The 128601-nt window shown below is 42.8% G+C and overlaps 7 protein-coding genes across 11 annotated transcripts; 5 read left to right on the forward strand and 2 right to left on the reverse strand.

Annotated features, from left to right (window-relative positions):
- The first annotated feature begins 12138 nt into the window (after positions 1-12138).
- Positions 12139-18670, forward strand: TMEM72 (transmembrane protein 72). The gene is made up of 5 exons (XM_058810827.1): positions 12139-12346; positions 16203-16269; positions 16672-16743; positions 17431-17570; positions 17740-18670. The coding sequence occupies exons 1-5, from the start codon at positions 12277-12279 to the stop codon at positions 18198-18200; spliced, it is 810 nt and encodes a 269-aa protein (XP_058666810.1). The 5' UTR covers positions 12139-12276; the 3' UTR covers positions 18201-18670.
- Positions 18671-34848: 16178 nt separating this feature from the next.
- Positions 34849-46674, forward strand: LOC131561014 (lipase member M-like). Its single transcript, XM_058810040.1, has 10 exons — positions 34849-35085; positions 36511-36622; positions 37730-37847; positions 38532-38730; positions 39236-39345; positions 40068-40204; positions 40689-40835; positions 41838-41909; positions 43438-43509; positions 44636-46674. The coding sequence occupies exons 1-10, from the start codon at positions 35069-35071 to the stop codon at positions 44867-44869; spliced, it is 1218 nt and encodes a 405-aa protein (XP_058666023.1). The 5' UTR covers positions 34849-35068; the 3' UTR covers positions 44870-46674.
- An 866-nt stretch (positions 46675-47540) lies between these two features.
- On the forward strand, positions 47541-61185 carry LOC131561018 (lysosomal acid lipase/cholesteryl ester hydrolase-like). The gene is made up of 10 exons (XM_058810047.1): positions 47541-47910; positions 51120-51270; positions 52566-52680; positions 54165-54363; positions 54978-55087; positions 56585-56721; positions 57307-57447; positions 58571-58642; positions 59566-59634; positions 60574-61185. The coding sequence occupies exons 2-10, from the start codon at positions 51127-51129 to the stop codon at positions 60805-60807; spliced, it is 1221 nt and encodes a 406-aa protein (XP_058666030.1). The 5' UTR covers positions 47541-47910; positions 51120-51126; the 3' UTR covers positions 60808-61185.
- ANKRD22 (ankyrin repeat domain 22) lies at positions 48020-70770 on the reverse strand. Of its 4 annotated transcripts, none has more exons than XM_058810051.1 (6): positions 70599-70770; positions 65952-66143; positions 65082-65189; positions 64747-64824; positions 63807-63905; positions 48020-48090 (listed from the first exon to the last, which is right to left on the reverse strand). In XM_058810051.1, exons 1-6 carry the CDS (start codon positions 70617-70619, stop codon positions 48070-48072), a joined length of 519 nt encoding a protein of 172 aa, XP_058666034.1. In that variant the 5' UTR covers positions 70620-70770; the 3' UTR covers positions 48020-48069. The 4 variants fall into 4 exon arrangements, with proteins under 4 accessions (XP_058666034.1, XP_058666033.1, XP_058666032.1 ...); XM_058810050.1 differs by lacking the exon at positions 48020-48090 and adding an exon at positions 60971-61029; XM_058810049.1 differs by lacking the exon at positions 48020-48090 and adding an exon at positions 61845-63195.
- A 5538-nt stretch (positions 70771-76308) lies between these two features.
- Positions 76309-85255, forward strand: LOC131561613 (lysosomal acid lipase/cholesteryl ester hydrolase-like). The gene is made up of 9 exons (XM_058810975.1): positions 76309-76452; positions 78300-78414; positions 78663-78861; positions 79637-79746; positions 80588-80724; positions 81645-81785; positions 82472-82543; positions 83846-83914; positions 85022-85255. The coding sequence occupies exons 1-9, from the start codon at positions 76312-76314 to the stop codon at positions 85253-85255; spliced, it is 1218 nt and encodes a 405-aa protein (XP_058666958.1). The 5' UTR covers positions 76309-76311.
- A 3178-nt stretch (positions 85256-88433) lies between these two features.
- On the forward strand, positions 88434-109839 carry STAMBPL1 (STAM binding protein like 1). Of its 2 annotated transcripts, none has more exons than XM_058810548.1 (11): positions 88434-88630; positions 99355-99515; positions 100395-100612; positions 101950-102025; positions 103492-103587; positions 104215-104569; positions 105152-105276; positions 106136-106273; positions 106907-107019; positions 108523-108622; positions 109543-109839. In XM_058810548.1, the coding sequence occupies exons 2-11, from the start codon at positions 99432-99434 to the stop codon at positions 109597-109599; spliced, it is 1362 nt and encodes a 453-aa protein (XP_058666531.1). In that variant the 5' UTR covers positions 88434-88630; positions 99355-99431; the 3' UTR covers positions 109600-109839. The 2 variants fall into 2 exon arrangements, with proteins under 2 accessions (XP_058666531.1, XP_058666532.1); XM_058810549.1 differs by having other exon boundaries at positions 88438-88630; positions 99322-99515.
- A 424-nt stretch (positions 109840-110263) lies between these two features.
- On the reverse strand, positions 110264-120274 carry ACTA2 (actin alpha 2, smooth muscle). Its single transcript, XM_058810621.1, has 9 exons — positions 120244-120274; positions 117618-117788; positions 115778-115906; positions 114768-114878; positions 114192-114276; positions 113946-114107; positions 113557-113748; positions 112466-112647; positions 110264-111713 (listed from the first exon to the last, which is right to left on the reverse strand). The coding sequence occupies exons 2-9, from the start codon at positions 117744-117746 to the stop codon at positions 111570-111572; spliced, it is 1134 nt and encodes a 377-aa protein (XP_058666604.1). The 5' UTR covers positions 117747-117788; positions 120244-120274; the 3' UTR covers positions 110264-111569.
- Between the last annotated feature and the right edge of the window lie 8327 nt (positions 120275-128601).

Here is a 128601-nt window from a genome sequence, read left to right on the forward strand (position 1 = left end):
AGAGGCACAGAGGTCAAACCAGCAGTGGAGCCTGAACATTGCTAGGAGTTTTAATTATGAATTATGAATCTAGGTACTATAGGTTGCTATTTTGGGAGCTGCTAAATTAACATGCAAGTAAGAAACAGGAGGATCTTCTCAAAAGATAGTGAACTTCTACCACCCACAAATTAAGGGATGTGAAAGGGATCTAACAACAGTGATTTGTGGTGCCTGATTTATCAAGGCCATAGAGCACCAAGGCAAAATCTTGCCTTCACTCCTGTCTCTCATCATGCCAAGGGGAAAGCTAATCCCCCAGAAAATCTCTAACTAGTACAGATAATATTTCTTAAAATAGGATATCATCTCCCTCAGTTCACTTTTCACACTCTGAGGAGTAAAATTAAGTGGCTTCTGACTGAAGCTAGATGATGCAACGTTGTCTCTAGAAATAAAAGAAAATGTTGCTAGATTCAAGCTGAGAGTTTTGTGAGCAGACATAAATCTAAAGCAAGAATAACTTCTGCTAGAAGTGCAAATATGAGAGTAAGAGAGTTTGGAGTCACTAAAAGAGAATTTTGCCTCTGGTCAAGACCACTGTTTTCTACCTTTCTGAAAAAGGCTAAAATTGCCTTTGAATTTCATGCCAGAGTTGAAACAAGTTTTATCAAAGACTACAGGAGATTCACAATCCTATGCTCCCCAATCATAGGAAATTTCTTATCCATCAACTAAAAATGCTGCCACACCTATTCCATAAGGATGTTAAGCCACTGAACTAGGCACAGGAAGTGAAATTTGTATCTGCTTGCACTCCTGAGAGGCAGCCTTAGCATCAAAACAGGCACATAAGCCCCAGCTCCTCTCGGGGCTCAGGATACCCGGTGTGGATGGGAAAACCCCACTCCCAGGAGAGCGACTGTGTTTCTGGGGGGCTCACCGTGGCTGTGGCTGCAGAGAGGAGAGGGTTTCAGCACCTTTTCTTGACAGAGCAATGCATTATTAGGAGCCTGGACACACTGAAATTACCTTCCTGGGAACTGCTGCTTGCGTTGACTTGAGAGAAGCTGGCAGTTGGGTGCAGAGCCTGCTTGAACCTCAAAAGCATGCTCATTTTCCCCAGTGTCTTTATTTTTTTTTTTTCTTTTTTTGCTAGCAAAGCATGAAACAGGCTGGGGAGTCAACAAGTTTCTTTTTAAGGCCAGCGGGTGAGGAATGTAGTGTTTCATTCTCCAAAATTAAAGCACATCTCATGAGAGCACATGAGGGCACTTTACCTCCTCAAGGGGAGGGGACTGCTGGCACTCAGCTCGTGGAAACAATCAGCTGGCCCAAGGGTGGTCCTCAAGCCCTCTTTGCTTGTGTGGGGGGCAATCCCAGCCATGGCAGGGAAGCACCCACTGCCCTTCCTGCCCTTGAGCTCACAACCAGCCTCAATCAGCAGCTACACAAATCTACCAAGGACAGGAGTGATTTAGTACCAGTTACATCACCAGCTCGGGTGAGCAGCACCATCTCTGCCCAGGACCCAACACCACAGCAAAGCCCTTGTTGGTTTAGAATGACCAGGGAAACAGATCCTGGAGCTTGAAGGAGAGTTATGTACTTCAGACTCATGAAAGTTTAATTTAGTCTGCTTATAGTTACTAAAAGAAGAAATGAGTTGCAATATTTCTAGTAAAAGCATTTAAGGCAAAACCTTTCAGCTGGAACCAGAGCTGTTTGTTATCACAGACCACTTCCAGCAGGCCTTTCAGGTGAGAGGCCACTAGAGCTGTGGCAGGCTGTGTGCCACTGGAGATGCTGGCAGAAACAGATCCACCCCATTCCCCCCATGTGTGTAGGGTGTGGGAGGAAGATGAATGCATAATTGACTCCCAACTCATCAAATGGCTGCTTCTTTTTTTTTTTTTTTTTTTTTTTGAGGGGGTCTGTTTACTGGGGGAGAGAATAATAATAATCTCCAGGGTACTCACTTGAGATACCTGAGTTAAAGCATTTCAATGAGAAACCTCAGGCCTAACTCTGGTCAGACTTATGTGGTGACTAAAAATTTCTAAATCAGGATAAATATAGACAGATATATAGATGTCTTGTAGTCTATAAAACTGGGTTGGTTTTGCAATTTCTAGCTGTATTCAAGTAAGAATGTTTGAAGAAGGGCCTGAATCTGGTCCGGGTTCATATCCAAAGGTGCCCTTAACTTCTGGTCCTTGTGCTCACAGCAGGAGCCTCTGGCATTCATGGTCACACAGCCAAGCGAGCCCTGGACTTACCTCCAGCCTCCTCAGTTTTCACACCTATCCCCCCCTTAACTTCCATACATTTTATTCCAGCCTCATTTTTAGCTTTCTCATTCCATGGTGGCCTCTCAAACATACTAAATATAAATGTGTGGACCCAGCTATGTAAATAAAGTGGCCCATGTGGTGAGCACACATGAGGGCAGGGGGCCTTTCCCATCCATGGGAGGGCTGATAGCCAAGCAAATCCCAAGCTCTGCACACAGGGAAAGGGAGCCTAAGATTTAGGGGCAGTCACAACTTATCTTGAACAGCTGATATTTTTTTCTGCCTAGGGTAGAAAATGACAGGCACTGGCACACCAAGATCTGCCTCCATTACCAGGAGACAGAGACATGGAGGAGAGAGGGTCAGAGGACAGAGAGATATGTAGGGAGGAATTTAATGGATAAGTGGCCTGCAACCAGAAGGGATTACCAGTCTTACCCTTGTGTTGCTGATATATGTGCACATCAGTGTTCATTGGGGTGCACACCTTATGGGGACAGTTTGGTATGATTTGTTTGAGTGACTCCTATGTTCCTTCCTGAAACAGAAACAGCTCAGACTTGAAAAGCAAGTGATGAAGCAGTTCAGATAGCCAGACAGCTGTGCAATATCCATTTCCTGTGCAATATCCCATGATGGTTCTGCCCCTCTGCAGAGGGTGCTGCCCCTCTGTCAGGCGAGTGCAGGTGTCAGGGTCTGCATGGAGGGCAGGGACTGGGTGTGAGGGCTGTGAGCTCTCCCTGGTGCACACCCTCAGAGAGATAGCAGGTGACCTTGCTGTCTGGCCCACAGAGTCTCTTCTGACACCAGAGGTTTTTGTGAAACTGCCCACTCTGACAGTCCTCTGTGCCATCCCACGGGGGCAAATGAGCAGGAGGGAGGTGATCTCGGGCACACAGCTTCCTCAGATTGTGAGTTCTTGGGGTGGGACAGCAGTGAGAGCACATCCAGGCTCTGGCTCACTGTCACACTAACACAGCACTGAGCCTGCTCCTAACCTTCAGCAGGCACAAAGGTTCAGGGACTGGACCTCAGTGCAAAGGGAATATTACACAGCCAGAGGGACACAGGATTGCAGGGGATGTCCAAGCCAGGCAAATATAATACATGTCAGAAACTTATTCCCATTACCACAAACATACCAGATGTGATGGACAAATTCAAATTTACATCCCAGCTTTCCAGCTAAGGCCAAGACTGTCTTCTCTTCTCCCTTCAAATCACACTAGCCATGGCAGGATTGCAAGGTTTTCAGAAGTAAGCACCCAGTGCTAGGCTGGGAGACCAAGCTGGAATCTGGGGTCCCTCCAGGGACTTGTCTGACCTCACCCAACCTCCATCTCCAGGAGGTCTGTTTCCTTTGCTGCTGCTTCTCCTTGCTCTCAGCCTTTTCCTATTCCCAACCCGAATTAGGGGTGATGTGACCAAACTTCTGGTTTTAAAGCTCAAAACTCTTTCAGACAACATAGTAAAAGAGGTGATGGATCCTGCTATGCTTGTTTGCTCTGCAGCCTTTGGAGGCAATGCCAAGTAAAATGAAGCCCCAGAATAAATCCTACTAACAGGAACACTTTTACAAATAACCTCAGCTACACAGCTTCCAAGTCCTTAAGCATTTCTACATCTCTGCAGCCAAAAACATATGTTTTGTATTGCTTCACATAAATCTCCCTGGTTATTTATCTACATAAATCCTTCTATAAATTGCTCACTGGGACTCGAAATGCAGCAAGCAGGCTCTTTGATGTGTCTCAACCCCCAGGTGCATCAATCACTGCTGTGCACACCTTGTTTGCTCCCATGCAGGGAGAAGTCACCAGTCCCCTTTGCCAGAGAAGAGGGCAAAGAGTCAAATGGTTCTGATGGATGGATGAATGTCTGTGGGATAAAGCCTATGCACAGAGCTTGTTAATACTGAGTTACAAGCTCTCCCTCCTCCCACTTACTAACAAAGCACTGCCCCACCAGCCTTCCTTAGGAAATATACTCTGGACCAAGAGCCTGCACACGAATATTTGATATCTTTGTGAGCTCCTTTTACACTACTGCATTTCCTCCCCTGGTGGCAATTTATCTCTCTACAGGAATAAGTAAAACAACAGCCTTATTTTGTGGTGTTAAGGTGGTATTTTAGTCTTGTTACAGACCTGCTCCACACAGAGGTGGATCTTACCCTTCATCATCATATCACAACTTTTAGTTCAGGGAATGAATCGTGGGTTCAGGTTAGAGTTTAGCTAAGTAAGCTCCTCGTCTGAGAGCTAGCACTGTATTTCACAAGGGAAGTGAAGACTTACAGACAGGTAGGCAAAAATTCATCATCCTTGAGTAAGCTGTGCTGCTGACAGTGCAGTGTGATACTATCTGGATCGAGGCATCACCCCACCTCAGTTTCCCCATTCAAAATGAAAATTAATCAGTGCAACAGAAAACTGAGAATATTTACTTTATGTTGACAAAGCACTTCTGTTGGCCTCCTTGGGTCTCAGTGATGAGAGCCAGTCAGCACTTAGAGCACTGTAACATGTCACGCTGCTCCAGGGACAGCAACCCCTTCTGAACACCCTCTCACACCTGCATGTGGCTACTGCACTGCTGCTGCAAGTTGCTGCCTCCCAGGGTGATGGCAGATGATAGAAATTTTTTTGTGGAGTGGAAGCTGAAGGGATGGAGAAGTTGGAAGAGGGGAGATGGAACCTCAGAGCAGCTTGGCCAGCAGTTCAAACACCTACCATGACAGCCCAAAGCTCAGATCCACTGACAGCTACTGAGGAAGGAATTGCCTGGCTTTGGGAGCAAGCTACAGTCTTTATTCAGGGGTCTCAGCAGCAGCTGAGTGGCAAATTCAGGCAAAAGACGTGTGATTGATTTCATTTCTTCTTCAGCTCAGTACAAATAGGCTGAGACTCTAGCCTATCTCGTGGGTAATTTTTCTGCCTCTGCACTGCTGCTGTGAAGTTACCTTTGGTGCCCCCTGAACTCTGTTTTTTTTGTGACCTGTGGTGTGTGGACTTCTTTTACTATGGTCCAAACCATACTTCTTTTACTACGCTACAAACAACACATCGTTATTGGTAAAGGCAGTGATGGTCCTTCAACCTTCAATTACCTCCCTGTTTGATTACTCCAGTGCCATGGGACTTCTTGTGTGGCAAGGAATTTTTCAGTGTCAGTGGGAAAAGTGGGTGTGTGCTTACTGGATCCATGTGAGGTGAAACCCATGGCCTTCACATCCATATCCCAAGCCATGCCCATATTGCAGTAAGTGATCCTAAGCACAACCTTTTCCATCTGCTCTGCCTGCCTGTGTGTGTCTTACTGATCCCTTCAAGCTGCCTCTTTAGCAATGCTAACCAACACACCCACCTGCTAAAGGACTGCCATCAAACTCAGACTCTGGCAATGATTTAGCCTTCAATCTAGATATGGAAAAAAGGAGATGGATCTATTTTTAGTGATAGTCCATTGAGAGGCACTGATGCCAGTTTCAGCATGATGAGTCTCTCCCAAGTTCTGCAGCTGACTGATCCATGGTAGGGGGCTCCTGTGCGTGTGGGCAACATGGTCTTTGTGACATGTCATCTTTGAACACGTCTGGAGTTCCCATGGCTCCCATGGGAGCAGCGCATAGCAAGTGAGCCTGACTGTAAGAAAGAACAAGAACTGAGGGGCAGCAGGCATAGAGGACATGCAGGGACTTGTGCAGGGTGTAGCCATGCCTTAAGATCACATAAGGAACTCCCTTCACATTTCACTGCCCTCTTTACATGCAAGTTGAGGTCTCCATTGAGAGCCAAAATCAGTCTCACAAAGGAGATCCCCAAGGCAGAGGGACAAATCCCCCCAGGTCCCCACTGCCAAGGCCAGCATGGAGCAGTGCTCCCTTTGCCCTGGGCATCCCACAACAACCCCAACAGGCTGAATCCCCTCTTGCCCACTGCCTCTCAGAGGAGCTGCCAACCAGCTCCGTGGCTCTGTTGCTTCTCAGTGGAGTGGAGAGGGCTTGTACCTGCAAGAGGGAGCAGCCCCCCTGTGCACCAGGCACATCCCTGAGGAGCTCCCTGGACAGAAGGTTCATACATCTCACTGGCTGGCATCCCCTGCCCCTTGTTAATCTGGGGGAGCACCCCTGTCCCTGTCAGGCCTCTGCTGCCTTCATGGTATTTTGCAGTTCCCAGCCTCAGTCCTCCTAGCCAGTCACACTGCTGTCAGCACAGAAACTTCACTGGCAGCTGAGAAATGCTGAGATTGAAGGTATTTCTTGCCTTGGGGTTTAGATTTGGAATTACTGCCTTGACCTTAACTTCACCTCCTGATGTCCCCTCTCCCTAGTTCCCTATGACATTTCTTGTTTAGCTTTGCTGTAATCCCCCAAAGATCATGCATTTCAATCATACAATTGGAAATAATACTATTAGTAATAGGAAACAAAGATTAAACTTGGGAGCTTCCTTTTCTCTGGATTTTGAGTCTGTTTCTGCAGTTTTTCTCTGCAGTTTGCTGAGCTAGAAATGTGTTTTCATGGAGAGTCTTGCATAGTCACATGTTTCTGGGAGCTGGACACCAATCTCTGGGAGCCCTGCTGTGGAAGTGGAGATCGAATGCATAGTAAATAAATGTAATTTTGATAGTTCTTGTTATTACAGCTTAGTTTAAGAAAAACACACGAGTTTTCAACACATATATACATACACTTGCCTATGTATGCACATATCCTGATCACACATCTCTCTGCCAAGTACTGTAAAATGACACAAGCACACACTGCTCAGCCCACCCCCTTGGAGAGCAGAGCAGCACTGGGATGGGGATTGATCACAGGGCTGTGCCCCACTCCTGGGGGATGGCCAGCCAAGAGCCCCTCACACATGCTGCCACAGGGAACTGGTATCAGTCCATGTTTTTGAAAACCTCTTAAGTTGGTGTCAAACAGGTGACCAAGTAAGAAAAGGAAAGTTCATGCTGGCATGCTGGGAGGTCGCTTTCCTGAGCAAAGGGCTGGGATGAGGAGGCTTGCAGGTTTCACAGGAAAAGCAGATATCATCAGCAAGTCAGAGTGATAGAGGTGCTGTAGAGGTCTGTGAGATCCCCACAAGTGCATCAGATGAGTTTCTACCTCCATTTTCTGCTTAAGATTGCCTTTGCCACAGAGGTATCTACCTCACCCCCCTTCCCTGGTATCATCCCACGTCATCCCACACCACCATGTGTCCTGAGTTTCATTAACACCGGATGCCTGGATGAAAGCTCAGTCTCCAGGATAAATGCAGCGTCCCTCCAGTTGTGCTGGCAGGGAGAGGGTCCCCAGGAGGGGCTGTGGGTACAGAGGCTCCTCACCAGCTCACCCTCCCTGCTGGGTCAGCCTGCAGCCCTGGAGCTGCGCACCAGAGCCCCCTGGGGCTGGCTGGGCTGATGTGGGGCAGTCGGGGCAGTGCTGCTGAGCCTTGGCATTCCTGCTGCGCGGGGAAATTCCCGGAGGAGCAGACGAGTGCTCGGCAGCACGTTGATTCCTTTGATCGCAGAGCATAAAGCAAAACAGGCCAGTTGTTGATTTGTGTTCACTGCAGCTCTGGGCTCTCCCCAGTCCCCTTCAGATCCATATTGTGGCTATCAGGCTTTTCTTGTTCAAACAGTAAAAGTTAACGATGCCCTTTCATCCCCACGTTGCAGGGGGCTGGCCGCAGCCTGCCTTGCACGGGGAGCAGCCGGTCGGTGCCGTGCGGGGTCCTGCTGTCCCCTGCCGGGCGTCCCCAGCACGGCTCGCACGGGGCCGAGACTGCAGGGGCATCGTTCTGTTATAGCAAAGGGAGGGGCAGCGCATGTAAGGTCCTCTCTTTAGCTCTGCTGGTTCTGTGACTGCAGGCAGCCCTCTGCCATGTTTTTCCCTGGCTCAGGAGCGGAGGGAGGTCTGCCAAGTTCGCCTCAGGATGCTGTCAGTACATTCAGACTGTTCTGGAAAGCAGTGGACCTCGGGGGATACAAGGCAGAGTGAAACTCTTGCTGACTGCAAGGAGATACTCACAGCCAGTGAACCCACAGCTGCAGCTCATTGGTGCTTCCAATCGACTGGGTCCATCTGCCATCAGCCTGCTGTTGTGACAGTCCATGTCCCCTCCATGGCAGGTGACCTGGTGGAAGGAGAGCACAGGGAGGCAGCACCTGGCACCACTGCAAAGGCTCTGGGCAGCTGCTTGCTGGCTCCCTGTCCTCTGGTGGGCCAGGGAGAGCACTGGTGTCAGTCTGTCTTAGCTGTACACTGGTGGGAGCACCTCAGCTGCTGCTGCTCAGAGAGGGACCAAGGCTGCTGAGCAAAGCTATCTGACATGGTGGTTATAGCTGAGGGCTGAGGAGAGAAGGTGAAATATCAGAAACCAATTTCCAGAACACTGTCCAAGGCAGTTTGGGAACTGTTTTTGTAGTTTGAGCAAGTTAAGCATGTTCCTGTAGGTTTCTTCCAGAGCATGTTTTGTGGTACCCTATGCCCCAGGATAGGATCTCCACCATCTGCATCACTCCTGCAGCATCACCATTTTGCAGAGACAAACATGAGGTGAGTGTGCTGCTCCCCTACATCCCTACTGGGGCAGCCAATCCCAGTGCTGCCTTGGTCACAGGAGAAGGGCCATGGTGGTGATGCCACACAAAACCAACTTGAGAAAAGTGTGAGCAGGGAGAGATGAAGACACAGACTAACACAACCATGAAGCCATAACCCTGAGATAAAGTCCTCTCAAATCAGCCCATACATCATGGGAAGCAGACTGTAAATGTGAATCCTGGCTGGCAGCCAAAGTGCAAATTGTAAATCCCTGTGCAAGAGAAGTGGTTTAATGTGCTGTGGGGACCACTGCTGTTACGTGTCCCAGAACAGCCCGTGCTGGTGCATAGGTTTTGCAATGTTGGTTACAGGCTATTAAACCCTCTAAGCTCAGAAGCCGTCAGTCCTCTTCTGACTGCATAAACTCACTCCTAAAAACCTCACTAAAACACACCTTCATTAAGGGTATTATCTCCCCACTTGAACAGAGACAGAAGGAGAAGGGATCCTTCTACCAAGAAAAATCAAGTTCATGCGAGGTTGCTTTGTAGGAGCACTCGCCAAAAAAAAACCTAAATGGAGGGAAGGAGCTGCTAAATGGGTGTTGATACAAATGAAGTCTGAGGATACCAGCTCCCTCCATGCTACCCTGCTGGGCAGTGGAGTGAAACACCTAGGAAGAGTGAGTGAAGGCCTTATGCTGCCCCAGGCTGAGGGTCTCCCCACATGGGGGACAAGGACCCTCAGGAAGGCAAATATAGGCCCACTCAGAGGATGGAGGCTGGGCAGTAGCCACAGGAACATGGGGAGGAGATGGGAGTGTTAAATTGTTAATGTATTAATCTGCCTTTTCCAAATAGATTCTGTTCCTCCATGACCACCACCACTGGCACCCATACATTTACATTTATTTCAAACCCTGAGGCATGTTGCTTTCCAGAAAGGAAACATTGCTGTCAAGGGCACTCAGAGAAAGTCATGTACTTTCTGGGTGAGAGCTCAGTGAAGTTTAATAAGAATGCCAGAGTAAGAGCCCAGTATGCTGCACTGCCCATGGTGGCTAAGAGGACCCCCATGGTGGGAGGAGGCAGCAGCTTGCTGCCTTGAGCACTGCTGGGTGCTGAAGGATGGGTGGTCAGGGCTGCACAGATGTTTTCTGCATCTCTTCAAGACTAAGCTCATGGCTCTAACTGATTCTGAAAGACTTCCGTCTTCCTTTCCTCTATTTGCTTTTAAAGTACTTTTCTACTTTTCACATTTGTAAAGAGACATCAATGTTAAAAAAAGAACATGACAGCCAGGAAAAAAGCATCCAGACTGTTTGCACAACCTGAAAGAACCTGCCCAACCTGTGCAGCCTGGGAATCCCTGAGATTTGCTCAACTGGTTGGAGCATGGTGCTAGTAACACTAAGATTGTGGGCTCAATCCACATTTGGGCCATTTACTTAAGAGTTGGACTCAGTGACCCTTGTGGATCCCTTCCAACTCTGAGTATTCTGTGAATCTGTGTTCTGTAAATGCCAGGGCCTTTAAGCTGTCCTGGTGATTACTGGGGGCAGAGGGTGCTCCTGGAGCCGGCAGCAAAGCACCATTAGAAGGCATGGGGACCACCCAGGCAATGCTCAGCCGTAGCAGGCAGGGCACAGGTACCCCTGCTGGGATTTTCTTCAGCCTTCATGTGACCTTCCCTGTTGGCTGTCTCTGATTTCCACCTCTTGGAAAGGAAGGCCCACCACTGAGTCACCAGGTGTGGGAAAACAGGTAGCTCCATCAAACACCCGAGGTGGTGCAGGAGGACAAGAGGAAATGGGAACACCCAAAGGGTGACACTGACACAAAGCAAAGACATGAGTTGGGTTTGCACCCCAGGATGTTCTGGAAACCCTTCTCCTGTGGGCCTTTCCATTTTTCACATGGTGCGCTATGCCCAAATCTTGTCAGGAATCCCTGCTGTAAAATCTCTGCCACTCACAGCCTTGTGAACATTCAAAGAACCAGTATCAGCACTTATTTACAGGAATCATGAACCCATTACATAAGCTCAGGCATTTGGCTGACGTGGAAAAATACCAGTTTGAAATACAGACCAAGAAGCCATGGAAGAGAAGCTGTCACTTTGTCTTTGGCACAAGTCATCTCTACTCCCAGGATAAGTCAGTACAACACATACTGGCCAGGCTCAGCTTTGTGGTGTCAGGCAGGTGAGAAGGGATCACAGGGGGACAGGTTCAGCTGGTTGCTCCCTCCCTGCAGGGCTGTGTGTGAGTTGAGCATGATTCACCCAGTCCCTTGCCCACAGCAGCTTCCCAGCCTGTGCTGCAAGGGGCAGGGGCTGCAGTGACTGTCCAGCACAAGGTGAGCTCACTGACCTGTGAACCCACTGCCCTGCAGGCCTGTGCTGCCCACTGGGACTGTGCTCATACCACCCTCCTGCTGGGACTGCCATGCTGCTGCCCACACCACCTCTTCCCTGGGTGGCAGCGGGTGGGGATCAATGGTGACCTCCAGCGAGGTGTACCCTGTTCACACACAAGGGAGGGTGGGGCTGGGAACAGAACAGCCACTGCTTTCTTGGCTCGTCCTTCAGACATCCATAGGGTTGCCCCTCTCCTGAGCCAGTGTGTCCTGCAGGAACAAGCCAAGGACTCCCAGGCTGTCTACCAAATCCAAGGCAAAGAGGTCAGGGTACCTGTGCAGCTCATTCCATACGTTATGACACTTGTGAGACCCTGGTGCTGTTCAAATGGCTCTGGTAGCTACAAAACAAAAACATATTTTACTGGTGTTCCTAAAGAAAGAATATCAGATCCCTAGTGTGTGGGACCCCTCTGAATATGACCTTGTCCCTGTGGTTGCACATCAGCACAGACACTTCCCAAGCCGCACTAGATGGCACCTGGATGGCAAGCAGCAGCACGGCCTCAGCTGCAGGAGGCAGTGGGCCCGGGGTGCCCCCTATGACTTGCCACAAACGTGCTGCTCTCCTGCCAGGAGCAAACATCGTCATCCTCACAAATGGTTAACCTGCCGGGAGCCGCACAGCACTAATGACTTCACATTCATTTAATCAGCTTGGGCTTCCAGAGCGTCCACCTCAGGAGCAGGGCAGGCCGTGCACCCATGCTGCCCCGGCCGCACCCTGCCTCAGCAATCATTAATCACCGGCCGAGAGGGAGCGGGCGGCGGGCGGGAAAGGGCCGGGGCTCCACAGCCCCCTTGGGAGCGACGGCAAGCAGCGCTGACCGCTTCCCCGGGTGGCAGCTCATTCTCCGACCACCCTCCCCTGGGAGGCCCTGTGGAGGTGGCCAGTCCTGCACGCACTGCCCGTTCCTCCAGGAAGGTCACTCAGTCCAGGGAACGAGAGGCTCTGCCTGCTCCTGGGAGCTGCTGGGCTGCGCCTGACGTGGGGGCTCTGAGCCCCAGGAGCTCCTGCCTGGCTGTACCGCAGCCCTCATCCTCCGCCATGCAGCACAAGGCACTGTGGAGCGCCCTGGAGTACACCTGCCGATTGCTGGGCATCTCCACCGCAGCGGGTAAGAGCAAATTCTCTCTGTCTTTGGCACTAAAAGGCACCGAGTGGGAGCTGGGACCTCCAGGCTGCCTCCCTGCCTTTGGCGAGCTGCAGCCACAGCCCCTTCCTTTGGGGAGGACAAGAAAACTTGCTCGCTTTTGCTTTGGGACCCAGGGTGGGACAGTGGTGCTTGCCTGGCTAGGTTCTTTCCAAATGCTGTGGGAGGCAGTGAGACATCGGAAAGGAAGGGCCAACATTCAGAGGGCAAGCTAATGCATGCCAAAAGAAAAAAAAAAAGTAGAAAACAAAACCGTATTCTTCTAAAACAGGCATAGGTATAGACAAGATGTAATGAGACTGAAAAGCAAAATACTCATGGCTGTGCAAAACTGCCGGGCTACACTGTGGATGTGAAGATGAAGGAGGAGCTCCTTGTAGTGTGCACAGTGAGATGTCCTGTCCCAGGCAGGATGGAGAGGTTCTGTCCCAGCCACCATGGCATAGTTACAATAAAAGCACTGCTCTGCCTCTCTAGCAGCCTGTCGGGGAGCTGCTCAGAGCAGTTCAGGTTATGGCTGCAGCACAAACACCATAAACTCACCCACCTGGTACCTGGGGAGTAGCATCCTTCCCCCCTGCTGCCAGGGGCTACTTTGGACCAGGGTGTTCTGGGTTTGGTGGCACACCCAAGTGCTTGCACAAGCTGAATCATTTGGTTTCAGGTGAAATGCAGGAGTTTTGAGCCAGGTGTCAGACACAGTGTCTCACTCAGGAGGATGGAACACCATTGCACAGGGAGTATCTCCAGGTGGGACTTGGGGAATCAGCTAAAGCAGAGGGCTCAGGGGTTGACTCTGGCACTGCTGCTGACTAGCTGTTATGGAACAGGACAGGCAGCACTCTCTGCCTCAGTTTCCCCATCAGTAAAGCAGAGATCAAAGGGTCTGATTTGTCTAAAGGCTGGAGGGGTGAACCAGATGTTCCTGGTGAGAGGTGACTTGATGTGATGCCTGTGGCTCCTGTTTCAGAACCCCAGGGATTTCAGAGTCAGAAATCAGAGTAAGTCACAGCAGGCCCTCCTACCTTTGTATTTCCTTTATGAGCTGCAGAACGTCATGAAGAGGCACTTTGCTCAAACCAGGACAAAGTAGAAAGCACACAGGTCAGCTGAAGTGTGCACAGGTTCCCAAGGACACAGCTGGGGTGATAGAGGCTCTGGATTGTGCTTTAAAGGACTGATACTGATAACAGGCAGAGAGATCTAAGTCTCTGAGTTTCTAAAACTCCCAGCAGATAAGTGCATGTTGTGAGGATACTGCAACACTGGGAGATGGGACACAGCGTTAATCAGAAAATGCAGATCACTTAATTTCTTCATCCCTATCCATTTGAGCCCCCATGAGCCTCACATTGCTCATATTCTCACTTAAAACTCCAAGGAAATTCATAGAGACCTTTCTGGGAGAAAATGTGAGCTTGTTGCCATGAGAAAACTGATGCTAAACCAACAAAACTGAAAGTAGTTTACAATGTAGAAATGTGTTAGTGGAATATCATCTTTCCTGCATGTTTTCTTTTCATCATTTTGCAGCATCTGCACATCTTTCTTTAATTTTTCTTTAAATGAGCATTGCAGTTATCTTTCTGCTTAGCATCAGAGCATAGAGGGCTGCACTACAACTCCCTGTGCTTTTCTATAGGTCTGGTGCATTCCCAGTATCACCTGACTTTCCCAAAAGGCCCGTGAAGACTGAGATGTGCCTGTGTTTTATTCCTCTGTGTATTTCAATGGAGTAAGAAATCAGCTTGATGCAGTGTTTAGTGCCTGATGAGGTGTGTGAGGCTTTTGAATGAAATGGAAACCATGCAGAAGAAATTCCCATGGGTTTTGTTTGAAAAAAAAACAACTATGAAATGGAGAGTGCATCAGCCTCGCTAATTGATTTTGAGAAGGCCTGCCCAGCTCTTTATGCTGCTAGTAAATACAAGTTACCCACATGCTACAAACCTCCCCTTCCCCCAGGATCGTGGAGTGTGTGGCTCTCTGCAGTGGTGAGGCTACAGGGCTTCCTTTGAATCAGAAAATGGCTAACTGGTCTCATGGCAAGTTAGCAAAGAGTTGTCAAACAGCCCTGTGTGATTTGCTGCAGGGTTTTCAGCATCTCTAGGTCAGTGATTCCAGGCCTTGTGTTTTTTGCATCTAGGAAAGATTTCCTACTTATTTCTTAATTCTCATGCTTTCAACCATTTAATTCCTAATCATGTGCCTTTAGCCACATGGTTTGGACAAGATCCAAATCAAGGCAGTGACTAGTCCAAACAAACACCTCGAAACAGCTCTTTTTTTCTTGCAGATTCTTCATCCAAACAGCTTTGTGGATAAAGCAGAAGCTGTGCAATAGGAGGAAATCTCCCCATCCAGAGCAGAGGCTTGAGCTAGCAGCCAAGCTGTAGAATTCTGCATTCATCCACAGACTGAATGAATGAATGAATGAATGGGAATGAATGAAGTCCACATTTGTAGGGAAGATTATAAAGAATGGCCCTCAGTCACAAGATAGTAAAAGACAGTACTCTGCATGTAGGATTACACAACTCCTGCAGCTTCACAGCCCTCTGATGAGGCTGATTTCCCTGTGCTCTGCTCAGGGCTGGAAAGGCAGTGTAGAAGGGTGGCACATGGGCCCCATAAGTTCCCTTGGCTGACAGGGGCCGGCAGCTGTAGGAGACACAGGGAAAGCACAGAGGGATTTCTTTCAGCCCAGGTGGGAAAGCTGACCCTTGGCATTGACTACACTGCAGTCTCGATGGACACTGAGCTGTGTCCTTGTTTGGGGGCCTGGTACCCTTCTCCAGATGGGGCAAACCACAGCTCAGAGAAATGGATCTAACCTGCACCTCAAACCTTGGCCAGTGTGCATGGAGCAGGAGCAGTGGTGAACTTCCTGAGCACCAGTGGGCTGCTCACTGAGGGCTGGAGGCATCAGGTGCAGACAGGAAATTGCTCTGGCTATGAAAGCTGGGCTTCGTTCAGCTCCACACTGCTGACACTTGTGCCCTGTGAATTGTTATGTACCGACCAGCTTGCTGCAGCTGGTGTGAGGCATTACGTTTCTGCTCAATTCTAGAAATAATCTTGAAGGGACCTGAAGGATGTTGAAGAAAATTTTCCATCCCCTGAAGCTATTGGCCAATCCATCAAAGATTTTAGCCTTGCTAATGCTCTTAATCCCCCTAAAACTGACTCCCTGGTGCTCTGTACTGGCTGAGGCACTGAGAGAACTTTCATTCCCTGGTTTTAATCTGCCTGCTCCCATTATATGTTTTTGTGTTTGGCTAGCAAAGGATCCTGATGCTATGGCTACAGCCCTTCGTGAAGGCAGCTGGCACAGCTGCCCTGCTCTGCAGCCACGTGTTGGGTGCAGCAGGGAGGGCAAGGGAGTGGGGCTGGCAGGCACTGGGAGCAGAGGAGGATGGGCAGTGGGCCTGTGGCAGCTGGGATGTGGCAGTATAGCCCATCTCAGAGTGGAATGGTCACAGGACACTGCTGCTTGCCTCCCCCAGCTGTCCAAGGCCAGCTGGTATTCCCAGAGCACCTTTCCCCAGCCCACACAGTGGCAAGGCTGCCATCACAGGGGTGCAGTTGGGATGGGTTTCAGGGCTCTGTGTCAAGGGCAGAACTCAGCTCTGACTCCTCTGGGTGGGTGTGTCAGCATGGATCACCGGTGCTGGCAGTCCTGACATGCTGCCCTGCATGGAAGAAGCTGCCTTGCTAGCCCCTGGGGAAATGGGAACATTTATTCTGGGAGCTGGTTACTAACCCAAGGGAACTGGGATTGAACTCTGCAGTCAGCATCTTTCCTGCCTTCTCTTTCTAGTGCTGATCGGTGTGGGCGTAGAAACTCTGCAGCGAGGACAGTTTAAAAGCCTGGCTTTCTATCTGCTGTGAGTATTTTTGCCCTTGAAATCAGAGCTGGCAGGGGTGACAAGGTCAACCCCACCACCATATGTAGCACCAGACTAGACTGCAACAGCAGCAGGAGACAGTGTCCAAGGCTTTGGGTATTTCAGATCTCCATATTTCAGAAAAATAAGCTATTTCTGTTAGGAAAAGAAATGCTACTGCAGACTCAGGCAGGCCAGAGGCAACACTGGCTGCAAGTTGATTCCCCAGGGGCAGGAGGGCTGTGAGTTTTCAACAAACCAGATAAGCAGAGGGTGTTCAGACCCCTGCATACAGACTGTGTTGAGTACTGGATAGTAAATTCTGGCCCCCTGTGCCCTTTCTGCCCACCTGCAGAACATACTCAAACACAGCCCCGCTCCCCTGACAGCTCCACCTTTCAGTTTTTCAGGGGTTGCAGTTACTGTCTGTGAAGGCTTCTTCTTTATCAGTTTGTTCCTGGAGATGTGTTTCACGTGAGTAGACCCTGCCCACTACTCTCCAGCCATGGTGGGACCTCCCAAAGGCACCTTGCCCCTTACAGCAACACCAGATCTGGGGGAGCTGCAAGTGCCAGACCAAAGGTCCTGCCCCCAGTGCCAAGGCAAGTGCACTCAGACAGGGGGGAGGTAAATGGGTCCATGGGCACAGCCATTTAAACCTGTGTTTTAATCCAGGCTTGTGCCCTAATTTCCTGAGCATCAGCACAACAAACCCTGGTTTCAGCATCTGCTTAACACAGTGTGGAGGCACAAGGTACCAGGGTTGGAGGAAGACCCAGATCCCCAGGGTGAGCTTCAGCTCCTTCCAGAGACAGCACAGAAGTTAAAGCTGAAATGTCAACAATCCTTATGTCCTTTTCAGAGGCTGAGCACTGCTGCTGTCTTCTAGCAGAAACTCAAAAGTCCTTACAGCTTAGAGGCATCTCCTTACTTGTATTAGCAGGCACTTGATTAGTGAGGCACTGAGATGCTGGCCTCTGGCAAATGCTCTTCTCCCTGCAGGAGATGTTCAGGCTTTGCTTATCTTCCCTGAAAAGCACATCTATCTTCTGACAAACCAGACTGAGGATCTGCACATTTAGATGGGTTATGGTTAGGACCAAATCTTCTTGGCATATGGTTGGTGCCTCATGCCACATGGACCTCTCTCTCTCTCCCCAGTCACAAGCCTGAATTCCTGGCACAGGCCTTCTGGAAGCGAGCTAGATGCCCAGGGAGCTTCCAGAAATTTCTGGGGTACACGCTGCTCTCAGTGGCTTGCTTCCTGCATCCCGTCCTGGTCTGGCATGTCACCATCCCTGGTGAGAAGCTTGGGTGGGGAGTAGTGCAGATGGAAGAGGAGAATGGTCTGGTGAGGGGTGGGGATGTGCAGGGAGCTGGGCTGGTGGCACTGGGCTAGCCATACCAAGCACTGCTTGGCAAGGCCTTCCCACAAGCCAGAGCCTGCAGCCAACATATTCTTGTCCCCAGGGTCCATGCTGGTGCTCACTGCCCTGGCCTACTTCCTGCTGAGCAAGAGGAGGAAGAGCCCAGGGCACAAAGGCACGCATCCCCAGGTGGGTCACTACGTGGACCCTTCAGGCACTGAGGCAGCCCCAACCATCATTGGTGACACTGAGCAGACCTACACCTTCCACGGGGCCCAGAGGGAGCAGCACCGCTCGCTTCTGGGCCATATGAAGAGCATCCTGAAGGGCAGCAAGGACAGCAGCTCAGCCCCAGACACTCCTGTCCAGCCAGCAGCCATGCCAGCGCCTCGCAAGCAAGTGCACTTTGAGGAGAAGGTGGTGCAGATCATCCCCTCTGTCAGCGAGGACGTGGAGGATGTGGAGAGTGAGGCTGAGGAGACCACATCAGACACAACACCCATCCTCACCCCACCTGATGCCCCCATCATCATCGCCCCTCTCAGCTCTCCTGGCCTCTTCTGAGCCCTCAGCAGGACTGAGGACAGGACAGCCTGCTGCTACCCTGGAGCAGATGCTCCAGCAGCCAACGGGCCCAAGGAGGTGGCCCTTATTGCCTTCTGTACTTTGGGGTGACTGCTGTGCCACCCCCTCTCCAAGGGCTGCCTGCACTCCCTGGTCCCCTACATTGTGGCTGCCAGGGGACAGGTGGGGTTCAGCTGGGGTAGTGCCAGCACAGTGAGGTTTCTGCTCCCACAGCCTCACCTGTGTCACTCCCTGTGCACACCCCTCCGTGCTCCTCCTGACATCACAGCCACGGCGTGTGCCTCCCTGCTGGCAGACTCAGGCAGCAGGAGTGGAGATCTGTGTGCCCTGGAGCAGCCCCTGCTGGGGCACTTGTGTCTCTCTGGCCTCACTGCACATGGCAGAGCTCAGGGCTGGGTGAATTCTCATTGCACATGGCAGAGCTCAGGGCTGGGCTGAATTCAGCACAGGCACTGCAGCCTGCAGGTTCCCTCTCAGCACCTGCACCCGCTGCAGTAGCTTGAGACATGCAAAACATATTTGTGAGGTGGGCTGAGACCAAGCACACCCCTGGCATTAGCACCTGCTTAGTACCTCCCCAGGCACTCTGAGACCAGCAGGGAAATCATCTCTGGCCTTGGGGACACCTAAGCAGGAGCAGAGGCCTTCCAGATGTCCCCTGCTTGGACAGCCCGCTTGAATTAGAAGAACTTTGGGATGATATGGCAGCCCAGGTCCTGAGGTTCAGCACCACACTGGCACAGCAGACTGTGTGTAACTCCAATGTGTGTAATTATGGCCCCCAGAGGGCAAAGGCAATAATAAAATTACCATACTGTCCCACCAGTTTCTTCCATGCCAGCTCTTCACTGAACCCCTTAATTCTGGCTTAATCCTGGCACAATTTCTGCCTTTTGAGGACATAATCAAGCATTTTCCTCCTATTCAGCTCTCACCTGAGGACATGTGGGAAGAGCTCAGGTGGCTGGGTTCCCTTTGACATGGGACAAGAAGCCATACTGTCACTGCTGTTGGGATGAAAATCTGTAAATGCTCTGAGCCCAGACGCATAGCACCGGGGGAAAGTGATGGAAATTAGAGCAAGTTCCTGGGACCTGCTAGATTATTTATAAGGTAGAAGCCAGTTAACTGGCTGTTTTTCTTGTAAATACCTCATTTCTTTTATTTAAGATCTGATCTCTCCAAGGGGCAATCACTGTGTTCATTTAGGAAAGTAGGTCAAAGTGTAATCAGAAGGCAACTGAGATAAGAAACCAGTGCTGCTTTTTAATAAACTATTTTTAAGTGACTTCTAATTTGTGATATGGATGAGGAAGAAGATGAAAGATATTGACTCACAATATTTGACTGCCTGTGTTTAATACCAAAGCTGTTGCCAAGAGCAGTTTATGAAGGGTTACACATACTTGTCAATCCTACAATGAGACATAAACAGAAAACTTTTTGTTGCATCACCAACATTTGAAATATCAATCTGCTCTAAACATGATACATGGGTTAGAGACCTCCTGTTTCTGGCTGCAGAAATTACCCTCCTATCCTGTCATGGTGTGCTGGGAAGGAGTCACGTACACACATGCCTTTAGGGTGGATTTGTACCTGTGAAAATACCTTCAGAAAATTATGCCAAGTTAACACTGCACAACTGATAGCAGCAAGCCAAGATGCAACCACAGCTTCACCCTCCACCTCGCGTATTCATCACATTAGGAGATAAAAAATAAAGCTCTTTTCCTCTAAACCTAGTGGCAAACATACCTGCACCAACCAAGGTCCCAACCCAGCCATGCTAACAGGATACCCACCCTGGCCTACTCTGCCCAAAAAGGCAGAGCTGGCTCCCAGCTTCACCACACATCTGCTCTGCAATTAAAGCCACTTTCATCTGCAAAGTCAGCTTTCTGCATCATCCAAGGCCCTTCTTTAAACATTACTTAATTAATTGCACACAGGGAGATCAACTTCATTGAACAGGCCCTGCTCCCAATATATGGAGCAATCTGCTGACTAGAGAAAGATTGTATTGCTGTAGACTCTTCTCCTTAGCAAAGCTCCTGGGCAGCCAGGGTGGGAACAGATGCTCTGCCACAGATTTCATCCCTCAGCCCTTGCTCAATCAGCCAGCCCCATGAGTTGTACCCGTGGGGCAGCACAAGGGGTGAAGCAATGTGCTGGCAGCACCTTTGGCACTTGGAAGTTTGTAGGGAGCAAATTTCATTTCTGTGAAGTGCTTAAAATGCATTTGCAGTTTTTAGAGCTGCACAATTAAGTTTCCATTTTTCGGCTCATCTTTTAAAAGTCTGTTGTAGGTCTCCCTTCAGAACCAAGAATGGAGGAAGCTACAGGTGAGATGTTTTTTCAGGCTTCACAGAGCCAGCATGGACCTGGTTGCTTTTCTTGCTTGCTCTCTTGTGTTGGCCTGGTTCTTCTCCAACCCCACAGCTAGCTAGCTCAGGAGATAAAGGCTGGGAAAAATAATCTTCTTGTCTTTTTTGTGGTATTAAATTGCCTGTTCAGCTTAGGTCTGTGGCTGACTCACCCTGGAGTCTGCCAAGAGTTTGCATCCGTGCTGGGGAAGTGGCTGCTCCCCCAGAGGCAGACAAGCTGCGCCTCAAACAGCACCTGAGCTGCTTCCCAGGTTCTCCCTGCCAAGGAGTCCATTTGTACATCCCCTCTCTGCTCCTCACCACCCATCCCACCCCTGATGCCACCTTCTAGCTCCATCAGTGTAGGGACCTGTTAGCCCAGAGGAGCAATAATTAGGAAAAAGAAAGCAGGTGGCTATCTTCCTGGGTAATGAGCCAAATAAGTTCAGGGAGAGCCAGCCACAAATTAAGGGGATGGAGGATAAAAGAATCTCTTTCAGAGTCAGCAGGCTGTTAGAGCAGCTCAACTGCTTAGAGAAACAAAGCCTCAGGCTTTCTTTAAAACCCAGTGCAGAGGAAATGTTCAGCCTCAGGGGGTGTCAGATGACTTTGCAGAGGCCTCAGAGATTATTCAGTCAAGTGTGCACTTCTCTGTTGGCCCCACTCCCTACATCTAGCTGTGAGAGCCATCCCAGGGGCTACTGAAAGCACCAGAGATGATGTAGAGGGCTGTGGGGGGTCTGTATGAGAAAGGCTCTCATATATGCATGGTAATTGCAGGGAAAGAAAAAGAGGGAGAACTTGATGCTATTAACTTTGCAGTGCAGTGCATTTGAATATGAGCTGCCTGAACTGCAAGTCCACACACCACTACATGAACTCTGCTATGTAATTTTTGCCTGCATTGCAAAAATTCATTACTCGGCTGGTCCATTGAGATTAATTCACTGAGTTAGAGTGCATAGAGCTATAAACTCCTGTGGATTCACATACTGAAAGGAAATGAGATGAATCATCCAAAAGAAATACATTTGTAAGGTAAAACTCTGTGAGGTAATCCCGGCAGAAATTGTTTCCTTCAAAATTTCCACCAAAGATTCCCCTGCATCAGGAAAAGTTTGCCTGCTTTACATGTGAAATGGAACAACTCTACAATGTTACTTGACAGCCCCCATCAAAACACAGTAAACTGGTAAACTGGTATGTTGCAAACAGTTATTCCATTTTAAGTTTCATATGCAGGAAAACCAAATTTTGGTGCAAGCTTCACTTTACAATTCCTCTCTTCTGATGCACAAGCAGTTGTTGCAGGGCCCTGGAGACAGGCACACTCCCTGCCCCACCACAGTGCTTCCACCTCGCACCAGGGGCTGGGATGGTCACCCTCCTAATTCCCCAAATCCCCACTGGGACTCTGGTCTCTCATTTCTCTGAGTGCTGCTTCATATTTGAAACATGGAAATTAATGTTTTACCCAAATAACAGCAGTATTAGGAAAATAAAGCACACTTGGAGAGAAAAGTGCTCCGTTTCTGCAGTGTCAGCAATTGAAATCAAAAATGCCCAGCTTGAGTTTGTAACTGCAGCACTCGCATCAGCAAACACCAGTATCAGCATCAGTGGCATTGGTGGCTTCTAGTATTGAGTGATATCCACATGCAGGAGAGGACCTGTCTCCACTAACACACCTGCAACCCTACCACTCTTCAGCCCTGCACCTTCTCCTGTCCCAGCCAGGAGATTCTCCCATGTGCTGGGACAGAAATGCAGTTTCTGTTTTGGCTGGCCTCCTGCATTTCTTGCTGTGAGGGAAGTTACAGAAACCAAAACTAGATCCCAAACCTGCCTGGGATTTCTTGGAGCTGTCAGCTCCCTTGTCTGCTTGGCGTGATGCAAAAGCAGGAATATGACTTGCAGCCACCATGTATCAGCTGACATACCACTAATGAGATGACTGCATAGGTTATATCCTAATGAATGTTTGAGGTACCTCTTGGATTCTAATTCTAGGCAATTATTCACTCAGCATGTAACTTTATTGAATCTTGTTTTGAGGCTCTAGGCAAACACCAGGAGCCAACCCAGGTCTTTGGATCACAGACTAAAGAGGGAATCCATATGTCAGATAGGAAATAAAAAACTAAATAAAAGGGAAAGAAAACAAAAAAAAAAAAGGGAAGAGTAATATTTATTGGGAGCTCCTCCTCAGCACATCCTGGACTTCCTACAGCTCGGGTGGAAGGTGAACAGCATCTTAACATTAATCCTTATCCCACTCTCATCTTTCTACCAAGCCACTTCTTCAGCCCAAACTTTTCCCCTCCAGAGCACTATTTAAAAGGAAATACTGTCTTGATCAAGTCACACTGAACAAAGTTGCATGCACTGTGGCGTGACTGCACAGCTCCTTCCTGCCCCTCCCTCTCCAAAGCCCCTCTGCAAGAATGGCTGTGTTTGGTACTCACCAGATGCCCAGCTTTGGTCACCAGCCCCCAGCACCCTGCTGGCTCCACACTCCCTGGAGACACACGCTTGCAGCTGCAGTTTTGGATGAGGCTTTCAACACTGCAGAGGGAGCTCACGTCTTCCAAATTGTGCCTAGAAGGAAAGAAGGAAGCAGACACAGGGAGTCTGTAACATAACTCGTTATGTTTTTCCAGGTTTTTTTTGGCAAACCTCACCTTCCAACTCTTCCAACTGCCTGCTGACGCAGTATGTAAAAAAAAAAAACCCAACACATAAAAATCATTTGTGCAATAAAAAAAGCAATTTGGGTTTTTTTTCAGTTATGTTTTTGCTAGACTGCATTACTTCCTTCAATAGCATGAGAAGGCAGAAGAACACAAAAAGGTTTTATTGTGCACAAAACTGAGGGGAAGAAGCTTTTCTACACTGTCTTCTCTCTAAGCCACACTCAAGTAAAATTCTCTGGGGGAGTTTGGTATAATGGTAGGGCTTTTGAATTTGATATAGTAGCACTCCATTTCTCCCTTTCAAGGTGGAGAGGCTTGCTCTGGGTTCTTTATAACTTCTTTTACTTTTGTGCCTGTTGAGGAAACAGTCCCCAGCCCTTTCCTGCATATATAGCTTTGTAGCAGCGTGGCAAGGAAATTTGATCTGAGCAGTTCTTGGGAGATTGGACTTAAGAAGGAAATTTCACCCTTTAACCAGCACCTTTCCCTCAAAAACCCAGGCCCAGGCAGGAAAGTGAACTTCATCTTATTATTTTCTCATTAATTATGATTCCATCTCAGCATGTTTCTCATGCAAGCATCTGCAAGCTCAGAAGAAATCACCAGCTGCAGAAATGGAAATTCAGTGTCTTCTCCAGCAGAACAGAGACATGTTATGTGTTTCACATTGGGACTACATACTGTGACAATGTAAAAAATATCACAATCTTACTCAACATATCTCATGGAAGTGCCCTGAGAAGGAAATTGCAAACAAATTCTTGCTGACTGGTTTGGAAATGGAAAAGGCTCTGTTTTTATCATTACTTTTCCTGGCTCTTATCCAGTACTAAAATACTGTATTTCTGCTATAATCATTTTATCAAGCTTATTGTTTCATGTTTTCTTCACTTCCAACCAGTAATCACAGACACAAACATTTCCTTATTCAGGCTGATTCCTTCTAAATCAAAATTCCACGTATTTTTGTTTTCCACTTACATAGCACTTTCAACCATAGAAAAACTGGCATGAAATGGCAAAATATTTTTTGTTTTATGTTCCAAAGCTACAAATAAGAATGCCCCAAACTCATTAATTTCAGTCCTACTCATCCTGAAACCGTGCCACAGGTGTGAATTACTCCATCAATACTGTGTATCTAGACAGGGTATCATGACAGCTCATGTTAGACAAACTACCAGACAAGGTGAAGTAAAAAATACCACATGGAATTACATTGCCATGGAAATGCTATTGCAGCCACTGTGCTGGTTCTGCCCCAAAACATGTCCTGTGTGCCATTCTGGACAGACTCTCTTCTTTCTTGTTACTTGCTTGTAGCTGTGAAATGTAGCTTGTGTCACCTGTGAAATGCTCGTGGAGCCACTCTGCCCTGCACAGAACTACCCTGCACAAGCTGGGCTTTGTTACTCAATACTTTCATGGAAAAAGTAATTATTCAAATAACTGCCCTACAACCAGCTAAGTCTGTGTATCAATTCAAAACAAAGGTGTAAGAAAAATCAAGTTGAGCAATGTCTCAAACCTTTTTTATAAGACTGTAATCCACATGTTACTGGCATTCAGATCAGCCATTCAGATGGGTATTTTTTCTTATTTAAAAGATTCTACATCTCAGGCAAGCACAGTCAAAATTACAAGTTGAATGGAATTCAGTCAAAGCTAATCTCAAGTAGAAAATCAATGATAATTATTAATCAAATTATACAGAGCTTTCACTTAACAATAATTAGAAATTACAAGTTAAATAATATTTCTGAAAACATTAATCTGTTTTGCAATTATTTTAATGCTGGAGTTACTAAGATGAAAGATAATTTTATTAGTAGAATATTGCCTTTTTTCTATCCTTTTAAAGAAAAAGTTTGACATCTAGGAAAAGTTTTCTTGTAAAGCTTAGTAGGTGTGTACATGGCTCAATACCTGTGCAGAACAACTGCTAAGAAGAACAGAAGCCAAGGGGAATTTCTGTTTTACTATACTGTGGTTTATATTCCATTTGATCTCTAATCATGTTTTAGATCTGAGTTCACAAGTCTATAAACTTACTCTGCCCTGGATGAATCACTCGTAAATGGATGCATATGAAAAGCAGGAGAGGGCAAGTGAAGATTTCTTTTTTTTCCTCCCTGAGCAGAAGTATGGGAACACAGAGTCGAATTTGGAACTGAAATTGCCACATATATTAGGAGTGTCTATGCACAAATATGTAGCAAACATAAGCAAACACAGGTACATGAGGAGTAGTTGCCCTGTATAACTCTTCCATCAGCTTTTTAATTCTGAGATGGCTTGAGCACTGTGCAATGCTCTGCTGTTGCAGCATGGCTGTGTGGTTTGTGGCAGGAGCAGCAGGACAGGACATCACCTCCCCCTGCACAGGGAGGTCACTGCAGGGGACAGTGAGCCATGGCACACCAGGGTGTGTGGGAATGATGCCCTCACAGCACCACCGCTGGAGCTAACCAGCTTTTCCTCAGCTCATCAAGGACACACACCACACCTTTCCATGCTATGATTGTATTTAGCAAACCAGGTTTGTCTCAGATGAACAGCCCTATCTATAACTAATAAACAAGACAATGTGCATTGCATAATAAGAGCCTGCTATTTCATTCTGTGTCACTTTGGTAAATCCACATTGCTTTGATGGGAAATACCAGGGTGATTGTCTCCAATTAGGTGCAGTGACACCATTTCTGACTGTGATTTCTCAGGCAGAAGTAGTGTGTGCACACTGGGTAGCTGATGCATCGTGCATTTGATGTTTCAAAGGCAGCAAACCCTCTGGGGTTCACATGCTAACAGAGCTAACCTCTGCAGCATGGTTATAAACACTCTCTGTGTTGAACAGATCTCTGCAATCCAGTGTCTGTTGCACATTAGAAAATATACCATGGCTAGAAAAGTCATAATGATGTAAAGTAGCCTCACCACCAGACTAAATACCAAAACCAAATATATCACTAACAGGAAAAACAAAACAAACAAGCAAACTGACAAACTAAAACTCTCTAACCTGCACAACATCAAAGGACTAGATAAGAACTGTGAGATTATCTATCAAGTATTCTGAAGTCCAAGGATAATATCAAACTGGATACAATCCTGCTAATAATTCCCAGGCTTGTCACAGCTATGAAAAGCCACAATTGAAATGATAATAATTATAATGATGTTATAAATTAATAAAATTACTAAGATTTTATTGAAAGGTTGGTTGGCATTTCCATAAAGATTGCTACTCCTGGAGTCATGTGGGGATATCAGACACTGAGTTCCTATTCAAAGAGATGGCTCTGTCACAGAGAAAAATCCTGAAAACTGGGAGCACCTGCTGATCCTGGAGAGTTTGTTTGTAGCTTTGAATGCACAGAACTGACTAGTCTGCGTCACCTGGGAAAGGGAAAATGTTTAGAATTCCTCTCATAAATGACCACTTCTTTCATCCTTTTCCCCCCTATAATGTTCATCTACATACAATGCAAATTTTGCAGACCACAGGTGTTCAGGATCTTAAACAACTTGTGCCCATCAGTCATCACAAATAGAAAATTTCTTTTACACCTGAAAATATGGCTGTTGCTTTGCATAAACCAAGTGAAGTTTACCTGAAAATCCAGTCTTCATTATTTACTTATAGTTTTGTAAATAAAGCAATCTTTAGCAGATTAAGATTAAACACAGTCCAGACATGATCGACCAAGAAACTGGTTCAGCCAAAATGACTACATACAAAGCCTGAGTCAAATCCCAGAGGCAGGCAAGGTTCCCAAAGGCATCTGAAATGGCACTAAAGCCCATTGGTTGCTTCTTGCTGATGGATCCAGGATTTGATTACTGGTGTGTTGACTAACCCCTTCTTTTGCTGCTCCCCACTCTTTGTCCAGTGTCCCACGGTCCCGTGGTTACCACGGTTTAAAGAAAAAGGAGAAAGCAGAGAGATTAGTGCCTGAAATTCTGTGATTCTGAAAAAATTTTCTCCAAAATTCCCTGTGAAGTGAATTGCCGTGTGAGGGAAGAAGTAGCCATTGTGAGCAGAGGATTGCATGAGCACACCCTGTGTGCCTATACACCCTGTATTTACAATTTTACCCACTACTAGCTGACGGCTGGTGTATCACGTAGAGAAGTCAGTTTGCCCTAAGCAATTATCTAGCCCTGGCTGTGATTTCATTTTCTAATAAATAAAGTCTGAGGCTGTAATTCTCTGCAGTCCCAAGTGAAAATTATAGAGCAGTGGTCAGAGAAGCCATCTCAGAGGTGACCTGCCCCTCACGCTGCTCCCCCTCCCTGGCGCCAGCGGCAGCATCGGGTGTGGGGAAGGCATCATGTGGAAAATCTGCTGATTTTAGCAGTCCTGCAGTGGGGAAGGCAAGGCTGTCTCCTTCCACAGATCATCCCAAAGGCCCTCCTCAATGTCCCTTGCTAGAACTTGGTATGGAGATGTGCTTCACTTCTGCACAATCTGGGACAAACTCCAGGGTGCTGAACATGCCAGGTGAGAATTCACAGGACACAAAATGGTAATGATTCTTTCCACATACGTGCCAAGATCCTTGGAGACTGGGAACTCCCATCCATTTTTGGGTGGATCCCATTTTCTCTGAACTGGTCTAATTTCAGTTCCTCCCTTGTTAAAAGTAAACCATGCACAGCCATGCTGAAAACAGTGGCACTAACTTCAGGGTGCCTCCTAATCCAATGCCTTCCATGGAATCAAATGCCTTCTTATGAAACTAAAAAGACAAGTATCCAGTACATGCATCACATACAAATTTGGCGCTGCACATTGCCCATAAGTTTAAGGGTGAGTCTGATTGCAGCAGTTCCATAACATCAAAATAACTCATTTATTAAAAGTACCTGTGCACATCTTCATTATTTGAAAATTATATTAGTCTAAAAGAATAATTCTGTTTTGCAATGGCACCATCCATTTTCAAACCATGAAGATGAGCAATCTAGCAGAAGTATAGAAACATACAGTGATTTTATTCAAAGGCTTAAGGGAGGATGGTTTAGCTGCCTTCCTAAGAGAACAACGCTCAGCAGATTATGCTGCCTTGTGTTTGTCTGCATGTTCCCTGGTTTGCAGCATAGTCCTCCACAAAATAATTAAGACTTTGTTGTGTGATAACAAAAAGTTGACAAACTAGAAGAGAAAGATTGCAAGTGTTCTGACCAGTAAAGAATGCAGCATGATTAGGAAATTAGAAGAGGAAGAAGAACAAGAGGTACCATAAATACTTGACTGGTGCCTGCAATCAACTGTAGGGTGCAAACTGACAGGAAACCAGGGTGGCCTCATCTAGTGCTCAGGGAACAATTTATTAAACAAAGAAGAATTCTGATAGGATTGAATTAAAATTTTTACAGCTTTGCTAACTGTAAGAATTTACCTACCTGTTAAAATTTTGTTTAAATATTTCTTCCAGATATTTTCTTTTTTGAAAGGCAAAAAAAAGGTGACATTTTTATCTCCTGTAATCCATTCTCTAAACTCTCAGTACAATTTATAATTAGGGCATGATTTATAATTTATATGAAAAAAAAGTCTGACATCCCTTCTGGCACAAAGGGAAGGATTTCAGCCACAATTTTCATATACTTATTTGAATATTTATTCAGATTAACTAGATTGCAGTTTAGAAGCTGTTCAGACAAGTAACAGGGACAGTTCATGCACAAAATCCTCCTAATTGGAGGTGCCAGCTGAAGCACAGGAAGGAAGCAAAAGCCCTGGAGATCAGAACTACTGGAGAAGATCGAATAACAGTGATGAGAGCCCAATGTCCCAGCTCTTTGACACGGACACCAGACACCTATTTCAGGATGTCAGGATGACCTGAGAAGACTGTGGATACAACCAGTGCTGACTGATTTGTCTGGGCACTGCTGCAGCAGGGAGATGTCTGCCCAGCCTTGCCAGCTGAGGGACAGGGCACAGTCAAGGGGTACAGGGTCTTAAATTGGCGCTGCCAGGGCCAGCTGTCAGCTGGTACCCCTGCGTGCTGCTCTGTAGGGCTGCTGCCAGCTCAATCAGCCTGAGGATCACTGCACCACAACTTTTTGGACAGTGAAGACCTGACTTGTTGTCCTGTTGGTTTTCAAAAGGAAAATACAAATTACCAGCTTTTCAGACCTGTTCTTCTCTAATATTGGAGCCTCTCCTCTGCAGATTGACAGTCCCACTCACAAAGAGGGACAGAGTGTCCTCTTACACAGACTTGGGAATGGACTGCTTTTCAGATGGCTGCTACTGTCTGCTCCAGAGGAGTGAAACAGCCACGAGACCCCTCTGCAATGGGATCTTCCTGCCTCAAGACCCTTCACAAAATGCTTCCAAAGCAAAGAGGTCATGCTGATCATCAAAATGACATGGATTTCTTTTGGGATGGTAAGAATTATGCCCTTGTCTGATATTGTTTGTCTTAATAAAAGAATACTCCTTTGTTTAATAAAAACTTTTGGTGTCTAATGCAACATTCAGTGGAGCAGAGCTTGAAAGAGGTCCATAAGTTTCATTTGCTCCTCTGTGCGATGTTGTGGAACTATGTGTTGGCACTAACATTTTAGAAGTTAACTTCCTTCACGTAGCAAGAGTATGAAACATTTTGTTGACATAAGTAAAATAGAACATGTAGGTTCTTCATTTGGTTTGGAAAGTATCACTTTGGGGTCAGCAGGCAAATTTTGTCCTTATAAGGGAAAACTTCTATTGAAAACACAGACTATATCTGATGAGCAGCTTTGCTATTTAAAGTGCATTTCTATAGCTAAGGTTAATATACTTTGATCATGTTCCTTTTCCCTTACAAAAGATCAAAACAATATTCTGCATCCTAAGTACAAAGTAATCATCTTAATTTTATAATTACTGTATATTTCATTTTTCACTGTTTACAGTAGATTATTTCATGTGGGAAAATTAATGCCGATGTTCAGAACAAACCATTAGTTTGTATTGGTAACAGTATCTTTACTTTTTAAAGATAAATGATCTGTGAGTCAGCAAAACCTTTGCTGTTTCAAAAGAAATTCCTAATATGTCTAAAGGTACAAGTGATAAAATAAGTGCTTTACGATTTGGAAAGACAGGTCTGTGACTATCTTGCCTGCCGCCATAGCAGAAGTTGCCGACAGTGTGCCCCGGTGGCCAAGAAGGTGCCCTGGTGGCCAGTATCAGGAGCAGTGTGGCCAGCAGGAGCAGGGAGATCACCCTGACCCTGTGCTTGGCACTGCTGAGGCCGCACCCTGAGTGCTGTGTCCAGCTCTGTCCCCTCGGTTTGGGAAGGACATTGAGAAACTGGAGAGCATCCAGAGGAGGGAACGAGGCTGGAGAGGGGCTGGGAACACAAACCCTGAGAGGAACCACTGAGGGACCTGGGGGTGTTCAGCCTGGAGAAAAGGAGACTCAGGGGTGACCTTCTCTAGAACTCCCTGAAAGGTGGTTGTTGTCAGGTGGGCTTGGTCTCTTCCTCCAGGCAAACATTGACAGAACCAGAGGACACAGTCTCAAGCTGTGCCAAGGGAAATATAGGTTGGATATTAGGAGAAAGTTTTTAACTGAAAGTGTGATAAAGTTCTGGAATGGCCTGCCTGGTGGAGTCACCATCCCTGGATGTGTTTAAGAAAAGACTGGATGTGGCACTGGGTGCCATGGTTTAGTTGAGCTGTTAGAGCATGGATGGGACTCCATGATCTTGAAGGTCTCTTCCAACCTAGTGATTATGTGTGATTCTGTGTGAAGTTAGGGGGAAGTTGGTTTTAATGCATGAAAAGAATGAAGAACCCATGATGGAGATGATTAGTAATGGAATTCATATTTGGTGAGAATTTTCCAGCAGAAAGAAAGTAAGGAAAAAGGTGTTTGTAGGAAGAGAGACAGCCCACTCTGGGATGCTGCTAACTCAGCCCCCACTCAACCCAGCTACAGGTATGCAAAAATCCCAGTTTGAACAGAGGACAGAGGTTTAGTGGTGCTGTCTCTAACCTCCCTAGCACCTTCCTTCTTTCCCAGAGCAAATCCCTTACTTTAATTCTTAGGATTAAGAAAAACCAAAGCCCCTCTGCCCACAGTCCCTTTAACCTCTATAAATACCTGGGTAGGTCCTGCTGATGGCAGCACGAAGCTGACCAGAGACTTCTTCAGTCTGGGCTTATCAGTGCTCACCAGGAGACTGCTGCACACTGAGCGTAAGGCCTGCACAGTGCTCCTACTGGTCCCAGTTTTTCTGCCAGAGGATCTCAATTCACACTCCCAAGACTTTCATTTAGCAACAAGTACAAGACAAATAATGCATATGTAATTTTAGCTTTCCATACATGTCGGCAGATGTGTAAATTCCTTTCTTCTCTAATTATAGTTGATAGCACTGATGTCTGGTGACTGTGGGAGTGAAAGATGCTGCTCTATACATTGCTACAAAATTAGCAGAAGGATTAAAAAAACAATCTGCAGATTGTGAGGCAAAACATTTTTAACAATGCAAAGCTCATAAATTTCAACACAGACGTCATCCACCCTCAGAGGTGAAGAAGTCCTGGCTTGCAGACATTTCACAAACTTCATCAGCAGCCAGAAAGTATTGTGGAAATAATTGCTCTTATCACAAGTTGTATCTCCCTTGGATAAGTTAACAGACAGGCTGGTGCTGAGCTTTTCATGTGGAAGCTGCCCCTTCTATAGGTGACTGACACTTGAGCAGGAGGGCAGCGCTGCCTGGAGCATTTCCAGACAAGGCATCAGCAGTGTGAGCAGCACAGCCAGGCATGCAGCCCTCTCTGTCCCTCATGAGCCCTTCCTTTTGACACTTCTTAGCTTACCTTTGTCACAGGAAAGATTCATAATTATCCAAGTGCCAGGGCAGAGCTACTCATAACTTACAAATACTGTGCCACTCAGCCCAGTACTGGTAACCACAGGCAAGTCCATTGACCTTAATGATGACCACCAGAAATATTTTTGCACGCCTGACAGAGCTGGGAAGAATCTCTCACCCAAGCAGTGCCTGTTCTCGTTAGTGCTTTATGCTTCTGCAGTTCTGTCTGTGTGTAGGGACTCCCCTGAGAGCAGTTCCTTTGCTGTATGGAGGTGTAGGGTCCATTGCTGAATAGGAAGGTTCTGCCTTCACCCCCAAAATGTGCCTGTGCTGGGAGCCAGCCCTCCAGCTGAGGCAACAGCATGGGGTGGGTGGCTGAGGGCAGCTGTATGCTGTGGGAACCAGGTATTATCCCAGGGATTCAGTGGAGAGCACACTGTGAGACCCTGTGCTTAGTTCTCAGTGTTTTTCTCACTCTCAGGAAGCAACTGTTTACACCATTATGACATGAAATGTTTTTAAAGCCATATCAGCGCACAAAGGGATCCTTCTGGTTTTGCTGCTATGTGTTCCCTTGGAGACTCCTGGATGGCAACTTCCACAAAAACAAATCGGTCTCTCAATAGAGCATACCTCCCCTTAAAGGCCCTCCTTAACATACTTAAAATAGCCAAACATTTCTGATAACTACGTTCACTAGCTACATGAAGAAGCCAAAAGGACATATTTGATCCATGATGAACTGCTATATTCAGCTGTATAAAAATATCTTCCATTCCTAAGTAATTTCCAGAGCCAGGTCCAATTCCTGCAGCAGGAGGGAATGGGGAGAGCAAAGAGTTTACAGAAAACACAAAAATGCTAGGGATTATATTCTGTACATTGATGGGGGTTTTATCCATAAAAAACACTGGAAAGAGCTGAGGCTTCATAAACTGAGCATGTAGTGAGCAATTTATATAAGGCACTTATTTATACAAAGACACCTAGACTGACCAGTTTAAAGTTCATTTACATATGACCACACTTGTGAGGATGCAGCCACAACTCTGACAGCAACATCTCAACCTTGAAGCATTTCCACTGAATTCCATACCTTATTATAGTGTGAGTAACTTCCCCTGAAACTGGATAATTTACAACAGAGTGTGCGTGTCTGGTTTTAAAAAAATCAGCCCAACACTAACCCTACTTCACCTTCTTTGCCCATCTCAAACACTCACTCGGAACAGATACTGCCTGCAATGACTTTATCCAGTCATTTGCTATTTATGGTATTATGGCATGTGTATGCAATGTTTTAGTGAGTTTTTGTTATTGGAGCATTGTTTTGCACTAAAGAATGAAGATGGCTTTGTTCACAGTGAGTTAATAGCACATCTTAATGACACAGAATAGCATGAGGTACTCAAAGGCAAGTACACATTTAAACAGTTCACTCATGAAATTCTTGTCGAGTTTCAAAAGACACTGACACTTTAGAAAGGCAGAAACCTGCTTTTGTTACAAGAAAGATGAAAGAACTTGGAGTATATAAAGGAAATAATGAGAAGATTCAAAAACATCCCATCCTGTGTGTAGAATCAATATTTGAAAACACTCCATGTTCTAAACCAGCTCTTTGAAAATCATTTCCTCTCCTTACTCGCTCCCAGAAACTGAACTCAGATGTTTCTATTTCTCTTTGAAAGCCTGATAACAACATTTGTAAGAACAGGTCTTCTGAGATTTTCTTTCATATTTCTTTCTGATCTGTAAATACTAAAGAAAATAATTTCTGAGGATATATTGAATATTTTTGATCCTAACCACAGGCAGTACTGCAAGGTATAATAGAAATAGAAATATCAAATCCTGCTCAAAATCTTGGTCAATGTTCATCTCAGTGTTTAAGCTGATTTGCTCTGTGTGGATAAACATTATTTGTGAGACAGAAGGAATATTTGGAGGAATAAACATTGGGAACTGGACAAGAAAGATTAAATAGTTTCAAGATTTAAAAATACTTGGAACATGCAGAATTCTCACTCATCCTTCTGCAAGGCTTGTATTGCTGTAGGGAGGTCACCACTCATGGTGGAACACGGCTGCACAGGGCTTGTCCTCCATTAACAGAGGAGACTTTAAAAGGTCACTGTCCTGAATGCCTTAGAAAGGACCTGTCTGGACTCTCCATTCAGGCCTGCCTAATTTCCACTGCTGAACAATCCTGGCCCACTCAGATTATGCTTGAGACCACTGACACAAGTGTGCCCATCTTGGCAATGTTTTCTGAGTCCATACAGATTGCAGAAAAGCTTTCTCGTTTCATAACTATTCATTTAGGGAATATCCATTCAATTCTATGCCCATTTAAGAGGTGAAATATAAATGGAGGAAAGTCTCCTGAAACCACTCCAGCAACAATGTAGAATTGTGAAGCAGCAACCAAAGCATTCAAGAATAAAAGAAAAATATGTGCAGTAACATCTGTAGAGGTATCAGAGTTCCTTCCTTCCTTTCCAGATAACATGAGAAGCTGGAATTGGTTGTTAGTAAAAGAGAAAATTGATGCAATTCTATTGACAATCTCCTTAGGTATGATAAGGTATATCTATGAATATATTTGTTTTCAAATTCCTGATCCTGCTCTGCCACTCTCCAGAGGCTGGTATTCTCCTTAAAAATCCAGCAATCTGTGATAGTAGAAGAGCCTTGTTATAGCTGTGGTGGCTAAGGAGCTCAAAAGCATGAGGTTTGAGAATAAAAGGAGTTACCCCTCTCTGATTCTGCATCAGGGAAAAGCTGAAGTGATAGTAGAAGGAGTGAATAGTGGGAAAGAAACAGAGGCTTATTGTCAAATTGCTGCATGACTGGGGGAAAAAACAGTGCATGACCATCCTTTCACTGCCAGCACCGCTTCCAAACAGGCAGGAATTGAGTTTTCATTCTTCTGCAGCCGCAGCTGCTCAGCCAAACACATGACTTTGGGCACAAGGTCAGTAATGCTTTGATTTATTTATGATCCAAAACTGGTGAAGCTTCATGGGAGCTGCAAAAGATGGTATGAAATCTGAGCTTGAGGAGTTGCTTTACTATTTGGGAACAAATGTATTTTGTGTGTTGTTTTGCTTGTAGGTAGGTGAAAGTATGGCATTTTCTCACAAGATTCCTTGTAACTAAAGAGATTCAGGCCTGGCTCACCTAGCCTGAATTTAGTAACTCTGGGGTAGCTGAAGAGGTGTGGGAAGATGGCAAGTGAGAGAATCAGAAAGTGGTGAGTTTAAACCAAAAGAAAGGGTGCTAGCTCAGTAAAACAAAGGTCTCTAAATGTCCCTTTTCTACAAAAGGAGCTACACATTTTCAACACACAGATTGTACCAGAATGCAGTGCTAGGAAGTTAGTGTATAAATTGTTGTTCTTTGAGAAGAAAATAACATGCTATTCATATCATTTTGGGGGAAAATCGTTTAAAAATCTTCTTGAATAGGAGAACAATAAATGCAATAGATTTTGGCTGAATCAGTCTGACTGAAAGATGTATCACTGGGACTACAGAAGTTTAGGTGTGGCCTCTGGGTGGTTATACAGTGTAGAGAAGATGCTAATACAAACACTGCATTTTCTTTGAGCCAAGAGTATGTAGGTCTTCACAGACAATGCTCTATGTGTGCCTCTAAGCAGGACAGCTACCTCCAGGGGTTTTTGTTCCTTTTTTGCTGAACAAAACTGGATCCTGGTCCCTGTACTCGGTCTCTACCTAGCATTACATTTAGCAAAGTGTCCTTTTCCTTTATCCATCCTCATCCTATGGAGTGGATAAATTTTGTCATTAAGAAGATTTGTATGAATTTTGCAAATATAAAGAACTGCTTTATTTAGGTTCCTAAGTTTTTAATTAAATGATAAATATTTAATTTTTTTATTTGCAATTGGTTTTAATTTTTTCACTAACTATCCAACAACTTGGTTATCTCCACTTTGAAATCTTCACTGTGACAATGACTGATTTACTTACAAGTTACCCAATAACTCTGTTTCACAGAGGTAACCAGAAATGTTTCCAAATTCACCTACAGTTCAAATGCATGGTATGGGAATGCAAGTGACCTACTTTTCAGACAAATGAGTGAAGTTCATTTCTCCAGAAGCTTTGCTCCTTTTCTTGGATTCATTGATACTTTTGCCTTGATCAAGAGCAGCATCCTTGCCCAAACCTTAGCAGACAGTTCAGATTGCTGCCCAACACCCTCAGACAGGTGTTTGAAGTCAGCTTTGTTCCATTTAATTAACAAGTAGGGAGTACCAGACTGGCTCTATTCATTATTAGACAGCACTTTCCTCATCAGAAAAATACAGAACCTGTCTGGATTGCAAGTGCGGAGGAGGACTACTGACAGATTGATATATTGGATTTTGCAGGGAGAAGATATGGCTGTTTGTTGCTGTGACATATTTGTTTCAGAGAGTTGCTTATGCAGAAGAACTGAGAAGAATGAAGAGAGTTGTGGATCCTGAAGCCTTTATGAGTATTGTAAGTTGATTGATGGAGAGACCTGAGGATAGATGTTATGCATGACTAACAGCAGAGGGGTTTCTAAGTGTTAGAAATAACAGGGTAGATAAGCTGCCTGTATTTAACCTATCCTCTCTAGTCAGTGTATGCTTTTTCTTCTATTCTCTTCTGCCTGCATGTGTAACAGCCCGTCTTCTCTCTGGTAGAAATTAAAGCAAATAGTAAATCTCCAGACCTGTTTTCCTTTTAAATATCAGTTACCAGCTTGCTATTGCTGGCACTGCCTGCCTATCTGAAAGAATGACTATCTGGAATGTCAGCATTTCATCAGCAATGAAGTCTGTAAACAACTAGTGGTGACCAGCAGAGACCAGAAATGGCCAGCTTTTCAGAAAAACACCTCTTGCCAAGAAAGCTTGTGTAGGTCTTTCATTGTTTGTCAAAATCTTGGAGGTTCTGTCCTGCATGGCAAAACACATTGAGTAATTCTCTGAGTACAAGTTATAAAAGCCAATACTCTTTTGTAACAAAACAGATGGAACGTTACAGGACAGAAGTAATATTTACTTCAGAGCTTAAGGTGGGCTATGCTGGTTTCCCTTGAAACTGGGCAAATGCCTGATCTTTTTTTTTCTCCATAATATAGTGAGCTTTTCAGCAGTGCTCACTGCATCTATGCTGTTCAGCAAACCACAGTTGTGAAGCTGTCTGGATTCCTCTGAAGGTAGTTTAAAATAAGCTGCTCCCAGGCTGTGTCAAAATCAGAAGCATTGCACCCACACAGCTCCTCGACTCAGCCACACACCTCATGTCAGCTCATAAAGTCCTCCTATGAGCTTATAGGGATACTTATATCCCCAGAATGTAAGGGCTTGTGATGATTGTATGGCAGGAGTGTAATACAGGTTTTATATGACATATTTTAACCAGGTAGTAAAGCCCTAGACATAACATAAAGAAAAAAGGAAATTTGTTGTTGCTTTAGGGTTACATACATTCAGATGCTTATTGTATGTAGGTTAAATCCCCAGCTGTACCTCCTTTTTAACATTCCTTCATTGTGGCTGTCTTAAAATATTTGAAATGGACTTGGGCAAGCAAATGCATTTGTACCTTCTCTCCTAGAATGAGCTCATTACTTACAAAGGGTACCCCAGTGAGGAGTATGAAGTGGTGACAGAAGATGGTTATACCATTACCATTAACAGAATCCCTTATGGTACTCAGAATCAAGGAAGCACAGGTACAGTTATTTGATATGACACAACACCAATCTAGATAAGGCATATTCTCAAAAGAGACAACTCATATTTTTAAAATATCCACCAAAGCTTGTATACATGAGTGAAATTTTAGCAAAGTGTTCTGGCTGCGCTGAACAACCTGTAAGATCAATAGAATTAATCTCAAGCACCTGTTTATAATAAAAATCCACCATAGTATTAAGCATATACTTCCTAGGAAGAGTTGATGAGTAAAACTTTAAAAAAAATTAAAAATAGGATAAAGGTTGCCTAATCAACCTGTTTTGCAAAAGCTTTTTCCAGCTTCTCATTTTGCTTTGCTTTTGCTTACACCTGGTTAGTATCAGTGTCTGATTCATATTTTGGGTAAAGGAAATCTCTGAAAACAATGCACACCTTCATCTCCCTATCAGTGCTGAGAATCTCAAGCTGATGTGTCTGACTGTACAAACAATGACCAGAGAGTGCCAAGTTATTTTGCTGTGCTGTCAGGCAGATCTTTCCATCAATTCTTTCAGAAGCTTAGAAGTTTTCTCTTACAGAAAGAGGGGTTTTGTTCTTATGATTTGTTGATTCAGGAAAAAATCCCAGTATTGAATATGAGACAATAATGTCTCTGAACAACCAGGAAATGAAAAGATAAAAACAATTATAAACTGTTTTGGTTTTGCTTTATTTTTCAGCTTCAAGGCCTGTTGTGTTTCTCCAGCATGGATTATTGGGAGATGCTCGTAACTGGGTCACAAACTTGCCCAACAACAGCTTGGGCTTCCTGCTAGCTGATGCTGGATTTGATGTTTGGATGGGAAATAGCAGAGGCAATCGCTGGTCAAGAAAACACCAGCAGTATTCCATTGAACAAGATGAATTCTGGGCTTTCAGGTAGACAGAACCACTGAAGGGGATGTCCACAGCCCATCCTTACATATTTATTTCAGATGGCTAAATCAGGGATTTACATATGCTACTTTTTAATAAGCACTGTTTACATTTGCTTTTGCTGAGGTGCCCCTATGAAAGCATGTGAACTGTAATATTAATGGACACAACTTTAATTACTGCTTGATCAGGTTCTTCAAACTAGAGGACAGCAGCAGGATGACTCAGGGGAACCTGCCCAGGCCATCTCCAAGCCATTCCTCAGCCCTAGAGCCAGTTTTAGCAGCTACTCACAAACACTAGTCTGTGTAATACAATACCCTCAAAAAATCTTGAGTAGAATCTTCCATATCCAGTGCCAGAAAAACAAAGAACTTGGAACAATTGAATTATTCACTAAATAAGTCAGACTGTTTCTTTGCTGGCAAGCTATTAATAAAAATGTGAATTCAATTTAATGTCTGGATTTTAATTTATGCATGCCTCTCTTTAAATCTCCTGCCTGCAGTTTTGATGAGATGGCAAAGTTTGATCTTCCAGCAGCAATAAATTTCATTTTGGAGAAAACGGGACAGGAAAAATTGTACTATATTGGCTATTCTCAAGGTACTACCATTGGTAAGTTACACACAAGAGAGGAATTCTTCCAGAAAACAGGTGTAAAATGTGATTTAAGATACTGAATTACTGAATGTACTTGAAGTTTTCATTAACTCTTTCTAGTTGGGAAATACAGTGTTAGTATAAGCAATTTTCAACATGTAGGTGTTTAAAATGTATTATAAAGATAATGAAGCATAATGAATCAAATGCACTGCTGCTGGAAATCTGTCAACTAAGAATTAATCTGGAAAATGTGTGTGGGCTGTGCAAATTGTTTCTATCCAAGATGCAAGGGTGTGCCCAACAGCAGCTGGTCAGTTCACCAAAATAAACAAAACAGGAAGATGAGAGTACAGAAAGAGAAGTTGGCCAGTTTGGACCAGATGTAGGCATGAAAAAGAAAATACAAAATTGGATCGACCAGAAGAAAAATTACTTTTCCTCCCAATAGTGTAAGAAATACATGAATGTACATCAGAAATGTACATCCATTTTTAATCAAGTCTGGAAGAAAGCTGCAAAATATAGAAAGAAATTTCTCTGAATAGGAGAAAACTTGTACAAGCTGGTAACTTATGGAAAGGAGAGATTTCATACAAATCTAGGTTGAACCATAGTCTCTGAACAACTAACAAGGTTACTTATAAATTGAAAGTGCAGAATATATATTAATACTGAAAACAGCCTATTGCAAAAATATGGGGGTTTAACTCCTCTTTTTTTTTTTTTTTTTTCAGCTTTCATTGCATTTTCAACAATGCCAGAGCTGGCTCAAAAAATCAAACTCTTCTTTGCATTGGCACCTGTCACTGCTATTAAGTACGCTAAAGGCCCAGCAACAAAACTCCTCTACCTTCCTGAGAAAATGCTCAGGGTGTGTGATGTCTTGGTTTCCACTGTTTACCCATATACTTGTTTGTTCAGCTCTTAAAATGGATAAATGGAAAGTATGGGGCTTTGTGAAGTCGACTCATTTGCATGTGGGCAGGTTTGCCTTGTGGTGAGAGTTCAGACAGGGCAATAAGAAAAGCTTTCAGTCCAAGGCAGCACAGGGACAGGTCACCCAGAGAGGTACAAAGATGCAGATCCTCAAAGGTTTCCAAGATTCCTCCAGGCAAAGCCACTGATATAAAAGCTTAAACTATGAATTGGAATTAATTTAACATATCTCTTCATTAAAAGTGATGTAACCCAGATTGAGTAATGCTCAAGCAGGCTGATGCAATGGGAAACCAAGTAATTTCTCACTTGTTTGTGGCAACATCATCTGAGAAGTGGAGAAAAGGCGAGTAAGAACCACTGAAATTGATGGAGAAGTGTGCGCATTCCTAAATTGTTGTTACCTTTGTATTTCACAGGGTATGCTGGGCAACAGAGAATTCCTTCCCCAGACTGAGTGTTTAACAAAGATAATAGCCCCTGTCTGCAGCTACCAAGCTTTTGCCAGGCTTTGTAGAAGTGTCTTCTTCAATCTGGGTGGCTGTAACCTGAAAAACATTGATGTGGTACGTACAGCTTTTATCAGCTCTTCTGGGAGTTTAAGCTTATGCTCCTCAAATTCACCCTCTATCCTGTAGTGTGAATCCTGAATTTCTGTGAGTATCACATTGCAGGGAACAGTCCCCGCTACAGGACAGCAGTATCTGCTGATTGACTATCCTTCTCTAGCAGGGAACCACTGCCCTCAGAAGAGCATTTGGCACCAGTTCTGCAGTTCGCAGCTGCTCAGAGCCCCCCAGAATTCTGCAGTCTGCCTCCTGACAGACCTCACCCAGGGCACCATATCCTGGTCCATCCTGTGGCTACTGGTCTCATCAGAGATATTTCACATGCTGGCACACTGAAAAAGAAGAAATGAAAAGTCTGCCAGCTTCATGTTTTCACTTTGCAACACAGAAAGGAACACACATATTCCTCCTTGTCCTTGTTCTCCAAGCCTTGGGCCATCAGGGTAGGAGAGTATTAGGATGTACCTGGGCACCTCATGCTACGTTCAGCTATAGGTCAGATCACCTGGGAGTCAAAATTTTGCTCCAGCATTTTTCAAAAAATGCCTCAGAAAGTGTTCATGGAGGAAGGATCCCACAGCAGCTTGCTAAGAAACCCCTGCAGTACTAGGGCGTGTTTTATTTCAAATATTTGTGCATCCATCAGGAAATTGCATTTTCCTTTGCTGTCCTGTGCAACAGTGATTCTCTCAGAATTCTGAAAAAACCATACAGATTGGGATCTAAAATGCAGGCTTTTTTATAATTCCTTCTCACCTGTAGATTCTTTTAGATTCTTAGTCATCCTCAAAAATGCTCTGGTAAGGGATTGCTCTTTCCATGCTACTCCTAATCTGACATACTGCCACATGTAAAGTAAAACTGAGGGAGTCTCCAATCATGCTACTCCAATTTCTGTTGTTTAATTGATACATGACTCTGCTGCAGCAGTAATACATCTTTTGATGTACATCTGCATAGAAGGGAAGAAGAGAATGCTCACTGAATATTCTCTTTCAGAACCGAATCAACGTGTATATTGCCCAAACCACTGCTGGAACTTCTGTGCAGAACATAATCCACTGGAGTCAGGTATGAACATAGTCTACTGGAGTCGGGTATGAGCAATCCCCTGAAAGATAAAATATCTTTATATGATATCATATCTTATCTTTATAAGATATCATACCTCAGCTCACCTTGAGCTGAGGAGAGAGGTAAGAGATAATCAGCTGTGAAGCCATCGCCAACTTCCTGGAAACACATGCAACTTGTGAATTGCAGCTGAAAACTCAGTTCAGAACACTATTTTTCATTGCTCCTTCTTTTGCCAGCAGCATAGAAATGCCCTGTGTGATACAGGTACATTTGAAGCCAACAGTGAAGTGCTGCATTTGAGTGAAAATATGTAGGCTGGAAGCTGTGTGTGCAGGTGTACACATCACTCTTCTTATTGTGTATCTGGTACCTTGCATAAATGATGTCCACAGTTTGTAGGGAATTTACCTTAAATTAGTCATGTTTCCAATGTGGTGTCAACAAATGAGCAGAATTTTACTATTAAAACCTTGTAGTTTCTTCTCTTGCTTTCAAGGCTGTCAGTGTCTGGAGAGCAGTAGAACCATAAATAATAAATACTTTATTTAGTAGACTGTTTATATCCCTTGCCTACAAGGTACTGCCACAGTACCTCCTCAGCAGCAGTGCTGATGGGAGCTGCCTTTCTGTCTTTGGGCTCACACTCTGAGGATCCAAGGTTTGCTGGCAGCACCACGGGCTCTGGGGCAGCCCTGGAAGCAGCTGTGAGCACACAGAATTTGCAAGAGTGTTTGTGCCCTTTTCAGCAAAGCAAACACACACATATGTCTGAGTGACATCTGCACAAGCACTTATTCAAAATAAAATTATACTTTTGGATGTGAGATTGTGTTAGATAGTAGGTTTGAATAAATTGCTTTTGTAACCATGACCTAGACCTTCTTCTCTAAAGAAAAAGGGTTACAAAAGCAGAGTGGGGGGAGTTCTGCAAATTGATGTAATTCAGCATCTAACCACAGAATACAAGCATAAACATGCAGAAGTAATACTCCCAAGTCTTTGTAGTCCTTACTGTTATTACAACCAAAGGGCTAACAGAATTTCAATACTAAGATTCTGGTGAAGGTGTCTCTCATAGTAGGAGCAACCCATGCTGTAGGTAAAGCCAAGAAGGGGAAGAACTAAAAATAGTAATTTCTGTATTCAAAATAGAGTGGGAAGAGAAAACATAAGATGGAGCCACTCACAGACCTGAGTGTTGGCAACATGACTGCAAGAATAGGACAGGGCAGTAGCACTGAGATGAACTTGCTGACAGCAGCTGTTAACAGCAGTTTTACAAACTTGAACAAATTGCCTGTGAGGACATCCTTGGGTCTGTCTGCAGAAGATGTGAATTTATTTCATTATGACAAAAACATCTGACTCTTCAGTTTTTGACACTTCTAATTAATTTACTATCAGCTCTTTCATAGCCCTTGGAAGAACTTCTGTTGGGGCTTTAGATTGGAGTCAGGGAAAGAACACACAGACTTCCCAAATGATGGTTTTATAACTACCCTTCTCTTGTTCATCCTCTTAGGAGGCCCGCTCAGGGAAGTTCCAAGCTTATGACTGGGGCAGTTCAAAGAAGAACATGGAAAAATACCAACAGGTATGTCTTGGTGAAGCAACCTTGGACAGCACAGAAACACACAGGAAGAGAGCAAGAACGTGGTGGGAGACACATTTTCAGAAAATATTATTGCTTTACAGTTTGGAAGTCAACAGAGAAAGCATGCAAGCACTAGTGGCAATAATACATTTAAAACATTTTAAAAGAAAGAGAGAGAGAGGAAGAGAAAAACTTTCCAATTAAATGATCAATACAAATAAGAGGAAGTAAGGGCAGAAAAAAATAGAAAATCATTTTGAAAACGAAGAGTACACAGAAAATAACAAAAACATCTTGCCTACTAGTGTAACTGAAACAGATGACAACAATAGGAATAGGAAAACTGGAAAACTAACAAGCACCCCTAGATTCTGGCAGCCAGAGACAAAAGGACTTTGTCCTCAAGCAGACCCTGAGGAGCACCTTTTCCATTCAACAGTCTAATCTTATCCTTGACCCTCCTAGCCTTTAGGTCTCCACAGCAGCCTGTCATTACAAGTTACATGTTTTAATGATGAATTGCATGAAACACAGCTTCCTTTGGTTTGCTTTGAATTTGCTTGCTCCTGGAAAGTCACGGGATGCCTTCTAGGTTTTGTGTTTGGGACAATTACTTACAGTGCTCTTTCTTCATACCGTTTGTGGTTGTATAAACCTGTCTCCTGCCCTTGCTCTGGCGTCTCTTCTCCAAACACAGGAGTCCTAAGCTGCTTTCCCTCTCCTCCTACAGAAGCCATTCTTTGATCCTTTTCATCCTGGTCACATGTGGTGTTTTCTCTCTAGCCCCTGTCTCCTGGGACTGAACAGTACTTCAAAAGGACCATGATGGGGGTTTATCCAGAGCCATCCTGACATCTCTGTCTAGTTTCAGATTCCTGCCCTAAGATTCCCACTTGAGAAGGCAAAGACCCAACAATAACTCTTTGTCAGCTCAGGAGGTGTTTTACTTTTGGCTGTGCAATCAGTTGAGTAATCCCTGTGAGCACAGAGAGAAAAGGCAAACAAGGGAACTTCCTTCCTCCTTGATTTAGACACTTCTACTTTGAGCAGTGACAGAAGAAAGCCCCAAATGAATGTTTAAAGTTGCTGTGCTCTCCTGGACACTCATTCCTGTGCTGTTTTCCAGACTATTCCTCCTCTCTACAACATAGAAGAGATGACTGTACCAACTGCGGTATGGACTGGGGGCCGAGACCTGCTGGCAGATCCCAAGGATGCAGCCATTTTACTGTCCAAAATCAAGAAGCTTAGCTATCACAAGAAGATTCCTGAATGGGCACACCTGGATTTCATCTGGGGACTGGATGCACCTTTACATGTGTACAATGAAATTATTGACCTGATGCAGAAGTATCCTTAACCCACAGCCAGGAGCCTGACTCGTTCAACAGCTCTTAGATTCACTAGGTACAGAAACCCCCTTCTGTTGTATCTGGAGTCAGGGAAAGGGTTCCTCCTGCACACTACATGTCACTCCAATGCCTTTTGCATCCTGATAGTGCACCTCATGTTTTCTGGCAACCTTGTGGATCTGTAATACTTTTTCAAATTATACATCTTCAATTCTGCAATAACTATACTTTGCTAACAGAAGACAGGGTTTGCTTCCAGCCTACTCTCCTCTCTAGACTGTAACAGTAATGAAAGCACTTCCTTTCTCTGGATACATTCTGTGATTTCTAGATGTTTTCCATTCTTCACATTATTGCTCAGTTTATTGGGCTGGCAGTTATTTAAAGGCATAGTGTAATCAAAATCTTATTCTAACAGTTCTGGTATTGTATAATTTTATTGTTAAGCAAGATTATTAAACAAAAAAGTGAGTTCATACAAAAAATATCACCTCACTCCTGAAAAAAAGATGGTTTGTCTTTGTCTGAAACAGGAATGCTCCCTGTTTTCATGAGGAAGAGCAAGGGACACAAGGTAGACAAACAGAAGACAGTAGTCAGTACCATGGTTCAAGCATGCACCTGGAAGCTGGAAAACTTGGCTTCAAGACCCACCCTGAAAAAGAGAAATCCTTGCTGATTCAATCTTAATCATTTTGGCAATGGCAGCACTTCCATGGGACCATTTATTTCCAAGTTACACCAGCAGAAACCTCACACATACTGCTGTCTCACATGTGAGCTACGGGCTATCACAGAGCTGACATGATCTAACCTTGGTCAAGGCTCTGAGCAGCCTCTTTGGAGTTTAGATGCTAAAATGAGAAGTACCTGAACATAGTTAGAAGGAATTCATTATCTTCATCCCATGTAAATTTAGAGCACTTTGACCACTACTGGAAAGAGCTGCTTTCAAGGCAGTGCTAAAGAATTATTCATCCTATTAATTTCCTGAGGTAATTATGACTCTACCAATTTTGTTTCAAATAGGTAGTTACTGCACAAAACCACTCAGTTGGAGGGTAACCTCTGTGGTTATTAGGTTACAGCATTATAGGTCACCATTCCTCCAAAACAAAGTTCCATTAGCTGCACTGGGGAAGGGAGCACAGTGCATTTAGGGGTTTCCTTTCAGCCTGACGCCCTCATTCTCCTTTTCAATGACATGTTAATGTGGGCCAGGGCTGGGATCCTAGCCAGCACAGTGCAGCTGTTGCACTGGGACAGTTCACTGGTGACACTGTAGGACCAAAGGACCAATGTCTCACTCTGAGTAATGGTTCATTGGCCAAACAAATTAACCATGGCTGTTACCACTTCTGCACCTTTCCCTTCCAAGAGAAACAACAGGCCTTTTTCATCTCCTGAGCCCGCTGCTGAAGGCTGTCCTGTTTCCTTCTGTTTCACAAATGTAACCAGAGCTTGATCCAAACAAAACAGTGCCCATCAAGAAAAGGACATTCCTTCCATCAGATACAAATTCCTGGAGACAAATGCCCTTCAGAGAGTCAATCTTTCAACTAACTCACTGCTTGTAGGGAAAATGTATGAGGACATGAGACCTGCTTTATAAGTTTTCAATCCTTTCCTTGCTAAATGCAACAGCATCATACCTGAGAGTGACAGAGCATTCCATAAAGTCCCCTAGAAAGGAATTTGCAATTGTATGGCTATCTTGCAACCTGGGACACCATAGAGGAATTTTCTGGAAAATCAGGAAAGGCAGGCTGAGCAAACAGCATTGGACACATTATGGGGACTGTTGATCCCACCCTGGGACACGAGAAGGGATGAGACATCATGTTGCAGAAGTCCTTCTGAGTGATCAGTTTATGGTTTGATGATAGTTATTGTCACTTACAGACATCAGAGAAGTCAAGTTATAGTGCTTTTCACTGAGAAATTATCAAACTACCTTTCCCACTATCCCAAACAATGTTCTTTACTTTGTATGTAAAACAGAGCTGTTACTGCGGTGGCATCCTGTTGTTTTACTCATTTCCTTCCCCCCAGTACACGAAGGCATCATACTATGCAATGATGTTCCCAAGAACACATTCCTCTTATCTGGTGCTCTTCTAAATGCTCATCAGTCCATGATGAAACTCAAGTTCTCCTGAAGACACTTGTGAGTTAATTGGCTGAACAGGTTGATCCTCATCTAGGAGGACTGTACTTAGTTTACAGCCCAGCTGCCCAAGGACACGGAACAAGTCCTTGGAACAAGTCCTTCAACCCATGGTCATCAGCCAATCTCAGTGAGGACTGAGCCCTCAGGCTGGCTACAGCTAATTGGGCCGTTAAGCAAAGATCTCCAGATACCATGTTTTCAGAGGTGATGAAAATAGCTTGGGATAAACAAGAACCCTTGTTCATTCCCTCACTGGGAAAAAGGTTACATGTGCTCAAGCCTTCTTTGTCACTGGAGTGTAATTAATGCAGAATAAGGTGGGTTTCATTAGTTGTATTGCTCACTGGAAAACAGATTTAGGTCAGTCTGCAATGTTAAAGTTAACATAAACCAAATGAAAAGCAATAGCAGAGACGGTGTTCTTGAGACACTATGTTGAGAAAAGCTGAACACTTCCTCCTTTTCATCTTAAAAGATTACATTTGAAGCAGCCCCTCAGTTGGGCAACAGTGCAGATCAAGGTCTGCCACAGCCCCAGTGAACTGCAACACCCAGGTCCCAGCTAAACATTCTAACCACTGATTTGTAGGTAGTCTCTACACTCTCCTGCTCCATGGTGCATTTTGGGGTGGTGAATTAAACCAGATCATCTTTTTCATCACAAAGATTACCCCACTTCTGAAATACTGCCTAGTCAGCACTTAAACACGCTCTGCAATGCCTGTTGCCAGCTCATGACACTCACAGCTGCTTCCCTGAAGAGCTCATTTTGTTTGGACTTCCTTTCATCGGCGCAGGTTCCTGCCAGTGAATCAGTCTGCTGGTGGAGACAGACCAGTGACCGTGGCAGAAGGCAGAAGCCAGGCAGTCCAAGCAGAGGTAAGTTACTTGTACATACGTGCTCGTGGTCTCTTTCTGTTTCCTGTCTCCATGAAGATGTGCTGCCTTGCTTCTGTGCAGTTGGTTGTAGAAGTAAGCAGAGTTTTTCCTCTCATTTGTAAGTCTGCTGCGATGCACTGAAGTGCTTCTCTGCTTAAACTAGAAGGCAAAATATTTGACCTGCACAAAAAAGAAAAAAAGAGAAACTATTTAATTTTTTCCTACTTGTTTTCTTCCCTCTGAGAACAAGGGAATGAATGTGCAAGTATTGCAGCAATGTGTAATCTGGACCTCCTGTTCCTTCTGTATAATGCAGGTTTACGTTTTATTAGTGAGTAAGACAGCAAATTCTCATGCATGTTTAGTCACAGTTGCTCTTCTGGTTGGTGTGCCTATGCCTTAGAGCTTCTATAAAGTAAATTTTAGACGCTTAAGGCATGAGGATAAAAGGACAAATTTCAGAATGGCTTGCAACTTAGCTTCACTAAATCTTAAAAGTATGTAGAGGAACTTTCAAGGGCATTTATCTCCCTGATCTTTTTTCCACCTAAGCATATTCTTTTATGACAGTTTATGACGCTCAGTAGTTACTTATGACTTCATCTCACTAGATGAAAACAGCTGTTTGCATCTCCTGTCTTTATTCCTAGAGTTTAAGGGAGCAGTAGCCTGCCAAGGTTGATGCTACTTGGCCCCCTGCTTCTGAGTAAAAGGTGAATACCTGGAAGTCCATAATCCATGCCAGCCAAGCCAGGTGATCACAGAGTGCATTGGGGAACGTTTACCTTAACAAGAGGAATGATTAAGCCTTTGCATTGCCTCAATTAAATTTTTGAGTGATGTGAAAACAAGCTGAGATATTAGCAGAACTTTTTCTTGTTAAATTGAGATTCCCAGTGCAGGGAGAGGCAGGCATATTTTGCTCCCACTAGAACAGAGTAAAACAGCAGAAAGCAAAACAGAGTGTTGCACTGCCTGAGTATGTAATTGTGAGGCTTCCTGTTTTGACAAAAAATTAAGAAGTATTTGATATACAAAGGGAATTTAATGAAGTGTGTTTTTATGCCAAATTAAAAGGTCTGGGTGTTTCCAAAAGCTACCTCATTTCAACTGTTTGATGACTCATGAGGTTTGACTTCTTTAAATTTGTTCAGTCAAATTTAAAGGCCAAATTGAAGATCACTAAAAGTCAAAACATATTTTCCTTGTTTATCTCTCTCTCATCCCACAAATTTTGTTCTTCTTCCCCACTACTTTATGGGGAATACTTCCTTATTTTCTCTTGATCTTGATATTGAACATTCCTGAGTACAAATAAACTTCACAGAGCAGCATATCTCATCATAACAGATGTCTTAGGCTAGAAGCAGACTCAGGAAACATGTGGCTGCATGAGAACCTCTGTTCATCATTAAAAATTGCATTCTCCATGTCTAATGCCTGGTTCCCAAAAGACTTGTCTCCTGAGCCTGCTTAACTTCCTAACAAAAACTTTAAGACAGGAAGGTCTCCTATGAAATTCACTCACAAACCATGTATGCTATGGCTACTGTGAAGTGAGATGGACTCTGAAATACTGACAATCTCTCTCTTGCTGGCTGCTGCTGAGCATAACACCAGTTGCCTTTGCCTGCCTTCCCCCAGCAAGGCTGAACCCTCTGGAATTCCCTGTCCTTCCCTGACAATCTGTCCTCAGGAACTGCTGCAGGCTTGTGTCTCAGTGCTGGACTTGGCAGATATTTTACAATTGCATCAAAAGTCCATTAAAGGATGGACAGGATGGTGAACACAAACACACCATGGTCATAGAAACCTGTCCTCTTCTTCTGAGGAAGCCCAGCCTGCAAGAGCAGTGGTGTCCCCAGCCACTCCTGCTGAGGCATTCTTACAAGGTGCTGCAATGAGCTGAAGCCTTACACTGCATTAAGTCCCATGGATTCTACTATTGAATATTCAGGTCTCCTGCCTGATCTTTATGGTCTTTATACTACTACTCTTCTCTTCAGAGGTATCATTCTCTCCTCACACATAAAACAAAAATCTGATGTATGATGTATGATGTGGCTTTTCCTGAATATGTAAGCACAGTACTGAGCTTCCCGGACCAATCTTTTTTGTCAAAATGTCTGGGAAGCTCAGTTCCTGCACTCATTGATCTGGGTTCTAGAAAATAAAGACTAAAACCTGGCAGCATATCTATTTTACATGGAGTTGGCATAAACTGGTACTAGATTGACTGCACTCTGCAATTTCTATTCAGAAATGCTAATCTGGAACCATCCATCATCCCAGGAAAGGGCAAGGTCTCACTTTCCCATGACCAATACAAGATTTGCACTACAGACAACCATTTCTAAGAGGTATTGGAGACATGCCTTTGGCAGCAAAAAGGCAGTCTCAGGATCTCTTGCTCTCTCCTCACGGCTGCTTGCCTGGTGGCCAAAAGGTAAGGCTGACTAGGAACTGACTCATGGGGATTTTGGGGACCCACACATGGTCACCTTGTTTGCTCGATATTCTCAGAGGAACTGATTATGTTCTGGGGCACATCACCCTATGAGGAAAGCACAAACTGGCACTGAACATGCAAGCATGTTGCCCAACATCCATTAAATCTCTTCACAGAGTGACTGAATTATTCCTGACCCCTTCATGAGCCTCATTATCTGGTCCCTCCCCCCAGCACACCACTGACAGACACCAGAATAGCATTCAGTCCCAGAGGAAGAGAGGGCAAGCTTAAAGAGAGCCCATCCTGAACCTCTTTCACCTCATTCCTGAGGAGACAGGAAACAAACAGTGCTTTCCTCTCCCTTTGCCTCTCCTGCTGGCAGAAGGGTGGAAGCAGATAAAGGTGGGCGAGCTGGGTGACAATCACCTCAGGTGATCATGCTTCTTTGTCAAGCTTCTGCTAGGCTTGTGCCAAGAGCTGGCCCTGGCTGCCAAGCCCAGTTCTCTTGTAATCTGCAGAGTGCTCAGGCATATTCTTGCATGGTATGCCCAGGTGCTTCCCACTCCTGTTCTGCAATCCTACCTGTTAAACAGGGTGAGTTTAAGACAGCCCATCCCCACACAGGTTGTTACTCAGGCAGTCCCTGGGGAACAGTTCTCAGAAAACCTTCAGGAGACTCTGCTCTTGGGTCCTCCTGTGGAATTCCACACCACTCTCTTCCTAACACAAGCACCCCTGCATGTGCTCTTCCACACAGCCCCAAGATGTGGTGCCTCCTCGTGCTGCTCTGCTCCCAGGGAATTGCCTTTTCAGCAGGATTCTCAGCAGGATTCTCAGCAGCCTCCAGTGCAGGTGTTGACACAAGCCGCTGCAAGAAGAGTCGCAACCCGGAATGCTTCATGAATGTTGTAAGTTGGGTCACCTTCTTTCCTTTTCTAAAGCTTCTTTTCCAGTCGTATAACTAACACTCCTTGTCAGGAAAGCTAAGAAGAGCCCCTTTTGCATCTCCTGTTTTCCCAGCCTGCTGTTTCCAAAGCCACTGCCTTGGGGTCACTCCCACCGTGAGGGCTGGCTCTGAACGCGCCAGGGGCGGATGTGCCTCACTGCATGAGGACAGACACACCGCACTGCAGTGGGGACTGCTGGCTGCTGCCTTTGCTTCCAAGGCTGGGCAGCGCCCCAGAACCTCCTGAGGGGCACTGGAGATCCACAACATGTAATTGTGGTCCCAGTGGCCAGACTCAGCCCTGGCTGTGGACAGAGCACTGACTACTGCTCCAGTCCATGCTAAACTGAACAACAGACTTTGCTGCCTTCATTTAGAGTGAAGCCCAACAGATATATGATAAATGTGGAGCTGTGTCATGGCTCATGATATCTGTTTGCAGTCAGTTTTGTCAACACATGTTGGTATTTCAGGCTACTGCAGAACAGGAGGAATGCAAACCTGGCAAGAGAACAAGGAACCTTCCAGCACTAGCCTGGAAGAAACCTTGATTTTCATATCCAAACAATCTGGGCTGCCACAGAGAAAAATTCCTTTGCAGTGAAGGCAAAGGCTGTTTCTAATATCAAGTGAAGCAAAGTGTTACCCTTCCATGACAAACTGTTTGCTCAGAACTGTGGTAAGGGAGGTTGAACCCCTTCTTCAGATTCTCTCAATGCAAGCTAATCAAAGATGCTTTGCCCTGAGTCACCAAAGGTTTCCTCAGAGTACATGCAAAATTAGGTGTAGGTGGTCCCATTAGTTCCTTTGATGAGATCTCCACCCTTGTTTGCTTTGCCTGTATGACTTGCCTAACCACACTTTTCGAAAAAGTGATTTGTTATGGACCATCCCCACAGGCATTGGCATTGTCTTACACAGATACAGCTGCATATTTAATCTGTAGAAAGGTACAATTGTATAAGCCTTGCATAACATGACAAACTACTTCTCAGAAGGGAGCTGGTAACTCAGCACATTTCTGCTTTGTCCCATAACAGAGAGCTAAATACCAGACAAACAACATCTAAACAGGTCTGAAGAGGACTTTGCTTTATCTTTTTACAAGATTTGTAATGTTTATTCTCAGCCATGGTCTCTGTGGCTGGGGCCTTGCGCTACCATCAGAGCACATCCCACATCTGCCCTGCTCATCTTAGTTAGGCTCTAGAATAGGACAACTGGAACATTAACAAACTCTCCTCTGGCTTTCCACAGAGTGAAATTATCAGGTATCATGGATACCCCAGCGAGGAATATGAAGTTACAACAGAAGATGGATACATTCTTGGTGTTTACAGAATTCCTGCTGGGAGGAATGACCGAAATACAGGTGTGACAATTACAGGACACAAGGAAGGTCTGAGAGGAGCCAACTCTTACAAGGATTCCCATCTTTCCCCCTTTCATGGGCAATGGAGTGTTTCATTCCTTTCCATCTCCACAAGGACACTTTGTCAGAAGTGTGACTCAAATCCTGAATCCATCTGAAGTCCACACATTCAGTGTCTCTGTCCTTATTTCTGACTTTCCTAATAATGGTGTTACATACAAGGTTTGGAGGCTTTTCTTCCCTCAAATGGTCTGGCAGGTGGGCTGGTAAACAGAATTTGGGAAGGTTTTGCCTTAACAACATAAATCATACACATATAAAATAGTACCCTGACAACAGAGCCTCTGAGGTTAGGCATATGAATAATTCCCAGGCTTCTGAAGGACAGAGATATTCTTAGGGAAGGAGGAAAGAAACCAGGTTGTCAATGAAAAGCAAATGCATTTCATCTGTTTCATCACATTTTCTGAATTGAATAAAAATTTCTAGCTGGAATTTGAGGTACCCTGGGTACTGTTACCTTGATTATTAGTCCTTGTTAGTATTATAGAATAATTTATTTGGATGCCTTCCCCTAACTGCATCTCCTTTGGAGATAATTTGGACCAGCCTGACTCTCAAAATAAAACTGGCCAAGTTACATCAGGGGCCTCTCCCTGCTCAGTGCTTACTTGTGGGAATCCATAAAATCAGAGGGTTTTGGGAAAGCTGCAAAAGGCAGGCATCAGAGACAGCAGAACTGTGATAAGAGCTAAGCAGCAGCCATGAGATAGGTCAGCAGAAAAATTATGTAAGAAGTAGAAAAGTAAGGACAAATAGAACAATTATGTGTGTATTAACGCTTGTCTAGAATAACTCCCTAAGCTGCAGAAAAGTTTATCTAGTGAGATATTAGGAAGTTCTAAGCTTAATAATGGAGCTCTGTGCATTGTGTTTTAAGGCTTACAAGCAGGTATTGTATTCGAAATAAGTAAGCATTGTTTTAACCAAAGGTACTTGTGCTTATAGTAATTAGAGAAAACTACTGTCAATATGCTTTTGCTGTGTGTGATTGGTCAAAAAACTTATGAAGTAAGTTGTAACATTAAGTTCTTTGTCTGCTGTCTGGATTAATTAATCCTTCTTTGGATTTATTTAATTTTTCTTCCTCTTCCATACACTGTTGTGCCTTGAGCAGTTTTCACCTTTGGGTAGATGGTTTCAGCATGGGGGCCATAAGCTGCCTTTCCAGTGCAAGAGGAAGTAGGACAAGCATCCTCAGTAAATTGATTATTTGCCAGACCTGTCATAAAATTGTTGTGAAATGTCATTAAATGGTTCCTGGTTGCATAGAAAAAATCCTTCAGGTTTCTCAAACCAATATCTATGTATAGTTCTCCTGGGAGCTTCTAGAAGACAGAAACCTCACAAACTGAACTCTGTGCTCCAATATTAAATACACATTAATTGCTGTTCCAATAAAAGTATTTTTTAATCTTTTTCAGGGCAAAGGCCTGCAGTGTTCCTGCAACATGCTTTTCTAGGAGATGCTACTCACTGGATTTCCAACCTGCCCAACAACAGCTTGGGCTTCGTGCTTGCAGATGCTGGCTATGATGTCTGGTTGGGAAACAGCAGGGGGAACACCTGGTCTCTAAAACACAAGACCCTTAAGCCCTGCCAGAAGGAGTTCTGGCAGTTCAGGTACTCAGTTGAGAGACAAAGACTCAACATAGAAACTCCCAGGGGACTAGAAAGCTTCAGCCTGATGGCCTTTACCTAAACCAGCATCAGATCAGGATCTACACCCAGGAGAGCAAAGAACCAGACAAAGATGGATGCTCACTACTACCCAGAGTTGGGAGCATTGGCTGGGGAAGAGATTTCAGACTGGGAAATGAAATGGGACGCTGAGGAAAAGGGAGACTGTACTGTAAAAGGGGGAACAAGAACCTCATCTGGAACGTGCTGAGCAGTCTTGTCTAGAAATCTGATCTCTCACAGCTGAATTCAGCCAAGAGGGAAGGAAATGTGTTTTGTAACCCATGCAGGTGAAAGCCCTGATTAAATTCAGTTCCCCAGGGGCTGCAGCTGTCAGGTGAAAGTGGCACCTGATGCACACAGAGCCCAGGGCACCAGGCAGCCAGGCTGCACAGCTGCACCCTCTGCCCATTCCCCAGCTCAGGCAAGGGTGCAGACACCGTGTGCAGCCTCCTCCTGCAATGGCTCCTGCTCGCTGCCATGAACAAAACTGACAGTCAGGAACTCACACTGTGACAGTCACATTGTCTGCCAGCTTTTTGTGTTTCTCCCCACAGCTTCAATGAAATGGGTAAATATGATATTCCAGCAGAACTGAACTTCGTCATGAATAAAACTGGACAGAAGGATGTTTACTATATTGGTCACTCTGAAGGGTCAACTTCAGGTAATGTCAGGAGAATTACTGACAACCATTTGTGTTCCTATTTGATCAGTAGGTGACTCTCCCCACTAATTCCCTTATTTTTCTTGTTTGTAGAGAATTAGAAAAAACATAGAGATTTTTCTGTGTTGAGATTTAGAAAATATGCAAAACTTTTCTTAAATCAGCTTTGGTTACCCTTAAGAAGCAAATAAACTTAATAGAATCTGCAGTGGTAGTTCAACTTTTTAAATAATAACAGACATAATAACAGTCATTTACTGGGTACTGCTTGTACTGCTATAGGGTATTTTTCTCAGCAACAGGAATTTACATGAAATTGTTTTGTATTAAGGCAGACAATTAGAATCATAGAATATCTTGAGCTGGAAGGGACACAGGATCACTGAAGTCCAACTCCTGGCCCTGCCCAGGCCAGCCCCAACATTCTCACCTTGTGCCTAAGAGCACTGTTCAAACACTTCTTGATCTCTGGCAGAATTGGTGCTGTGACCACTGCCCTGGGAACCCTGTTCTTGTGAACAGGATGGAAAAACTGAAAAGATAAAACAGCCCATACAATACATCATTTACATGAATACATTTATTTAAACTAAATTACTTGAAGGCAAGGAAAAATAACCTTAGCATTACTAAGTCATGACTTTGTTTAAATCTTACAATTTAAGTTGTAGCTAATGACAGGCTATAACTGGCCACTTTGCTGTTTAAAAACATAGTGTCAAAGAACAAAAATCAGGAAAGTAGAAACATTAATAGTTTATTTTCTCTTAGATCCAGCCTTTGTCATTACTCATTTCATGGCCTCTAAATGCAGCAAATTTTCTTTTAGCATCAGTTGAAAGTTATGATGGTTATGGTTTATGTATAAGACCCATGAATGGACATTGATTAGAAAGAAGCCACTGCCAGTTATTAGTGTAAACAACCCAGAGAAAAAGAGAAAGAAGTGTGGAAAAATCATATATCGTCACAAATTCTGACCTTTTCCTTTTTTTGCCTCTCATAAGAGTATTTAAGTATCCCCATGGCAAAACAAACCATGCATCTAGGCTTTCGTCATCTGCCTGTGGCGCAAGCAATCAGTTCAAATACTCAAAGCTCCCAGTATTCAGTTAATTATTCTATAGTTTCATGAAAGCATAGACATGCATAGATCTTTAGAGACTCTAATTTGAAAAACTCTTTTTAGTAAGAGTTTCATTAACTTGAGAATTTATGATATCTTCAAAACCTCACTGATATGTTCCCTACAAAAACGCTTCTGATAAAGACAATGCCCAGACACGTTTTAAACCTTAAAATGAACTTTGCCTCCCAAATAAAATTAGTTTCAGGATTTCAGTTCAACACTTTCCTTAAGTAAAACCTGCAGCACAAACACAACAGACTGGGCTGCAAACATGCTATGATGCCTTGTTTTCTATCTGCTGTTCATGTATTTAGTTTGTCTGTGGAGGATATCTTCACTAACCCAGGCTGTCTCTTCTGTGTTTGCAGGCTTCATAGCATTCTATATGTACCCCAAGCTGGCTAAACGGGTGAAAGTGTTCTTTGCTCTGGGCCCAGTGACTGCATGCCCACATGCTACAAGCCCTCTCATTAAGATAACAAATCTTCCTGAACCACTGCTCAGGGTATGTCACTTTTTCCTTCTAAGAGTCCAATGCCTGACTGATCTTCACAGGGTTCCCTCAGCCTGAGGTCGAGTGTTCCCAAACAAGTGACAATGCTGACACTGAGCTGGGGATGAATTGAGTCCTCTCAAAAAACTGTTCCCAAACCCTGTGGTGAAAATAGTTAGGATATAGAGCTTGTAGTAGCAGCTCCCAATGAATAAGAGACTTGTGAAACTCTGTCCTGTTTTAGGATTCCTTCTGTTTAACTAAAATTTTGTTGGCCTCATGCAGGAGGAGTTAAACCAGAACTGCAATGACAGACATGACAATCTGTAGGACTTATAAAAATGAGTAGGCATTAGGGTCAGCACACTAGAAATGGAAGGACAGCTTGCTTGAGGATTACTGATAGTAATACGAAAGAGGAAGAATAAATGGTGTGCCATGGGGAAGATGGTGTTTTAAAGGGGTACTGTGAGGGTAAGCTGTCAGCACTCTGATTACTGTGTTATGAAGGCTAGGCAACAATTATTAGCAACAATTTTCTGCATAAAATTCTTCTGTAACAAGAAAAAAAGGCATTGCACTTTTCCTTTCCCTCAGTTAATATTTGGCTGCAAAGGAGCTGCCCACCAGATCGAGTTTCTGAAAGGACCCGTGACACAGTTCTGTACAAGCCTGGATAAGTTTTGTGCCCATGTTCTCTGTTACATAGCTGGAGGCAGTGTAAAAAATATCAACACGGTGAGTATGTGCAAGAACACCTACTCAGAGCAAAACTGAAGGGATTTTGGCAGTTGCATTTGTGCACTGTATCCTTGTCTAGTTACTGCCATGCGTGTGAATGCACATTGACCACAATGTAGCTCTCAGCAGACCGAGGGAATGCCAGGACTGTCAGCAGTGGGAACATGGATAGGGCAGGTGATGGGTGGGACCAACAGCTGGGCACATTCCAGTGGCAGAGAGAAAGAGCTGAGTTCAAAGTGGAGCTATATTGCATGTGTCAGGATGTATCCTCTTTGGGGCTAAGCCAACCAGATTTTTGTCACACACAGATGATCTTTAAAAAGAGACAAAGAGTGATGGAGTCAGACTTCTTGCCAATATATTTGGCAGTTTCCTTCTTTAGCATATAGACACTGGGGTCCTCTGAACACTGAAATAGCTAAAAGACAGGAGAAAAACCTATTCTTCTTCCCAATTTTCAGACTATTTGCACCAAAACTTGGTCCCAAAGAACTACTGTAATGGACATTTTCCTGGCTTTGTTGACCTTAGAACTGGGCCCAACAGCTCCATCCACAAGGAGCAAAGCTACAGAAAGTCCTTCCACTGTGCTGAGGAGTGCAGCACACCTACAGTGGGATTCACAAACACTTGTGCATCAATCAGAGGGGACAGGAGAGACAGCAGAGTTTTCCCTCTGCTTGCCAGTATATGGATGCTGTGGTGCCAATCCCCTTTACAGTGGCCAAAGTATGCAGAAGCTGGCCTGTATAATGTTTATTATTGCAGTGTCTCTAACAACTGGGCCCATTTTTTTCATCTATAATCCTTTTTAAAAGCACATATGGGAAAGCAGTTAGACTGAATGGCTCAATGCAAAATCAATTGCAGCTTTTGAATTGCAGAGCTAAACCATGACGGATATTTCCTGCCTTGCTTAAGTCACTAATGTGGTTCTCAGAGCAAGATAACACAGCTGAAGAAGAATCCAGGGAGATGGAATTGGGACATGTCCCTAACAGAACTATGAAAAATGCTTTGTAAGCTGACTTCTTTAATAGAAACTCACTTTCTTCACAGTTTTATTCTCTCACAGCACTGGATGTCTGTCTTTATAAAATGTCTGCTTTCTCTCCAGAGTCGAGTAGATATGTACGTAGGACATTCCCCAGCTGGGACATCGGCACACAACATTTTTCATTGGCGACAGGTACAACTGTAAACTGACATGTAAACCATCTCCTACTACTGCTTTTTATGCACCTGACAGCCTACAGGGAAATCCAGAGGCTCTGGATTTGGGAAACTGACCATCATACCTTCTCACCTCCTGCCATGAGCACCTGCACATTTAATATGGTCTGGGATATAGATGTGCTCCTGAAGACAAAGATTCCCAACAGTCAGTCCCACAGGATACAACTAGCCAGGAAATGGACACAAACCATGAACAGCTAGTGACTCTGGTTTATTTTGCCAACCTCTCATGAACTCAAGTGGATGCAAAGCAAACACAGATACAGGAAGATAGAACAGCAAAGACAATGCATCAGGCAGATTTTTAGCACATACCCAGCTACTTAAATCTTGGAAGCAAAGGTTTTCTAAACTGGGTTTCTCTCACCCTTTATTACAGAACACTCACAAGTGAAATTGCTTGCCATGTTTGTGCAAAAAATTAAATTACCAAAACAAACAAATAACTCCAAGTATTCACTCACCAGTCCTGCAAGGCATATTACAAACACTTGTAATATGCTGTAACACTTGTAATAGCCCTGATACATTATAGACATTCAGGTTCTGTTTCCATGTGACAGCTGGACCCAATTCTGTATGACAAACAGCGATTCCCACTTCTGTTATCTAAGGTAGTAAAACAAAATTTTAAGTAACAAAACATACCGAGGGTGGAAGATAAGGATCTGGACAGAAAGTTAGCAAGAGAGAAAGCAAGGATGCCACTTATCCTATGATCTATTCTCAGCACCCTGGAAGCCTGCAACCAGAGAAAGGTGTGGGAATAACACAATCCACTACCTGAGCCTTGACTTAACTCACAGGCAGGAATATGCCTCTTGCACTCTACTCCTTCATCTCTCATACCTTTTATTTTGTCTGTCCTTTTAACAGCTAGCACATACAGACCGGTTTCAAGCTTATGACTATGGCTCTAAGGAAAACATGAAGAAATACAACCAGGTAAGACAAAATGGACCCCCTCAGAACTTACCCTTGAGTCTTGGTAAAACTAGTGATAGAAAAATTCAAATTTTAGCACCTGTGAGTATTAACAAGGGGGAGAGTGGTCTCAGCTGAATCACACACAAGTGTAAAAGTCTATTCACAAACAAGGCAGAGATAGACCTTTACAGACAATTAACAGAAGTTCATTTTGTCTCCCCTACTGATGCTGGGATGTGCTCAATGTCATTTCAAAATTTAATAAGAACCACACCCAAGTCCTAGGACTGGGTGAGTACAGAGCTCTTCACTTGCTCTAAAATCCTCAAAGCATGTCTTTCATTTAAGAGAGGAATCAGATCTCACAGTGACCTCTCCAGTGGACTGGCAACCATTTCACTTTTAACCAGCACATTTGACTTGCAGTGCTCTGTGCTGTACTAAAATGCTGATTTTCACAAACAGAAAGGCTCCAGAGCTACAATCAGTCGCTTCTATCTTGCACACTCAGAAATTTTCTGGGGGGAAATAATAACCAAATTATTTCCTTTCCACTTCAGTTCCAAGCATGAGAACTAAGACCAAAATTTGCACTCTGTGCACAGCAAAAAACTTATAGGTCTTCTCACCCTGAATACATAGAGGAAAAATCTCCAGAAAAATCTCCAGACTGATAAATACTGCCACTGTTCTCTCCATGCCCACACCTCTGAAGAGCACAAGCAGGACCAAACTGCAGGACAACCCTTAGCCATGCTTTATAGGAAGAACAGGAATAGGATGGGTCATTCCATGGACAGGGAATGGGGTTAGGGCAATGAACAGTAAGAGAGTGACCTTCATCCTTATGGTTTTACTGCAGAGGCAAAAGACCAAGAGAGGTGCTTGCACAGAAACCTTTCTCTAAACATAACTTTGATACCCAGCACTCACTCAGGTCTCCTCCCTCTCTTACAGACTGCTCCTCCTGCGTACAAGATAGAGGAGATAAAGGTGCCAACTGCTGTTTGGAGTGGTGGGCAGGACACGTTTGCAGACCCAACAGACATGGCAAGGCTTCTTCCTCGGATCACTAATCTCATTTACCATGAGCATTTTCCTGCATGGGGACATCTCGATTTCATCTGGGGCCTTGATGCAACTGAGAAAATGTATTTGAAAATCATTGAATTATTAAGAAAATATTTTTGAAACCATGAGCAGAGTGTTGATTATAAAAACCTCCAAAATTTCTATTTGGCAATAAGGGTGGTATCTGGGGAAGAGGTAAACACACAGGCACACATAATGGATATTTCTACAGGTATTTATTTGTTCTTATTTATTTCTTGCTTTCCTCATAATTTGAGTTTTTCCATGGTGTTACTGTGACTGCTGTCTTCCTGAGAAGTCCGAGGTATATAAGAATGAAAGCTGAAAACATGAATACATTGGAGTACATATTGCAGGGATCACTAAACCTCAAAAGTTTTTATTTCTACAAGACTAATTTCCCTAAGCCTAAATTCTGTTTTTTCAGATAGATCTTATTCATCCAATTGAGGCATTCTCATTCCCAATTTTTGTCTTCCTAGGGAGACCCAAAAGTGTGATTTGATCATTTCTCTGTTGAAATGAACAATTTTGTTTAAATTAAATTCTTGATCCTCTTGACAGAACCTGTTGGGTTTTTTTTTTTTTTTTTTTTTTTCCCTCCTTAATTACCCCTTAAATTCAACACAACCAAGAGATCTTCAAGCACAAGAAGCTGAGCAGATAATAGATGACTAAAATAATCAAGGAATCCAACCTCAAAAAAATTTACTGAAGTATTCCTCTACCCCCCATGCCTACAAGTCACACAAATGTTTGTTCACACACCCTGAGCCCCTCACAGTTTCAAAGACCACAGATGGCAGCTGTGGAATAAGGAGATGTAGACCCATCCAGCAAGGTGCACTCCAGGCAATACAGCTTCCACCCTATGAATTATTTTCACACTGGCAATGAAGCTGCTGCCGGCACTCTGAGCTGTCAGCGTTCAGTTTTACACAGCTCTGTGTCTGGGCCATTCTTCATTCAAGCAGTTCCTGAAACATGGCACAGCAGTTGGATGTTTTCTCCACCCAGCCATCAGCCCTAAGTGATGGCGTCTTCACAATCCATGCAAGTGCCTCCCCTCTTCTCACCTCAAGCTGCTCTGGAGTGTCTGTCCCCAGGCTGCACACAAAATGTTCATTATTACAGGCTCCAACAGGAGCTTTATTTCATGGAGTGTTTCTGGCTGCAGCCTCAAGCTCCTCTTGCCAAGCCAAGAACCCTTGCAGTTGGAGTTGACATCCAATACAATAGTTACACTGAACAATATAGCTGGCTTTGCAACACAGGAAAAGTACACTAGCTTTTCCACACACCTACTGTGGCACCATTGGCAATGCTGTACTGCACTTCTGACAGCTTACAGGAAAAGGCCAAAATTGTCAACAAAAATAAAGATCCATTATACCAAGGAGGCACAACACAGCAGTGTATGAAAGGAGCTTCCCCTTTATTGCTGCATTATTAAATCACAAAGCACTGGACCACTTTGATACATTGCTTATTACTGCAGGTTTTCTTCTGCCTTCACTTATGCAAGAGAAGACTCGTGGATATATTATTATGGTGATTGGTATTATCCCCTGCTGCATGCACCACTCTGTACAGCAGGCTATCATGCCTAGTCCCATGGGAATGACACATCTGGTTTCCATCAACAGCATTTCATTTATTGACTCTTTTTTTTTCTTTAGTGCACTGTTTATATTGGAAAGTTAGTCTAGAGACCTGTTTCTCTACTGAGCCAAACATATTTTCTTTACTATTTCTTAATGCATTTAAGTGATCTGGGAATTGACTTTCTTTCCTAATCCACCAAGGGATTGAATCTCTTTTTGCTGTTTCTTAGATGAAACCTAAGTCCTACTCTTGTAGTAACACAGGGAGAATTAAGGTGTGTGAAAATCGTAGGAAGGATGGAAGAAAGAAGGGCTCAACTGAGAGATCCGTTTTCCAAGCCCCTCCCATTGAAGGAAGATAAACACTAAGAAGAAGGGTACCAGACCTTTTATAACTGCTGTAGCACATTGTTTAGTTTCCCTATGGAACAAGTAGCACACACTCTAAAGGATATTTTATTTTTGCGTTGGCTGCCAACCATCATATGCAATGTTTAGGCTTCCAGATATTTTATAGCTAGCTTTCAAAATGCACAGTCTGCAGAAGTCAAGTAATAAAACTGATGAAGCAGATGCAAAGGGCGATATTTTGAACACTATTGTAGTAATTCATGGCTTAGTAAAATAAAATTAACTTCATGGCCTTGGGGTACTGATAAATCTCACACAAAATTGTCCAAGTTTGCAGCAAGGAAGGGGTGGATGTGGACTGAGTCTTTATCAAGTATCAGCCCCCACTTCTGCTGTTCTGAAAGGTGGGTTGTCAGATGAGGTAATTTTCTGCATGTTTGACAGTTCTTGATGGCTAAGAATCTTTTCTTATCATGCTTTCAATGCTGTGGAACTGTAATCTTCTTGCTATATCTAGGGGAGTCTCCCCATTCTGAAAGAAATACATGAAATACATTGCAATATGACAGATATGGATCACATACAAAGAGATTTCCTAACTTTGCCCCCTGTGTAAGGTTCCCTGTCACTTCTGCTCTAAAATAAAGGTTTCAGGACATGCTGGGCCTATACTGCTCTGGCTGAAGAAAGGAACAGAGACCTCCCCTACAGTAGGGAAAGCCTTTCCACTTTTCCTGGGAGTAATATCCAAATGTACAGAGCTCAGCTAAGATTTGATTTCAAGAGCAGCATAGGTAATACACTGCTCACCTCAACTCAGCAGTGCAGATACTCCCAGGCCAATATTGATTTGGGAAACACTTGAGCTGTTCTGGTGACAAAAGCAGATTGACTTAGCCTCTCAGAAGAGGGGTGCTCAAAGAACAAAAACCACCTGGGAAGACTTCTATCCTTGCCCTGCAGCCTACATCTTAGGAACAACTATAGAGTAGCTCTGAGCTAAGTAGAAAACAGGGAACAGATTGGCTGCCAGGAAGATGTGCACCCTTTTCCTTACATTGCTGTGCACCAGCTAAGGCCTACAATGTACCTACTGGCTGGCCACCATGATAAACAATACATTTATCAACTTCACCTTCTTACCTGATTCTTTACAGAAGTGTCTGCATGAGCTTCAAGCAGTAGAGGAATGACTGCCTGGTTTTTCATTTCACAAGCATAGTGAAGGGCTGTGCTGCCAGACTGAAGGGAAAGGGAAGCAAATTAATTTTATTTCTTTGACTTCTTTAGTAGAGCTTAGGTAAGTAGGACTACCTGTAGGATATCAGATTCCCCCTAACAGCTGGTTGCAAAACACACACACCATTTCCTGTCACAATACAGTACAAGATGAAACAAACACGTTACCATGAGAAAAACAGGATCAAAAAAATTAATTCCTTCCCTGGGATGCAACTGCTAAAACAGGTTTGATACATTAGCAGGAAACCAGTAATTTCAGGGGATCACATGAGCTTGACCTCAGAAACTACATCTTAAACAATACTGTTTGCTTGTACTTCAGTGTTTTAGAATTTCATTGCTGTTAAAATTAATGTTTCTCCTTTTCTGCCTTGGAGAAGAGCAGCTCTTTACCTCACCCAAGTAGGATAGTGGATACATAACTCTGTTTAGGGCAGATCAGCACACTTTGAAGAGCAAAAGAAGACACGGGGTCTTGCCCTGTAGCCCACAACTCTGTTCCAGTTCAAAATAAATGCTGATAAACTCAGATGCTTTTATCACTAGAATCTTTACAGAATTGAGTATTTAATACATCAGTACCTGAGCCCAGTTTGCCTGGATTCTCTTATGAGGGCATTGTTCAGAAAGGGAGGATTAGTTGATCAGTGGGGGATTATTTCTGTATCCACTATAAATCTGTTGCCTGAGTGTCAAGCAGAAGCACTGAATCTTCCTGGTACATTATTGAGTTCAGTGCCTGATGCTCCTACTCCAGCTATGCTGTAGAAGGTTCTGTAGTCTGTTTTTAATGTTATTTCCTTCCTGTGAGCCACATTTGCATTTGTATAAACCTACTTACAGAGTCTGTAGCATTCACATCGACTCCAGCTCTAAGCAACATCTTGACCAGGTGTTCATTCTGTTTTGTCTTTGAGACCTGTTTGGTGCAAGGCAAGAGTAACACAGTAAAACAGTTAATTTGCATATAGTCTAAAGTATATTTGTGCTAAATACAGTGGGGTTTTTCCCAAAAAGAGGCATGGTCTGTGGGAATGTCAGACTGATGCAGCAATACAAATCTGTTCCTTCACGAAAGCAGCCCATATTCTGTAGAGCTGGATATGGCCTGAAACACTGCCAGGAAAAATGGCAAGGGAAAGGTACAGAGTCATTGTTGCTTCCCTCCAGACTCACCATGAGAAGGTACCCAATGAGCATAACTGGCATGAGGATTATGATGAGCACGTAGTCAAGGAAGGTGAACCGTTTCCTCACAGCATAGTGGAGGCAAGTGCCGCCCTTCTAAACACAAAGCAACTCTCATTAGTACCAGATTCAGTCATCTCACTTTGACTAACATTGATTAGAGAAGACCATTTTAAATTCCACAAGCTTTCTTCTACAATTTCTAATAGGAAATCTCCTGTGATTTTCAAGCAGAAATAGACACATGCATCTTGCTTCCTTCAAGTAGAAGCACATTAACACATAGAGGGACATGGAAATTGGACTACACATGCAAGGAGGATGTGGGATCCAAAGGATTCCATGTGTGTGTTGGCAAACTTGGACCTGGCTGCAGAAATTCAAAGGATAGAGTGGGTATCTCATGTGGCTGTTGCTGCCACACAGCAAGGTAAATCAGCAGGAGGAGTCACCACAGCCCTCCTTCTTATGGAGGTGCTGACTACTGAAGCAAGGATATGTGAGACCTTAGGACATCGCTTTTGGGACATCAGAGAAAAAGAGGAAAGCAGCAAAAACCTCCACAGACTCCTATTGAGAATAGAGCTTTAAAAAAAAATCCTTGAATACTGAATACCAAAGTAACTAAAGGGCAGGTCTGCATAGTTTTGTGCTACAGTGTTAAACTTGTTACAGGTTGTCAAAATGGAGCTGGACACAGCCCCAAAATAAGCAGATAAGCCTTTTAGTTCCACCTGTTTCTCCACGTATGCTCAATAGGAAACAAACATGATGTTTGTCTGTGCTTTCCAGTGTCCCCACTGACACACCAAGAATCTGAAAGAACAGTCCCAAAAAGGAGAGTCAGCGGCCACTTACCTTATTTCTGAGGTTGACATCAGCATGTTTCCTAAGAAGATAGTTAACTATCCTGTTGTTTCCTTGTTTACATGCACAAATTAAGGGGGTGTCTCCAAGGAAGCTGTCCTGGACATTCAAATAGTTGCTGTTGCTCTCCAAAAGGAGATGAACTTTGTTGAAATCGTTGTTATAAGCTGCCTGACAGATGGGCTGAAGTGAGAAGATAATATTCATCAGCACGTGTTTCACTAAGACATCCATACCTCCCATCCTGGCTGACTCCTCACACACCCCAGGACACTTGGCAGAGGCTGTAGTTCTTGGTGCCTTCCAGAAGATGGTGGTAGGAGACGCTCCTGCAGCTCTACACAGCCTCCAGCCCCAAAGTGACAGCCTTTGCGCAGTGGAATGGATTTTCTGCTCCTTTTGGATGCTATTTCTATAACCCAGGAAATAAGTCCTGTATATTTGCAGCCATTAGCAAAGAGACCCCCAAAGCAGCTTCCATTCTGACGGGATATAACTCTGTAATATAGTTGGTCACTATGTTAAGCAGCAGGCAGGGACAAGTCCCTGTGCCCGAGTTCTCCTCAGGCTTTACCTCTGGCTGAGCAGAATGAGCCACTCCTGACTCACCCATTCCCAGAAGAGAGCCACACTTCAGGTGAAAGTTGAAAAACCAAGCCCCACCAATGTTTCTTTTCTAGACCTTGAAATACGTAAAAAATCCCCATGCCAGTGTGCCCACGGGTCAGATCCTGTTTGGTTTTTTTTTTTTTTTTTTTTTTTTGAGAACTGCTTTCTGCTCAGCTTTTCGCTCAATATTTCTACACATCTTGACCTAAACTGCAATTTCTTCCATCTCCTGTAGTACTAATTCAGACTAAGGAGAAGCTGGGAAGGGCAGGAGTACTGCAGGGTTCTAACAGCCTTATACAGGTAGAAACTAACATTTAGAGGTGAGGCAGACTGGTAGCATTTGAATTCTCCAGACAAAAATAGAATAAGTCTGTCTTTTCTTTGATACTGAAGATTTTATCCAAAATTTTCCAAAACAGATATTTTCTTTAAATATTAGCTGTAGTTTTCCTCTTCACTCTCCTTTTTTCACATTCTAAATACTTTATCTGAAAAAGATCTAGTCCTGATCTCTGAGCTCTTTCCTCACTCCTCCAGATTGTTCCCTTCTCTCTGTCCTCCCCTCTACTCCTACACCTTCCTGCATTAAAAATATTCATCTTATTTACACATTTTCAGCCAAACTTTGATTTACAAAACATGTTTACCTCCAGCATAATTACTGCTTAGTTTTCTGGACAGCTGCATAAGAGAAGTGATTTGTTTCCAAAGAAAGTATTTACATACTTACCAGACCTTACACCACTTCTTGTTTTGTTCTAATTATGAGTCAAAAACTACAAAGAACACATGCCATATTTTAAACTTGCACATCTGTCTATATTTGTATAGAAGTATACATATACAATTTGGGGTTTTGCATTGAACCAGAACCAGAACTAAAATGAGTTCAGACCATGGCAGGAGCATGAAACATCTCTACAACTGAGGAACATGAAGAGCCTGAGGAAAGGTTGATTTGTTCAGCTGGGCTAGGGAGACACAGCACTGTCCCTGGTGCTCCAAAATAAATTAAAGGGACAGTATTAAAGAAGACAAATTAATTTCAAGGAATATGGTAAAAAAGTTGATACATCTGACCAAGAAATTTATCATGAAAATTAAAAAGACATTTGTATTCATAAGCAGAGTAAAATAACAAAACAAGCTTCCAGTAGCAACAGATTGGACACAAAACCTGCCTGGCCCCAGGCTGGGGCTTGAGCCTGTGCCAGGATTTCTGTGGTTGTGAAGCCTCAGCCACAAAACTCTTTTCCATCTCTCACTTTTTTTGGGTTGTCACTCTGGCAACCCTATCTAAAGGAGGACTAACTGTGCTTTAGACTGTTTTAACCTATCCTGGAGGATAAGGGGCTGGAAAATCTCACCCTGTTTTCTACAGTGTTGGAAGATTGCCTCAGTAGTGATACAGCCAGTTTCATATTTGTGTTATGGTTATTACTGTTGCTATGTTATTGTTATCCACTCATCGTACACAAGAGAGAAATAAACCTATGCAATAGTTCTCAGAACACCTGAGCCTCACATGCCAGGGGCAAGCCATACCCAAGGAACCCAAAGTTCATGTCTTGTGCTCGTGTCTGTGGAGTCTCCTTTAGGGATGTGTGAGAAGAGAACACGACAACAAGTTCTGAAGAAAGCACCACTGGGAACTGAGTTCTCAGCTTCTGGAGGAGTGGTTTGCAGTCCAAGACACAGAGTGGCTTCTCTTGCCCACACCCTCTCATTTATAAATCCCAGTGTCCTGGCTGCCCAGGGAACTCACAGCAGACCTGCCCACCCCCATGAAGCAGCAGGGCAGAGCCAGCACTGGCACAGCAAACACTGCACCCCACACAGACACGGGCTCAGCTCTGCACGGAGGGGGAGTAGGAGCCACAATCCCAGCTCAGGCAAAGAGGAGGAGAGGGCCTCTGTGGAGGATCTGGCAGCAAAGCCCTTCAGCTCTGCTCTCATTCACACTCCTGCAGCACCACCCAGCATTCAGACACGGTGCGTGGGACGAACCTGACAGTGTGACTCTGCACAAAATGTACATGGAAGGGAGGGAAAAACCAGAATCACAGCCCCAAACACTCCTTTAACCCTCTCCAGAGGTGCCTTTTCCCAGCCATAGCATCAGGGCTAATCATAAACTAGAGCACAGTCTGCCCAGCTGAAAAAAAAAGCAGTGGGCAGACACTGGAGAATGGAAAATAGAGTTTGAAGATTAGATATGCCAATAATTGAGTGTTTAAAATCTCTCTTTCTCCAATACTTCTTCTGCAAGCCCTTCAGACCAGATTTTAGTTGTTCAGTATAAAAGGCTTCAGGGAAGGTGAGAAATACTCACAGGACATGCAAGGGTTTTCATGACTGAGACCACTCAGTACAAGATCACCAAATATATGGTGCAAGAAAAGCAATATCACTTTCACTATCAGAAAGGGCAGTTATAGAACCAATTTTTTAATTTTTTTTTAATCAATTGTGGAACATGATTGATGCTAGGTCCTAGCAGTTTACCCAGATCCAGATGAACCAGCACATCTGAATCTGTCTGGTGTTTTCAGAGTTTCTTGCATCACCCTCTGCTCAGCTTTGATGAGCTTAGTGATAAACCTCCAGCTACTTAGCAAGTTCTACCAGCCAAGTAAAGGTTAAAGGCACAGTATGAAGGACAAAGCATTCAACCAATAGAGAGGAGGTGAAGGTAAAGCCTGTCTTGCAACTTGGAGAGCAATTTCAGTTGCAATTGCTTCCTCCTGTAGAACTCCAGGGGATTGCCTAAATTACATCAAGTCTTTGCAATTGTTTAGAAAAAAGGAAAACATTTTGCAATGTCAAAATATTCTGAACCAATCCATAGCCTCTTCCTTTGCACTAAAATTATACGAACAGCATGCTGTCAACTTAACAGGAAAGTCTAAATTATGTTTAGGATGCCAAGGAATACACTAATATCTAAGTTCTGCTACTCAGAAAAGGCAACCTACAATTCTTTATTTTCAGTTGCCTAGCTTTCTATCCTGTATAATTTACATCATTTACCATATGAACCATAATTTATGCAGAAAACTGTTTCTCAAAATGTTTAAAGAGAGAAAATGAATTTATATGAAAATATTAACTAATAAGCATGAGAAACATGGACTGCATTTAAACATGCTTTAAAAACCTGTGTAATTAAGCTAGACAACACTGATTTCCATTGCAATACTATCCCAGAGTAGCAGATCTGGAGAGAAGCAAGAAATCCTTTCAGAATAAGCTACAGTCTCTTCAGCTGATCACCCTATGAATGCACAGATTCAAGTTCCTTGTAATACTGAAAGAGGAGAAGATGCCTGATTTCCTGATTTCAGGAATAGCTTTTTGAAAATAAAAGAGTGGCTTTCAGCATAGAAATGTAACCTTTAAAAGCAACAGCTATGTAATGCTACCTCCAGAAAAACAAACACAGTGCAACGCACTCTTTTCATAGTCACAAAGGACCAAAATCCTCATTTGTCCCCATGTACAAATGGGAAATCTATAACAGAATACGTTTGGGTAGAATTTATTCTAAAGTACAGGAAAATATTAAATGAACTGTAGTTTGGGGACAAACCCATAAAGATAAGGTAAAAAACAATTACCTTCCTAAAATGATATGGGGGGCATGGGATGCTTTCTTAGGCATTAACTTAATTATCTCTATTCAGTGTAAGCCAAGGAATGCAGGAGTAGTTGTCTTCATTTTGCAAAGCTGTTTGTTGCTTGCACCATGTACAGAATCGTTCTGATCTCAACACAGAACAACAGAAAATGTTGAACACATTTCACTTCGTGAAACCACGATAATTATGCCAGTTAGTGCATTATTTTTTTGCTTCTATAAACAGTACTACTGACAGCTTGTAATAGACAAAGGAAAACATTTCCAAAGGGAAAAAACTTCCAGATTTCTATAAGCCTGAGTATGGGAGGCTGCAAAGGGAGCAAACCAAGCCCAGTGAATATCCATCCCTTGAACAGCGTCAGTAACTGCAGAAAATGGTCACGTACCTCTGAATAGAGTATTCCCATGCCTATTCTTCACTCTGGAGTTCCTTCTTGTTCAACAGCCCAAGTTACCCTCACTTGAAATGTGCTCGAGCCTGTTTGAATCTGGTTAATAGTAAACGTGAAAGTATCACTTTTTCTTAAGCTGTGTTTCCTCTCAGTGCTTTCTACTTAGTAGCATAAAACTATTGTCTTCAGAAACCCGGCCCAGGGAGGCAAACATGCGAACAGCAGCCTACGGGAGGCGATGGAACAAGTTACAACACAGAAGCATTTTCCTTTGTCATTTCTGCAATAACATCCTCCAGTTACCTAAAAAGGAAAGTAGAAAAACAGGTTGAGGAGAGGAGGGAGAAAAAAGGGAAGGAAGTTACACAAGTAAAGAAATGGAGGAGTGAAAAAAATAAAGAGCTTGAAATCTAAAACTTAAAATAATGAAGAATTGTACTTAGCTTGCCACCCAAGCTGCTGTTGACTAAAATACATTCCAAACCTACTGCAAGAACACCTCAAATGCCTGTCAGGAAAAGGGAAGCACCTAAATCCCACGCCTTTAACGAGAACTCCCAGTATAATTAGCCTCTCACTCTTTAATTAAACAGGCCGACTGCTTTCATCACATTTGCTCCATCTTCTCTTTCTAGCCCAGCCCAACCAATGAATATGATTCATGTCTACCCTGATAATTTTATATGCTAATTGGGAAGAGAATTATTGCTGATGGCCCTGAGGATAAGGTGCTGATGGCATTTCTGTACTACACTCAGTCTTTCCGAGCAAGGCATGTGTATTTCAAATTTCTGCATTCACCTCAAAAATATATTTTCCTTTTATAATTTAAATCACCCTTCATGTATTTCTAGCAAATTTTTAAAAAGTTTAAAAACATATTAATGTAAGTATGCATCTTAAATCCAAGCCCTCTGCCTTACATTTGAGAACTTCTGTTTCTAAATAATGTTCATATTTATTCTCAGTGAGGTGGAGGACCGTATAAAATTTCTTATTCTATCTAATTAAAGTAGTACAACATTGCTGGCTGTGGTGTTCTTGTGTTGGCACCAGTTGTAGCCCTTTCAGTGGCTGTTTATCAGAGGAAAGTTAGGCTGGCAGTGACAGACACAGATACAACACTTACCCGTGGCAGACCCACTGGGATCCTCACAACAGCCTGCTCTTCAAGCATGTGTTGAATATCATGTTGGACTAAGGGCATGGAAGAGTGAGTAACACCTCAAAGGTGAAAAGGTCTTCCTCACCAGTATTTCATTAAGATCTTCTTCACATCAAGATCCTGAGATAGTCACATCCTCCTGCATCTACTGACCAGCTTGTTGGAATTTATAAGCTACAACCTGTTGAAAGAAATATTGAATCACTAAGATGCTACATAAAACAACGTAGTAGTTTAATTAATCTCTTTCTAACAAAAATAAATAAATGTATGGTAATCTGAAAAAGTATTAGAAAACCCCAACAAACAAACCAACAACAACAACAACAAAACAAAACAAAACAAAACAAAAAAAAAAAAAAAAACAAAAAAACAAAAAAAACCCCCCAAAAAAACCCCAAAAAACCACATCCTCTCCAAATCAGAGCAATAGCTTCAGGCAACACTTACTTTTCCCAACACAGTGTAAATTACCATTTAATCCAGCATCACATCCCAGGTCCTCTTGAAAAGCACTGAAATGACTACTTTGGTCAGAGCTTCAGCTGAAGAACAGTCAAGCAGCCCAACCATGATGAGATATGAAACTCATGCAAATGTATATAGTCACAGGTTCTCTTCTGACTAACCTATTGCTTCAGTGCTTTTTGCCATACTTGTAAATGAAGATTAGAATCCTGAAAAACGTTTGGTTTTTTTTTTTTTTTTAATATGAATAAGGTTTTTTTTTCTCCAAAAGGTGCCAAGACAGTGCATGGGCAAACTGTCCCCTACCCAGTCTGTGTGGGAAACATGATTCTTACTTCCTAACAGAATTCAACAATACTTCAAAAGTTTCCTGTGAGCCAGAAGGGAACTAAATATTTTTCATAAGAGACTTTACTAGGGCACTAATAAGGTAAACTAATTTTTAAACTAGATATCAATAGCTTAAAAACAGCATATTCAATAAAAATCAGAAGATCATTTGTCTCTTTAAATTCCAAGCACTAGAATTTGTATTGCCACAAATCCCACGAGCCACGTTACTCTCAGGAAAGCAGACTGTGGCTTCTTGGAGTCATGTGTGCAGAGCAGTCCTCCCAAATGCACATTCCTGAGAAATGCAGTCCTGGAATGGCCAGTGTCTGCACAAGAGGGACACTGACACCTTACACTTTCCCTCAGAAGATTGTTAACCACTTGTGCAACATCCTTGCAAGGTCCCTTGCACCTCTGCTGCAGGACAGGACTGACTCAACAGACCCAAGACACACAAAGAAACCCCTCCATGGCGTGGACCACAGCCTGCATTTTGTAACACTAAACTGAGCTCATGCTAAGTCCAGCTCCAGGCCTGACCACCTGCACTTCAGTTTTGACACAGCATTTTAAAACAGAATACTTACTGTCTCAGCTTCCCTGGCTCTTTATGTCAGGGCAGTCCATCCTGGGAAGTTTGTGTTTCTAGGCTTTGTGGGTTTTATTCTCTGTTTATATGCATTACTTTCCTTCTCTTTTTCCTTTTCAGATGGGCTAACATATATTTTGCTCTTCACTTGATTCCCATCAACAATATCAGAAAGTATACCATACATCCCATATGCCACTACAAGGTGATATAGGTAAAATGTTGCAGATCATTCCCAGCTGGCAATTCTATAAAACAAAAAATGCAGGACGTTGTAATCTGGGAATAGAGCAGAGTCTTCAATATTTCTCACTAAGTGGGGGTAGCAGACCTGCTGATCTGATGCTTTTCATTGAGAAATCACCTTTTTGGCTTTTCCACAGAGTGTGCCCTATTTCATAAAGCAGAACTGTTTCTGTGGTGACTCTCAGGTAGGTTGTGTTTACTAACAAGTACTTACTCTATTCATTTTCCCAGGCAAGGCAGCATATCATTAGCACCCACGTTTCAAAGAATTTGCAGCATCAAGAAGCCAGGCCAGTTTCAGTGAGGATCAAGCCCCTCAGGCTGACTTCAACTAATTCAGTGGTGAGGCAGGGTCTCTAATATATTGTGTTCACAGAGTTATGGACGGGGCTTGGAAATAATAAGAATTAGTGTTAGCACCCTCTCTTGACTCGAAGTTTAAACAATGTTTTCAAATTTAATTCAGTTCCTCAGAATCCCTACAGAAGCAGGGCAATTCAGAGCAAATTCTTTTTTGTATGTTGTGGGGTTCACACCTTTGAAATCACTTCTGGTTTTATTCTAAGATTATCTAACAAAGAAGGATTGTCCCAGGCAATCAGCAATTCAGAAAACAAGCAACTGGTGTGGAACCTGTGACCAAAATAGTTTTTGTACTACTCTCAGCAGCAGAGATCATATTCGTAGCTAGAAAGTTTTGAAAAAGCTGGATCCTTCCTCCTTTTTATCCCAAAATATAGTAGTTACAGCACTTAGTAAGACAGGTAGCAGTACAGATAAAGATCTGCCACAGCCTCAGGGAACAAGAATAACCAAGTTCCTCATAAGTATTCTAATAACAGGTTAGATGCCTCTTTACCTCACCAGATCCATGGTGCAATTTGGTCTTTCAGAATTCATGCAACGGTGCTATTTATCATAGAAAAACTCCACTCCTTAAATACTGCCAAGCAAACAGCACCTAAACATGCTCTCCCATGCATGCAGATCTCACACAGAACTCTGCTGCTGCTCCTTGCATTGGCACAAGCTTCTGGCAGTGAATCAGCAGGAGATTGACCAGGAACTGCAGCAGGAGGGGCAAGCACAGGAGCCAAACCAGAGGTGAGTTTGTTCCTATGCATCCATGCTCTCTTTCTCCCTTGCCTGTCTCCATGCAGGTGTGCTGTCCTGGCTCTGTGCAGCTGCTTCTCAGAGCAGCCAGCCTGCCATCCTTGCTGACTGCTGTGCACCAAAGGGCCGGTGTGCCAGAGGGGGAGAGGAAAAAGCCTTTGGCCCATGCAAGTGGGAAAAAGGGTAACTGATGGTTTCATTTTCTTCTTGTTTTTTCCCCCCTAAGGATGTCACTGTGGATGCATGGAAATCTCAGCATTGAAAGCATGTACATAGATTAAATAAATCTTATAGCTGCAAAAGAATTTGAGTTTTCCCTGTAAGTTAACCCAGAGATTCTGACACCTGCTAGCCTGGTGTCTTTCTGTCCCATTTTTACTGTATATGAAAGCCATAGGACTCTCCCAAGAGTACACTGATGAATTTCTAGGTTTAAGGTTTGTTTTCATTAATACCAAAACCTTCCAGAAATGGCATGAATGTATCTTTCAGGCATCTTCCTCTACCTTTTTTTTTTCTTTTTAAAATATTTCAGTTATTTCCAGTTTGCCACGGTAAATGCCATTCTTTGGCATTGTTTCGTTGCATAAAAAGACTAGATTATTGTTCAAAGCCCCTATGACTTGGCCATTGAAATTAATGAGACAGCTGTGTGCCAAGCCTTGGAGTTGATTGGTGCGTTATGTCTGATTTACAAAGCTTTCATCTTCAGTACAGTACAGAGAAATTTGCACATCATAAAAAAGGTAATAATTTATCTACCGCATAGATTCATCTTTAATACAAACTGTGACATGCTGAACTTCTCAGTTTTTTCCAAACAACGCTCCACATGCAGAAAAAGAGAAATGTGTTTTTTACTTTTGTTTGAACTAAATAAAATAGCAGAAAGCAGTGGAATATTTACTCTGAAACTGTGCTTCCAGAGCACACAGGTAGGAGGATTTCTGTTGTATTGACAGAAGAATTGGAGTGTTCTCCTACAAAGTGGATAGACCACAATGAGTTTGGATTTCAATATTAAAAATATAATATTACACTATATCTATATATTTTAATAATATATAATGATATATAACTTTCATATTATATCTATCCATCTATCTATAATATTCCAATTCTGGCTTAATCCAAATGTTGTAGTCACTCAAGGGATACGACAGATTTAATGAAAAATGAAGATAATTGACAACCCACTCACTCCCTCCATCCTAAAGAAATTCAGAGGAAACAAATAAAAGAAATTTTACCTGTCCTTTCCAAACTCCAAAACCTTAATGATCTTTCCCATGGTGGTTCAGATAAAACACTCTGGGTTTATGACCTGTTCCATCCATGCTAATTACAAAGGTGGCTACAACCAAAAAGCAGGGCAGTAACTACACAGAGAGCACTACAATTTCTGCTCAGACAAGGCTTATTGTGACTACCAGACAATGCCTAAAATCCAGGAAGATTCAGCCTTTTCTCCAAGAAAGACAGATTTACAATAGAAAAGACTATATGTAGAGAGAAAGGAAGGTACTCATCACAAACTAGCATCAATGTCGTATAAACACAAGACCCCAGGTTGGTTCCTTCTCATCCTGGAGCCTTTTACTCATTTGTAATCCATATTAAACAGGAAAAGCTGTAGACAATCCTTCCTTTACACAGGTACTTATTCTGTCAGCCCCTGGGGAACAGACCTTGGGCAACCTTCAGGAGACTCTGCTCTTGGGTCCTTCTGTGGAATTCTACACCGCTCTCTTCCTAATGAACCAAAACCACGTGCTCTTCCACACAGCCCCAAGATGTGGTGCCTCCTTGTGCTGCTCTGCACCCAGGGAATTGCCTTTCCAGCAGGATTCTCAGCAGGATTCTCAGCAGCCTCCAGTGCAGGTGTTGACACAAGCCGCTGCAAGCGCCGCAACCCGGAATGCTTCATGAATGTTGTAAGTTGGGTCACCTTTCTTTCCTTTTTTCCTAAAGCTTCTCTCCCACTACCACTGACTAACAGTGCCTATCAGGAGGCTAAAGTTCCCTTCAAAGGGGTCCCTCCAGCACCACAGACCTAGAGGAAATGTTGGTGCTCCTATCCAAACAGTCTGAACTAGAGAGAAGAATTCCTTTGCAGCGGAAACAAAGGCTGGCTTCTAGTCTCAAGGCCTGCCCTTCTGTAACAACCTCTTTGCCTAGTACAGTGCTAAGGGTGCTTGTACCCCTTCTTCAAACAACAGATTCTCAAAACAAAACCTCTTGCTCTGAATCACCAAAGATTTCCTCACTGTGGCAGCAGTGTAGTAGGTGGTGCTGTGAGTCTGAAATAGGAGATCCACCCTCCGTGGCTTGCTTAACCTCACTTCAGCAAGAAAGGATTCCCTGTGGATCAGATAGAGATACTGCTGCATGCTTTCTGTCTGGAAAGGTACAACCTTGTTGTGGGGAGAGTGAGAGCTGCAGACAAAGTTTATTAGAGAAGCCCTTCTGTTGAGTCCTGAGGTGCTGAAGGAACCCTCTTGATTTCTAAACTCCTCAAAGAGGAGCTTGGGTGCAGCTGAATCCAGTCTCAGCCTCTGACTCTGACTGCTGAAGCCTAAGGAATTATAGAGGTGTGACCATTCTACAACTTTGTCCTGCAGGACTAACCATGGCAAACCAGATATATTTATATTAAAAATGATTTATTATAATTAATGATTAGACAAAAATAACCTAATCAGAATTTTTTACTATACAGAAGAGTAGCTAAAACTACTGGTATAAGATAATATAGGACAGTGCATTATATCAAAGCAATCGTATAAAAGCAATTGTATTAAAGCTAGCAAAAATAAACAATTATTAAAGTAGAGATTGATATAACTCACCCTCACCCATGCCAACAACTGTGGGCAAAATCTCTTTTGCTCAGCCTCTAGGAGTAACTTTGAGGGGCATCCCAACCAAAGGAGAAATCTTCATACACACTCCAAGAAGGGGTGTATTAGGAGAACTTAACCCTATGAAAGTGGACTGGGCAGTGAAATTATAAAGTGATTGACTACCAACCTTATGCCTGCAGGTTGGCTTAGCAGGTTATCCTTGCCAGATCTTTGTTTCATTATCAGGATGCTAATTTGGGGTTGATGTGTCAGACCTGTTTTAGAATAATTCAACACCAACAGGAATACATGATGTTCCTTCTCAGCCTTCCACTGATAGCTTGCAAAATAGGACATTATTTGAGTGGTTTGACCACATTCCAAGGCAGAATATCATAATACAGACCTGGGTCACCCTTGCAAAACAGGATAAACTATCTCCCAAAAGGTTAGTTACTCACTTTGCCCCATAACAGGGAACCAAATTCCAGACAACTACCATGTAAGCAGGTCTGATGAAGACTTTACTGCATTCTGCTACTCTTATAAATCTGTGTAGTGCTTGAGTGCCACAGCTACAGCAATTACTACCATTTGAGTGATATTAGGCATTAAGTAGAATACACAAACCACTTCACAGAAACCCATCCCAACTCCTCTAGCTGCTGTTTGCATCCTCCAGCCTCCCATAGCAGCTATAGGATCATCCACTAAAAAGAGAGACCTGGGGTTTGCTTTCCTGCAGGAATCCCTGTCCCTCCCCTACCAGTACCACACAGAGCAGTAGAGAAAGGCTAGCAATGTGCTATCACATTTATCTCCCTGGCATGTTCTTGACTAGCTTCACATTCCTGGGCAGAAGCAGCCTCCAAACAGTTCTTACACCAATATCTTCACTGTAAATGCAGGATAACAAACTCTCCTTTGGCTTCCCACAGAGTGAAATTATCAGATATCACGGGTTCCCCAGTGAGGAATACGAAGTTCCAACGGAGGATGGATACATTCTTGGTGTTGTCAGAATTCCTTCTGGAAGGAACAGCCCCAATACAGGTATGACATATAGGATATAAGGGCAGTATGAGAGCCAACTCTCACATGGATTCCCCATCCTTCCCCTTTGCAAATGCAAAGTTCCACACCTTTCCATCTCAGCAAGGGTACCTAGTCAGTCAGCCTAGAATGGGGTCTGAATTCTGTATATTGGTTAAAACCCTCTTGCAAAACCAAATTCTGCACCCCACATTTAAGTACACATTACCTATTACTATTACAGCTTAAGAAAATCTCTTCTGTTGTAGGGAAGAAGCCTGCAGTCTTGCTACATCATGGTTTTTTATCAGATTCTATTCACTGGATTGCCAACCTGCCCAACAACAGCTTGGGCTTCATCCTTGCAGATGCTGGCTATGATGTCTGGTTGGGAAACAGCCGAGGAGACACCTGGTCTTTAAAACATAAGACCCTTAAGCCCTGCCAGAAAGAGTTCTGGCAGTTCAGGTACTCTTTGGAGAAAGAATTTCTGAATAAAGCAACTGTCAGGGAACTAGCAAGACTAGGCAGTTGCCATTAGAATGCACAACCTTCCCCTTCTGGCTAGATGAAAAAAAAATCCCTTCTAAATTATATGAAAACATGACATGTTTTCATATAATCTGACTTCAAGTGGGACATGCAACATTTCAGGAGACTAGACAAACTCTTTTCCAGAGATGCAGCCACTCCTGGGCATATCAAGGAGGTTTTAAGAAGGAATTGGCTGCATGAGCTGGATTGGCTCTTCTGGAATCAGCACACACAAGCAAAGCAGGAAGTACTCAGGTCATCTTTGCTGGTTTCTGTGGGAAATGGCTTCCAAAACGGGGAGGCATCTGTCACCTTGAAGTCTCCCACCAGACACCATGTTCCAAGGGCAGAAAGGACAGGAGACTGCTCAGCTCAGCCTAGAAATCTGATCTACCACAACTGATGCTATCTGAGAGAAAAATATTTCTTGTAACCCATGCAGGTGAAAGCCCTGATTAAATTCAGTTCCCCAGGGGCTGCAGCTGTCAGGTGAAAGTGGCACCTGATGCACACAGAGCCCAGGGCACCAGGCAGCCAGGCTGCACAGCTGCACCCTCTGCCCATTCCCCAGCTCAGGCAAGGGTGCAGACACCGTGCGCAGCCTCCTCCTGCAATGGCTCCTGCTCGCTGCCATGAACAAAACTGACAGTCAGGAACTCACACTGTGACAGTCACATTGTCTGCCAGCTTTTTGTGTTTCTCCCCACAGCTTCGATGAGATAGGTAAATATGATATTCCAGCAGAGTTGAACTTCATCCTGAATAAAACTGGACAGAAGGATGTTTACTATATTGGTCACTCTGAAGGGTCAGCTGCAGGTAATGTTAGAACTGCCTGGATACCAAACAGTCGGTGTTAGTGTTTATGATTTATAGATAAGGTCTGTAAGCAGATTCTTATGTCACAGTGTACCATTATCCTTTTAGAAAAACAAACTCAGAAAGAGAGGAGAAAATTGAGGGAAGTGGCATTATTAGAAAATTATTTTCCTTTCTTCCCATATGTGCATTCTAAGAGTCTTTTTACAGAATTAGTAGTTCGGACAAAATCACCACCTTCTTTGTCTTCAGATAATTATGTCAGCCAGTCAAATCCATCAGTGGATAAATTTAAATACATTCAGAAAAAGGATGGAACAACCTTTTTCTGAATGTATTTAAATTCCTTATACTCTTCCTTTATGTGTGAATTCACTTTCATGCAAGTATGTGCTCGATTACAAGGAAAAAATTTATTCTCAATCTTCAGATAATTTTTGTATTGCTGAATGGCAGCATACGCATGTACAGTCTTTTAGAGACTACAAGCTGAAAAACTTTTTATTTTGAATTTAGGGAACTTTAGAAAGAATTTGAATTTCAAAAATCTAATTAATATATACCTTTTCAACCAAAACCGGCCTTGACACAAAGTTATCAGTTCTGACAAAAGCAGTATCAGGACATGCTCTAATGAGCTTGTATCCTTAGAATGAACTTTATCTTCCAAATAAAGGTTTTAAGCAAGAATCAAACATTCTCTTTAGGTCTGCAGCACAGAAATAGAAAACAGTCAGTGGGATGCTAACCTAGTCTCATTCCTTTGCTGCCTACTGCTTTTTTATTTATTTGGTCTGTGGACATCTCTTCATCAACTTGACTTCTTTTTCTGAGCTTGTAGGCTTCATAGCACTTTCTACTTATCCTGATATGCCTCAGAAGATTAAAGCATTCTTTGCTTTGGCACCAGTGACCACCATCACACATTCTACCAGTCCTATGATAACAATTGCACTGCTTCCCCAGCCACTGATCAGGGTAAGGAATTTCTCCTTCTTAAGAGAAAGACATAATTTTCTGCTTTGTCTCTACTGGACTCACTCAATTTGAACCTTTAAGGGGTGCTCAGTTAGAACTGAATTCAGCATATCAGACTTCAGACTTTCCAAGGAGCTGAGCTGCAAGGTTTCACATGGTATGGTTTTTGCAATTTCTTTAAGGTAGCAGGTATACTTTCACCATTATTTATTTAAGGCAAATATTTCTGAAGAAAACTTTCAAATACCAGAACAAAAGAAATCTAATATAGTCTACTAAATCTAGCCTTAAGCACTAATAAAAACCACAAGTAAAATATTTCACATCTTAATTTTATCAGACATGCAGATCATTTATGCTTGTAAAGTATTTACTTTTAAAGTGATAAATTAAACAGCAGAAGGTGTCAACTTAATAGAATTCGCTGGGAATGTGGAAATCATGCATGCTATGCTTTATATCAAACCACAGATGCACATCCTCTTTCTGTCCAAGCTGCACTCATGATACGACTACAGAGCATCCAGCTCTACACCCTTCTCATTTATCTGATCCCTCTTTACTTAGGAGTGGTACTCACAGTACAGTTTGCACCTGCCAGGAAAAGGTATTAGGGCAAAAAGGGACTTCTATATTCTGCAGCCATCAGCGTAGCCAGCTTCCTTTCTCACTGAGATCAGTGCACTAAAAGCAGATGGATGTGACCTCCAGCATTCGTGCCAAGGAGAAGGAGGAACATGTGCTCTGCCCTTGGGAAGAACACTCCGTAAAGGATAGTGGGATGGCAAGCAGTTTCAGCAATCTTGCCCCTTGTGAAGAGGCAAGGCTATTAAAGGAGAGTAACTTAAAGAAGAGGGAGTTTTCTTCTTTAAATAATCTTGCAACAGCTAAGAAAAGTTTTGCACTTTTCCTCCCCTCAGTTACTGCTTGGCTGCAAAGGAGTTCTTCAATACAATGAGCTGATGAAAGGACCTGTAACACGGTTCTGTGCATGTCAGGGGAAAGTTTGTGGCAGTATCTTCTGCTACCTGGTCGGGGGCAGGATACAAAATATGAACACGGTAAGCACCTCCCAGAAAAGCTTCATACAGGTAAATCTGAAGAAGCTTTGAAGGGCAACTGGACAAAGATGTTTTTCTCTTTTGCACAATTCATATATTTTCTTTCCTAAACAACAAGACATCTGACTCCTCTGAACAGAAGAAATGGTTTCTTTTTGTTTGGTACACATTGAAATATTTCCAGCCAAAACTCAAAACTTTTCTCCACACTTCTCCCAGCAGAAAGATTGCATTCCTTTACTCTGGCTGCTACCTCTTGTTCTTACAGACCTTTCACATGTCTGTTCTCCAGTCACCTTTCACTATTTAACAAGTGTCCCTATTAAAAGCTTCATTATGCCAAAGAGAACTGTAGAGAATCTTTCTCTACTGATTATGCACAGCACTATTTAAAAGCATTATACAAATCATACAAACTGGGAAAACAAAGGCCATAGATGCTTCTCAAATGATGTTTTCTCTGTGTTGAGAATGTTGAAAATATTATCCCAAAGATATAAAATCCCATGTATTCATTCCTATGTAAACTAGCATATTTGTGAACCTTTCCTCAACTTCCATTTTTATATCTGAAGAATATCCTATAAAAATGGGGGATGCAGCAGTATGTTTCTCAGAGCCTTCACAGCTTTATTCTGTCACAGCACTGGATCTCTGCCTTCACAACACTTCTGCTTTGTCTGCAGAGTCGAACAGATTCATACTCGGGACACTACCCGGCTGGAACATCGGTACAGAACGTTATTCACTGGCAGCAGGTATAACTGTGCTGACACATAAACACTCTTAGGATGGCTTTCTATGCAACTGGGAGCCAACAGGGGAATCCAGAGTTGACAGATCTGGAAATATGCCCATCACATCTTCTCACCTGTCACAGAGTGAGCCCTGTTCCCCATGGTTCACCAGATCATGCCCCAAATTTCCCCTTTGGCAACAGGCTCTGAGATTTCCCCAGGGCACATCACACCTCTCTTGGCTCTAATGGTTTCCAGCCTTCATCCTTATTTATGGAGATGTATGCAGAAAGCTGCAGAAGTGAACACAAGCACAGTCTAGGCACTTGGCAGGTGGTATAAGTGAGAACTTTACAGTCAGGGATGAATCAGACAAAAAAGGGATTTAGGTTAAAGCTCGTCTCCCAGAGGGTTAATTGCAGCCTTGACTACCTCCAAAAGCCAGTTTACTGCACAAATGCTTCTGCTGGCACAATGGCAAAATGGGGAACTGCCTCTTCTGCTGGTACTTCATGCCACTTTCAGACCCAAGCTTGTTCTGCCTAGGCTCCAAATCAGACCAGGGCAAGATGGCATTGGCTCAGAGACACATCACTCTATGAGCTGTGAACTTAAATGAACCTTAAGTGCACTGTGCCACTTAAAGCAGCCCTTAATACATGTGTGCTGCTGTACATCCCCTGCCTAAAATTCCTGGTATCCAGAACAGAAACCCAGCACTCAGAGACAGAAATCAGAGATGAGCTAGCAGATTTCTATCATACCTCAGTTACTTAGAGGTTTAGATTAAAAAAAAAAAATGCACACACATTATTAGTAAGACAGGTTAACCCTTTATTGTTTTGATATTCCTTTTAGACAAATCACAGAAGACAAGAGTTTAGTGCTAAGGCGATCACACTCTGCTCCCAATATACTTGTATGCAGTTCACAACCTCTGATATCACTGCCACTACTGTGAGCAGACCAGAGCAGACCAAGCAGGCACACAAAAGTTGAGGATTTTGAGGAGGTATCCCAGGCTAGTGAGAGCCCTGACATGCTCCTGCATCACAAAGAGCTACATTACCTAAGTAAAGAGCCAATTAAGATAGGGCAGCAAGGCTTTAATATTTAAACATAACGAGGGTGGTGGTTGAAGATCAGGAGAAAATGTTAGCAAGGTGAAAGGTGGTGAAACCACTTACCCCACAACCCCTCCTCAGTATCCCTAGGATCCTGTCTACTGCCTCAGACTTGAGTTCAATCATATGCAAGAAAACAACTCCTGCACTCTGTCTCTTAACATTTTCATTTTATCTGTTCTTGTTGCAATATTAACAGATAAAACATGCAGACCAATTTCAAGCTTATGACTACGGCTGTAAGGAAAACATGAAGAAATACAACCAGGTAAGGCAATTCATTTTTCTGAGAACTCATCCTTGGGTCCTGGAAAAACTAAAAATAGAAAAATTCATATACTAGCACCTTGAATGCTACAAAACGAAGGGAAGGGTGGTCTTAGGCAAAGCTTCACCTGAATCTAATAGTCATAATTGTCAGAGTCGATTCACAAACATGGCATATACAGATTTTTGCAGCCTCCCCTACTGATGCAGGGATGTGTCCAACAACACGTCAGCTTACCTGCCATTCCCAAAAGGCCAAGAGTCACATCCAGGTCCTAGACTGGATAAGTACAGAGCTCCTCCCCAGAAATCCTCAAAGTCTACGTTTCAGTTAAACACTAAAATGGGGATGAAAAAAAATAAGTGGAAATGCATACCTTGGTTTTCAGAGGCTACTTGCTGTAAAAATTAAACTTAAGGGATAGTTCAGTATGGCACAATGTAGACTGCTGGGGAGAACTAAAGTATCCTGTATGGAAAAATGGAAACAGGCAAAATTTGGTCTGTAGGAGCTTTATTTACTGTGTAGTCAACACCTGAAAATGCTCTGCTCCTCTTGCAACACTTATAACTCATCTGATTATTTTTTGAGGTTTGCTTTGTGAGTCAAAGGGTGGCACATTATTTTGCAAGTGGATAAAGATTCCAAGGACACCTTCCTTCTCAGACATCTTGCATACACACATACCTGAAGTTTAAATTTTGAAATGGGCAATGTTTTATTCCCAATACTGTGGAAGGCTGGGAAATGGCCCAAAAAAGCAGTCAAGAAGAAAGATAACTGAACTGTCCTTTCATAAGGGTAAGTTTCAAAACATCTTGTGCACGGTCCCTTACCACACTGACAAATAACCATCCTGCACTAAGGCTTTTGGTTCAGATCTCAAAGGATCTCCATTTTAATCTTCTGTGTTCCTTTAACTTCTTCTGTGATGACAAGCAAGACAGGGAATGGGGTCAGGGCAATGAGCAGTAAGACCTTCATCCTCATGGTTTTACTGTAGGCAGTGCAGAAGCAAAAGACCAAGAGAGGTGCTTGCACAGAAACCTTTCTCTAAACATAACTTTGATACCCAGCACTCACTCAGGTCTCCTCCCTCTCTTACAGACTGCTCCTCCTGCGTACAAGATAGAGGAGATAAAGGTGCCAACTGCTGTTTGGAGTGGTGGGCAGGACAAATTTGCAGATCCAAAAGACATAGCAAGGCTTCTTCCTCGGATCACTAATCTCATTTACCATGAGCATTTTCCTGCATGGGGACATCTTGATTTCCTCTGGGGCCTTGATGCAACTGAGAAAATGTATCTGAAAATCATTGAACTACTGAAGAAATATGCTTAGAGTGCCACAGAAGGCAGTAGAAACCCCAGGTATTTCTATTTAGCAGTTGATTATTGGTACAGGTATAGAGGTTTACAAACTACTGACAATTGGTTTGCAATATTTTTACACTACTTCCTTTGGTGTTACACTAATTTGGTGATTGCAGAAGAAGCTGGGGTTTGTGTGAATGACCACTGAAATTACAAATACATTACATAGAAAATTTAGGGATCCCTTACTTTGGAAGATTTCTGTTTTTATATGACTGATTTGATCTGCACTACATATTTCACTTGAGACAAACGTGATTTCCCCTGAAAACCCAAAATGGGAGATAATCTCTCTGTTTACTGAACTTTGCTGAAGTTGAGTCATCTGTCATCCTGATAGTGTTTCACCTGTTTTCCTCTCTTCACAATACCAACAGCAGCAAGGAAGACCCAAAAGGTTTTCACTTGTAAAACTACCCTGGCATTTAAGCAGACAGGAGTTGGCTATACTGGCCCAAATGCAAGAAATCCAACACCACAACATATATGTCAGAGAAAAAGCACCTGACTGTCGGACAGATGCAGATATTCTCTTATCCTTACACTAACTAATGGTTTGTTACCCCTCTTACTACAAAGAGCACAATTGTCTTCATGCTCATAACCGGGCAACAGCAGCAAACTGTACATAAAAGACAACCGCATCCATCTCAATAAATATTCCTGCCACCATCAGTAAACAAGTTTAAGTTCTTCTAGGTCCTCATCTCACCATGTCAGTGCTTGCCTATGGGACTATCCCAGGGGGTACAGATCACACCAAAGGCTTCATCATTGCAGGGCAAGCCAGGAGAGCTCAGGCACTGTGGGTGTTTCTGGGTGGGAGCATAAGCCCAGATTCCTCAGTCAAGACTTGTGGAAGGTGAAACCCATTTGATAATAATCCGGGAGATAGAGAGCAATATAAACAAAACATGTTTGTCTCTCGTAATACAGAAAACACATGCAAAGGCCACCTTCATGCAAACACATGCAAACAACACACCTCCTCTAGCAACCCGTGGTACCACTGGGAACTGAGTTCTCAGCTTCTGGAGGAGTGGTTTGCAGTCCAAGACACAGAGTGGCTTCTCTTGCCCACACCCTCTCATTTATAAATCCCAGTGTCCTGGCTGCCCAGGGAACTCACAGCAGACCTGCCCACCCCCATGAAGCAGCAGGGCAGAGCCAGCACTGGCACAGCAAACACTGCACCCCACACAGACACGGGCTCAGCTCTGCACGGAGGGGGAGTAGGAGCCACAATCCCAGCTCAGGCAAAGAGGAGGAGAGGGCCTCTGTGGAGGATCTGGCAGCAAAGCCCTTCAGCTCTGCTCTCATTCACACTCCTGCAGCACCACCCAGCATTCAGACACGGTGCGTGGGACGAACCTGACAGTGTGACTCTGCACAAAATGTACATGGAAGGGAGGGAAAAACCAGAATCACAGCACTGAACTCCTTCCACCCTCACCAACAGTGCCTTTTCCCTGCTGCAGAGTCAGGGCTAACCACGAACTAGAACTGATTCTCCATGAGCCAGAGCACATGGCTCTGCCCAGCTGAAGAAAGCAGTGGGGATACACTGCCCTTTCAAGGAGGTGAATCTAGCAGCTCCTCAAAATCTGGTTGTGTGGTCACTGGTCTGATATTAAGTTTACTCATCCTGGAAGCAGCCACCAAGGGCTGCCCCAGGACATCAAATTCAATCTTTTCTAGACCATCTTCCCATGCTGTAGAAGAAGAACCAGCCTGCAAGAGTTTACAGGGAAACATTCAGGTCAGTGACCAACAGTTCTTGGGAAAGAGGACTATGTGCACTGTCTTCAATACTGAACACCTAAATCAGGCTAATGTTCAGCCTAATTGCACCTCTGACATAACTGAGTTTTAGAAAGGATTGCCAGTTTTTCTAACAGAAGACAATTTCCTAATACCCATCTGATAGGCTCTCCATTTACCAAAGTTTCCTGCAAGCAAACTTGATCTTCTTATTGCCATTCATCAGAAATCAGTCCTGGAATGCACAGGGTCTGGACAATAGCAATAGCCATTCTTTACATTTCCCCTTGGAAAATCATCAGCTATCCAGACAAAATCCTTGCAGCACTGAAAGTGTCCTTCCCATGACTGCTTCAGGACAGGATTAATTCAACAGTGCAGTGAAAACCCTCCATGGCATAGACTGGAGCCTCTATTTCATAACTCTCTCAGCCAAATCCAAGATAACAAGGTAGGTGCTTGAACATACTGGATTTTTGTTGCTTGCCCAAATCAGTCCCTCCTGTTCTTAAAGCCAGGGCCAAGACCTGTGGTGTCACTCCACAGCCACCAGCACCAAGAGCGGAAGCCAAGCAGCCAGAACAGCCTCACACACAATGAAAGGAGGGAAGGAAAAATACATTACTGTGTTTGGGGGTGCAAGATGAGCTAAATACAAATATCTTAGATCATGTCTAGACTTCCATGTTCAGGTTTGGAGTCCAGGAAAGGCATCAATATGATCAATACCTTCCGAGCAAGTTCAGCAAAAAGACAGCATAAGGGTCATCCAAACTTATCATGGAGTGACTATCTGCTGCATTGGCTGAACACTCAGAGAACAGCAAAGATCTAGGCCAGCCCACAGCAGTGCCCTGCCTCCTCAGAAACCCAGCCTACCTCCTCTGCTTCAGAGGAAGGCCCTCCTGTCCAGCATGCCGCTTTCCAGGTACAGCAGCCTCACACTGCCAACCACACCTTCAGTTATCTTTCGTCCTTTTCCTCCTTACCCACAGCTTCCTCCAAAACATTGTTTCCCCTGAGTTAGCCCTTCCCAAAGTTCAGGAGAGCCCAGGTGAGGTGTGCATGCCCTCCGGTACCCAAGCACATAAAGACTGACTCAGTGATGGCCGGGCTGGCGCCGGTACCGTGGGGAACGCGGAGGGGGCCCATCCCAGGTGCGCACGGACCGTGCTGCCCCCAGCACCCTCCGCCCCCGCAGGGCGCTCCCGCTGCCCTCAGCCCCGGCACCAGCAGCAGCAGCGGCGGGGCTGCGCCGGCCGGAGCCCGCAGCGCGGAGCGGCACGGCTCGCTCGCTCTCCCGGCGCGGCGCAGGCTCCTCCCTTCGCCCCGCACGGTGACGGGCCCGGCTGCGGCGGCGCAGGGCGCTCGGTGCCCGCCGCCACCTGCCCGCCCGCCCGGGGCCGCTCCCGCGCAGGGCGCCCGCGGAGCCGCGGCCCGGCCGGGCGAGGCGAGGCGAGGCGGGAGGAGGAAGAAGAAGAGAGAGAGAAGCAGGACGAGGCCCAGGCCGCCCGGCGCTCCTGCCTCCCCCCGGCCCGCGCTTTGTCCGCGGCAGCCGCCGCCAGCGCGGATGCGAGAGCCGGTAAGCAGCACCGCCCTGCCCCTGCGGGAGCGGAGCGGCCAGGCGAGGCGCTGCCTCCGCCTCCATCCATCCATCTCGCCGCCTGCGCCGGCGGCCCCTGCGGGCACAGCCACAAGGGCCGGGACCCCTTCCGGGGCCGCGGCAGCGGCAAGGGCCGGTACCCGCTCCATCCGCTCCTCGGCCCGGGCAGCGCCCGTCCCCGCCCCGGTGTCAGGTGCGGAGCCGCGGAGGCCTCTCGGGACAGCCCTCCTCCCTCCGGGCAGGGCGGGACCCGGCGGGAGCGGGGAGCGGGAGCGGCGGGGGCAGCGTGGGGCTGTGAGGGGCTGTGCCTTGCGGGGGGCGGCGGGCAGCGCGCCCGGCCGGCCGGACCTGCTGACTCCGCTGCGGCTCGCAAAGGGCTGGGGCGGTGTGGTGGGAGTCCGGAATGGTGCCGTGTGCCAGGGGCACATCAAACCGATAATAGTGTTTTGGCTTTAAATTATTTCCGTATATATGTGAAAGGTTGTCATCGGAATAGAAAGTGAAAGAATCTAAACCAGTAGAAATTGTGGTTGCTGAGCATCTGTAACTCTGTGATGAGCTTTTTCTGTTCATGTACTTGGTTTTGTACCTGCCTCCTTTTGACCTCTCTAGGATCTCAGGTGTCCTTCTGAAGTGCCCTGAGGAATGTGTCTCACTCTTGCACATGCTGCCCGGTTTCAGGAAGGTGCCAGAAAGTCTCTTCTGGGGGAATTCCTCTTGATCTGGAATGATTTGTGTTTAATATGCACGTGGTTCTGAATGCTCTGAGAAGTCATGGGCAGGAAACCCTCCACCTTCTACTGACAATGGGAAGCAGTGAGATTATGAGATCTTGGAGACACTGTAATTCTCAGGACATTCATTCCCCAGGTTGAAGACCAGCTTTGAGAAAGTTCTGTCTGCACAGAAGTGAGGTTTCTCCTCATTCCAGGCTTAAATGGATTACTATCCAAAACTGTAGGTAGCATATATTGATGACTTGCCTTAGACAACCAAGTTGTAGAAAATAGGATATAGACCTAGAACTTCATTGAATGTTCCCAGGAGAATGGAGCCCGGGTTTGTTGTTGTGGGTGCTGGTCGGGCAATTTACTCTGAAACAGATGAGTTTTCTCATGTACTAAATGCATTGCAGCTGGTATATTGCATGTCAAAGTGCTAAATGTTTGGATAACTAAAGGCCAGTGTTTACAAGTCTGGAGTTTCATAGATCACAGGATAGGGTAGGAATGCAGGAAGCATTCATCCCAAATTCTGTATAATTCTGTAGGTACCAGTTTCATAGTTGGGGGTCCTTGTGTGGGTGTGTGTGTACAGTATTTTAAATGGCTGTAAGTACAAGGAGGTATTTTGTAGCATTATGTTTAAAAATTATTTTGATCAATCCTGCAGTCATTTGTATTACTTGATATTGCTCTGCAGACGCTGTGAAGGCATTTATTGTGTGGTTTTCTTTATGTGCATTAAGCCTCCTGAAGGTTAGGCCTTAAGGCTTTTCCTGGAAGTTAATCACCAGGATCAGGAACAGTACAGCTCAAGGTGAGGGATGTTGTAAAATCCTTCAGCTGCTGAGGGAATGGCAAGGTGACTTGTGCATTGAAGGCACTGAACAAATACCGTATAAAACTAAGTTTTTGGTCTCTGTTTGCTGGACATGTATGAATAATGCTTTTTTCTGGTTTTATGAGACTCCTGAAATTTTATTTCTTTACCAAATGTTACACTTCCAATTTTTGTTCTGAAAATTAGTCTGCTGCCATGTAAAGGAAGTCTTTGTCTATGCAATTTTGATAAAATTAGAACATTTAGGTTGTTATGCCAGGAAACACATTTTCTGGTCATGCTTTCCATTATAAATAGAAGTATCAATCCATGAAAGAAAATTATCTTGTTTGTGCAGTTCCTGAACAATCCTTGTGCAGTGGCTTAGTGCTGTTGTTGTAAAGAAATTCCTATGATAAAAACCCAGGCTTGTCAATCTTGCCCAGGTGCTGGTGCCTCTCAGAGGTGCTGTGAGTCAGGCAGCTCCTCAGACACAACCCTCTGCCTACCACTTCCTACTGGCAGCTCTGGATGAGTCACATTCAGCTCACAACACAGGGAATTGCGTTATGGAAGCTGTGGGCTCTGCACACAATCAGCATAGGAGCAGCTTTTAGCATCTCTGACCCATCAGCATCTCTGCACTGCTGTCAAAAAGCCTTCAGAGACATCTAATGCTCGATGTTGGTATAAAAAGGAGCTTGTGTATGCTGCAAAGATCAATGGGCTCGTCCTGAGGGGAAAAGCAGATAATTTGAAAGGCTCAAAGGTAGACTGTGGGTAGGTGCACTGGGATGAAGCTGTTGGCCTGCAGGGGTACAAAATGTCAACCAAAAGTCATCATGCTCAGCTTTGGTATTCTGGATCATTCAGCTGACTGTCAAGCAGCCCTGTGAGCTGTGTTACAGCCAGTGCTGCTATAAAACATGTGCTTAACACTGTCAATCTTAGAAACCTAAGTAAGAGAAATGAAATATTGTAACTATCCAAGTAGAACAAGCAGTCTAAAGCTCACAGAAATCTTTTCATAGAACCAGGCATTCCTCTTGTTTTTCCTGGGTTTTTTTTGGTCATAGCATGTTACATCCTGAATCATCTGGAATAGGGGAGAAGGTCAAAGATTCCCTTATGAAATCAACTAACTGTGTTATTTTAATATAAACATTGTACAGCAGAATCATGCTAGATAAAATGGTAGTTGTTCGTACTGATTGATCACACTTCATCCTGTAGGTAATCTCACTATCCATTTCTTACCTTTCCTTACTTAACCATTTTTGTACAAAACAGTCAGAATCCTTTGAACGAATGCCTCAAATTATTTTTTTCTAGATGTGAGGCCAAAAAAACAAGTTTCATTCTTTATAGGCACTTTAATAGGCTTCAAATAAAGTGTGAATTTATATGTCAGAAATGTCAAATAAATTTGGCTCGCTTTTATTTTGTCCCCTATATTTTGAACTATAGAAAGTAAGACAGCATAAAAATTTGTCATCTGATAGAAACAGAAATTGATTGCTGCAACCAGTTACTCAGTTAATCAACAAGTGTCCTTGTTAGATGCTATGGAGTCTCAAGTGTTCTAAATTTAGGTAGAATGTATTTTGCCAAAAAAAAAAATCATTGCATTTTATAGGAAGAACCAGAAGATTCTTAACCCCTCTAGCCTAGTGGGACCTTGTCCCTGAGAGAAATAGGGATACAGATAAAAATAAATCTGTGACACCTAAGGCTTTGCAAGGAATCCTGCTTTCTTTGGTTCTCAGAAGTGTATGGAGTTGCAGGCCTCTGTGCTGATTTTAACCTCTCATTTGTTTCCCTTAGCAACACAGCTTCTTGTCTTCATGGTGGAAGTTAGTTTTATTACTGATGTAATGGATTGCAAGTATCTCCTTTTTTCAGTATTTCAGTTGAATCATCAAAGAACAAATTGTATAAAAGCAGCTCTTTCTTGTACTTCTGTCCTCTTCTGGGTTACTGTGCCCTGGTGCAATTTTCTTGGGAGATTGTTGTGGATTTCCCAAAGGAAGGAAATGGCACTGTTTTTCTACATCATGTCTAGAACATCCTTTTAGTGGGTCACTGGAAAGATGCTGTTCTGTGTTGCATAAGTAATATTTCACTGACTGCCTAAGAAAGATTTTGCTTGTAATCCAAGACATTCTACCATGGTTGATATTTATCCATTAAGTTAAAAATGCTTTTTTGCTAAAACTGAATGGTGTCACTAAAGAAAGGAGGGGGGAGGAGGGATTGTGTTTTCTTTTAACACAAGAATCCACAAGAGCATGAACTGTCAGTTCACAAGTGCATGTTTGAATGTTTAATATTTCCAGTCCTTTTTTGAGGACATTCTGCTAAAAGTCACTAGTATTGTTATAGACAGAGCTTGTTAACAAATCTGGAAGAAAGATGCCATCTATCTGTACAGCTCAAATGCATTGGGTTATGTTGTAGTAGCACAACCATACTAGATGTTGATTTCAAAACAGCCTGAATAAAAATGAATGAGAAAATAGTTGCCAATCAGAGGTGTCCTCTGTGCTGTGAAGCAATAGGAGAGAGAAGCCTGTAGGCTCTGCATTCACATACTCTGTAGGGAGCACAAGTCAGGTTCTTGCACATGCCATGTTGGACATTATCTGCATATTGTAGTGGTTTATCAGAGTCTTAGAACCAGTAGCAATCTAATTTTATTAACACAGCTTCTTGATGCGGTGATGTTTGTATGTGTGCCAAGAGAAATGCTGTCCTTAGAAAACAGGTAGTCAATGATATTCAAGAAACTACGATGGCTAATTGCAGTAGTCCAAATATTTGCAGAACTATAACAGTCTTCAGACAATTAATTCAAACTTCGTTTTGAAGTGGGAAAACAGACCCTTGTGTCGCCCATTCTTTTTTTAGATGAAAATAAAGCTCAGTTTTGTGATCCAAGATACAGCACAGTGGTCTAAGCATATAAGCAAGACTTGGGTTTGGCAGACCTGTGCATGGAGGATCTCCCCTGCCTGTGATTTCTCCCTCTCAGTGCCCAGGCAGGTGAAAGTGCTGCTGTCAATCCTCCAGTGACACAGAGGGGCTCTGGGCAGTGTGCTGGGACATGGGAGGCACTGCTCCTTCACCGGTGAGAAAGACAAAATGTTCTTGACCCACTTCTAGGAGAGATGGTTGTATAGCTCAGCAGCTGCTCCTGGCAGTTAGTGGAGCTTGGGAGGTGGTCTTAGAGCTGCTGTTTAAATAGAGCACTGTCAGACTAAGAGCTGTTACTGAGATGGGCTTTTCTAGAGCTGAGCTCAGTAGTAGCTGTAAAGAGCAACTTTTCCATTGAAAGGCACAGGGCTTTCAGGAACTGGCTCCTCGCAGTGATTCCTTTCTTTGAAAGGCCATTCTGTTGAGTTTTGTGGATTGGGTATTTCCTCTGCACAAGAAAATCTTCTTGCCATGACATTCAGTGCTTTGTTGGGTTTTTTCCCCAGAAGAGACTGCTTACTATATCAGCTGAATCACTTGCTGTGATGATGAATGCTTGTTACAAAAAGCATGTTGACAGATGAATATGCTGTTTCTTTTTGGAGAGAACCAACAGAAGGCAGTTTGCTATTTAGGCTGGTATTTAGCATCTTTATATATCAAACCTAAGTGTGTGTGTATATAAATAATCATGTGCTGTGCCAATACACGGCCTGGAAAAATGAGCTGAATGAGATAGGTGCCTGTATTTCTAACCTGTTTTTCACCAAATCCACTTGAGTATCCACTTCCAAGTACAGAATTTTAAGTATATGCTTCATGGGTGACTTACTGGCATGAAATGGTCCTTTACCTTCATCTGGCAATCACTGGTGTGACCTATTTAAAGTTTGCTGAGACAACTTTGTTCCATTATGGGTAATTGAAAGGTGTTATTTGCACTTGCTAATTTGGCTATTTTAATGAGGACTGACCTCCTTATGGTTTGACATGCATCTTTATTCTAGGATTCTGTAATCATCACACTTCCTAGTATAGTAACATGAAGTATGATTGTGCTAACTTCTCATGGCAATATTAAAGTAAGCTTTTTCTTGCATGGGATGGCTGCAGAACAGTTCTCTCAAGAGTAGCTTCAAAAAGAACTATACTACATTTCAGCTGCTATATTAGCAAATATTTCCAGATATACTTTAAGAATCCTGATCCCAATGGAGTGAAGTGAATGATTTTGGTGGGAACCTCATCTAGGCTTTACATTCCACAAAAATATGAAAAAAAAGGATGAGTATTTCTGGAATAATCAACCATTAAAAATATTCAGAGAATAAATCATTGCATGGATTATTTTTAACATAATCTTTGAATGAAGAAAGTGCTTTGGAAAACTTTGCCAGTGATCTCTTTAACAAAGATTTTTCTGGAAGATAAATAATCAAAATATTGATAAATGTTGCTGGCAGCAGTGCAGTCCTTGTTATGATTAATTCCCTTGAAATTTAAAAATGTGTTACAAGAGGAAACTCTTTCAAAGTTTCAAGTTTCAAATGTTTCAAAGTAACTAATGTTACAAAGAGAAAATGATATATATTTTAATAATATTTATGGAAGTTACTCAGTTACTTGTTTAAGAATCCAAAAGCTCATTCAACATTTCTCAGAACGTCTCAAGAACGAGCGACATTGCTCGTTCAGCCTCTTCTGGAGAACTGAAGAAGGGAAAGCAGCCTCCAGGTGACAACAAGGGGCTGAAATTCAGTGCTAGCACTCTGCAGTCAGTTTCTGGAAGGTCCTGACGCCCTAAGCTTGTCTTTGTGTCCAGTGTGCAGAGCTGGAGCAGCACAGCTCCCGCTGGGGTGCCACAGTCCCTGTGGGCGTCCTTGGGCAGAGCATGGTCCTGCTTGGTGTCCCTGCCTTGGCCGGGACAGTCACCTCCCAGAGCCAGGCTCCATCAGGGAAGGACATTCGGGGTCTGTCCCAGCAAGGCACAGAGACCTGCTCCTTGTGCCAGGCTGTGCCCTGGCTGCAGTGCTGTGCTGCAGGCATTGCAAACACCACCCGTGCAGCTCCTGCAGCACCGCAGCCGTGCAGCCGTGTGTGTCACCTCTCAGTGCCACCCCACACGTGTGTCACGGGGAGAGCCAGCAGGGCATGGGCCCTGAGCGCAGCCAGGGTGCCTCTCTTGGCCACCTCCAGCCAGCCTGGCAATGCCTGATGTGCCAGCGTGCAGCAAACCATGAGAGCGTTGGGGAATTTTTGGTGAATTGGGATATTGCAGCTCTCAGAAGGGTTGGTTTGTGCATGCATTCCCCAGGTCTTCTCACACCACCTCTGTCTCATGAGTCTGCTCCTGAGGTACTGGATATGCTTATTCTGTCTTCATGTCCTACTCTTGGCATGTACTTTCATTTAAAATTGTTCTCTCTGCTTTTCATTTCCCTGCTACTTGGTACCATGCTTGTTAGCCTGAACAGAAGGACTTTCAATGCCATTTAAATTGCTGTTTTTTTCAGTTTGCTCTATTTTCTTGTGGCTGAATGGCTTTGATTTAATAAACCTGGATTTGTCAAGGAATAATACATACAATAATAAGATGGGACATATGGGAAAACAAATGCTTTTTGAGGAGGATATGGGATTTGATGAGAAGTGCTATTCCCAATGAAATCAAGAAAAATTTCTTAACCATTGAATAGATATTAGATTATTCTTATTATTTGGTAATAACTATCAGAAAACTCATAATTAGAAAAAACTTAATTTGAATGCTAAATGTCCTGGCATTTCTCCTCAAACAAACATTACCTAAGTCCATCTAAGTTAACTGGAATGCCTGAAATAGTGAAGTAGAAAAATGCATCTTCACTCTTGGAGTTTTGAGCACTTTAGAGTATAATAGACAGCTCCAAGCTAGCATTGGTATTTATCCCCTGTGGTTGAGGTTGGAGTGTAGTTCATTGTATTAGCATAAGTATTTTGTATGTTTGAGTATAATTAGTTTCAGCTATACAGAGAGATTTGGTATTTGAATTTATCTTTACTCTTGTAAAGTGAAATATATTTCTGGAAAACAGAATCACTTGCTAGACCTGGACAATTTTTGTAGGAACTATACAAACTCTTAGGGTGCCCTTTCAAAGCCAGCTCATATCAATCTAGGACAGCAGTGCCTCAGAAAGTGACAAACCTCTCTGCTTTGCTGGCTTCATGGTTCTGCCTGCTCCTTTGCATTTCGATTTGGAGAATGAAGTAAAAGTCCATTTAATTCTAATTTGGATCAGGTACAATGTGCCTTGAAGTCGGTGGAGGCAGCAAAGTGAGAGCACAGAGAAGGATGGTGAGGGTGCGGGGAGCCCCTGGCAGTGCCGTGCCCTTGGAGCAGCTGAAGGTGACTGTGGAGCTGAGCATGGGGAGCGTTATGCACACAGGCATTCCAGGCCCCTGGCACACATGCCTCTGGTGCTGTTTGCAGTAAATCTTAACTCTCTGCATTTTAATCATTCAGAATTCTGCCCGTGCGTCCACATGTTAAGGATAATTTATTGGAGTGCAGTCAAAAGTCAGCCCACAATCTTTATAGGATTTTTTTTCTGAAGTTACACTGCCACCTCTAATAGTGAATGTATTTGAATCTTATATAACATTTTTGTAAAAGGGATACAAATTCATCTTAGTATTTCTTCTTTATTTACAGTGTCTCATTTTTAGTGTGTTCCTGAAACTAAATTTACAAAGACAGTTTCTTCTTTTATTTGCAGACATTCTTCTGCTAAGCTCTTGCACTGTGGCATGTCTTATGTCTGTTGCAGAGCTTCTTCATCCTTTCCAGGCTGTGACACAATTTTGAGGAAGTGTGAGTTTCTGCTATTACCAGATGTCTCCTGTTTAAAATACCTGGTATTACACTTTAAAAAATAATTATAACAAATGCTTCTTTAGGTTTAAAGAAGACTGAATTGTGTTTATAATTTTAATACTCTTAGAGCCAGTCAAGTTGAGAAATATTTGCAAGTAAAGGGTTCCATGATGTCTTCCTGTGGCATTTCCAAAGAGATTTTGGTGGGGGAATACCACAGGGTTCTTTATTAAAGACCTCTTTGGGAGTGCTGGCCCCAAGAAAACACCCAGACCCCTAATTAGTGACTCCTGTATTTGCCACTTGCAGTAACTTCTTTGCAATTGCCTACCAGCTGGACTGAAAGGTCTCCAAGGAATGGTAACAGCTGAAAGAAGCATTTGGTCCATATTCCATGTCTTCAGTGGGAACCATCTCATAAGCATTGTCCTTAATGTCCATTTCCTTTCCAGGCTTTGCAGAAGGCCTCCTAAGGGAGAAAGCCTTGAAAGCAGAATGAAAAACTGCTACAGAAAAGCTTTCTTGCCAGAAGCTGCAAAATGAAATAAGAAATTGGAAAGAAATACATTTCTGCACCTTTACTTTTGAATGATTTTTATATACATGAGTGACTAGAACATTTTGCAGTTTGTTACGCTTGGATGCATATTTTAGACCAAATCCATTCTTCCATTCAAGTATTTTAGCTGTCCCAGATGCTTCTAGGGGAAATAAAATTTAAAATTCACAAGTGATGGATAAGTGAATGGATAAGTATTTGTAAAATATGTTTTTTAAGTCCTTTCTTGTTTGGTTGGTTGGGTTGGTTTTTCGTTTTTGTTCCTGAGTTCCACAAAGTGTATGCATGCAGTGTCTCTGATTAAAGGTTTTATTTCCGCATAGAATCTGGGCTGCAGGGCCAGAAGTCTGACACAAACTGTGCACTGGCCAAGCTTTTAGCTCTGTTCTTCCAGAGCCTTCCACATCCACAGTCCTTCAGCGAAGAAGGGTTTCAGGTGGAGCAAGCCCTAAAGCAGAAAGTTTCTTGGAATAGGCTAAAGCAAAAATATTTCCTTATCATTGTCCCATGGGGCCTTTCTGCAGTTTGTGAGCAGGCAATGAATAGGCTCTCCTGCCAAGGTGATCATTTACACCAGAGCTCCATGTATGTAAAATTAAATGGCTTAGAGAACTATTTTAATTAGCACCGCAACCACAACTAAGATTGTTTTCTCGAATGTATAAGCCTTGCTTATTTTTTTGGTTACAAATTATGCAAGCAGTTTGAATACCTTAATTAGCAAAACTTCTTTAAAATGAATTGCACTAAAAGTTAAAATTAAGGACTGATCTAATAGATAGTATTGCTTTTTGGAAGAAAAATTAGAAAGAGACGAACACAAAAATCGATACTTGAGAAATACAGCATCTAAAAACACATTAGGGCTGTTTTTTTCAACCCAGAGTCCTCTGGCATCTCTCTAGAGAGGTGTGCTGAAAAAATGTCTTTGCTGAACCCACTCTATGCTTTTACAAAGCATAAGTAAGTTTATTGCAACCTATGAAGAGCCCATGACATGCAAGATCAAATCTGTTTAGACTGAGCACATAAGTGAAAAAACACATTAGAAACTTAATTTTCACATTTCCTGTGTAATTTGAGTATTTCATTCCTCTCTCAGAGTTGCGTTTCCTTGTTTTGGTTTAGTTTCCTTTTGGGTTGTTTTTTTGATGACCACAACATCTACATTTTTTTCTTTACTTGTTCAAAGCTGTGCAAGGAGGAATTTTTATTCGTTGGCTTGTGAGAGTTGATTGTATTTTGAATGTTGAAACCAGCAAGCTGTGCAGGTGGAACACATGGTGTTTGAGGTATTTTTTGTGCTTTATATTACTGATACAAATTTGTGTATAAAGTTTTATTTCTCATAGTCTTAGCAGAAAATTAAGATACCAGATTCATACTTTTTATAAATATGTTTGTAAACATATGCTCAAGGAAGCACAGATTCTAAATCCTCAAACTTCTGTGTTTTTCACTTAATACTTGAAAGTTAGTGGGTTTTTAAGTTGCTATAAAAATTGTAAAAATAATTTATTGTGTTGAAATCTGCTGAAATAATCTTAGTACAGGTCAACTAGTTCACAACTGCACTATAAGCCCTTATGCATTCCCTATTTAAATTCTAGACACCTGGTAAGTTTTAAATTATTATTAAATGTATAAGTACTGTGCCACCAAAGTAATGAGTGGCTGCTGGCATGCAAAGTTATGTGACATTTGGATATATTTCTCATCTGAATGACTTATTTTTTCCAGCACACAACCACAATCAGCATATCTATATTCCAGTTTCCCTTGGGCTATTAAACCCTGAGACATCTGGTGGCAAATACTGAGCTCAGGATTGGTACTGGCCTTTCAGTCAGATGGAGACTTTGGAGGAAAACAGCAATCTCCTTGGTTTGCAGGCAGACAACAACATGGAGCAGCCATTCACTGTCAGCTCATTGGTATGTATCACAGAAAAGTGTTTCAGTGGCTGAGCAACTTCTCTTTCTATTAGGAAAACTTTCAAGAGAGCAATTTAGCAGTGGTGGCTCTCAGCTCCATGGGTCTTTTCCTGCATGCTGCCTGAAAGTTTTGTTGGAATTTATTATATTTATGTATGGGTGATTTATGGAGTGTCAGCAACCAGAGTTTTAAGAAGTTGAAATGAGCATTTTGAATAGAAAGAGTAAAAAATTTCACCAAAGTAAGAGGGAAACAACTTACAGTAGCCATTTATTTATTTATTAATTACCAGGAAGGTAATGACCATAATAAGCAGCTATGGTTCTTCTTCAGTAATTAGTTTGAACTTCTTAGTCTTTAACTGCCTCATTTAAAACTGGAAATGAATCTTTGAAGTGAACTGTTGACTCACCAGAGGAACTTATTGCTCTTTGTTTCCTGAACTATTTCTAGCAGTCAAATGCTATACATCATGTAATAGGAGTCTGAGTGTTCAGGACATCCATCAAATTATTTCAGTAACTTAAGACAGAACCTTGTAGAATCCATGTGTGGGGGCTTTTAAAGAGAACACACTTTATACTGCCTTTGGTGATTTCTACAGTAATTTACTTAATTTTTTTCCCACAAGTATTTTCCTAATTTTATCCTTTTTGCTGCTGTTTTTGGAGGGAATAAAATAACTTTTCTTTTTGATCACAATTTACTTGCAATTAAGAAAAATGTTGTAATGTTTCAGCTGTGGCTAGAGGTGGAGAAACCAATGCCTATTTTCAGAAAAAAACCAGCTGAATATTTCCCTTGAGCTTCTTGACTGAGACCACTTACTGAAAGCGAAACAGAATGTTTTCTTAGCTAACGAGACCGTTCATTTTCAGAGAAAGCTGGTGGCTATTCCTGACCACACAGACATCTCAGTGAGCCCGGAGGAGCGGGTGCGTGCCCTGAGCAAGCTGGGCAGCAACATCAGCATCAACGAGGACATCACCCCGCGGCGGTACTTCCGCTCGGGCGTGGAGATGGAGCGCATGGCCGCCGTCTACATGGAGGAGGGCAACCTGGAGAACGCCTTCGTCTTCTACAACAAGTTCATCACGTAAGGGAGCAGATCATCAGCCTTTACAGCTTGTAATTCTGAGTGAATGAAATGGAGAGCTGCCCTGAGAAACCCTTTACACAAGGAGAAATTTGTTTAGTGTGTTCTTGCAGAACAGCTCTGTTCTCTGGAAATATTTTGCACTGAGCGTGAGATTTGTAAAAAACTTCCTGCCACCTTTTCATGGGTTGTCCTATCCACGTGTGAACTGCCAGGCGTGAATTAACCTAACAGAGGTTTGAGTTTACTCTGCCAGGCCATACCATGACACTGTTGCCCCCCATATTCTTTATATGTCAGCATGTTGGTTAAATAAAATTTCTGACTTTAATAGCAATGTTTAAATAAGATTTCTAAGCCTTTAGTAGTTATGTCCTATGAGCATCTGCCAATCTTAAGAATGGTAGTATTGCACCATAATTAAAAAAGCATGAGAAAAGTGTTTTCTTGCTTTCATTTTACTTTTTTTCCCCCCAAAAGGATTAACTATAATTTAATGTTTCTTACAGGAATAAATGCAAAATCTACAATGTATGTTCATGATTATTCTCCTTACCACAAAAGAACAAATCTGGCCAGCTTTCATTACAATTCTCAAAATAGACAGCTGAAAAATATATCACTGGCAGATTTAAACTTTTAACCTAGCTACTTTTGCTGTGGGATTGATTGGTTTGTTTTATTACTTCAGAAAGGTTTGGGGTTTTTTTTACAGTGCCTATTTTAAAATTTTTGCAAAGGAAACATCCTTCCTCCCTCCTTATTTTCTTCATACTCTGAAAAATAGACCAAGCCTTTCTTAGTCCACCTGTTTTCAAATGCATCTGTCTCTATAAAAAGAGGGTCTGGAGGTGAATATTGTGCAAATTGCTGAAAGAATGATAGCAGCTGTGCATTACAAACTCTTTGCAGCTGAGTGTTGCCATAATTTATCTGTGCAGCTTGGTCTGGTAAAAATACCTGCTTCAGTGACAGTCAGTGTTGCATTCTTGTCTTCCATTGGGGAGTCAGCATTTTGGCTAAGAACAGATGAAGAGAATAAAAATAGGATTTACTAGCACTGACTAGAGTGGAGGGTAGTTTTGCTTTTTTTTAACTTAACCCAGTACTAATGGCAACCAAAATATATCAGTCATAGAAAATAGTCTCCTGTCCTTCTTCTGTGTGTCCCATACAGGTCCATACCACAATGTGTTAATTTAAACATGTGTGTAGAACCCTGGTCCAAGTCATCTGGAATTCAGTGTTTAACAGTTATGTGAAACTGATTTTTCTGCCAACATGAGAGCTATCATGGATATTCTTCTGACTAAACACATGCATGTTTAATTTTCTAGGTTATTTGTAGAAAAGCTGCCCAGCCACCGAGACTATCACCAATGTGCAGTACCAGAAAAACAAGATATTATTAAGGTAGGGTTATGGTTTCCTGGTCTTTATGAAATGTTTTACTGAGAACCTCTTCATTTTTCCCAGCCCCTATAGGCCATAGCTTCTTTTTCCCCAGAGCACCCATAGCAGCCATCACAGCTTCAATTTCTGATACTTTTCTCCACTACTCATACATGTTTTATTTTGGAAATTAAATTATTGATCTAAAACATGAATGAGAATGGTCTGAATAAGTTGGTAGATTGTTGGGAGCCCAGGTACATATATTTCTGAATGTTTGCATATTAAAAATGCATATGTTGACAGTACTTAGCTTGATTCTGGTCCCAATTATGTGAATGGATAATGGTCCAAACTGACTATTGCAAACAGAAGGAGAAATGTGTGGCATTACTGGTGCCTGTGCAGTATTTGCTTACTCTGCTAAATAAGTAAAGTATATTTTTTTCTTTATTACCATATATGTATTTGCTTAGTTTTTAACAGATTTTTTTCCCCTCCATTTCCATACAAAATAGTTTTACTTTTGTTTTTTTCCCCTCTAGAAAATAAATCCTAAATAAATTATAAGTGTAGCCTTATACTGAACTTAAAACAGCTGGAACTGCCCAGTGAGAGTTGCTAGTAGGACCATGAGTGTCTCTTGCTCTGTGCCCCCATGTTTGCTTGCTTTCTCTACTGTTAAACTGAATGTTTTACTCAAAACCAAAATAATCCATGCCTAAGTTCCAACTGTGGTCCACTAGGAGAACATCCCTACTGAGAAAGGGCATCTAACATTGCTTTCTCCTGTGGCACTCAGCAGGATTTAAGCACATGGTTGCTTTCCCTCCCTTGCCTACAGCCTCTGAAATATTTTGTACTAGCCTTCACAAAATAATTGTGAAGCCTTGTACTAGCCTTGTACTAGCCCTGAGTAGAAAGCATTGGGTATTGGTTCTATTGGTATTGTAAGAACTGTTGTTTTGCTGGGTCTGTGACAGAAAGCTACAGGCATAACTATTTCTTAAAAAAACCCTTTTTTTACGTCTTGGAAATGGGCATATTCAGACATATTTCTGACTGGGAAGTTCCAGAGAAAAATGCAGTGATCCTACCTGAAACTCTCTAAGTTGGTCTTAGCATTTTTTTAAGAATTACGCCCACAACAAAAACATTAGTCATCACACTCCTATTAAACAAGACAGAGATAACACACTCCTACTAAAAGGACTAATCTTTTCCTTGAGATAAGAAGCAGCCATGTCTCATGTTTCACTAATGTAATCAATATTTTTATTGAAAGCAATGTACTATAGAAGTTTCATAAACTGATGATATAGTGTGTATTTTCTCTTTTGCTTTTTTTTTTCCTGTGAGAAGAGCAGGGGTTTTTTCTGTTTTGTATTTTAAAAAAATCTGTGTTACCGCTGAGTTTGTTTTTCAGGTGACTCTTTTAAAAAGTGAAAAGTAAATTTATTTATCTTTTTCCCCATCCCACCTCAAAGAAATTGAAGGAGGTTGCATTCCCACGGACAGACGAACTGAAAAGAGATCTTTTAAAAAAATATAACTTAGAATATCAAGAATACATGCAACACAAAGTAAGTTTTATATGAATATTAAATGTTGACATGAATATTTTCCTGTCATATAAAACTTGAAAATTAAGCAGTAAAATGCCAGTTTTACAAAAAGCTAATAATTTCCTGAGCTGCTTAGGAATGACTTTTCATTTCTTCTTGAGAATCAGCTGGTCATTTAAAAATAAGTAATACAAATGTGTGCTAGGAAATACATGTGCTGCTATATTTGCTTAATAAGTGTCTACAAAGATCCAAATACGTTTTTGGTATACTCTGATTCTGTCTTATAAAGAGAATGAAATTGAGTATGAGTATGTCAATAAGTGGAAAAGATTCCTTGGCTCCAAATGTGGTCTGCTTTGAATTGAGATTGAAGCCACTGAAAACAGAATCTATAGCTTAAAACCTTGTCTTGGAAAAAGCATCTGAGAAACATCTTTTTTGTTCCATCCATCAATGCTATGTTTTCCATCCCACGTTTGGGGATATAGTTGTATTTTCCAGGTCAGTAACCAGGTTCCAAAAGAGTTCCGTTTTAATGACAGGATTTTGTGGTTTTATTGAACTGTTAGATTGCTCCTTTCCTTCCATTTTTCCTAGCATTTTTGGTGTTCTGAGGATGTCACTATGTTGTGTATGTTTCAGAACAAATGTAAAACTGAATTCCTGAAGAAACTGGAGCACCAAAAGCTAATAGAGGCAGAGAAGAAACGAATCGCACACATGCGGCAGCAGCAGCTCGAATCAGAGCAGTTTCAGTTCTTTGAGGATCAACTTAAGAAGCAAGAGCTAGCTCGAGATCAGAAAATCAAAGAGAGTGTGGTTATGTCTGAACAGATAGATGGAAGTATGCTGTCTTGTGTTTCTGTACCAGAGAACAGCTCCTTATCTGCAGCACTGCTGGAGAAAAAGGAGAGGCGCGGCACCTCTGGCTGTGCTGGACATTCGCCGCCCATGGAACAGGTCTTAAAGCCGGCAGCTACTCTAAGTGCTGTTCAGAGTAAGTGCACACATTTCTTTTTTCCCTATTTTATTTTGTCTACCTGCATATGTCTTTATTCACTTTGAGGATGCCCATACTGAAATAACCATGGACAGGTTTGTGCAAACACAGCAGTTCCTTATTGTTTCTTCATTTTAAGAGGACAGTTACACAGTTTCACATTTTCCAGTTGAGTACCAATGGATGGATACAGAGATTGAGATTTAGTGTTCCTGTGAAATGAAGTCTGAATCTTGCCATAGGCTTCCAGGGACCAGAAACAGAACCTGCAGTGGTTCCCCCTGGAAAGCCTTGGCCTGGGAGATGGTCCCAGCTGTCACCTCAGGGGATGGGCTAGTGAGTGTATCTTGTGGGTTGGTGACTTCAATTTAGATGAAGTGTTTGTTCTGTAGATTTATTCTCATTAGAAGTCTATGATGTGGTAAGTATAATACTTCCACATGTGGTAATATAGTGTAATACACTGTGTATATTTCCTTATTTTAGGGATCTTCGTTGTTATAGCTGCTAGCTGTAAATGCCTTTTTATCTCTCTTTCTCTCTTTTTTTTCTTTTTTTTCTTTTTTTATTCTTGGTTAGCTCAATTGGCCGAAGCACTCAGAGGTGTCATTTTGCCCAGGGATCTCTGTCACAAATTTCTGCTGCTGGCAGAGACAAATACAGTAAGAGGAATAGAGACATGTGGAATTCTCTGTGGAAAACTGGTACAGTTTAAACCTCATATTTTTATGGGGAAGACATGCTTGATAGTGCTGTAATATCCTGTGATGTATTGATTTCAGAGCAAAAGCAGATATAAATGGTTAGCCTTCCATGTAATGAACTTCATATTATAACCTGAGTGGTTGTTTCAGCACTGTGGGCTTGCTTTACTGGGGAAACATCTGCTCAAAGTATGCTGCTATTGCTGTAAAGCCTAGCAAGTTTTTCAGCATGCTGTACAATGAAGGCTTTTTCGAGTACTTTCTCTGGCATTCATGTAAGGTAAGTGAGGTTTAGTTACAGGACAATGAAATATAAAGACTGCCAGAATCCACTGGAGTCATCAAATGAATAGTGGCACAACAAAACAGAAATCCCCCCATCAAGCTGTAGAACATTTGATTTTCAGGCTGTTTTTTTTCCTTTGACCTAGATTACACTTTATGTCCTTTGAGAGCTGGGAAAGATGGCATGGCTGATGCTGACATGAAGAATTTTAGATGATCCCAAGTGTATTTGAACTGCATGAAGGCAAAGAAAAGCAATATTAGTCTTGTTTCACAGAAAATCATGATAGTTTTCTCAAAGCTCTTTTATGTGTTTTTAATTATTTTAAAGGACAGTCTTTTAACACTGATCACTGAGAGCAGTTCAATACAACAGTCTTTTGTTGTGACCAATACTACCCTGTATGCTTTCGTGATAAAATGCTAAGGCATATTTTTAGGTACAGTGTGTTGGTAGAGCTGCACTGGAATCAGTGGAGCTGTACTGTTTTGTTAGCTGACATCTTTCAGATTTTGATTCAGCATTTCTTCCTTAGGCAATCTGTTCCACCCTAAGTCAATGTTTGTTTTGCAGACTCATAATGAATTTACTATTACACATGTAATAGTGCCAAAGCAAACTGCAGGACCAGACTACTGTGACATGGAGAACGTGGAAGAATTATTTGGTATTCAGGATCAGTATGATCTCCTCACTTTGGGTTGGATCCATGTACGTATGATTCATAGATTCTGGTTTTCTTAGAGTGGCTCTAGATACTATGTAAAAAAAAAAAAAAAAAAAACAACTGGAGTAATACAAATTTGCTTACTGAATTCAAATTGCAGTGCTGTAAATAAGCACTCGTGTTCTCCACAGAGAACTCCTTAATGCAACTGAGGCATCCTGTTGACACAATGGGCCTACTTTTGCTGGTGCAACTTTTTTTTATGTTGATTTAGGGGTATTTTATTACTTTCTAATGCCATATTCAAAAGTCAGGGAGGGGAGTACTGTGTTGTTTAAATTTAATATTATTTTTTCTCTTAGAGATTTTACACAATTAAGTCATTTCCATTTGTCTTGTGCTTCTTCATTCCACCTTTTTCTCCCCATGATTAGAAAATTGCTTGTATATCTGATTGTGAACATGCCTCCATGAAACTCATCCTAAAAGCCTTCTTTTCTCCACATTGAACAATGTAGAACAATATAGACCCTGGGCTAAGAAGAACTTTAGAAATCAGCCTGGGGAATTACTGATGCTTTCACTTGTAACAAATTATTTTTCCTTCTTAAATGTATGTTGACCTTGACCTGTGAGAAATATTTCATGATGTTGAGTTTTCCCTTTCTTTTTTGTAGACACATCCAACACAAACTGCATTCTTATCCAGTGTTGATCTCCATACTCATTGTTCTTATCAGCTAATGTTGCCAGAGGCCATTGCAATTGTTTGTTCACCAAAGCATAATGAGTAAGTTCAGATTTTAAAGTAATATTTTGGTATTTTTCCATGCTCCTTGTCATAAAATCTGATCAATTGCAAAGGGTACATGTCAACTCAGAGGAAGGGCACAAACAATGTGTTGTGACTTTGTTTTCTATAAGTAGCCTAGACTTGCATTTCAGTCAGTCTCTATGTACAGCATTGTTTCTCTCTTCTTTCCTCCACAGACACAGGTTTTTTTGTTGGTTTTTTTTTTACATATTCTGCTCAACAAAGTAATCATTACAGGAGCTATCCTGGAGTACTCATTGCCAATGCCCTACCGCAGATCTGTCTTCATTCTGTCTGCTTAAGAGTGTGGAGGGAAGTTAGGCTTATTTCTCTAGAATGATGTGCAAATTGCAGTTTGCAAAGCAGAAGGGTAAAATTCCCTTTTTTTGATAATAAGGATCTATTTTTGAATTTAATTAATTACAAACTATGTATCTGGAAAAAAAACTAGAATAGTGTGAATTTTAATGTGAAGATTTGTAATGGAACAGGTTTCCCAGAGATGTCATGAAGTCTGCATCCTTGGAGATAAGCAAAACGTGACTGGACATGGTCCTGGCAGCCTGCTCAAGGTGATTCTGCCAGAGCAGGGGGACTGGACCAGACAGTCTTCAGAAGTTCCTTCCAACCTCAACAAATTTGTGATTCTCCTTTGATGTGCCTGGCATTTCAGGTTGCCAGGGCTAACTCCATTCTTTAGAGTGTGCATTTCTTCAGCCTTTCCTGCTGGCCTTCTGCCTCAGTAGATGTGAATCCTGTCCTGGTTGCCTGACTTCCTAAATGGGCCCTTCAGGTAGCAGAGCTGTGAACACAGACTGAGAGGCAAGGGCACAAGCACCAGCATTTCTAACCCTGAGCATGCCTGCATGCCTTTCCAAATCTCTGCTCTCACAAGCCTCTCTCACAGTTGATGCTGACACCCTGTAACCAGCTGTAACCTGTAACATTTATATGGTCAGGTGCTGTCCTGTAGGTAATAGGTTCTCTTTGCAGAGGGATGGGATTGTAACATTTTATTCAATACCCAAGGAGTTGTAGCAGTGCATTTTCTAGTGCTTTGTGTGATTACCTAAAAGAGTGGGGAGGATGTGCTCCTACTAGTCATTTACACAGCTGGTTTGAAGGCTGGCATTTTTTTAAGTTGCCCTGGGTGAAATGCAATCCAGAACATGCAAGTTTCTGGTTTGCATATGTTCCTGTGTGAACCAGCCTTATCCCTCAGTGGCCTAACCTGCCTAACAGGAACAGTACTGGGATCCTTTTTGTCCCCTTCCCCTCATCATCTCTTCCTTTACAGGACACAACTCCCCTTGATTTAAAATAGCTTTAAAAACCCAGCTCAGCCGGGGCTCCTGTGTGTTGAAGGTCACCAAGCACCTTCCTGTTGTCCTTCTTTTAAGCAAAGCAATTTGTGTGTGAAACCTTGGATGTGTACAATGGGAGCAGAGTGTAACAGGAGTTTCATGTTCTGCTTTTCAGCACTGGCATCTTCAGACTGACTAATGCTGGCATGCTAGAAGTTTCTGCTTGTAAAAAGAAGGGATTCCATCCACATACAAAGGACCCTAGGTTATTTAATGTAAGTATATGATTCAACACTGTTTTTGCTATTCAAACTCTTGACCATGGTTCTGCTGAAAACAGAAACTTGAGATTATATTTCTTAATACTTTTCCCCCTGTTTTACTAATTCATTACTCTTGGTTCACTGACCAAGGTAGACATCAGGAGACTACTTAAGTAGCCATGAGGTGAGTGTTACAAGCTGCCATTCAGATGGTGGTTAGCCAGAGGTTGTTACTATCAGTCACCCCTTTTACCTGCTTTCAGAAGGAGCAAAACTCACATTTTCAAATTGGATTTACTCTTATACTCTTCCGTTTTTAAGCAATGAATCAGTTCATCTCTCCAATTTTGGTGTCCCAACAAAACATCCCAGCTGCTTTAAAGTACAGCTGGAAGTAGATTAAGCCCCATTTCCTTCATTGCTAAGTTTGCCCTGGCTTCTCTGAGCATTTCTCTGTAACTGGTGTATCTTTTGATGTTTCAACAGCATAATGGTGTGTGTGTGGCTGAGCAGTACAGTCAGCCAGAACTATCCCCCAGCTAACACTGGCATTTCTGATAAGAGCCTTTACCTTTGAATAATTAAGGGTTTGGTTTTTTCAATGAGGTTCACTTCAAATACAGAAGCATCTCCTATTGATTAATATAAAATGATCCAATACAGAGAAGTCATGCTGAGAGACATTGGAAATTATGTGGTGTCAGGCTCCCTGAATGTCAGCATTAGGCCTCAAAAGGAGAGATCAGAGTTTTTTGTTTTGTTCTGTTCTTTCATCACTGAGTGTAGGAATAATGAGAAGGTAGTCCAACTCTGGAAAAAGTTAAGATTTTGTGTTCCATGTAGGTACTTTTCACTGGTCTTTTACACATGTAATGAAGTTACTGGCTATTTTACTGAGATTTCTGAGAGTAATGCGTTGACTTCTTCTGCAGCCATGTACCCATGTGGTTGGAAAAGACATAAAGATAATCGTGCTGGACCTGAGGTGATACGGATGGACCACAACAATGTACTCTACAAAAGGCCAAAATAGAAAAATGGATTCCTGTTTTTTCCTACATTTTCAGAAATTACTTTTATATTTATACATTTTAGATTGAATGGTTTGATATTTATTGCTCTAGCCTGTTTTGGAGTTATTTTGTTGCTCTGTTAAGATGGAGTTCAGTGGCATTAACCCTGAATCTGTAAACAAATCTCACCCATAAAACACAACAATAAAATGAACTTCAAACTACAGTAACTGTGTTGAAATAAGTAATGTTTCTTTTGTCACTTTTTTGCATTAATTTCCTTCTGAGAATTAGGTGTTTTTAACAGTGGTTGGCTTTGTATATGTAGTAAAGGCAAATCAATCAGTTTAGGTGATTTTTTTTTTCATCTTTTTTTCCTGTCCAACTTCTATAGCTCAGTTTCAGCTATTAAACAGAAGATACTTAGAAGTATCCAAATCCTTTACCTGAGAGTTGATCCTCGTCATTTTGGGATAGTAGGGATGCATCAGAGTCCCTTGGAGAAATGTGTCTTCTCCAGAAACCTGTCAGTAGAGACTTTAAATTGAAAGACACTTCTTATCCTGAAAAGGATTTACACAATCTATCTAGAGTTAGATAAAAAGATCTAGACAGAGTTAGAAGAAAGAGCCATACAAAGTTATTTGCTTTTACAAGAGTTTATTTAGTAACTGTTCCAAGAACCTAGATGACCTATACTTTAAGTAATAAGGTTAGTACAAAGAGGTTTGCAACATGTGTGAACAGGCAGAAGCTGGACAAGATCTGAAACCCTGGGGTTATGAAGACATGGTAATAACAGGTGCTGTTGCAAAGAGCTTACAGTTTGAAATGTAACAAGTAACAGGCAAGTGAGGTAAACTATTGAGTTGAGAGAGGAAAATAGGTTAACAAAAATAAATAGCATCCTTTATCCTGAACTCTAATGAATACAGATTGCAGCAAGTTCCTTAGAAGTGACCTTTTCCAGGTCTGTCTCAGTGAATTCTTTATTCATATATATATACTTCTAAGACAGTATTACTGGCTTCAGCTTCTAAGCATATACTTCTAGCTGATGTGTTTAAGATTATAAATGGAATCAAAAAATCACAGAAAAAGAAAATTGTCAAAATTATTTTAGCTGCTTTGAACACATTACTCCCCCCCTTTAAAAAAAAGTTCTGAAAAGAAAGTATATTAAGCCAGCTTAATTACCCTTTAGATCTTGCTAGAAATCACAAAATAAAAATAATAGGCTGCACTCATCCTGAGGGCATATAATAGAAAAGTCATATGTTTGACCTACTATTAGTGTTTAGATATGCTCCCAAAGGAACAGGTTTTATTTCTTTAAAGAAAACACAGGATTGTTGTGGTACATATCATACACCCCTGGGCCCTGAACTGTAAGAAATTAGCTTTTCCAGCATGAGAGCTGGGTAGTAAGAAGTGATGTGGATAGATAATATTTCTGGATAGAGCAGATGCAAAGCAGTGTGCCCATGATACTGAACATGATATTCCTGATATTGAACAGATGTCGTGCTCCTTTGGTACTGCCTAGAACTTTGTAAGAACCATGGCTGGTTCTGTCTGCAGATTAAAATGTATTCTGAGGCTAAACTTTGAGAACATGCAGCCTGACAGGTGAGCATCTTCTGGCATTGGCATCATCGAGCTAAAGGTACCACCATTTCTGTTAGGCCCAGTGGAGTGTAATAATAAATTCATGTCACAAGATGGAGCTTCAAGCCAGCTGTAATGGCATCTCCACACACTTATGGTGTGGCTTTTGTTTTTGTTTTTAATAGGAGCAGCAATTTCATAGCATATTTAAAATTTATTTTAGGAAATACACAGTATCCAATTAATTAGTTTAATTACGGTTAAGGATTTATGGAATGAAATTATAAGAATGCACTTCCCTGAATACATTCACACTAAGGATATAAAGAAAAAGCAATTTAAAAGCATTTGCGGTGAACAATGGATGGGCCAGCTTCATCATATTCCTGTTTGCTGATCCACATCTGCTGGAAAGTAGAGAGGGAAGCAAGGATAGAGCCTCCAATCCAGACTGAGTACTTGCGTTCAGGAGGAGCAATGATCTGTTCAAGAAATAAAACATTAAGTATGTCTGTCTACTGTGAATAAAATACATTTTTATACAAAAATATTAAAGCAGTGATCTGTGGTATTAAAAAACCACTGCACCTATGTGCTAGTGCTATCCATTGCTGCAAGCAGCAAAGTTTAGAATTTGTTATATAAATCTATACCCTCAAATTCTCTGCCTGACTCAACCCTCAATGCCCCCTCTCCCTGGTGCACTCATGTACTCCTGAGCATATATGACAAAAGGGGAGAGAATTGCTCTGGAAACATAATGACAGTCTAGGTGGGCTTGAAAAAAATCAATGACCTATGGAGCACTCCTTTTGGTATAGCTGATAAAATGTTTGTAAAGCAAAAAACAGAAGACTTGAAGCAGCAGAACAAAGATTAGTTTGTCAGGTTCTCTTTCAAACTTGTAAGCCAAAGACAAAACCAGAATTTCCTCTCTCCCACATCCATTGGACTAGAAGGGCTGAAGATGCTCACATACAGCCCCAGAGGAACATTTGTATTCCTGGGTTCATGCTGTTCTTTGGCCACATTAGGACATTTGACTGAAATCAACATGAACAAGGAAATGAGAGAAAGCTCTCTTTTTCCAGCACCAAAGTTACCAGTTGGTGATAATTTGCTAGGTACTCCAGATGTGATTCAGAATGTGTTAAAAGCACTCATGTTTCATTAGATCTTTGAGGACTTTGTACATGCCAGCTCATATAATCTACAAAGACTGCACCATACATACCTTGATCTTCATGGTGCTAGGAGCCAGGGCAGTTATTTCCTTCTGCATCCTGTCTGCAATACCTGGGTACATTGTGGTGCCTCCAGACAGCACATTGTTGGCATAAAGATCCTTTCTGATGTCTATGTCACATTTCATGATGCTGTTGTAAGTGGTTTCATGAATGCCAGCAGACTCCATGCCTGGGGAAGGTACAGAAGAACGCTGAGGAAGCAACTCCATACAGAGATTTAAAATTGTTAATGCAGAACTGACATGCTGTTTGGTGATTCTTTGGAGGACATCAGTCTCAGAGCTTTGGAAATCTGGAAAGTCATTTTGCAGTTGCCTAAATTATTTGCTTAAGAGTTCCTTCATGTACAGCCCTCCTCTCCCCCTTACACACAACAAGTCCTCCTAAAAAAGAAAGTTGGGGGTGTGGAATAGCAAAGTTTCCACTATGCTTCTGCAGGCATTCTCAATTGTCCTAAGAATTCCTTATATGGTCTTGGAATAATTTGTTCTCTTTTTTTTCCTTTTTTTTTTCCTTTTCAAATTAAGTCAACTCAGATGCAGAACAGTCAAAATATGTCCTAATACCTCTAGGCATGCAACTGCTTTATCTCTGAGTTGAAATTCTGCCTATTGGCAGAACTGACACTGGATTTTTGTGAGACCTAGTTGCAAATCTGCCTTCATGGATGTTGATTAGCGTGGCATCATCTTGACTTTGCTCCGAAAAGGCAATGAACCATGGATTCGGGATTTGGAGCAGTCTTTTGCAAAAATAAAAGTAGGTCTTGCTGCCTGCATGCCCCTCCCACCTCTTCCCACTCCTGGCAAGCACATTCAAACATACAAAATGGTACAGGCCCAATGCCAGAAGGCAGGAATAAACATTGTGGGTTTATTTTGGGAAAGCATTTTGGCTAATTGTTTAATGTGAAGTTCTTCCCACCACATTAATAGACCTGTGCTAAAAGACTGTTTTATAATGGGTGCTAGGACACATGCATAGCTGTGGGTGAGTCAGTAATGGAGCACAAGCAAAAGGAAATAGGGACTTGGTATTTCTGTACTGTTTACCAAGGCAGAACAGTCACTGAACCCACCAATGAAAGAAGGCTGGAAGAGGGTCTCTGGGCACCGAAAGCGTTCATTCCCAATGGTGATCACCTGACCATCAGGAAGCTCGTAGCTTTTTTCCAGAGACGAGGAAGATGCAGCAGTGGCCATCTCATTTTCAAAGTCCAGGGCCACGTAACAGAGCTTTTCCTTGATGTCACGGACGATTTCACGCTCCGCTGTAAGGAGGATTCAATCTTCAAAATGGCATTCAGGAAGGACCCAGACACGTTGACTGCTTGCTCCCTTTCACCCTCCAACACCCTCCCTGTATTTTAAACAAGTCCTCTGCTAGCTTTTCAAGGGGCTTTCATGTGGGAGACCTTCCCATGCCTATTCAACCACTGAACAAGGCTCTGTTTCGACGTGTCCTTACCAGTGGTGACGAAGGAGTAGCCGCGCTCTGTCAGGATTTTCATGAGGTAGTCGGTGAGGTCGCGGCCAGCCAGGTCCAGGCGCATGATGGCGTGTGGCAGGGCGTAGCCCTCGTAGATGGGCACGTTGTGGGTGACGCCGTCCCCAGAGTCAAGCACGATCCCTTTGGGAGGGTAACACACGGATCATCGCCATCATCCCCATGGAACCATTGCAAACACCTGTGCCACGTTCCCCTGGGGCTTACCTGTGGTACGTCCAGAGGCATAGAGGGACAGAACGGCTTGAATAGCTACATACATGGCTGGCACGTTGAACGTCTCGAACATGATCTGAAATGCAATTAAAATAATTGTCTTTACACTAGAGGGTTTAGCTTAGTTGAAGCAATTTACTGAAAGAGAGGTAGAATGCAAGATGTTGATATTTCTCTATGCTTGGTAAAAGCAAGAAAGGAAAATACAAAATCTAAATCCAAAACTATTTGTCCTGTAAGGTATCTCCCTGTATTTGGCCTGTATTTTTATCATATTAATATAGCCATATGCACGTATTAAAGATAATTTCATAATGGGCCTGGGTATAAAAACAGATTAAAATGACAAAGTTTGGACAGACTGGAGTGCTCACATTCAACATGGATACAGTGATTTTCTAAACTATAGGTAATAATATGTAAATATGACAGGTGGTCACTGTGTGCTTTCCATCTTCCATAACTGAGAGAGACAGACTGCTGGACAGCACGACTAACTGGAAGGATGACATTCACATCCTGTTGAATGGAAAGGTTGGACTATGCCATGGCTTTAGTGTGGCTCACCTGTGTCATTTTCTCACGGTTGGCTTTGGGATTCAGGGGTGCTTCAGTCAGCAGAGTTGGGTGCTCCTCAGGTGCAACCCGGAGCTCATTATAGAAAGAATGGTGCCAGATCTGAGGATAGTGAGAGAAGCCAAGAGAAATAAAGAAAACCATCAGTCAGCAGCTCAGCATCACTTCCAGACACGTGCTGAGATCCAGCACTCTGCTTCAGCTCTAGATACAGGCTGGTGATGTTTCTCATGCAGTTGTTCTTACTGCCTCCACAGAGACTACCAGAACAACTGTAGAAAGAAAAGCACCATCCTCAGGCTTTACTTCTGTAATATATGACTTACTTTAAGGACACATAAGGAAAATGAATACTGTACTCTTACAAGAGAAAAGACAGCACAGGACACACTTGGTTCCAGCAATGCTATTTCAATAGTGACTGAAAGGGAAACAGTTCCAGAACAACTCAGAGAACATACACAGAGTTCAACAGATAATGGGTCCCTTGACAGTTTCCTCTTTTGGTTTGTACAGGCCAGCCCAAGAAGTCAAGAAAAGAAATGAAGATAAATAGTTTGTGAGGCTGAAAGTCAACTTGTGTTTATCACCTCCACATTACTTGTTCCTACAAATTGTAAAAATTTGAGGCCAAATGAGGCAGTGGGGAGGTTAATACACTGATAAGAAGTAAAACAACCAGAGATTTCAGTCTGAAGGCCAAGAAGTCTTTCCTAAGCTTGTTTTCAAGCTGGTGGTCATTGGGGACTGGTTGATATGTTTGGCATCTAAAAGATTTTGCTTTCAAGCAAATTCTACAATACTGAGAGTCAAGTGCTGGGTGACTCCACACACTTCCAGTGTGTTGTGTTGTCCAGACCGTTCCGAATAACAAGTTTTTCCTTGAACCATACTGGGTAGCATGACACTTTCATCTAAAATTTAGTGGATATTCTGCAAATATTTGGTTCAAATAGTTCTGTTTAGCAGTAGTACACATTGACTTTTCACAGCTGAAATACCTTCTCCATGTCGTCCCAGTTTGTAATGATGCCGTGCTCTATGGGGTATTTCAGGGTTAGGATTCCTCTCTTGCTTTGAGCCTCATCACCCACATAGCTGTCTTTTTGACCCATACCAACCATCACACCCTATAAAATAATACAAATTGTGTTAGTCTCTCAGAGAATAGTGTCATAAAGTAGACAGAACATCAGCTGTGAAACAAATCCAGTTGCCAGTTATACTAGTTACAACATAGTTTACTAATACTAACAAATGGAGTATTATGTGTTGCTCTTAAATTGCCAAAATTAAATATTTCATTATTAAATCTGTGGAGTTCATATTTCCACTACAGTTGAGTAAACAGAAAAAGTACAATATTAAATGTATCAAGATAAAGTGGGAAAACTGAGTTGGTTTATGTTTGTTATTATTTAGGGATGAACAGTCTGCTAAATGATAATAAAGTGGAGTAAAAGCAGAAAGTGATATTGTGCCATCTAAAGGTCAAGATCGAGTGATACACAATTTACATTTCCCAAAGCTTCAGTTTCAACATTTTTTAATCCTCTATTTGAATGCCATAATACTGTGATTAGGGATGGACAAATTAAATCTACTGTGTGGACTTCTTTACAGATATTTTCGTGGATCCAGTAGAAATTATTAAAAGAACAGAAGCTGAAAACTACTCTGGATATATGCTAGTCTCTATGTTAAAATCAGAAATATTGAAAGAAAAATAGAATATAGTAGGATCCTTTAAGTGCATAATACTCCTATCAGAACTTAGTCATTAGAGAATCCAAACCTTGGCATCTCTAAATCCATGTCTTAAAAACAGGCATCCCAGATTTGCAATTTTTAATGGAATGATCCATCCTAAATGATCAGGAAAGAAAGGTTCTAGAAATCTGTATTTGTTTCCCCTGTAACTATATGGCTTGGTTTTGAGCCATTATTATCATTTCCACTAGCTACAGATGATGGCATTTGCATGCACTTTTCAATTTATGGTAATTCCCAGAGGCATCAATTAGCCCTCCAGTCCTAGTTTCTGTATTGAAAGGCAGGTATTTCTCCAATCCTGGAGAACTTAAAATGGATTTGCTGGGTACATAAAGTCTGCATCTGGCAAAGAGCTTGCCTCTTTCCACCAGGGCCTTGGATGACATAGAAGCAATTAGGTGGATCTGTTAATTACCTGGATTATTTTGTTGTGACCTAGACAAGCTGCTCTAATTCATGCTTATGGTGATCTGTCTCATAAACTCTCTATAATTAACAGCTCAGAAAATAAATGTGTTCTGCAAACTATTAAAATATAGTGGAGTGCATCATATACTCAAATGTAAACCTTGAAGCTAAGGAAACTCAGCTCTTAGACAGGTACCCATTTCTGGTACAGCTTAATGAATAAAGCCAGAAAGGTTATGAGAAAGCCAAATGAAAACTTCTGCTTCCTCCTTTAGTCTTCTGCACATCACCTATTATCAGCTTTAAGGGCAGTCAGAATTTACAGATCTTCCCGTGTGGGGCTTATTTGGATTTTGAGTTGGGTTTCTTTAACCTAGTTTTACTCACCAAGTTCTCTGGGTGATTCAAAATTAAGGGGAAGGGAAAAGATGGCATAGAAGGCAGTGAAACATTTAAAAGGATTCCTTTACAAGGCATGAGACCTCCCTTGATTCAGAGGGGAGTGTGCTGCTGTAGTCATTTTGCCTGGAAATACCGTGTTACACAGATGATCCCGGGCTGGACTGGCCCCAGACACAGATGGCCCTGGCTGAAGAGCTGGGGACAGGGCAGCAAAGCCTTCTACAAGCCCAGTAAGGAACAACCAAAGTAGTTCATCACCTGGTGCCTGGGACGACCCACAATGGAGGGGAAAACTGCTCTTGGAGCATCGTCTCCAGCAAAGCCGGCTTTACAGAGCCCTGACCCATTGTCACAGACAAGGGCAGTGCTGTCCTCTTCCTCACACATCTTCTACAGCAGTGCCCGTGGCCTTCCAGACAGAAAAGAGCCCTGTGAAAACGGCAGGGAAGAATTAAATCAAAACCAAAATCACGCTCAGGTAGCAGAGCCACCCTGGCCACCAGAACCTGCAAGGAGGGGAACGGCCCCGGCTGGGAATCACAAGGACTGCAGGGCTTCCTTCTGAAAGCATGAGAGCTATCAACCATGCCTGGGTGCACTAGAGATTATCCAGGGAATTCCAGAGGAGACTTCCAGCCCTGAGGCACGGGCAGAGAGATCAGGGAGCAGCAAATGTTGGTCTAAATTTGGTCTCAGAAATCCACGGCTGGGGGAGGGAGATAAAAGAGAACTCGGGACTGACAGCTGCAAAAACAAAGATTCATTTGCATTGAATTCAGCACAACTTCTCCTGCTTTTCTATCATCCTGACAAAATCCTGACCATGTGGATAGCTGTTAAAAGGTAAGAGCACTTCAACTTCCCATTCTAGTCTTGGGTTTCCCAAAAACTATCTATATTAAATGCTATACATGTACCAGGGGTGTTTTCCTGATGCAGGTATTAATCCACTGATGAAAATGGCCAATTAAGTTTACATTTGACCTTTTAAAAAGGTAGAAATTTTTCAAATAAAAAATGGGAATAAAAAGAAGCAAGTCTTATCCAGTTCTCCCCTAAAGAGTCAGAAAAATAAACCCACCAGAGACAGTATGTGTTTTAAAACAGGCCATAACATCTATCATCATTTCAAAGCAGCTAATAAACTACATTTGTAGAGTGACAGAACAATTTATGTTGGCTCCTTGGCTCAGTAAAAAGAAACTGGTTTTTTCCTCTGGCAACAGGAAGATAATATGAGTAATAAAAATGCTTTGAAGGCATGTATTGCAGTCAATTACAGAAACAAGCACTGAATACCAGGACTCAAGAAGAACTATTTGCTCACAATTTATAGCGTGGTAGGGAATCATTTGGCCCACTCCAAGCCTGGGCTTCCATGCAGAGTTCAACAAATTGCAGTGTGTTAGCAGCTAAGGGAGACAGCTGTCATCCACGGACCAGCTGGCTCCACATGCAGCCTCCAAAACCTTCTGCTGCAGGAATACTGGAAGTGCAGGCAGAAATGAGAATGGGCTCAGCAAGAGCCATGGCCAATGAGCAAGGGAGGCCACAATCTGTTAAACCTCTACAGTGGATGGAACAGGCACAGACAATTCTCCCAAATGCCTCATTTGAGATCTTCTGCCTTTCCCCAGCCAGGCAGCCACGAGACATTGCTGCAGCCCTGCTCCTGCAGGCTGTGTGGGCAGAGCTCCCAGGAGAAGACAAGGATTGGGAATTCCTAACTTTGTATTCCAGATATTTTATCATTATAACTGTGGAAGGAAAGTAAGTTGCATTTTTTTCACTTAATAAACTCCTTAGGCTCTTTATATTAAAAATGTACTGAATGGAGTACAACTGTTATCTAACATGAATGAACAGGCTGGTTTGGACAAACCATTTCCTAATTAGGAAATATGCTTTTCAGCCGTCTGTTTTTGGAACAGCGTTTGAGGTCAGGGGGGTTGCTCAAACCAATGCAGCTCATGCAATGCCAAAAATCACTTGGGGGAGGGAAGAAGGGGGCAGGAGAGGCTACATTTCTGAGCTTAGTGGACTCTAAATGAAAACCATATTTAGTAATAAAGCACAAAAAGTTGAAAAATCAGACAGAGGGCTCTGCTACCAACAGCTCAGGACTGCCATGGCAGGCAGTAGCAAGATCTTAGAGCAAATGTCACTGAGTGCTGTGGAAGAAAGGAAATTTTTCTCCCAATAAACAGTCTTTAGCCTCTTTCTTCTCCCTGTGTTACATGCAAATATAATCAATCACCTCCCCAACCTCCACAATAAATTATAAAGAGAACTCCAGCTCCACAAGTGCTGCGTGTAGCCTGTTTGTTAATGAATGTTTGGCATTTACAGAACAGTAGTTTCATATGCATAGAAACAAGGATGAATACACATGCATCCTCAGTTTATCCTATTAGACACTGCTGATTTGCATACTTCCAGCTCTTCCTGCAGTCACATTCCACGAAACACTCTTTCACCTCACACTTGATTTAAAGCACTAAAGCAAATCTCCTAAGAAATACTACTACACACCCCACCAGGAACTCTGTCCCAAACTAACACCCCAATGTCACACAGGCTCATTTAAACCAGAGTATATCTGCAATTCCAGCAGTGGCATTACACAAACCATTTCTTTATACAGATGCTGAAGTGCTGGTAGAATCAGTTAAATTATTAGAGCAGAAAGAACTTTTCCTTTCAGAATATAAAATAAAGACACGTCAGTATAGACACTACAAGCATTTTTTCAACTCAATTCTAATAAGTCTTTTAAGCAAATTACAGCGCAGCAGTACATCCTCCTGAACAGCTTCCACTTGACATTATTTAACTGAAATCCTCCAGCAACCTGTAAATCATGCATTGGTTCCGTGCCACTTACCCCGACAGCGCTTGGCTGAGGATGGCTGCTCTGGGGTGGTACACTCTGTATCTGAAACCCCAGAGGTTTTATAGCCCCTTCAGCTCTTCTCCTCCCACCAGCCTCCCAAACAAGGAGCAGAGACAGACAGAGACAGAGCTGAAGTCTCTAACAAAACCATATAGGGACCTTAATACAAAAAACTCTAATCTGGGTGGCCACAGGTCCTGGGTCTCTTCCACTGCATTCCAGTGTAGAGCTCATGAAACAGGAGGAGACTTTCAGCTGTGTAAGGTAAACACTTTTAAACTTCAGGAGAGTTGCTAAAATCCAGAGAGAGTGTGCCCACAATAGACATCCTCTGGCAGGAGGATCATGTGTTCCAACAAGAGAGGTCCAGGACTCCACAGTAACATCCAAGAAGCAGAATGAGAAATTGGAAGAGCAGTCATTTATAACAGGGAAAATCTTTTTAAACAAGCACCTTGCTGTCACTGAAGATTTTGATAAAAAACAATGAATAAATATTTTTGGCCAGCTAAACAGCTGCTCAATTTTTCTACAAAGTCTCTTTAAAAGCTTATAATTTTGCTTGTATAAGAAATATTGCCCACAGGCTTAAGGGTAGTAAAAAAGTACCAGCTGTTGTACAAGACTCACAGAGAAGTCCTTGAAGGTTGTGAAAATGTTCGGTAAAAGATTGTTATGATCCTCTCTGCTCTGTGATGGGTTAGAATCCATTCTGTTTCTTTGAAAGCTTATTTTCCAGCTCCAGGTTCTGCAGGCCAAATTTACCCTAGAGCTGCTCCATTGATGCCCACAAATCTAGACTGTCAGAAACTCACATCCCAAATTGTTCATAAAAAGTTGTTGAATTTTATAACCCCAGCTATCTTTTTCATTGAACACACTTTTAGCAAACAAAGGAACAGTTCTCACTGTACAAGTTATTTTCAGCACAGGCCTGGATTTCTACAGCTGTAGCCAACTGTTGTGTGGACAGATTAATTCTGGTGAAGCAGCCCTTTCACAGCCAACAAGGTTTTGTCATTAAGTTTGTACAACAGACAAGAAACAGCATCTCTTAACTCCAATACTGAAACTTACAAATTCAAAAGTTCTCCAAGCACACAAGCCAAGAGAGATGTGATAATCTAAGCAGATTCTTGCTTTGCAAGTCATGTTACAACAGGGAGAGGCACCAGGCCTTTGTTATGGAGTGCTTGCTGCCTGAGTAGCTTTCATGCAAGAAAACTTCCCAGAAACCACAGTTAAAGTTTTTTGATGTGAAAATGTAAGGAATAAGCTACTACCCGAGATATTAAATAGGCAGAATTATGGATTGAACACCAAAAGGAATTTAACTTTTAAGGAAAGGAACTTCTAAGGAATGTAACTGCTTTGGAGAGTCAGAAACAGAAGCTAGCAAGTGCTGGAACGTGAGCCATGCAAAAGCTATTTGTTATTTCACTTCCATCACCAGGGCAAAAGACAGAGATACTAAAAAGAAAAAAAAAAGGGAAGAAAAAGAAAAAGGGGAAGAAAAAGGGAAAGAAAAATGGAAAGAAAATGAAAATACCCATTGTGGTAAGCAACCCAAAACTGAGGATCTTAACAGGCCCTTTTTTGCACATCCCCAACTGACATTCAAAGGACAGCCAAAACCAAATTCTTAGTTTTTAAACAACACTCAACAACATAGCTGAGAAAACTTGCATACCTCATACAGAACATATGGTATTAGATCAGGGAACCTTGGTCAAGGGGAAGGGGAATTTCACAGAGCAGAACCCTTCAATGCAATATCATGTCTGATTTCAATACAAACACAATTACCTTCTAGATCAGAAGAAACACACTCCAAGGTTTTCAGAAACATCATCCTTGAATACCTAGACTGGGACAAAGATTTAAAAGAATCCCAACTTTCTGCCTTACTGAGCAGAAGTTCACAATCCCAAAAAAACTTGGTGGTGATTGCACTGTGGCAAGTACAGCACAAGTGAGATGGCAGAGCCAAGTAAACAAGCTGGCACATTGTCCAAGCAGAGCTGGCACATCATCCACACTGCTCCCTGGCACAGCCAGAAATACAGGCAAGAGTTTCCTACCTCTGGGAACATAAAGGAGACAGTGGCCACGCAGATACCAGAGACTGGACCTCTGTTAAGCTCCATCAAGATTCCTGTAACCTTATCCTAGTGTAATTACTGCTGGTGGCAGTGGTGGCAGGAGCAGCCCTTGGCTGCATTCAGGAATGGTTATCTGGGTGGGGATCACACATCACCCTCCCTGCCATGGGCACAGGGGATTTCAGGGTGCTCATGAAAAAGATAGAGCTGACAGATACAGAGCCTCACTCAGAGCAGGCAGGTGTTGACATGGGGATACAGAGTAAACACCAGATCTTTGGAAGGAGCTGCCCTGTGAAGGATATTAGTTAGAGGCAGGCACAGGCAGGCTAGAAGAGGCTGACTGAGCAGTAGAGAATGAATTCACTGCAAGAGCACAGGGAAAATGCAGAGGTGCTTCCCAGCCACGCAATCAAGAGCAGTGCTCAGCAGGCAGCTTTTCTCTGCAGTGGGACACTATGGAAAATGCCAGGGCAGGAAGGAAGGAAGGCAAACTGGTGAACTATACAAGGAAATTAGGTCAGTCCAGCTCCAGGGACATTATAGAATAAAAGAATTTCTTTTCTTTTTAGTGGCTCCATGCTGAAGTTATGATCACAAAAATATTTCTATACATAAAAGCTCATGTGAAAAAAATGGCATTAGTAGGTTACACCTTTCTTCTGAGTAACTTAGGTCATTGCCAGAGGGGCAAAGGGGAGAGGGAAGAATGAACTCGGCATGAGACATGAATGAGAACCTCAAAAGGATTGCATAGAAAAAGTCTGAGAATCAAGCCTAGATGCTGGGGATCAAACCCTCCTCTGCAGCTCTGGGCAAATAAGAGCTCATCTGAAATATATCTATATATATGGAGTGGGGCTTTGGGTTTTTTTGTTTTTCAAGAAAAAGAACAAAACACCATTCCTGAAAGTAGTTTAGCTTTCCCACTGGAGGCCACTTCCAACACCAGCTTCTGCTGCCTTTCAGTCCTTATCCCACTCATTTGTACAGAAACTGCACAGCAGAATTTGCCTGGTGTTCCCAAGAAGAACCCCAAGATTCTTCTTTCCTCTTTATTTCCATAGCCAAAACCTGTGGTTTTTATTTAACTCCCCTGAGAACTTCTCAGGTCTTCCATGCTAAACCCTTTTACAGTCTGCATCACAAGAGTATGTCTGGAGCACAACCACAGAAAGAAAAAGAAGAGGAAAAACTAATTTTGCCCCTCTCTTCAGTATAATTTCCCCTGATCTCTTTATAAAGATCCCAGCAAAGCTCCAACGCACATTGGGTACTCTCCTGTTGATTTCCAGCATCTTTCCACGTGTCAGTAGAAATTTAGCTACACCTTCCTTAAGCTCCTTCTTTTCAGTAACTGTGGATTGGACACAAAGTGTGCCTGGGACCCCAGAGCAGCAGGGGCTGCAGATCCCCCCGTGCCAAGGAAATGGGCTCCTGCTGGCCCCAAGAGTGCCAGCTCAGAGGCCCAGCACCAGGGGGTTGATGCCATACTTTTTTGGTAAGGGAGGACAGAAGCTGCAGGCTTATCCCAGTCTATAGAAGAATGTGAATAAAGTAATCTCTTTGCTTTACTTTATAAGGGAAAACAACTTCTGAGATGTGTGTGGAGACCTTCCTGCCTCCATCCAATTGGCTGTTTAGGAATGAGGCTCTGCTAAATATGTCTCTGGCTCCCTTTTATTTGGGGATTCCTTTCATCTTCGTAACATTAGCAGAATCTCTAAATGTTTTGGTTTGTCTGGCTTCAGGCCCTCTCCTCTATCTCATTGATAGGCTTTACACATCCCCACCCCCTATTTTGAGAAAGACAGGAATAAATAAGCTTTAGGGAGCAGAAAGTCACTAACAACCTGATTCATTGCAGCTGTCACACAGTAAGCATCTGTAAAGTGTCAGATTAACCATAAACTGTCAGACCCATAGATTAGCTTTCTCTGTGATTGTCAGGCTCCTGCTCTGGTCCCTTTCTAATAACTAAGACAAAATTGTTCTAATCATTTTCAAATATGGCAGTTTTCAACCTTCAAAATTTGGAAAATAGTTTTGCCTGTGCTCTTCAAGAGCTAGAGGAGAGACAGTGTTTGCCATCTGGGCCTCTTAAGTAGGCTGATAAAGAATGTTAATTCACAACCTTCCTTCATCTTCTTAACAAGGTATCTTCCTCTGGTAATGTGGTAAAATTATCCTTCATTCAAAATCAAAGGAACATGTTCAAAGCAAAAATGAGATAATGTCTCCCCCATCATCCTTCTTAGCTAAATAAACAGCACATCAGCACAAGTCCTGCTGGGTCAGGCTGATATCCGTATAGCTCAGTATCCTGCGTCTGAGATTTCCTGAGAGCAGATGCTTGGAAAGAAATGGGACACCTACACTTCCTATATCCTCTCTCCTTCCTTATGTAAGGATTGTATATGTAAGAAGGATTTCTTGAGACAGGAGTATGTACCCATATCCTCATGCATAATAGATGCAGATATATTTCCTATTTTCCCTCCATAAATTTGACTAATTTAAATACATAGTTTTGAATGCCCTTCAAGAGTTTGTTTTTTTTTTTAATAGAAATAAACTCTGCATTTTGTCTGCAAGGCATCTCCTGTAGCTCACAATTTAACTGGTGTAGACATCCCTAATATTACAAGGAAAGCAACAAATATAACAGAAAGATATTCAAAGCAACGCTGTGCATACAAGTGCTGCAAATCCAGCAGAGATGCTGGGTCAGCCCTCAGGCCACGGCAGAGCTCTGCCCCACTGCGTGCAAACTCTCAGCAGCCCCTCAGTAGCTGGGTCACAGCTGGTACTGACATAACTGCCCAAAATCACACTGCAGGTAAGGCCTCACAATAATGTTACATTGGAGCATCTCTCAAGAGCCACATTCCCCATGATGATTAGAACCTCTGCAGCAACAAGCTATCCCAACTTGCCAAAATGTAAATGACATCTTCCCAGCCCATCACTGTGGCAAACAAGTGCTGTACTTCCAGGGAAGTCACCCTACACAGCCTGTGTGGGACAGGGAGGGCCAGGGGCCCTTCCTCCAAAAACTTCCCAGGCTCAACAAGGTCACCGCTTTCACTAGCACATTTAATAATCTGCTGTAGTGCCAGAGTTTCACTTTTTGGCTCTAGATGATGCAAATTGTGGAGTCACTCACCACAAGTGCCACCAAGGTGGAACCAGCCTCTCCCAAAGGCCTAGCCCTGGTCTCCATCTCTTGCTCCTGGCACTGGGTTTAGAGCATTTGGAGTTTAAGTGTCACTGTAGGGCAGGACAAGAAGATGTGGCCGCACTGCAACTTCCTTGTCTTCTGTATGAGTCACTCAGCACAACCTACAAACAGCTGAGAGCACAGCTGAACTTCTTTTTTTTTTAAACTTCACAAGAACCACTAAATAACAGTGAAGGAATGAGCGTTAAGTGGCAATAAACCAAAGAATGTACAAAATATACAAGGGGAATTCTATCACCTTTGTGACTAAAGTGAACACATACTTTTAATAAAAAGGATAAAAAGGAAACTTACTTTTGGATTTGGCATGCTATTATATGAAAGTGTGTGCTGTTATATGCAAAAAGTAAAAAGTAATGTGGCAAATGCAGTCATATTGAATACATGTGCATTTTCTGTATCAGAAAAAAGAAGTCAGAAGTCAATTTGAAAGTTTGCAAAAACTGTTTGGGGCTTTTTTGATTTCAACTCCACTGCAAGAGGATGTTAAAAGAGCCATCAATAAAGCTGGGCATGGACATTGCAGCAGGCAGGAATAGCCTGCATCCACACAGGTGTTACAAATAGGCCAAAGTGCCTCCAGAAAAATCAACGCTTACTTTCATTAGCCCTTAAAAATGATTGTGGGGTTTTCCCCAGGAAGAAAGGCAGTTTAACAAAAATTTCAAGTATGTAATGACAAGAAGTAGTTAATTACAAACATGCCACATGAACACACCACTCAAAGTCAACCTATCACAGCTGCCAATACACAATTCAAACAACAAAAATAAAAGGAGAAAATATAATAAACATTGAGAATAAGGCTGTGTAAAAATGAATTCTTGTAAATTTTTTTGAGGAATATTATAAACATAGTTGTAAAAGCCCTCTAAACCCCTTTACATTCTAAAACATTAAAAAAACCAAACAACTGCAAATCCAATATATACAGAGTAGCATGAGAGCTGCCTCTGAAGCCTTACAGCACAACAGTGCAGGGAAATCTCTGCTGAGTGGGTGGAATTCTGTGGGACCAGCACTGGCTGCACACTTTAATGCCTTTATCAGTGATCTGAACAATAACATAAGTTACAGAAAAAAGTCACAGATAAAATCTGTGTGAGCACTTATGTATTTTGATAACTTGCTACAACCTACATTACAGATCTAAGATAAAACAGACTTCTCTCCAACAGAATCCTGTTCATAATAGGAGAATTATTTATAACAGGAGAATATTATAGAATAGTGAATTGTTCAATAATTTCATTGGTTTTCTGAAAGTGTAAAAGCATTTTCCAATCAAACTTAGGGTTTTCTTTTCCTCTTCCACTAAATGTGTTTTACATGCCCAGCTTTATCTGATTGCTCAAATTCCCTTACAGGCCAAAGAGCAAAATTTTGTTCCTTTCCTTTTATGACTGTAAGGAAGACTTAGATACATAATTCTGAAACAAACATAACCATCCTCCTGAAACATGGAAAAACTCAGAATTCTCTAAAGCTTTTCCTCATTCCAGCCCATTTCAGGACCAATTATTGCACCACTGGTCTCAAGGGGGATGCAAATTGTCAGGACTCAGGTCTGGCCTGCTAGTGGGAGATTTCTGCAAACTCAACTGCTTTTTGGTCCATTTCTGTTCTTCTTGCAAGCCAGTAACATCACTAAAAAAAGACAAGTCTCAGAATTACAGTTTCTACCATGCTGCCAGTCCTGTAAGTACTTCCCAAGTTTCCCTTTCTTTCAGTTCCTTGCTAGCAACTTGTTGAAGGCATAGTAACTCCTTTCACTGCTGCAGAACACTGCTGTACAAGCATCCTGAAAATGCCTGGATAGTTTCCACATCAGGATACCAGAACTATGTACAACTCTTCCAGCTTCCTAATTAAAGCCTGTTACTCACTGCATTGTATTCAGCTGTCTCTGGGAATTAATTTAGAAGGTCAAAGCTCAGACCTCTTCAATATAATATAAATCATTTCCCTGCATGCTGATTGCTCTGCACTGCACAGCATGGACACATTGTTTAATACCAGGAGAAAAGGATGCAATTAGCAGATCTTCAGCACAAACACATCCCCCTTTCTGAATGGCATTTAAATAAAGCAGTGTTGCTATAACATTTTATTGCATTAAAGACTGAACACCACTCAAACTGCAAATGTGTGAGGCCTTCTAGGAAAAGGGGCTGGAAGGAGCAGGGCACAACCACACTTGGGAAAAAGGGCTAACATCTGTGTTCTTTTGCTCTGCATACAATACAAGCTACTGTTTTCATGAGGGCTAAACCTTCCCTATCACCTTGCTTTTAAAAACTTACTATCCTTTAGTAACTTTGCCAGATCCTGTTTACCATGTGGGCCCCCTGAAGAGAAAACCAGGTGGGGTTTGTACCAGGTCACTCAGGAATAGTGGGGCAGTGGCTGTGAGGACAAGCAATAAGCTCCATGTGCCAACAGCCTTGCACTGCACCAAGCTGTGACACTGCAGGCTCTGCCATGCGCCCAGTGCAGCACAGACCCTGCTGCCCCTGCAGGGAGCTGAGGGAGAAGGGGCTGGTGGCCAGCCCTGCCTCCCCATGAGAGGCAAATCCCAGGTATTCATATAATATATTTTCAATATGCTTTATGCACAGCTAGTGAAATCTTAGCTTCAAACAAGGCAATATCAAAATGACCATTGATCTCAAAAAAAAAAAAAAAAAAAAAACACACTAAAAAATCATGACTCTCTGAAGTGAATAAATGAAAGATGAGAATTCAGTCCAAAACCTCTACTTCCAGAAGGTAAGACCATTTCCCTACACTGATAGAAAAGGCATGTGACTTCCTCCTCATTTCCCACATGAAACTGAGGAGCTGCTCTCATCTCAGCTGGCTGCCTCCAGGCAGAGAGGTTTCTGAGAATCCCCAGGCTGGGAGAGACTGTATGGGAAACCTGTGCCTTTCAGAGCCATGGCTGCACTGCCACCAGGCTCTGCTGCCCATCCCAGGGAAGCAGAAATGCATGTTCTGCTGCCCATC

Source organism: Ammospiza caudacuta, chromosome 9, assembly GCF_027887145.1.
Source record: "Ammospiza caudacuta isolate bAmmCau1 chromosome 9, bAmmCau1.pri, whole genome shotgun sequence".
Taxonomy (NCBI): Eukaryota; Metazoa; Chordata; class Aves; order Passeriformes; family Passerellidae; genus Ammospiza; species Ammospiza caudacuta.

What these genes read in the sequence shown, in the direction of transcription:
- TMEM72 (XM_058810827.1), top strand. Translation starts at nt 12,277, where the DNA reads ATGCAGCACAAGGCACTGTGGAGCGCCCTGGAGTACACCTGCCGATTG. An exon ending in AGCCTGGCTTTCTATCTGCT is followed by an intron (nt 16,270 to 16,671) that starts GTGAGTATTTTT and finishes TCCACCTTTCAG; the next exon opens with TTTTTCAGGGGTTGCAGTTA. An exon ending in CTGGCATGTCACCATCCCTG is followed by an intron (nt 17,571 to 17,739) that starts GTGAGAAGCTTG and finishes TCTTGTCCCCAG; the next exon opens with GGTCCATGCTGGTGCTCACT.
- LOC131561014 (XM_058810040.1), top strand. An exon ending in CTGAAGCCTTTATGAGTATT is followed by an intron (nt 36,623 to 37,729) that starts GTAAGTTGATTG and finishes CTTCTCTCCTAG; the next exon opens with AATGAGCTCATTACTTACAA. An exon ending in ACCTGAAAAACATTGATGTG is followed by an intron (nt 40,836 to 41,837) that starts GTACGTACAGCT and finishes ATTCTCTTTCAG; the next exon opens with AACCGAATCAACGTGTATAT.
- LOC131561018 (XM_058810047.1), top strand. Translation starts at nt 51,127, where the DNA reads ATGTGGTGCCTCCTCGTGCTGCTCTGCTCCCAGGGAATTGCCTTTTCA. An exon ending in GAGGAATGACCGAAATACAG is followed by an intron (nt 52,681 to 54,164) that starts GTGTGACAATTA and finishes AATCTTTTTCAG; the next exon opens with GGCAAAGGCCTGCAGTGTTC. An exon ending in ACATTTTTCATTGGCGACAG is followed by an intron (nt 58,643 to 59,565) that starts GTACAACTGTAA and finishes TCCTTTTAACAG; the next exon opens with CTAGCACATACAGACCGGTT.
- ANKRD22 (XM_058810048.1), bottom strand. Translation starts at nt 66,203, where the DNA reads ATGGGAGGTATGGATGTCTTAGTGAAACACGTGCTGATGAATATTATC. An exon ending in ATGTGAATGCTACAGACTCT is followed by an intron (nt 63,906 to 64,746) that starts GTAAGTAGGTTT and finishes CTTTCCCTTCAG; the next exon opens with TCTGGCAGCACAGCCCTTCA. An exon ending in ACACTTCTGTAAAGAATCAG is followed by an intron (nt 63,196 to 63,806) that starts GTAAGAAGGTGA and finishes TATTTCTTTCAG; the next exon opens with AATGGGGAGACTCCCCTAGA.
- LOC131561613 (XM_058810975.1), top strand. Translation starts at nt 76,312, where the DNA reads ATGTGGTGCCTCCTTGTGCTGCTCTGCACCCAGGGAATTGCCTTTCCA. An exon ending in CTCTGAAGGGTCAGCTGCAG is followed by an intron (nt 79,747 to 80,587) that starts GTAATGTTAGAA and finishes CTGAGCTTGTAG; the next exon opens with GCTTCATAGCACTTTCTACT. An exon ending in ACATGAAGAAATACAACCAG is followed by an intron (nt 83,915 to 85,021) that starts GTAAGGCAATTC and finishes CCTCTCTTACAG; the next exon opens with ACTGCTCCTCCTGCGTACAA.
- STAMBPL1 (XM_058810548.1), top strand. Translation starts at nt 99,432, where the DNA reads ATGGAGACTTTGGAGGAAAACAGCAATCTCCTTGGTTTGCAGGCAGAC. An exon ending in AAAAACAAGATATTATTAAG is followed by an intron (nt 102,026 to 103,491) that starts GTAGGGTTATGG and finishes CCCACCTCAAAG; the next exon opens with AAATTGAAGGAGGTTGCATT. An exon ending in AAGAATACATGCAACACAAA is followed by an intron (nt 103,588 to 104,214) that starts GTAAGTTTTATA and finishes TGTATGTTTCAG; the next exon opens with AACAAATGTAAAACTGAATT.
- ACTA2 (XM_058810621.1), bottom strand. Translation starts at nt 117,746, where the DNA reads ATGTGTGAGGAAGAGGACAGCACTGCCCTTGTCTGTGACAATGGGTCA. An exon ending in TGGGTCGTCCCAGGCACCAG is followed by an intron (nt 115,907 to 117,617) that starts GTGATGAACTAC and finishes ATTATTTTATAG; the next exon opens with GGTGTGATGGTTGGTATGGG. An exon ending in CTAGCACCATGAAGATCAAG is followed by an intron (nt 111,714 to 112,465) that starts GTATGTATGGTG and finishes TTTCTTGAACAG; the next exon opens with ATCATTGCTCCTCCTGAACG.